This window comes from Lissotriton vulgaris, chromosome 3_1 (genome assembly GCF_964263255.1).
Source record: "Lissotriton vulgaris chromosome 3_1, aLisVul1.2, whole genome shotgun sequence".
Classification (NCBI taxonomy): domain Eukaryota; kingdom Metazoa; phylum Chordata; class Amphibia; order Caudata; family Salamandridae; genus Lissotriton; species Lissotriton vulgaris.
In genome coordinates, this window is record NC_141689.1 from 1,707,916,397 (window position 1) to 1,708,060,575 (window position 144,179).

Consider the following 144,179-nt stretch of genomic DNA (forward strand, 5'->3'; position numbering starts at 1 on the left):
TTCTGAGGGGGGATTAGGACGCTGATATATGGAAGAATACAAAAATTTAATTTTCGCGGGGGAGCGCCCGGTACGCGCACCGGTAAGCGAACCGGGGAGCGTACTTTGGTGAAGAAAAAAAAAATTGAAAAAGATAAACGTTTTAAATGATCAGAGGTAGGGTAGCTCTGAAAAGAGCTATTGTGTTCTGTGGCTAATTTAGGTACCTACTAGCAGCTAACTATAACTCGCGCGCCCGCAATGCACTGCTGATGACGTCACATATTACATCACTCATGACATGGTCAGTGACATCACTCATGACATCACTGATGACATCTCAAATGACATCACTGATGACATCACTGATGACATCATCCAGTGAATGTTTTTTTTTCTGAAAATTAAATATGTTTTATATATGTATATCTCAAGGTTGATGAAAGAAGAAATGGTTATATAAGTGTATAAATGGCTGCTTTTTTGGTGAAAAATAGATTGTATAACTGACTGATTAAGTGTATCTTAATGAATACATGGGTTATTGAGTAATGTTTAAATATATACATTTCTGTATCTGTCTCTCACTTTCTGTATAAGTGGCTGCATGTGTTGGTGAGTAGCTATATGAGTGATACATAACGTCTATATAGGTTATTGTTTGTTTTATTATTAGTAGGAGTGTCTGAGTATTAGTGTCTGAGTGTCTGTATGCTTCGTTGGGAGGTCTTACGTAGTGCAAAGATGCATGAATGAGTGATTTACTGCTTGTATGTGTTGTAGGCAGCATATGTGCAGGACTGTATGGGTGAATGAATGCGTGTGGTGAGTAGCTATATAGGGTATTATTTGGGTTTTTTCTGTATGAGTGGTTGAGTGTTTGTATGGGTGTGTAAGTGAATGAATAACTGTTTTAATAGTATATTTCTGAGTAAGTACATATGTTTTAAACTAGTACATATGAGTTATGTGTGAGTAACTCTATGGTTGAGTGTCGGTGTGTAACAGGATGATCAGGATGTATCAGTGTATGAGAACATATGATGAGTGAGTACATATATGAGTGACTGTATATGTCTGTTGATGAATGAGTGGATGCGTGTATAGATCTTCAAATTACTAAATAGGAGTGTTGTAAGTAGCATTGGTATGGCCATTGTATTGAAAATGTTATTTTCTATTTCTGAATGTGTGTTATAAAGGTTATATTAGGGTGAGTGAAGGTCTGCCACTATTCCACAAGGATGATGTCATCAGTGATGTCATCAGTGATGCCATTTGAGATGTCATCAGTGATGTCATGAGTGATGTCACTGACCATGTCATGAGTGATGTAATATGTGACGTCATCAGCAGTGCATTGCAGGCGCGCGAGTTATAGTTAGCTGAACTAATTATAACGGGGGAATTTCAATGGTTTTATATGAGTGAAATATCCAGCTAACTATAACATGTGTCAAACCTATGGTTTTTTCAGTGAATTTCAAAGGTTTTGTAAATGCTACTTCCTTACTATAACGTGTGTAAAACCTATGTTTTTTTCAGTGAATTTGCAAGGTTTTTTAAAATCTAATTCCTAACTATAATGTGTCTGAAACCTATGTTTTTTTTGTGAATTTGCAAGGTTTTTTAAATGCTAACCCCTAAATAAAATATGTGTTATTTTTTTATGAATATCTATACAACATTAAATCACTGAATGTAGTTTTTTTTCTCCTTTCTTTACTGCCCTTCCCTTAGTTTTGTATTCCCCTTAACTGACTCCTCTACCTATAGTCCCCTTCTTTCACTCACTGTTCGATTCCTCTTTTGTCACTCACCATAGTCCCCTTTTCTCAATCTTTCTCTTAGTTTCTTTTTTCCCTTCACTCAGTCATTTCAATCACTCATTTATGCACTACGCTTTCATTCAGAAAAATAAACGACACAGTGTATTAGGAATATAACTTTTTTTAGAGAATTGAATGAGTTCTGAAAATAACTTTTTTTTTCTTTTGTTGTTTTATATTTTTTTAGCTTTTTTTAAGTTTTATATTTGTTTGGGTTTTTTTGCAAAAAAAATTCAGGAACTGCAACTTAGAAACTGTTCAACACAAACAAAATAAATGAAAAATATAAAAAAAGTATCTCCTTTCAGAGCATTTATGATTCTGAATGCTGCCTTCAATTAGATTCAGGCACCCTCCACCAAAAACAATAACATCAAAACATTTGTTGGATCGCATATGCACATTCGCCACACGCACGTCACGTGAAAATGGTGTTTTGCCCGATTTACATAAAAGTTTCATAACGTGAAAAGGAGGCAAGGTAGACACTCCCTGCCCCCCTAGACCTTCTCAGGGGGTCCCTAAAGAGCCTGTCAAGATTCTTCTGGGACCCCCTGAGAAGCTCTAGGGGGTCAGGGAGTGTCTACCTTGCCTCCTTTTCACGTTTTGAAACTTTTATGTAAATGGAGCAAAACGCCATTTTAAACCGATGTGTGTGACCGGGTGCGCGCACCCCGCAATTTTTTCAACAAAAAAAAAGGGGTTTTTGGCCCATCGAGATTCTTCTGGGACCCCCTGAGAAACTCTAGGGGTTCAGGGACTGTCTACCTTGCCTCCTTTTCATGTTTTGAAACTTTTATGTAAATCGGGGAAAACGCCATTTTCAAGCGACGTGCGTGACCGGGTGCTCGCACCGCGTACACGTACCGGTGCGGGCACTTCAAGTCATGTAACTCGAAAATGCCACTTTTTATTGTTTCATAGTAGTTTCTGTTCTAGAATTTTCAAAAACCCCACCCACTTCCCTCACTATCTGTTTTACTCTCATGGCAGAAGGAGCCTTTACAACTTTCCGGAGAATTTTCTGAAATGGCTGCAAGACAGGATTCATCTTCTGATTCTGAGGAAGATTATCGGCTGCCTCCAAGAAAAAGGAAGGAATCTATCAAATGGAATTTTTTTACTTTTCCTGAAGAACTAAAAAAAGTGAATGCCCCGAAAGTCACTTGCATGATATGTGGCAGTGTTCTATCGAGAGGAAATCCTTCAAAAAAGTACTCCTTTTCAATACATACGATGACAAGGCATGTCAGACAAGTGTACCCTGTGCAATTTGCACAGGCATCTACAGGAGCTCTGGCCACACAAATACCACCATCTGTGGCCAGCACATCATCTGGAGGACCATTTGCATCTCCATCCACTGCAGAGATGGACTTAAGACCATTCTTGTCAGAAGTGCACATGAGATGCAACAAATGTTTTGAAAATATTGTGTTCGGGGAGCACAGCCTCACTCTGATTGAGCGAAGAATTAATGAACATAAATGCTTCCAGAGAAGATACATTTTTTCAAAGTTTGGATTTATTTTGTTCCTGTTGAACAGTTTTGCAGTTGAAGATTTCTGTTCCTGTTTGAAAAATAAAAAAAATATAAAACTTAAAAAAAAAAAAGAACAAACAAATAAAAGTTCTTTTCAGAACTAACTAATTGTTCCAAAAAGAGCTCTGGGGCATATTAACAAGCTGAAGTATTGCTGCTTTCTCGGCACAATTCACAGAGAAAGCGGCGATACTTCCAGCGCCTTATTAAAAAGGGCATTGCAACACCCGCCACAAGCCCACTTTACATGTCAGCCAGAAAATGTGCTAATGATATGCAAAGTGGGCATTCCCACGTCCAACCACATGCAAAATGTTGTTGGAAGTAGGAACAGGACAGGCGTTGGGAGGAAAAGACCTGGGATAAACTTGTTTATCACAGGTCTCCCAACGCCTGCTCTGACCAGGCGTTAGGCATTGTAAACATGGGGGTGTGGATCATAAAGCTGAATCCACCGCCCCATATTAACAAGGCACACATTAGCGTGTGAAAACAACCCTTGTTTTCACGTGCTAATGTTCACTATCGCCGGCTATCACAGGATTACTATCGCCTATGTGTTGCGCGTTGATAATAATGTGCTAACACGGCGAAAAAATCCGACGATAGCCGGCGATAGTGAAATGTGCGATGTGCGGGGCATATTAACAAGCTAAAGTATCACCGCTTTCTCGGCACAATTCGCCGAGAAAGCGGCGATACTTCCAGCGCCTTCTTAGAAAGGGCATTGCAATGCCTGCCACAAGCCCACTTTGCATGTCAGCCAGAAACATCGCTAATGACATGCAAAGTGGGCGTTACCACGTCTAACCACATGCAAAATATGGTTGGAGGTGGGAACACCCTATCACCAAGACAGGCGTTGGGAAGAAAAGACCTCCCAAAGAGGAAAAGACCTAGAATAAAGCTGAATCCACCCCCCCATATTAACAAGGCACACATTAGTTGTTTTCACGCGCTAATGTTCACTATCGCCGGCTATCACAGGATTTACTATCGCCTATTTGTTGCGCTTTGATAATAACGCGCTAACACGGCGAAAAAATCCGGCGATAGCCGGCGATAGTGAAATGTGCGAGGTGCGTTTTTTAACGCACATCTTGTTAATATGCCCCAGCGTTTTTAATGCACATCTTGTTAATATGCCCTTGTGTCATCTTTCTTTTGAATGAATGTGTAGTGTATAAATGAGTAAATGAAATAAATGACAAAAATGGAGTAACGGACTGAGGAAATGAGTGAGGTAAAGGAAGTATAGTGACTGAAGAAAGCGAAGTAAAAGAGTGACTAAAACAAGGGGGCTAATGTACGTTACATGGCGCATCTCTGCAAATCATCAAGGATGCGCCAAGTAACCTACGACAAGAAAAACCACCCGTGCGCCACCATTGATGTGTCACATTTACAATGGGGGCATCATGGGGCGTGAGCGATGTAGCTCCAGCAATGCTCCTGGCGGGCCCATTCAACTAATGCTGCTTCAAGCCTTACGCCTGCTTCAAGCAGGCGCAGGGTTTTGCCATAGCATTGGCCTAAAAGTGATTGAGTGAAATTTTGTAGATTTCACTCACCCACTTTTAGCAGGTGTTCCTGCTCAGAAACGTCCCCCCCTGCACCAGAACGCCTCCTTAAGGCGCAGGGCTTTACAATGTGACACATCTCCCAGATGCGTCACGTGGTAAATAGTCCGCACCATGGCACATCTTTTGTACCGCTGATGCATCACAAAAGTGACGCAATGGCGGCGCAAAAGAGGCGTAAAGGGCTTGTAAATCTGCCCCAAGATGTCTAAAGATAGGGTAGTGAATTAAGGGAAATTACAAATTATGAGAAGAGCAGTATGGAAAAGAAAGTAAAAGTGAAGGAGTCACAAAAGGGGACTGAGGATGGACATACGGAAGGAGAGTAAGTGAGAAAGAGAGATATATAGAGCAGGGTTAGGGGAGTGAAGGTAAAACAAATGGAAAGATGATGAAGAAAGGGGATTTGAGGATGATAAAAAGGAGGTAAGTGAAAGTGAAAAGTGGGAAATAAGTGATTTAAAAATTGAGTATGGGAATGAAGGGACTTAGGAAAGCATAGAGAGGGAATGCAACAGAGACACAGATTTATATTACCCAACACATCTTTGCAAAATAGCAGAGATGCGCCAGGAAAAATGCGACACAGAAGTTAATCCTTGCACCAGTCATGATGCACTGCATTTGCAATGCGGTGCACCATGGCGCAAGAATAAACAGATGCGTGTCACATCTAGGGCTGAAAGTTGGCACAGTGTTGAAATTGTGTTCCATGCACGACGCAACTCCAGCACTTTTCAAACTTGCTCTATCTTTAACGTGGTACGTCAACCTTTACAGTTGCTTCAATAGGTGCAATGTTTTGACACATCAGCGTTGGTGAATTGACTCAGTAAAATCTTGTAGATTTCACTAAAGCACTTTTCAAGGGGGTTCTTGTGACAGAACGGCCACTCCTGCGTGGAAATGCCCACAAGAAACCTGACCCTGTTTTCATGTGCTTCACAGTTTTAGAACGTGATGCATCTCCCTGCACTATGTCGCTTCTTTTGCGCTGCCACTGCGTAACAAAACTGACACACAGGCAGTATAAAAGAGGTGCAATGGGCTTCTAAATCTGCCCCTGAAGAATTAAAGTAAGCAAGAGACTGAGAGAGAAAAAGGTAGTTAAACAAGCCGAGTGAGGCTGAAAAACCAGTATTAATAATGATTGAAAGACTGTAAACAAGATAGAAGGGAAATAATGGGAATAAGGAAAGGAAACTAAAGGAAAGTAAAAAGAGTTAAGGAAGGTGAATACGAGATAGATTTAACAATGTCCAACGGAGAAAGAGAAGTAAAAGAGTGATGAAAAAGTATTTTTGTTTGTCATACTTACCTTACAAATAGTAACAAAGTAATAGTACATTTCTTTTATAAACATACTATTTGTGGAAGTAAAGAAAAAAAAGAGTTATAATCACATTTCATAAAACAAAAGAAAGTAGGAGTGCAGGAAACAGAAAGTGAAAGAAAGGAAGAGTGAGGGAGAGAGAGAGAGAGACAGAATGTGTAGTGTATAAATCAAGATAATTGAGTGAAAGAGAGGATGGCACTGAAGGAATGACTGTGTAAAGGAAAGTATGGTGAGGGAGGAAAGGAGAGTATGATGAGTGATGGAAGGCGAAAGAAACAGTGTCTAAAAAAAGAGACTAAGGGTAGGGAAATGAGTTAAGGAGATTGATAAAATAAGGGAAGGACACTAAGAGAACCAGAGTGAGGAAGGGTGAGTGAGAGAAGGTGAACGGGGCAGAAACGGGAAGGAGTGTATGGGACAGATAAAGAGAAAAAAAGTAGGATAACGGGAGTGAAGTATGGATTGAAGTATGGGAAATGAGGATAAGTGATGGAAGCGGAGTAAGGGAACAAGGATTAAGGTAGGGTAAGAGAAGGGCATTAAGGTTGAGGAAACAGAGGTGATAGAGGGTGGATAAAGGTGAGTGAGCATGAGACAACAGGAGTAAGAAAGTGAAGAGATAGAGGGAGTGAAGGAAATAGTGACAGAAAAGGACTCAGGGAAGGAGCAAAGAAAGGTAAATGACAAAATGTGGATGAGTTAAAGGGAGTGAGCGTGAGAGAAGGGCACTGACAAAGAAAGGGGATGAAAGGAGTAAGGGTAAGACAGAGGGAGTGAGGGAAGGATAGGGAGAAAGAGAAATAAAAAACTAATGAAAAAGTTTTTTTATTAGTCGTACTTACCTTATAAATGTAATATCTGTGGAAGAGAATAAACAAATCCGTTATAATAAATATTTCTGAATACAATCTAACAAAATAACTTGTAAAATATGTTATATGGTTTATTTTTGCTGTTCTCAGAATATATTGATTTTCACTATAAGCAGTGAGTTCAATACTACTCATCATATGGCAGTGGGCAAAAAAAACTACAATTAAAATGATTGTGTTAAAAAAACATACAACATTTGAATACATAATGTAAATATTTGAAAAAAACATGCCTTAAATGTTTTTCTCTAAATCGCAATTTCTTGTGTAAGGACACTACATCTTCAACAATCACAAAGTAATAAAACAATATCACTTATTTTTAAATACCTCTCACTAAACTTCCGTACAAGCATGTTCTAACAACATTCATCTGAAGTAGTCATTTTGTTCTCTCATACTTTTCCGCATGGCCAAATAGTATGAGTATTGTCCTTTTTTTGCAAATTACTTAATTGTACTCTTAACCATTTGTTTCCCGACCTTTAGAATCAAAAGTTCCAATGTGTTCTGTACCATCAAACATTACTTAATCCTGTACCTGATACTATCACTATGCCAAATACAACTTTCATTTTTAAATTTGGTCACCCTCACTCACACGATACTTCTGAACAACAGAGTATCTTTTTTTAACAGCAGTAATCTTCCTACACCAAGTAATTTTACTGAAATTTGGGTTGCAAAAACACCGGTTAAGAATTTGGTAAGTCAAAACGCAAACTTTTCTTAAAAGTCAATTGACTATCATTGCAGTGTGAACAGCCTGTTGGAGATTTCAAATAAGCTGTTTAATGTCCTGATGTTGTTGAAGGACCATCATGAAAGATAATTGCTACAGTGAAAAAAGTTCTTCTAGAAATTGATATTTGGGAAGCCACAACATTTTTAATTGAAGTTGTCAATTTTGTTTCATCAGCTCTGCATCATTGGAACATTAAAATTACATACTGTCCATATCTTTGGATAAATAATGTTGATAACATTTCTGAGTTACATTGAGAACAGACCATGTTTTGATGCACATCTCTAACTAGATTATTGAAAGACACTGCTATACAGTCTGGTAATGTTAAATATATAAATCTTTCAGTGTGTTTGTCAGTACTACTTGAAAATGAACAATTGTTGCAGTTATGTTGCCCTTTATAAGAAAGGCCAAAAGGTCTATCAATATCTACACCTTCATCTTCTAAAACTGTAAGCATATACATAATAAATTCCTGACAATCTTGCTGAATATTCTGGGAAAATTGATTTAGTCCAGTACATATGTCTAATACATTTCAAAGTTCTGAAACACTTGCTATTTCACTATTATCACTGCTACATTTCTCAAACACAGAATTTAATGAACAACAAAATGTTTGGTCCCGATTTTCTACAATCTGTTGCTGTAAAGTTTTAAGGAAAAAAACAACATTAACCACTACATCTGCATAGCAGTTGACACCAGAACTGTTTTCAAATTTAAATCCAACAATCTCTTCAGTAGTAACCTTTTTCTTTTTGCTACCAATCACAGGTTCATCTATTTTTTTCATTTCTCTACTACTTTACTACATTTTTCCTCATATCTCCTTTTTCGACCTACCACACACTTTTCAATTAAAGGAGGTAAACTTGGAGCATATTCTCTTCTTAACATGTTATACTCCTTCACACAATTTAGATCTGCACTAATCTTTGTCTCATCAAAATCAATTAGATACAATCCAGGTAAAGTTCTAACTCAAGATAAAGCAACATAGGCCATACCCTCTTTGAACACAGTACTTCCAATATTTACCAAAGCACTATCTACACTTAAACCTTGAGATTTATGAATAGTCACTGCATATGCCAAACAAATAGGAAATTGTTTTCGACGGACATATAAGTCTTTCACAAGCAAAAATGGAGTTGAACAACGACTGAATTGTTGAACTTCCTCAATTCAATTAAATTTGATTTTTAAAAATTCAATCTCATCTCTATTTGGCTAATTTACAAAACCAACAACATTACCCATTGCTCCATTCACCAAACCTCTTTCCACATGTAAATTTCTTCGTAAAATAATCAGACAATTTAAACATACATACAGATTCTTTTCTAAGCCAGCAGTTTTAGATATAGATTTCTGTAGAGAATCCAATTTTAACTTCAACCTTTTTGACAAAATAATAGTACTTCCTTCATGCTCTATTCTATCTTTAGCTTCCAGTTTCTTAATTTCTTGATTTTCTAACTTCAACATTTTTTCATTGAACATTGAACATTCTTGTAGAGTTGGCATCAAGCATATTACTGACTTATCTTCTGCCTCTTTAGTATATATTTTCTCTGCCACATTATTTTCATTTGGAAACAAATTGGAAAGTAATCGTGTTTGTAAAGTTTCTTTGGCATGTTCACTTAGTTATTTCAATTCTTATATCTTGAAGAATATTTCCATATTTAGCATCCCTTGCCTGTCGCATATTTTGAATGAGTTCAGTATATTTGAAATGTGACCGTATATTAACATTTCCAATACTTCCCAGGCACTTTCTGGTGTCTTCATGTGTAACAGTTTTACATACAGGTTGTCCTTTTACAGGAGTTAGCTGCAGTAGATCTCCAAAAACTATGACATGTTTGCCTCCAAATAACAAATCATACTCTGTTTTAAGAATCTGTTGCATTCTTAAATGCACAAAAGCAAGCATTGAATTTGATACCATGCTTACCTCATCAATAATGAGAAGTTTCATTTTTTTAAGGACTCTAGAAACTTCACAACAAGCTTCTCCAGATAGCTTGTGGTATTGTAATTTATTTTCATGTTCAACTGGCAGCATCAATAAACAATGTAAAGTAATCCCTTTAATGTTGTGTGCTGACAACCCAGTTGGAGCAGTAACAACACAAGAGAGTGATGACTCAGTTCTTTGCTGTAGATATGTGACAATTCCTTTAATTAGAAAACTTTTACCAGTTCCAGCTTCTCCACTCACATATAGTCGTACAGGTTGAAATGACATACGTGAGCATTCTTTTTTCACATGACGAAAACCATGCTCAATCTGCTCTGTCACTTCATCATATATTTGTTTTTGTTCAAGATTAAGTTGTTTTTCCAATTCTTCTAAGTTTATTACATCCTCTTGAGCTTGTTCCATTGCTCTTTCCACCTCATCCATGGCATTGGCTGCTTCATTTTGGATAATTGGTTGTCCTAGTGGATCTTGACTCAACGAAGCAGATCTTTGACTATCTTGAGAACTGTCTCTAGCAATCTCCGCTGCAATTGTTGCTTCTTGCTCTATTTCGTTGTTCAACATTTGCAGATAATTACTAAAAACAGGACATTCTATACTATTTTTAGATGCGTTGAATGAATCTTCATAACTGTCAAAGTCACCAAGTAGTTCCTCTTCTGTACGCCATGGTTTAAAGAGTTGCAAAAGAGCTAAATAGTAAAATTCTCTTTTGCCAGGAGTTTCGCAACTCAGTTTTCGGTGATTAATCAAATGTCCTTTTCTTTGTTTCACCAGACATCCTTCATATCCAATCACAGCATATACACCTTTATCGATATTCTCTGTAATATTCCTTTTAAAAGTGTTGTTTTGTAGTATTTCATACAGACAAATGTGTTCAAGCAGATTACTTCTATTTTGATAGTATGTATCCAACATGTTTGTCTTCAGAAAGTCTGTACTGTTTGGTTCTTTCTCTGCTAAATATTCAATTTCTTGAACAGGTTTCAAAAGTCGGTTTTGTGTTCCTGCAAGACCTAAACTCACCCACAGGATTGTTCTAGATTTCGCATAAAGACTTACTGATGATAATCGATCACACCATTCATATGCTCCAATTTCTCGATGAGATAACATCTTCAACTGTAGGTATATAATTTCTTACTTAGGCTCTTTTCATGAGAAATGTCTTCCCACATATCCTTTAGTTCTGTCTTTTCAGATTTGGTGATGTAAGACGTTATATATCGAGCCACAGCAATAGAGTGTCTGCAACATATTGAATATCCATGTTAGCATTCCACATGGACAAAATGACTGGGTTATAGTCATTTATGTATTTGGACTCTTCACTTCTTCTTAAATTGTAGGTATTTTTGGGTAATCTTCTTGTGATAGTATGTCGCAAAGATGACATAAAATTGTTCACTCTTCCTTCTGAAATTACTGGTTGTGGAAATCCAAAACGACATTTGGTATAGAATTTATCCTTTGATTTGAATTTATGCCGACAATATTTGCCACAACGATGGCTTTGAAATCGCAACACTTTTCCTCTTAAGTCCTTATCAGTTGTACTTTTAGGTATATCACATGTTGCATATTCTTCAATGAAAGACAGTACAGTGTCATCTGAGTCTGTTTCAAATTTGGGAGCATCTGTGATCCATAATAGCATATGAATATGAGGAGCACCTCTCGCTTGATACTGTTTTCTGATCCTGTTACTGTCCTGATACTGTTTCCTTGATACAGTAGTGGAGAAGTGTGGCTCAAAGGTGGAGAAGTGTGGCTCAATGTTTAGAGCGGCAGACCCTGATGCAGAGGTCTAGCCCTGGACCAGGGTTCAATTCCCTGCCTCGGCGGGTCTTGGGCTCAAAAATTCCACGGACCTGATCATTCTCGCCTCGGTGCCTATTCCAATCATGGAGTCCCACTCTGCAACTCTGGGCAGTAGCTTGCTTAATCTCCACAACGGCCCCCACAACGCTAAGGATGCCTGGCCTCCACCTTGGTGGTGCCCAGGAGTGGACGCCTCACAGGGAAAGCCAGGATGGGTTCGACAACGGTATTCGTACAAGCGCCTTGAGACCCTTGCGGGTGAGTAGTGTGCTATTCAAGTATCAATTTACAATTTACAATTTTTTCTCCAAAAGAAATCCAGAACTTCCCCAAGAGGAGGTTTTTTGTTTGTTTGTAATAAAAGACATCATAGCTTCAAATCTATGATTAAAATACCTGCAAACATTAACTGTATCCAAAGAGCACAGTTCTCCAGGTGTCTTCTACTCTATATTTTCTATGTTTGCATTTGCCTCCCAAAGAAATTCAAGTAAATCTTCACAAGCATACTCAGCACAGCTTAGAGTTAAAAACCATGTAGGTGCTCCTAAGTTTCTTAGCATGCATTTCAAATCCCCATGACGACGGTACCAATACTCATTAGTACCACGCTGACACGCCATTAGATTAATTAGGTGAGAATCCAAAACAGTGTCTTTCTGTTGCACTTTATCCATTAATTCCTTTGCTGAAACATTTTGCAGATGTACTCCACTTTTTAGGATATGGTTCACTGCATAAGAAATTCCAGATAAGTCACTCTCAAACAGAAGATGAAACAAATATGGAATACATTGACGAAATCTCGGATCTTCTGCATATAATCTTGTTGTCCGGTATTCAGATGCAGGAATCTGCATAGGTCGGTCATCATATTGTGCACCTTAACCTGTTGGAAATAACTGAGGAAAACAACGAGCTTCCAAGCTTTCTTCCCATACACTAATGGGACTTCCTTTTGCTTTTTTCATCAGAAATAATTCAATAGCATTCCCCATTGCTTCTTTGGAATGCAGTGGATGAACACTGTAATGTTCATAAATTTCTTCACTTCTGAACACATCCACTTTTTCAATTTGTCCAACAGACAAATTATTATCCTCTTCTTCATTTATTTCCTCTACTCCTACGTATACATTTTTATAGTATTTATTGTTTTTGACCAAATACAACGATGCCTTTTTGACTTTTCTAACATCCACTAAATCTTGCCAGATTTTCTTACTCTTTGTAGGCACACCAATAACTAGAATAACTAGAGGTTCCTCTTCTGCATTTTCAACACCAATTGTCTCAATGTTTTTCTTTAAATCAAGAGGCAAATATACAACTCTACCCTTTAATCCTCTTTGTAAATCTGAAGGATTTAATTTCCCTGTCTTAGGCTCCATATGAACAATAGCCTGAAATGGATGCACACATTGAATCAGCATAATCTCATAGGTATTTAAATCCTTCAGTTCAGATGGAATATTTACCAACTCAAGATTATTATGTACAGCTCTAGCAGGTATTCTATTTTCATTTAATTTACTATAACAATATTTACACATACGTTCATCAAAACCCAAATCAAAATAAGTTGCAAAATCTTTCCACTCAATAATATTTTCCTCTTCACTTTTTAAATATAAATCAACTAACATGGTTTGATTTTTGTAATGAGTGCGTCGACAACACACACAAGGAAAATTTGGTTTTTCACCTGCAATGACCTTAAACTTTGTTATTTCCTGTTCAAAATTTTCAGTATTAAAATTTCGGACATTTTCTACCACATTTCCTTCTATTACTGTATCAGTTTTTGCATTGTCTTCTTCTGGACCAAAGTAACTAACCTCAATTTATTCACAAATCTTCTTAACATCTAATTCAGATCCATGCAAAAGAGCAGTATTTAACTGTTTAAGTTTAAGTGCTGGACTTTTAGCATAATACAACTTTCTCACTAATTTCCTCATTTTGGTATGATGCACTGCTAACATCCTGAACTGATGAAAAACACTCTGGCATATTTTTTTAGAAAGACAAGCCAGAGAATGCCCTTGCAGACCTGTTTTTTCTCTCACTCTGCAACGGTCTAATTTTTGCAACATTATAATCTTTTTTTTAGACTTTCCTTAGTATACTTACGTATGAAATTGCAAAAGAAATCAATTGAATCCTGTCGTACACTGCAAATACTACTACAATTCCAAGTGTACACAGGAACCTTAGGACGTCTCTCTAAAACTTCATCAGCTATCACCTCTTCTGCATTTCCAGGCACAATTTTCTCTTTTTCAATAGGACAACCGTCCTTCACCACATATGCTTGACCACTGGTGTCAACTGCATGCAACAAATCATTACTTTGAAAGTAACTCTCTTCATTAAAAAATGGCTCAGAACTTGAAGTATGCATCTATTTTCCAGAAAAAAAATTACAAAAATGACTTCTATTCTATTACTTCTATTTGTTTGTCTTTTCCATTTACTCTTAGCTTTTAAAACTTTGAATGCCTTATTCAGTGTATTTGTTCTAATAATTACTAAAATAAATAACTTCTTTTTTGTCTCAAGCACGCGTTCAACAATATCCTCAATATATTTTTTTTTTCTTATAAAAAGCAAAATGTTTTCCTTTTTTAATAAATTCAAAACTACTCTATTATAAAACATGCGCTTCCTGATTTCCGCAAACTGATTAGTACGTCTATTACTATAGACATTTGTTCACCGCAGAGTTGGGAAACATTTTTCTATTTTCTCTGATTTCTCCTTGTAGATACTGACAACCAGGGGCACTCTTGTTGTTTATCCGTCCTTTGTTGATTACGTAATTCTTCTAATTCTTTTCTCGCGGAATGGTATGTCCGTTTATAGTGCTTTCTTTTTTTTTTTTGGTCGGCACATTGATTTTTCTTTCTGTTCAAAATTACAATCTGTTGTGAAAAAAGAAAAAAAAATGTTATAGACCTCTACTAACATATAACATAGAATAGAAATTATAACCACTAAATAATATAAACACTGGTTTAGTTTATAAGTAAAATAAAGGCATAGCAACAGTCTCTGAACAGAGTAGAAAATCTTGTAGTGAGTGCTGTTTCTGACTTTATGACAGTGCATTGCTGTGTCAACATTATAGACATATTTGCTGACAATAATATTTCAGGGTTAGGAACAGTACAGTGATTTTCAGGCTGTGTAGGGGGTCATAGTGTAATTAATGTTTCTGACCGTAATCTCTAACACACTTCATCAAAACATTTATTCTCATTTTCATTGAGCACATCAACGATCAATACTACAAGAAGACTGACTCGAAAAATGTTTTATTATAAATTATAAATTTATTAATTTAACATTTCATATTCCAATAAAACTTGCAACATGACTTCATCTGGTATTTCGTATTCATCATAATCAAAATTTTCATCTTCCCATTCAAATTCTTCTACCATTTCAAGAAAAGCACTGTCCAAATTGTCATCCATGAAATCTTCATTTCCAGTTTCATTTTCCTCTAAAATAAGTTCATCATTCACTTCCTCTAATAAATCACTTGAGATGTCAAAATTGAAACCATCGTTTTCTTTATGGTTTTCCATTGCACCAATTAGATTATGTTGCTGGTCCTTCCCCAAAAATATAAAGACTAAATTATATCTTTTTCATGAATAGATAACTAAAAACTACCTTTACCAATTTTATAAGGACACACATTACCATACTTTTAAACGCATTAACTACACAGATTAATGTACCATCTTCCTCTTCTTTGAAAACAGACTCACACAGTGATCCTAGACACATAACACTATCCCTTGCAATTTATCTAAATAATTACTGCAGCCAAAGAGGGTCTTGCTGTGAGTTTTGTTTATGGGTTTTCTGGACTGTAGAACTGTTGAAAGACTTTATAATTTATTTCTAGGGATGGATTTTCTGAGTTTAGCACAATAAACTGGTATTCAAACTGTATACAGACTGAAGGTGGGACTCACAATGTACAAATGAAAATTCACTAAACAGATTACTACTTGCCACAGAGACCGTTGCTTTTGCCTTTCAACAGCACACTCAGCATCTAAATGGCACAGCATGTACAACATTTCATGTTAAGCATGTGCAACCATATCATAATAGACCTCTGCAAATGCATATAAAAGGGTGCAGACAGATGGTACAGGCACAGATATGAAATAATTAAATAACGCAGGTAGATAGCAGACTGTTACAGTCAGAGAATAGATGATGCACTGCTGCAAGTAAAAGAACAGATGGAGCAGTTACAAAAAAAGAAGATATAGAGACACAGTGAGATGATATTACCAGAGAGACACATATTACAGGCCGAGACAGACATGGTAGATTGCATGTAACATACTGGTCATGTGTCTAAGATCACACTGTCAGTCAAGTTTGATGTTAAATTAATGTGGGTGAATACTTTTCTTAGTTGATATGTTTTAAAATCATGTTTGGAAGACAGTTACGCTTCAGGATATGTACTGTTAGAGAATCTTAGGCAGCATGTCGTTAGGCCTCTTTGTTGCCAAAAAGGCTGTATGCAGTGCAATAAAGATCCAGGGTGTGGTGTTGAAATGAAAAAGGAATGTTATTTCTTGCTTACATGTATATGGTCTGTTTTTTGCCAGTAGAGACGGTGAGATGGTATGAGCACAGACAGAGATAGTGCAAGCAGACTCACACATGGTACACACAGATGATAAAATGGTAGAACAGAGAAAAAATGCTAGAAACAGACACTGAAATGTTACATCCAGAGGCTATATTAAGCACACAGAGATGCGGATAGAGAAGACAGAGAGAAAACAGTACATCCAGGACTGCAAAACTACAGACAGACAGGGAAAAGATTTATCATGGTAGGACTGTATAACACACACCAACATATCATAATACGCCTCTGCAAATACACAAGAACGAGTGCAGACAGATGGTACAGCATGAGTTAGAGAGATAATGCAGATTTAGCAAGAAATAATACACGCAGACAGTAAACTGTTACAGTCAGGGGATAGATGAAGCAGGACTGCAAAGAAAAGAACACATGGACCAGTCCCATAAAAAGATGGTACAGAGAGACAATAAATTAGTATGACAACATACATAAACAGTGCAAGCAGATACAGACATGGTACACATAAAAGATAAAATGGTACAACTCAAGAGAAATAGTGCAAACATTGAGAGAAATTTTGCTTATTATTTTAATCGGCACAAAAATAGATCCCCTTCACAAATTAGCAACTCACCTTTATAAATGGTTTTGAAGGTTCAAAACTCTATCAATTACACTCCAGATTCTTGGATTTGAGCAGAAAACGCTAAAAAAACAAAAAAACTCTAATTTTATTACCATATAACACACATCTTTATTACACAGCATAGGGCCTTTGTGGCAAGTAAGAAGCCTAACAGACATGCTGCCTAAGATTCTCTAGCAGTACATTTCCTAAAGCCTAACTAACTTCAAGAAATGATTTTTAAACACATCAAGTAAGCAAATTATTCACCCAGATTCATATAAAATCAAGCTTGACTTACAGTGTGATCTTACACACATGACCAGGATGCTACATGCAATCTTTATGATATGTACTGCTAGAGAATCTTACGCCGCATGTTTGTTAGGCATCTTACTTGCCAAAAGGAATCACCATGGATCACACTGTGAGTAAAGCTTGTTTTTAAATGAATTTGGGATAATAATTTGCTTACTAGATTTATATTTAGATTCTGCTAATTATGGTGATTTTTGTTTTGTTTCCCACATTTTGGCAATCACTTCTTGCATAAAACTAATGACAGAGGGGGAGGGAGAGGGTGGGCAGGATGGTGAGGGAGGGCAGGATAGAAAGATATGGAGAGGGAGGGAAGAGAGAGAGAGAGATATGGAGAGGAAGGGCAGAAGGAAGAGAGAGATGGAGAGGGAGGGAAGGAGGGGGACAGATGTATGTATGCTGGGTATGGTAGCTCAGTGGATGAAGGCATCTGCTGCAGGGACCTGTGTGCAACCTCATGGTCACAAGTTTTTGTTTTGCTTAAGCCCCGCCCCCTTCCTCTCTGACCCCGCTCCACCAGTGCGGCCCTCGGCCACAAACCACACTGTAAATTTGGCCCCTGAGAGAAAGTTTGTGATTACCCATGAAAACTAACCAACGAGGTTGACTTAAATGATTTCATAAAGGGCCCAGCTAACGGTAGATCTAAAAGGCAGTTGTGGGCAACAGCATTAATACTCTTTCCTCCCGAATTTACGCATTAGATAATATTGTTTCATCTGTTGTTGAAATAGTACATGATGAAGTATCTGTTTTATAACATGGTCAAAATCAATTGCGTTCTGTTATGCAGTTTGCATGGACCTTGCAGACGCTGAAGCTTGAAAAGTACCTTGGACCTATGTTAATGTCTCCTCTCTGTATGCACCCTTTAACTTGATTGAGAAACAACGTTTGCTTTCCATGAGAGATGCTTCTTTTTCGATGTTGCACATTGTACGCCTAGAGTCTTTGCCCTTTTTAGTTGCAGAAGCCACAGCAGCAACGTGGCTAATCCATGGATTAATTACTCTACCTTTCGCACTTTTTCAGTTTTGAAATTGCATGAAGTATTTTGACATAGCCAGATACGAGCGGCTCAGTACCTCCTACTTGCATGAAGCCTGGTCGCTCCCTTTCACATATAGATGCCTTAGGGACGGGAAAGAGGTATATCTGAATAGAGATGAGTGTACAGAGACATCGGATCGCTCGTTGATGTGTAGGCACACCCAATTGCATGGTTCATGTAACCAGGACCGCCCTAATTTAGCATGTGTTTTGAAAGGTACACCAATGCCTTCTATAGTCCCGACTTTTACCTTATTGGTTAACGGGAGTTATTTACTTTTAAAAAATGAGGATTGGTATGGGTTATTGAATGGCATAGCTTACGTTGTAACAGTCACTGAGCATGCCGTTTGCTGTAAGAATGTGCTTTATCCACCCCCGCATGGGAATCTTGATGTTTCCATCTAGCCGAGAATTCCGGACTTGAATTCAGAGTTCAATAAGATGAGCTGAATAAGAGCCTTATTGTCACAAAAAGAAGTTACCCTGACATCTGCTCGCAAACATTTGTCCTTCACTTAGCTAACCCTCGCACAGAAGTGCATGCCTTATTAAATACTGACCTTCCTTTACATTTTGGTGAGCTGATTCACACAATCTTTAACGCATCCTCCACTTCGGGGCTGGCTCATTTTTTTAAAAGTAGTGAGCAGTGGTTTAGTGAATTCTTTGCCGAAAATATGTCATTCCTGCTTCCCTTCACTCGATATTTTCCAGTCTATTTGGTGGACTTCCTGTTTTGCTGGCACTGGCTGCTGTTTTTTTGTTACTGTTTTGTTTATTGCAAAATGGATTTCAGTCCTGTCTTCGCAAACGAGCTGGAGCAGTTAGGACTGTTTCGCCACAGGATGCTTGAGTACTACGGTGTGCTGCCACTTGCCACTTTGAGTGCATCATATGGATTATCATTTCGATTTTCCTATTTCACCTGTGTCCAGCCTGTATTTCATTGCCTGAGCTGTGATTTCATGTGGGCCCTGGATTTGTGTCTCAGCAAGTTGGTGTCTCCTGAAGTGGATTATGATCATCTCATGAGTCCCTTAGTTGCTCATGAATTGCTTTGTTCTGACAGAGGGATTATGGTCTTTGCAGCGATGCATGGAGTTCTGGGTCGTTGGAATATATTCGCAGTGGCGCAAGATTTCTTGGCACAGCTTCATTGAAAACCCACCGAGTTGTCCTCTGATGGTACTAGAGCTTCTGGTAATTGAAGAGCATGTATGTTCTTTTCCTCTATTGAATTGGATGGCTGAGTTGTTTTCGGATGATAACAGTGACTACCTTTTAGAAGCGGTTGCTGCTTATTTTGCCTACTCAGTTTTAGGCTCACTCTTATTGAAACCATTCATGTAATAATTTTTTTCTTCTCTCACTATTTTTCCAATCTTTTATGGACTTTTTTTATATAAACACACCTATTGGCTTTACTAACAGTGGACATTACAATTTCATGCTGGTGAGATTTTAGATTTTTATGTGGACAAAATGTTTTTTCCTCACCTACTCGATTTCGAACTGAGCATTTTATTGAACTCTGATTTCAACAATTGAGTCGCTTATCTTATCTTATCTGATACGTCCTCGGATCAAGGGAGGGTGATATATGGATAGATGTGGCCTGATTACTGTGTTAAGTTTGCATGAGCTTTTTATGAGTTTAAAGGCCATTTTTCCTTTCTGCTGCTTTTTGCGCACAACACACATCTGCTGCTTTACTTTTCAGCCTAGTGAAATGTTTTCGGGTCATACGAGAATAATATGTTGTTACACTGATATAAGCCTTGCTTGGCAAGCTGTATCTGTACAGTGAGTGCTGAAACCTTCAAAGATATCTCAATACAGTAGTTGTTATGAGCACTGATCTTCGCACGTCCCTACAGATAACATACATGCAGCTGCAGCCAAGTTTTGGCTTTAGGCGCGTTTTAATTTGCCTTGCACAAGAGCATACAAACACACTTGATGGTGCTTCGCATGCAGAGAGCTGGTTTCTAATGATGTGATCTCTAACCACTAGGATTTTGAGTTATGGGGCCGCTCTACTAAAACCCAAAAGAGACCTTCTTAGATATAATATAATATACTAGCTAGGGAGGGTGAAAATTAGGTTTTGTTAAACCCTATTCATTTAGCATCATACTATGCTTGCACTGTTTGTGTTCTATGGACTAGTGACTATGCTGATTACTTTGTTTCTTATAATATGTTTGCTTGTATTAGCTAAGATACTGCGCTTGAGAGAACAGCATTAGTGAATAAACATTTCAAATATGCACGTGTCCTCTTTTACTCCTTATTCTGGACTGAAATTATTGTATAACGAAAGAGTATTCATGTGTTCCACGTAACCTGAGGTGTACTAAGTTCATGTTCTGGTTTGCCTAAGCCTGGGGTACTCATAGTATGGCCCGCGGGCCGGTGGCTGCCCGGCGAGCCTTCCTTGGCGGCCCGCGGACCTGGCAGACAATCGTACCTCTACTAAAAAAATTATTTATTAGTGTTAGCAAAACACCGCCGCAGCAGCGCTTGATTCAGACTGATAATCACTGCTCCCCCGGCCCCCACAGAGCAGAGGGGTTGTTGTGTTTCACCTCTTAGCGCACCTGCATCTCCAATCTGACAATCACTTCTCCCCCGGCCACCACAGAGCAGAGTGGAGATGCAGGGGCACTAAGAGGTGAAATACGACAAACCCTCTGCTCTGTGTGGCCGAGCGAGCGGTGATTGTCAGAGTGGAGATTCAGTGGCGCTTCAACAAAGCCTCAAAACTATGTAAATGGTCTTTTAAAGACCTGCCAAGTACTTTGGTGCAGCTGTCTGTGTGTGCGCGCTGAGGAAGCTGTCTCAGCCCGGACTGAAGGCAGACACAGACAGACACACACACACAGTGAGATAACAGAGGGGGACGGAGACGAAGGGCGGGAGGGAGAGAGAGATGGAGACAGATGGCAGGAGGGAGAATGAGGGCAGGAGGGAGAGAGAGGGCAGGATGGAGAGAGAGGGAAGGAGGGAGAGAGAAGGCAGGAGGGAGAGAGAGGTGCAGAGGGAGGACAGGAGGGAGAGAGATGTATGTATGCTGGATCTGGTAGCTCAGTGGATGAAGGCATCTTCTGCAGGGACCTGTGTACAACCTCATGGTCACAAGTTTTTGTTTTGCTTTACCCCGCCCCCTCCCCCTCTGACCCCGCCCCCACCAGTGCGGCCCTCGGCCACAAACCACATTGTAAATTTGGCCCCCGAGAGAAGGTTTGTGAGTACCCATGGTCTAAGCATTGGGAGTTTATGATGACCAATAAGTCTCTGATTGCTAGTCTGGTGGAGGATTTTTGGGTACTAAGGTAAGTTTTGGGACATCGTAATTCACTGAGGTTCCTTGCCTCTATGCACAATTCTGTCTGAGCACGGAATCCCTGTGACAGTCTGTTAGGCCTCTTAGTTGCCAAAAGGAATCACCATGTATCTTTTGACAACTAAGAGGCCTAACAGGCATGCTGCCTAAGATTCTAAAGCAGTGCATATCATGTAGCCTAACTAACTTCAATAAAAGATTTTTTAACACATCAAGTAAGCAAATTATTCACCCAGATTTATTTAAAATCAAGCTTGACTCACAGTGTGATCTAACACACATGACCAGGATGTTACATGCAATCTACCATGTCTCTCTCTACCTACACTATGTGTGTCTCTGCTCATACCATCTCACTGTCTTTACTAGCAAAAAATAGACCATATATATGTATGCAAGAAAAAACATTTCTTTCTCATTTCAACAGCACACTCTGGCGAACTAAGAGACCTAACTGACATGCTGCTGCAAGATTCTCTAGCAGTACATATCATGCAGCCTAACTAACTTCAAGAAATGACTTTTTAACACATCAACTAAGCAAATTATTCACCCAGATTCATTTAAAAACAAGCTTGACTCGCAGTGTGATCTTAGACACATGACCACGATGTTACATGTAATGTACCATGTCTGTCTTTGTCTGCACTATGTGTGTCTCTGCTCATACCATCTCTCCATCTTTGCACCATCTTTACAGATTACAGAAAAATGCTTGCAAATCAGTGAAATATTTACTGTCTGCTTTAAACACATTTTATATACCATTTATTCAGTATACCAAAAATGTTTACAAAGTGACAGTTGAAGGAAAGAAAGTGAGGAAGCAGAATAAGGAAAAAGAATTGACAGCAGGTGCGCAACGCCCATTGAACTCACAGGGTTTCAGCCCCCCCCGTCGTGTGTGGCAGCCCGGGATGAGACAGATCTTGGGCACACACACAGCCGCACCCAAACGTTTCACACGTCTTTAAAGGACCATTTGAATGTTAATTAGGCATTGCAGTTGTTTCACCCCTTCTAAGAGCCCCAGCAGCTTCACTCTGCTTACTGATTGAAGGTTTAGCCCCCCCGAAATCTTTTGTTAGCCCCGCCCCCTGAAATTTGGCTCTAGTTGCGCCTCTGACTGACAGTGAATAAAAAGAACTAACAGTGAGGGATTACATAAGAGGATGAGTGAACAGCACTGAGGATAATGAAACATATTAAGAGAAATTTAAAACTAGTAAGTGAGAGCAAATAATTTATATAAAGAGTGAGGAAACGAACAGGAAGAGTAGTAGAAAGAAAAGAAAACAGTGCCAGTGAGAAAAATTAGGTCAGTCAGAGACTGTGAGGGAGTGAAACAGTTATAGTGACTAAAGCATAATTTAATGTGAAACACAGTGAAAAAGAATTAGAGACTCACCTTTAACAATGCTTTATTAGATGTAGAACAGTGGCAGTCACAAACCAGATTTTCGTATGCAGAATCTCTGAATATTGCTTCTGTCACTGAAGCCTAAGAATAATGGCACAGATTTCCTCTCAATACAGACTCATATTTGTCTATATAACCAATCATATTTGTTCCCACACAAATTCAAAATCAAACTAACGTTTCAGTTGGTTGTCCCTTTCAATATTTTCAAAGTCACATTAAGTTCACCCTTCACCCTCTGCCTTCTCTGGCTGTTACCATGGTAACACCTCATTCTGCACCTGGCTGAAGACACAGGTCAAAAGTTCATATCTCAATGTTGCAAATCAAACCAGCAAGGCTGATGTACCTCCAAGCACACCTGCTTATCCACTGCTTTGTTAGTTTTCATTATTTTTTCACAACCAATAGCATTTTTCGTTTAAAAAAAACATTAACATGCAACCTAGTCTTCAATCTTGAATTGTAAGAATCAACCAATCATTTCTAGTTTTTCAAGTGCACCAAACCTCATCCACTTTTTTATTGAAACTCTCAGCTTCAAACTGCCATTTCACTTCCAGAACCCATCTGAGTACTACTGGATCTGCCTTGAAAATTATGAAAGTTTGGCTTTTAGGGCACAGCTATATTTACTGGAGTGAAAGATATACAGCAAACAGAGGTATTTCCAACCTTGATTTACCAAATGTGGACATTATGTGGATTGGGCAGAGAGGATTGAGATGTCAACAATTGATACCATTGGTGAAAACTAGGGGTGGGCGGCCAGCTACGCTCCGTCTGCGGAGTGTGCGTAGTGCCGCCTACTCCGCATTTTGCGGAGCCGGCGGAGCCAGGCGGCACTACGCACGCTCCGCAGACGGAGCGTAGCTGGCCGCCACCACCTCCCTCCCGCCCTCCCTAAATACATTAAATTAAAGGAATAAATTAATTTAAAACACACTTACCTTGCCGGCCGCTGCCCGCCGCGTCCCCGGGGCTCGCTATCTTCCGTCTTCCGTCTTCTTTCGTAATGCGCATGCGCGGGCGGCCGCGCATGCGCATTTTCTCGTGAGAAATGCGCATGCGCGGCCGCCCGCGCATGCGCATTACGAAAGAAGCCGGAAGATAGCGAGCCCCGGGGACGCGGCGGGCAGCGGCCGGCAAGGTAAGTGTGTTTTAAATTAATTTATTCCTTTAATTTAATGTATTTCGGGAGGGCGGGAGGGAGGCGGGAGGCGGGTGGCGGGGCTGGCGGCCGGGTGGTGTTTGCGGAGTGGGGCTACGCGGAGTGCGGAGGTGGGCGTAGTTTCTCGCCCACTTCGCGTAGCTCCGCGAAGCCCCACTCCGCCAACTCCGCCCAGGCCTAGTGAAAACCTTTATGAATCTCCCACAACCTGACCTCATAATTGTGCACTGTGGTGGAAATGATCTAGGCACATTGACTGGGGTAGGTCTGTAAATGCTTTTAAAGGACACCTTTGGGCAATTGATGTCACTTTTTCCTCAAACTGCCTTTGTGTATTCCAATATATGCCAAAGACAGAAATGGAATTGGTCCAATCAATATTGTCCACAGATTGAGAAAGCAAGGAAACATGTAAATAAATCTGTTTCTGCTTTCTTCAGAGACTATGGCATGGGTTCTATATACCACAACAGCTTGCGTTACAACATGGTGTTCATTTCACGGATGAGGGGAATAGAATCTTTCTCTGTAACATGAGACTCTGCATCAGTACTTACTTGTAGGTACAAAAAGCACCCAATTAACACAACGGCTCTTTTTAGAGCCAACTTACATCTAAACACTCAAACTTGTAATTTAACTCCATTTTTTAAAAATCTTTTTTGGTCGCCGTGCGCGACTGGGTGGGCGCACCCACAACTTTTTTGCAAACAAAAAATGTTTCTTTTTGGCTTTGGGGGTCCTTAATGAACCCCCTGAGAAAACCTAGGAGGTCAGGGAGTCTCCACCGTGCCCCCTTTCCACGCTCTCCGCTATAGTTTCACACTCTTGTAAATAGCAGTGCGTGACCCAGTGCGCGCAACCCGCAAATTTTTTGCAAAAAAAAACTGTTTCTTTTTGGCTTTGGGGGTCCTTACTGCACCCCCTGAGAAAACCTACGAGGCCAGGGAGTCTGTACCTTGTCCCCTTTCCATGTTCTGCCCCTTTGTTCTCTACAATATGTTCACTGGCACTGACAAAATGGTGGTCATCACTTCCTGATTTCCTCCGAATTGAGTGTTGACACACGTCAAACAGCAAATCAGAATTTGGCTCGCGCACAGCCGCACTAGTGTGTGCATTCGTGGGCGCTTATAGATATATAATTGATTTCAACTTTAATTTTCTCAGCAACTACTGAACTGATTTACACCAGGGTTCGATTCCCGGCGCGGCAGGTTTCTGGACCAGGGTCAGCGGACTCGATAATTCTCTCGCCTCGGTGCCCACTCTGATCAGCGATCACACTCGGCAACTCTGGGCATTAGCTTGCCTCATCTTCACTAACGGCCCCACCAGACCGCCGGGGATGCCTGGTCTCACCCTGGAGATACCCATTAAGGGACCATCTCGCAGGGAAGCCAGGAAGGGTTTCACAGCGGTCGAAGTGCCTTGGGACCCTACGGGTAAGTAGTGCGCTATATAAATGCCTATACATACATACATTTTTGCCAAATTTCTTATAATTCCATTCAGCCGTTCAGGCTGCAGCCGTGTCTAAACATCCTATGGAAAATACCATGCGGAAAACACGTTTTGGAACCCCCCTTTTATCTCAGCCCCCACTTGACGAATCCCCCCAAAACTTTCAGGTAAGGAGCGGAGCGGAGCGAGCCAACTTCTTTGAGAAATTTGCAAACATTCGTCCACCGGCGCCAAAGTTAATTTAAATAGAATGATGGGGATTTCCTATGGAAACTAGGTCCGCCAGTAGGTAATATACAAATACTTATATATAAATGCATATGCATATATATGCATATATATATGTGTATATGTGTGCGTGTAGAGAGAGGTAGAGGTAGAGGTGTAGAGGTAGAGAGGTAGAGGTAGAGAGGTAAAGACAAGTAGAGAGAGAAGTAGAGAGAGGTAGAGAGGTAGAGAGTAGAGAGTGAGTGATAAAGAGTGATTAGTAGAGAGAGTAGCAGAGAGCGAGTAGTAGAGAGTAGTAGAGTAAATAGTAGAGTGAGTAGTAGAGAGTAGTAGAGAGTGAGTAGTAGAGAGTGAGTAGTAGAAGGTAGTAGAGTAAGTAGTAGAGTGAGTAGTAGAGAGCAGTAGAGAGTGAGCAGTAGAGAGTAGTAAAGAGTGAGTAGTAGAGAATAGTAGAGAGTGAGTAGTAGAGAGTGAGTAGCAGAGAGTAGTAGAGAGTGAGTAGTAGAGAGTGAGTGGCAGAGAGACAATAGTAGAGAGTAGTAGAGAGTGAGTAGTGGAGTGAGTAGTAGAGTGTAATTAGATAGAGAGTGAGTAGTAGAGAGTAGTAGAGAGAGAGTAGTAGAGAGTGAATAGTAGAGAGTAGTAGAGAGTGAGAAGTAGTGGGTGAGTAGTAGAGAGTAGTAGAGAGTGAGTAGTAAAGAGTGAGTAGTAGAGAGAGAGTAGTAGAGAGTGAGTAGTAGAGAGTAGAGAGTAGTAGAGAGTAGTAGATAGTGAGTAGTAGGGAGTGAGTAGTAGAGAGAGAGTAGTAGAGAGTAGTAGAGTAGTAGAGAATGAGTAGTAGAGAGTGAGTATTAGAGAGTAGTGGAGTAGTAAAGAGTAAGTAATAGAGAGTAGTGGAGAATATTCCAAAGTTTGGCACAGCACCACTTGCACAACAAGTCCAATCAAATCATATCACTTAGAGTCCTTCTTGAAGCGTTGAATCTTGGTGTATATTCAAATGCGTTTATATTCATTAAGTTTATGTACTACAGCCAACCAACGCGTTTCGTTCTGTACAACATAACTTCTTCATGGCGTTCTTATTTCCTTCAAGTTACGTTGGTATCCTGTTGTCATATAACTAGATATTTCTTCCAAATGTTAGACGAGTTGTAAGTACATTCTTATTCAAAGTGACTAGGTATCAATTTTATCCACACAATTCGGGCAGACTTGAGTAATTTAAAGCATCCTCAAAGTCAGTCTTTCAAAAATTTCAAAGTATAGGACATGATAATCCAAATCCAAATGTTTCTCAAGAAAAGTCATTTTCAATCGTTTGGAATATCGGCGTTTGGGCAGATATGACCCACGGACATGGTTTATGACTTTTCTTGAGAAACATTTGGATTTGGATTATCATATCCTATACTTTGGAATTTTTGAAAGACTGGCTTTGAGGATCCTATCATTTACTCAAGCACATTGATGCTGCTGGGAACGCTCCCAGCAACACCCATTAGATGCCCCTTCAACACAGGACACTGCGTTAAAGGGACTGATATTTATCAGGCAGGATTACGCCACAAAAAGTGGCTTAGTCATGCCTGATAAACATCAGTCAGTCTTCTGCGCCACCGGAACGTCACAAAAAGTGACGTTCCAGAGGCACAAGGGGCTCGTAAATAAGGCCCAATAGGTTTCACAGTCGTTATAGTTATGAATTAGCATTTAAAAAACCTTTGAAGTTCACTGAAAAAAAACATAGGTTTTACACCAGTTATAGTTAGCTGGACATTTTACTCATACAAAACCATTGAAATTCCCCCGTTATAGTCAGTTGTACTCACTATAACTCGCGCGCCCGCAATCCACTGCTGGTAATGTCACATATTACATCATTCATGACATGGTCGGTGACATCACTGATGACATCACTGATGACATCTCAAATGACATAACTGATCAGTGAATGTGGTTTGCTTTGATATTTAAATATGTATTATCAATACATTACTTTGCATTGAAGAATGAGTGGATATATCAATATAAATGTGTGAATGGTGGATTTATTAACAGTGTCATTGATTGTTTCCTTGACTAATTTGTAGAGTCTCACTATATATAATGTGTAGTTACTAAACTGTGTGAACGTCTTTACTGCTTTGTCTTAATTGCTATGTTAAAGACTATATTTGTTATTGGTTTCTTAACTGAGTATTTGTATGGGTAAATTAATGTCTATGGGCCCGATTCACAGAATGAACTTCAGACTCAATCCTAAACTTACTACTGTTTTGGTATTCACAGATTGCACTTACTACTTTTGATATTCACAGAATTTACTTACTACTTTTGGCATTCACAGAATGCACTCACTACTTTTGGTATTCACAGATTGAACTTACTCATTTCGGTATTCACAGAAGTTCGGACTCCTAACTTTAGGACTCCTAAATGCCTTCTGTGAATACTGAAAGTCTTAAAATTAGGTTTTTTCTCAATTTAGTAGTAGAAAAGTTAGGACTCCTAACTTTAGGACTCCTAAATGCCTTCTGTTAATAGTATTCCTAACTTTACTACTACTAAATTGAGAAAATCGTAATTTTAGGACTTTCGGTATTCACAGAAGGCCTTTAGGAGTCCAAAAGTTAGGAGTCCTAACTTTACTACTACTAAATTGAGAAAAATCCTAATTTTAAGACTTTCGGTATTCACAGAAGGCATTTAGGAGTCCTAAAGTTAGGAGTCCTAACTTCTGTGAATACCGAAATGAGTAAGTTCATTCTGTGAATACCAAAAGTAAGAGCATTCTGTGAATGCCAAAAGTAGTAAGTTCATTCTGTGAATACCAAAACTAGTAAGTGCAATCTGTGAATACCAAAACAGTAGTAAGTTTAAGATTGAGTCTTAAGTTCATTCTGTGAATCGGGCCCACAGTGGTTTGGTGGGGGGTGTGTGATTGCCAAAAAATGTGTGAATAGTTCATTCAGTAGGTATATGAGGTTAAGACTATATGTTATAACAGTTGTTTCAGTTAGTGTATATGTTTATGGGTGTGGTGGTGATGAAATATTTCTCTCAATGGTACATCTCCATTAAACTTGAAAAAAAGGCAGTGTATGTGACAGTTATATCTAATTAAGTGTGCCTAAGACTTAGTGATTGTATGAGTCACTATATGGATAACTGTATACTTGTAATAGTAATTTTATAACACACTAAGTGTGAGTTACTATCTATATAAATAGATGAAGTGGTGTTTGTATAAGTGTGTAGGTGAGTAAATGTAAGTATAATCAATTGTTTGCATAAGTCAGAACGATGTCTTTATAAGTGAATACAATGTGTGCTGGTGTGTAATGTTGAAATAGGCGTATAAGTATATTTGATAGTGTTCTGTTGATTATTCACTGCATAAAACACTGAATCTATAGGTAAGTGATTAGATGTGTGTATAGTTCTATGAATAACTTAGTGGGTGTTTAGAAATTTCTATTGGTGTGTCAATGATGAACAATTATTCTTCATTTTCATACACTGTAAATAATGTTCTTTAAAAATATATGCTGACAGAATGTGCAAGAAAAAGTACTTAATTAAAATATGTACTTTTCCTCTAGGCCAAATAGTATTCTTGAAATCCTTTATTGAAATTGTCCAATAGTAATCATATTAATACATATTAATAAATTCTTCAGAGGCCGAATTATGTTCCTAAAACTTTGGCTTTAAAAATATTAGGCACAAATTTGGTAATTCGCTAAGCAAACATTATTTAAAAACCAATTGAGCATCATTAAAATGCGTCCATCCTTTATCGCATTTTAAATATGCAGTGTAATGTCCAGATGTTGTAGAAGGACCATCATGAAAAATGATTGCTACTGCTACAAAAGTTCTTCCTCATATTGATAGTTGACTTGCTCCAAAATGTTTTGTTAAAGTTTCCAATTTTCTTCCATCAGCTGTACAATGTTTTCTCATTAAAATTATATATTGTCCATATCTTTGTATAAATAATGTTGATAACATTTCTGATTTGCGTTGCCCACACTCCATGTTTTGATTTACTGCTTTAACTAGTTTGTTGAAAGACACTGATGTACAGTCTGGTAATGTCAAATATATAAATCTGTCAGTGTCTATTTTAGTGCTACATGTAAACATACAGTTTTTACATTGATGTCCCCATTTATAACAAAGGCCAAAAATCTTTTCAATTTATATGCCTTGATTTTCCAATACGGTAAGCATATACATTAGAAATTCCTGACCATCTTGTTGGATATTCTGCGTAAATTGTGTAGAACCAGAACAAATGTCCAAAAGATTACGAATATCAGAAATGCTTTGCATTTTACTTTTATCAGTTTTCAATTTTTCATACTTTGCTGTTGCAAACTTTCAAGAAGAAAATGTAACATTGACCACTACATTAGCCTAGCAGTTAATACCTGAACCATTTTCAAACTGATAACCAACAATCTCTTCAACAGTGTCCTTTTTCTTTTTGATTTCAATCACAACATTATCTTGTTTTTTTCCTTCTCTATACCTTTACTACAGATATACTCATATCTTCTTTTTCGACCTACCACACACTTTTCAAATACAGGATATTGACCTAAATTGGGAGCATATGCTCTTCTTAACCTATTATACTCTTTTACACAGTTTGCATCTGCAGTAACCTTTGTCTCATCAAAATCAATCAAAAACAAACCAGATAAAGTTCTGACTCGGGACAAAGCAAAATATGCTGTACCCTCTTTAAACACAGTACTTCTAATGTTCACCAAAGCACTATCTATACTTAAACCTTGAGATTTATGAATAGTCACTGCATATGCCAGAGAAAGGGGAAACCGTTTTCTATGGACATATACACCTTTAACAAACAAAAAACGAACTGAACAATGACCAATTTGTTTTACTTCTTCAATCTGGTCAAATTTAATTTTTAAAATTTCAATGTTATCTTTATTCTCATAATTAACAAAACCCACAACTTCACCCATTGCTCCATTAAATAAACATTTTTCTACATCCAAATTACGCCTTAAAATTACCCAACAGTTTATACATGCATATAGATTCTTTTCTAAACCAGCAGTTTTAGATATCGATTTTTCTAAAGAATCCAATTTTGTTTTCAATTTTTCTGTCAAAATAATAGTGATTCCTTCATGCTCTATTTTATCAATGGCTTACATTTTTATTATTTCTTCATTTTCTAGCTTAAAAAGTTGTTCATTTAATGTAGAACACTCGTGCAGTGTTGACATTAAGAAGATTATAGATTTATTTTCTAAAATTTTCAGATATATTTTAACAGGAACTATATTTTCATTTGGAAACAAATTGGAAAGTAATCAACTTTGCAAAGCTTGTTTTCCATGTTCTGTCAGTACTCAAATTCTTATATCTTGAAGAATAGTTCCATAATCAACATCATGTGCCTGTCGTATATTTGTAATGAGTTCTTTGTATTCAAAATATGACCAAATATTAACGTTTCCAACACTACCCAAAGACTTTCTGATGTATTCATGCGTAAGTGTTTTAAATACTGGTTGTCCTTTTCGGGAGTAAGTTGCAGTAGATCTCCAAAAACGATGACATGTTTTCCTCCAAATAAGACAACGTACTCTGTTTTAAGAATTTGTTGCATTCTTAAATGCACAAAAGAAAGCATTAAGTTTGAGACCATACTTACCTCATCAATAATTAGAAGTTTCATTTTCTTCAGCACTCTTGAAACTTTACAACAAGCTTCTCCAGATAGCTTGTGATATTCCAATTAGTTTTTATGCTCTACAGGTAGCATAAGTAAACAATGCAATGTAATTCCTTTAATGTTGTGTCCTGCCAACCCAGTTGGAGCAGTTACAACACAAGACAAATGTGAGTCAGTTGTTTTCTGTAGATAACTGGTCATAACTTTAATGAAGAAACGTTTTCCTTTTCCAGCTGGACCACTCACATACATTCGGATAGGTTGAAATGAGGTGCATGTGCATTCTTTCTTTTCATGAAAAAATCCATGATCAATCTGTTGTCTTACTTGCTGACATATTTCTTTCTGTTCAACATTTAGTTGTTCTTCCAAATTTCCTAAGTCCATAATTTCTTCTTGAGCTTTATGCATTGCTGTTTCCACTTTATTCATGGCAATTGCCGCTTCATTTTCAAGAATTGGTTGTCCTAGTGGATCTTGACTCAGTGGCGCAAAACATTGACTGTCTTGAGAACTGTCTCTAGCAATCTCAGCTGCAATAATAGCTTCTTGATCAATTTCATTGTTCAACATTTTCACATAATTTGCAAAACAGTGCATTCTATGGAATCTTCATAGCTCTGAAAATCTCCAATTAATTCCAATTCTGAACGCCATGGTTTAAACAGTTGCAAAAGTGTTAAATAGTAAAATTCTCTTTTATCAGGAGTGTCACAACTCAATTTTCTGTCATTAATCAAATTTCCTTTCCTTTGTTTCACCCAACATCCTTCGGAACCAATCCCTGGATATTTTCCATCAGTGATGTTTTCCGTAGTATTCCGTTTAAAAGTGTAGTTTTGCAGCACTTCATAGAGACATATGTTCTCAAGATGATGACTTCTAGTTGGAAAATGTGTGTCCAGCATGTTTGTTTTTACAATATCTGTACTTTACGAATCTTTTTCTGCTAAATATTATGGGCCATATTATCAAGACTGGGCGATAAAATTATCGCCACTTTATTTGCAGGAAACTGCTGCTAATGTGGCAATAATGGGCTTGATAATATGCCCTTGTGAATTTCCATAGAAACCCAGGTTAGACATCTAACCTAGGCTTCTATGGGAATTCTCTAGGGCATATTACCAAGCCCATTATCGCCACTTTAGAGGCAGTTTCCTGCCAATAAAGCGGCGATAATTTTATCCCCCAGTCTTGATAATATGCCCCTAGATTTCTTGAGCAGATTTAAGTACTCGATTTTGCGTTGCAGGTAGACCTAAAGTCACCCAAAGGATTCTTCTACATTTTGAGTAGAAACTGATAACCGATCTGAACATTCATACGCTCCAATTTCTCGATGGGATTACATCTTCAAACTGAAACTGTATAATTTCTTACTAAGACTCTTCTTGTGAGATATTTCTTCCCACATTTCTTTCAATTCCGTCTTTTCTGATTTTTTAATGTAGGATGTTCATACCGAGCGACAGCAATGGAATTATCCGCTACGTACTCAATATCCATGTTAGCATTCCACATTGAAAAAATAACCGGATTATAATCATTTATGTATTTTGATTCTTCACTTCTTCTCAAATTGTACATATTTTTTGGAGACTTTCTAGTGATGGTATGTCTCATAGCTGACATAAAACTGTTTACTCTTCCTTTGGATATTACAGGTCGTGGAAATCCAAAACGACAGTTGGTATAAAACTTTTCCTCAGACTTGCACTTTCGTCAACAGTATTGTCCACATCGATGACTTCGGAATCATAAGATTTGTTGCCTTAAGTTGTTTTCTTCTGTTCTTTTTGGTATAGCATATGTGTCATATTCTTCAATAAAAGACAAAACAGTGTCATCCAAATCTGTTCCAAATGTGGGTGCATCCTTGATCCGTAACAGCATATGTATATGGGGAGCACCTCTAGCTTGATACTCCTTTCTCCAAAAGAAATCCACAACTTCTCCAAGAGAACATAAAAGACATCATAGCTTCAAATTGATGATTGAAATATCTACATACATTAACAGGATCCACAGAGCACAATTTTCCAGGTGTCTTGTATTCAATATTTTTTATATTTGAAATTGCCTCTCGAAGATATTCAAGTAAATCATCCCAAGGTATTCAGCACAGCTTAGGGTAAGGAACCATGTCGGAGTTCCTAAGTTCCTTAGCATACATTTAAGTTCTCCATGACGACAGTACAAATACTTATTAGTACCACGCTGACATGCCCTCAAATTAATCATCTGAGATTCTAAATGATCATCTCTTTGATGTACTTTATCCATAAATTCCATTGCTGAAACATTTCGAAGATGTGCTCCTGTTTTCAACATGTGGTTGAACTAACATCCACTAACTAATGGCTCACTTTCTACATTCGCTACATTAATAGTATTAATATTTTTCTTTAAATCTAGAGGTAAATATACAACTCTTCCTTTTATTCTTCTCTGTAAATCTGTAGGAGGCAATTTACCTGTTTTAGGCTCCATACGAACAATAGCCTGAAATGAGTGCACACATTGAATCAGAATAGACTCATATGTATTTTAATCTATCAGTTCTGGAGGATGTAAATGTAAATGTATAGGCATTTATATAGCGCACAACTTACCCGTAGGGTCCCAAGGCGCTTGGACCACTGCGAAACCCTTCCTGGCTTCCCTGAGAGATGGTCCCTTAATGGGTATCTCCAGGGTGAGACCAGGCATCCCCGGCGGTCTGGTGGGGCCGTTAGTGAAGATGAGGCAAGCTAATGCCCAGAGTTGCCGAGTGTGATCGCTGATCAGAGTGGGCACCGAGGCGAGAGAATTATCGAGTCCGCTGACCCTGGTCCAGAAACCTGCCGCGCCGGGAATCGAACCCAGGTCCCGGGCCGTCCTCTGCTCTCGGGTCTGCCGCCTCTAAGCAGTGAGCCACACTACTTCACTGAAGATTAGTTACCAACTCTAGTTTATTATGAACAGCTCTAGCAGGCATTTTATTCGCGTCTAATTTGTTATAACAATATTTAAAAATACACTGATCAGAACCCAAATCAAAACAATTCTCTACCAACAAATAAGTTGCAAATTCCTTCCACTTATCATTATTTTCTCTTTCACTTTTTAAATACAGATCAACACTACTTGTCTGGTTTTCATGGTGAGTTCACCCGCAACAAATACAAGAATAATTTGACCTTTCACCTGAAATCACCTTAAACTTTGTAATTTATTCTTCAAAATGTTTTGTAGTAGTATGTTGCACATTCTCTTCAACATTTTCTTCTATTAATGTGTCAGTTTCTGCACTCTCTTGTTCAGAACCAAAGTAACAAAACTCATTTTCATCACAAACCTTCTTCACATCTGATACTGACCCACGCAAAAGAACACTGTTCAACTCATTTAATTTTAGTGCTTGACTTTTTACATAATACAATCTTCTGACTAACTTCCACATTTGAGAATGATGTACTGCTAACATCCGAAAATGATGAAAAACACTTTGACATACTTTGATAGAAAGACAAGGCAGGGAATGACCTTGCAAACCAGTATTTTTCTCACTCTGCATGGATCTAGTCCTTGCAACATCTTAATCTTTTGTTTAACACTTTTTTTTAGTATACTCTCGTAAGACATTGCGTAAAATATCAATAAATTCCTGTTGTATAGTACAAATACTACTGCAATCCCAAGTATACACTGGGGCTTTAGGACGTCTCCCTAGAACTTCATCAGCTATCACTTCTTCTACATTTCTGGGAACCATCTTCTCTTTCTCAATTAGACAACCATTTCTAACCACATAAGCTCGATCACTGGTATCAACTGCATGGAATAAATTATTGGTATGAAAATAACTCTCTTCATTAAAGAAAGGATCTGAACTTGAACTGTGTTTCCATTCACCCCAAAAAATATCACAGAAATTAGTTCTGTTAATTACTCTTTTCGTCTGAATTTTGTCCTTTATAAAATGAATTGGTTTATCTAGTGATTGAATTATTTTTAAAACTAAAATAAACAATTTTCCTTTTAATTCAAAACCTTTTTGAACAATGGATTCAATATGCTTCTTCTTTTTATAAAACAGTGCTCTTTTTTATATTTTTTCACATCTTTCAGTAAGTTAAAAACAACTCTTTTATAAAAAATCTTTTTCCTGATTTCTTCATACTGATTTTGCCTTCTTTACCATTCATTGTGTCTTTTGAATGTAATTTTCCATTTACTCCTTTATTTTTACTCATATTCTTTTTTCTGGTCGAAGCAATGTTTCGACTTTGAACAATTTGCACACTATTTCTAGGCTTTGAAAGTTTTTTAATGAATTCTTTTGTTGTCTTACCGGAAGACTTTTTCTTTTTACCCACAAGATGTTGGTCATCCAATACTTGTTCTGCAATGTTCTTCAAGTAATTGTCCTTTTGCTGTTGTTTTCTCTTTCCTGGTTTTTCAGGCATGATACCTTTATTTTAATGATTATAAACAATATCTGTAAAAAAATAATTATAAATAAATGTATTTTAATATATCTATGAATAGTACCTTTCTATTACTATACAAACACATTGCATATGCTAAGGCCTAGCTCACTGTATGAGTAGTTGGGTAGCAAAACAATCATTACAGTACTACAAGGAGAGTGCCTGGGTGAAATTATAAGTGGTTCAGTTTTGACACAATGAATAGATTAGTACATGGTGCTGAAAGGGTCACTACAACAGTGCAAGGACAGTTACAGGATGTTTGCTAGAGTGTATGGATACTGCCTGGGGAAATGAAGGTGTGTAAGATAAGTGTGTAGGTGATTAAAGTACTGCATGCATATTCCATAAAGATGTGTAGCAGTATATGTGCTAAAGTCTGGATCACTGCATGAGTTCTTGCATACTGATTAAATGATTAAGGTACTGCAAGGAGAATGCCTGGGTGAATATATAAGCATTTGGTTTTGCCAGAATGAATGAATTAGTACATGGTGCTGAATGGGTCAATACAGGATTGCAAGGGGAGTGATAGGGTGTTTCCTGGACTGTAAGGAGACTGACTGGGTAATTAAAGGCCTCATACACAAGAGCGTAGATGGTTAGAGGACTACATGCAAGTGGATAGGAGTTTAACGCAGTCTATGTGGTAAGGCTGTAAGTCACAGAATAAGTAATTAGGTACTAACTGAATGATTACAGTACTGCAAAGAGAAAGACTGGATGAATGTATAAATGGTTGAGTTTTGGCACAGTGAATGGATTAGTACATGGTGCTGAGTGGGTCACTAGAGGAGTGCAAGGGGAGTAACAGGGTGTTTGCAGGAGTACATGGATACTGGCTGGGTAATTGAAGGTGTCAAAGACAGGTGTGTAGGTGTTTAGAGGACTGCATGCATAGTGGATAGGCATTTGAAACACTTCATGTTTTAAGGCATGAGTCTCTCACAATGATTGCCTAAATGCAGACAAACTCACAGTGTGATTCTAGACAACCAACACTATTCCTTGGACTTTAGCAAAACATAATCACTAGTCTGGAAGGAGTAAGGTGACTGCACACACTCTACATATTTCAGAACTACACTCTAGTGTGAAAGCCTGACTCATTTTGCGAATGCATAAGCAATGAGTGGCTTCTAATACTACTAAAACTCGAAAACAGGATAGGTTTTTCAGAAATTATGTGTCACAAAAGACATGTATAAAGCAAGTACTTCTCTCACAATAGTTGCTCAAATACACACAGATTGACAGTTTGGTTCTAGACAAGCAAGACTACTCCTACGACTTTAGCAGGAGAAACACATTAGTCTTAATAAAAATAAAGGCACTACATACAACCACTCATAAATTAATAACTCACCTTTCAAATTAATTTGTAGATTAAGAAGTATGTCAGTCACACCCAGATTTTCTTATACAGAATGTCTGTACTGCACTGCTCTGAGCTAAAGCAAAAAATGGCAAACGTTCTCTCTCATTCTGCACACATATACATGTAAATATCAAATCACATTGCTTCCCACATTAATTCACACATTTCTATTTGTTACACATTTCAACTCTTTCCAATTGACATAACTTTGAAGCCTGTTATCATAGTAACAGTTCATGGAACACTCAATCTGCCGCACTGCCTGGGTCAACGTTTTGTCTATCATACGGATTTGTATACATTTATGATGGCTTTTGAAATCAATTCTCTGGAATGACCACATTGATTCCTAAATGCACATTTGAATCATTGTGATATCAGTTGAAGTATGAACTATATATATTTAAAAAAATAAAATAAGTAAATAAATCTATCATGTTAACTTTCTGTATGTGTTTACCTTGTTTCTATAGGGTGCTCTTTAAGTACATGTTTATATCCCATACATAGAGAGGTATTCTTATTAATAGATCTGGTTGAAATCGTTCTCTAGCTATAAATGCTCCTATATTAATACACTCAACTAAACACACAGGTCATAAGTTGAGCACACACTCTTGCTATTCAAAACAGCAAGTGTGCTTGACTTTTCAAAATATCAGCTTATCCTATGTAATGTCCCTTTCAAATTATTTCTGTTAACCAATAAGAAACATGCTTTTGAAAAACAGAAACATGCACCCTACTTTTCAGTCTATAATGTTCTCAAAAAGCCAATCATTTCTTTTCTTTTTTCAAAACTGCTTCTTATCCACCATTTTAGAAAAAATCTTAGTTGTCAAACTGACATTTCACATACAGACACCTTCTGAGTGCATCCAGACCTCCCTTCAAGATGCTTAAAGTGTGGATTGTGGGACACAGCTATATTTTCTGGAGCCAAAGGTATGCAGAAAACAGAGGCATTGACAAAGACCTAGCTTTGCCCAATGTAGACATTAAATGGATTGGACAGAGAGGATTAAAGTGGCACCAATTGATGCCATTCGTTAAATCCTTTTTTGCATCTCCAACACACTGACCTCATAATAGTGTACTTTGGTGGCAATCACCTGGGCACTTTGACTGGGGTAGGTCTGGAAATGCTTACGAAGGACACCTTTGGAGAATTGATGTCACTTTTCCCCAAACTGCCTTTGTCTATTCTAACATATGCCAAAGACAGAAATGGAACTAGCTCAATCAATTTTGTCCACAGATTGAGAAAGCTAGGAAACATGTCAATAAAGCTGTTTTTGCTTATCTCAGAGATTATAGAATAGGGTCCATTTACAACAACAATCTGCATTTTAATATGGACGGCATCTATAGGAGAGATCATGTACATTTTACAGATTAGGGCAACAGAGTCTTCCTCAACAACTTTAGACTCTGCATCGGTACTTACTTGTAGGTACCAAAATCTCCCGAATAAATGCAACAGCTTGTTTTAGAATCACCCAAGATCTAAACACATAAGCTTGACATATATCTGAAAAATACTACTCTTTTTGCTTGGAGTCGCGCATCCAACGCATAGGAGTCGGGCACCCAATGCATTAGGAGTCGCGCACCCAACACGATAGGAATCGTGCACCCAACGTGCTAGGAGTCGCGCACCCAGCACGTGCACACCTGAGCACCGCTCTGGGTGCGCGACTCCTAATTTTACCGTCAACATTTTTTTTTAACATCTACCACTAATTTCTATTCTCCCCGGGACCCCATCCCCGCAATAACAAATAAGTTGAGCCTTGGAGGTGGTGGTCCTCGAGCCTCGGGGGGCCTTATAGGCCCCCCATCATAACATTAACAAGCCCCGGGGTGGCGGTCCCTGAAGCTGTGGGGGGGATGAGTGCCCCCCGCAACTATTAATGCTTTGCCCCGGGGTGTGATGGTGGTCCCGGGGCAGTGTGGAGGGATTGGGCTCCCCAAACTTTGTTTTTGAACATGTCCCTGGGACTTGGTCCCCCGGGGGCTAATTACCAAGGGAGCAAGGGAGGACCCTGTGGTTCCTTGTGGGACCCCTAAGCAGGCCTAGGGGGTCAGGGTGTTTCTACCCTGCCCCCTTTTTGCATTTTTTTTACTTTGCTTTCCTGTGCCTTGCTTCTACTGAGGCACAAAATGGCTACCAACACTTTCTGGTTTCGAGTGTTGACAGCCAGTTGACAGCCAATTAGCATGCAGCTCGTAGCAGCTCGTGAACGGGAGGGTGCACTCAGGGTGTGCTCAGGGTGCGCGGATCCACCACGGCCATAAATATATCCATATGATTTTACTTTTTATTTTCTCAGCAACTACTGAACAGATTTACACCATTTAACAAAAAGGCAGGAGTTTAAACCACGGACTACCTCTTTGCCAAATGTGGTGTAATTCCGTTCAGCAGTCCGGGCTGTAGCTGCAGCTAAAGGTTCCTATTGAAAATTGAATGGGGAAAACACGTTTTGGGACCCCCCTTTTTTCTTGGCCCCCGCTTGACGAATCCCCCTGAGATTTTCAGGATAGGAGAGGACCGGAACGCCCAACGAGTTTTGAAAATTTCATGAAGAACCAGCCCCAAAGCTATTGGGAATAGAATGTTGCAGATTCCCTATGGAAAATAGGTCCTAACTATAACTACCTACTGGCCGGGTTTGGCGCATGCAGAGTGGGCTGGATGTGTGGTTTCTGGCTGGCACCAGAGGCTCCAGTTCAGACACGTCCGGTGTTTATGGGAGATATAGCTTGGAAAGCGAAGGTAGGCAGGTCCTCTGGGATTTTTGAGGTTGCTGGCCACTGGACACGCCGGGGTTTTGCAAGAGCAGGTTCAAGGGGAGACAGGCCTATGGGCGTCTTCCTCTTGTTAGCTCTGCACAGCATCTCGTCCTTCTTCATCTCTTCTTTTTCTTGTGGTTGCTGGATCTGAGGAAGGAAGGTTCAGGGTGCCCCTAAATACTATATTTAGTGGTGTTACAGGTAGGTAAAGGGCAGGGTCCCTTCCCTGGGGTGGGTACACCCCCTATTCTTTCACTCTCCTTTAGGATGGGGCAGGAGCCTATCCCTAGTTGGCTGGGTCCCCCCATCCTGAAGATGGTGGGGACTAGAGGTTGTGCTTCACCTCGCCTCCCCCACCTTAGGGGTGGAGTTGGCAGAGGTGGCACACCTCTCTCCCTCACTTGTTTTTCCCACCGGTTTGCCTGCCCGACGTGGGGTGTAGAACCAGTGGGGACCAGTTGCTGAGAGCAGCAAGTGGTCTGGAGAGGCTCGCAAAGGCGATATGCCTTTCAAGCTTCTCCTTTGTGAACCCTGCCCTTCCTGGGGGAGGAGGTTTGGAACCTTGTGCAAGGATGTGCATTGTTTCAGGCCTCCAAGAGCGGCAAGCTCTCGACCCAGGGGTCCAGAAACATGTCTGGTGGTGGAAGCCTAGGCACCACTGGTCACTGGAGGTTGGTCCAGTTTCAGGGGGCAACTCTAAGATGCCCTCTGTGGTACATTTTAATTAAATCCCACACTGGCATCAGTGTGGTTTTAATGTGCTGAGAAGTTTGTTACCAAACTTCCCAGTCTTCAGTGTAGCCATTATGTTGCTGTGGGGTTCGTAATGACAAACTCCCAGCACCATATACTCCTAGTGGCAGCCCTGCACTTACAAAGCCCAGGAATGGACCTGGGTACTGTAGTTGTACAGGGCTCATGCACCTGTACCCTCACCACTGGCATAGGGCACCCAGCTAGAGGGGTGACTGGTGTATGCCAGGGCAGTGGTTTGTGGGCTTGACATACAAGGCTGTGTGCCATGTTGACTCTTCACTTTGTTCTGCACCAAGACACATAGCCTGCAAAGGCAGTGTGCGAGTGTCAGGGTACAGGGCCTCTAAGGGTGGCACAATAAGTGCTGCAGCCCTTGGGGGCCTTCTCTGGTCACAGTGTGCTGTGTACCTGTGGTACCATTTATGAGGGGCTGACTTGTGGCCAGAGATGCCAATTGGGTTCAGGCTTCAATGCAGTTTTAGAGGAGGACATAGGCCCTGGGCACCTGATTAGCATGAGTCCAGGGCACACTCAGTCAAAGAACATCAGTAATTCTGCAAAAAGTGGGGGCATATCATTCAAGAAAGAGGGCACTTTCTCATAATGTTACACCTTAATAACGTTGCCTCCATTAGAAAAATGTCCTCATATTTAGGGAGACTTCTTCTACTGGTCTAATTGTGGAAGGATTCAAAGTTTTGTGCAGTTGGTTGAAAGGGTGCAAAGAAAAAAGTGGGTTCCAAAAGTGCTTAAATTGAATATATTTAATATGCACTATTACATTTTGTGATGGACGACTTAGAGATTTCAACCATATAACTATACCTTTGAGTATTTATGTTATTTAGCATGCATAATATTAATTAAATACAGTGTCTTATAATGCATATCCAATTTGTTTTTCTTCAGTTCCTTGGTACTTCTGTGGTAATCCCGATTTTTTTCAAAAAGTATACATAAACCTATAAATATTTTTCCCTACCTATTGCCACTTTACTAAAGTGTAACAAGGTATGGGAAAAATGCCAAAACTAACACTTACCTACATTGAATAGCGCAATGGAAAACAATGCAAACTCAAGCTGATAACAAGATGTCTGACTTTCACTTTTATAAAGGCAGTCATTAGCCAATCAACTTATGTATTTCATTGCTATATTCCACTGGAGTACCCTGGAACCACCACAGCCACAGATATAGCTAAATTAAAAAGACTTAAAATGTATGAAATACTTTTCCTACCTATGTGCAGAATCATCTGCGCACCATAATATGTAATTCTCCCAAATGTTCTTAAATCTGCCTGATGGTTTTCGTGCTACGTAAAATACAAATGTCTATATAAAAGGCACTAAAATGTATGCCTGTTTTGGTAACCCCCCCCCCCCCTTTCTTTGCACCCCATTGTGAAACACTGCTAAACTTTCAGGACTCCAAGAATGAAATGGAGGCTGTAGATCAACTTGTCATCTGAAGTATCTATATCAGTTACATGCATTATGCCAGTGTAGTAATACATATTATTGGTAAGGTGTAATCGTCACTTCTCTCAATAACATCTTCCCTTTTGAATACAGCTAATTGGCATCAACTCGTTTAATGCATCTCTGTTTTTTTAAACAAAATCTAAATAAGGTTGTGCCTCGAGGGGCATACAAAGCGCAACTTCACTATTCAACCCAAAGTCGAATGTGTGTATTCTTTTTGCACTTGCAGAGTATGCATTTAATTTGGAATTTCTCTGGATGAATGCATGAGCAGCGAACAGAAAAGCATAGAAAGACAGAGGTAGCCATTAATTACTGTTTGTGAACTCTGCTTTCTGCCATTTTTGCACTATCTCTGATAAACTCTGAATTAACTGTCTTCATTGTAGACAATGCAAACACAAAAAGACACTCATTTGTGCTCTAAACCTCCTGCTCATGGTAATACTCTTGAACTTCTCTGGGTAATTCATCCTGCTTTCTCCCAATTTTGCCACCTATTTTCTAACTCATTTCCACCCAGTGCTTAATTTGAGCCAGTGGGGAATTCATTTTTGGTGAACAACACTTACTTTTCCTCATCAGATGTCTCCCGGGTGCAAGAGAGAGAAAAAGCACAAAGTGGAGAGGAGGAGGAAGATAAAGACAGAACACCCGGAGGGACCTGCAAAAGTGAAATAAAGTGGTAGCGGGAGTCTGGAATTAAAGAGGCGTGAGTTGAATTTCAGACTATGGAGCCTTGGAATTCCTCTTGCTGACATGTAATAGCAGCGGACATAGACGTCAAACCATAGCTAATGGCACTCATTATTTTGAAGCACTGTTTCCACTTCCATGTTTATGGTATTTTTATTCCACAATCAACCATTTATAGCTTCAGAATACTGAGACAGTTTAAAACTGACTAATTCAATAGTGCTGTAAAACCAAGAAAAGCCCACCTCAAGGAGGAGTGGGGGCTTGGCGGTGCGGGAATTACCCGAGTCTACTCTTACCCTCCTTATATAATAAAGTGGACCCGGAAACCTTAGTCTGCAGAGAGAACCAACTTTATTACAATAGCCCGGGCTATGGAACGAAGTCCCAAGCTAGTCAGAGACAAAACCTAGGAGGCTGCTGCTTTACTCCACAGCGAACAAGCCTTATATACATTTTTATTCCACTCTTTTGGCATTCAGTCCATTGTTCAATCAGGGCGGTGTTTGTAGTTGATGACCTGATCAAGGCGGTGTTTGTAGTTGATGACCTGATCAAGACTAGGCATTCAGACCATTGTTCAATCAGCATGATCACAGCTCGGTCAGTCAGACCATTGTTCAATCAGCTTGATCAAGGCTTGGTCAGTCAGACCATTGGTCAATCAGCTTGATAAAGGCTCGGTCAGTCAGACCATTGTCCAGATGACCTGATCACGGCGTCAAGGATTTTTACCAAGCAGGGAGCTGAAGATGAAAAACAAGCTTGTTTACACAGAGTGTAGGTGTCTCATGGCTCTCTTTTGATGAATCGGTTAACTGCAAAGAGCTGGGGGCTTGGGTATGTGATAGTTTTTTTAGCGTCAGCAGAAACGGAGGCTGTAGGCAGGGTTTTGTCACGAGATGGCAAGAAATGGAGGAATGTAAGGAAATTAATAGGACCTAGTAAAAACTTATTTTCTTTAGTGCTTATATTTTACTTTTGGCACTTAGCTAATGATTCAACTTACAAGAAGAGTGAGCCATTTTTCTTTAGTGGTAGTGTTACAATTACTTCATTTGCTCTCCTGGGACACTAGTTTATTGCTAAGGAGAAACAACCAATTAACAGAAGATAGTCTGGTATCCATTAGGGTAAATCATTAAGTGAAATATTGGACACAAAAATGTGTACAAAGTTTCCTTAACTGAATCCCTTGAAAATGTTGCTCCTTTTAATATTGTTGGTGCTCAGGTTTGTCTCTCTGTGATCGAGTTTCTAATGTATACTGTACAGGTGAAATGTTCTGTCATTGACCAAAGAAAGTACTATCCGTCACAATAGGGTGACTACTTGGTAAGAAAGCAAATTCTGAACAGTGACAGTGAACATTCAGGACAAAGGGTCAAACTTCAAGACAAAAGGTAATCTTTATGGATACATCTGAGAACATTGTAGCATTATAAAAAAACAGACATCTGACAGAAATTCCAGCCCAAATAGGTTTATGTTCTTTAGTTTGTATTACACACTGGAAAATTGAGCAAGCATTCACAATTAGCTGGACAGATTTAAAGATTAAAAAAACATTAAACACATACACTCCATGCAGAACTTGACATTAAACATAAGAGTCAATGTCTACCCCATACAATGAATGATAATGGCAGAAGCAGTGCTCTGTTGCTGAATGTAGACTTCAAATTCACAGACAGTAGCACTAATAGAAAATGTGAGCCACAGAGAGACATGATGGTGAGAAAGGGGAGAGGTATATATACAGACAGAAGGATAGACAAGTGAGAGTGAACAGTGAGAGAAGAGGAAAGCAAGTGAGGGCCTGTCAGCTGAGAAAAACAGCAGATGGTGAAAAGCGAAAAGGAGACAACTGAAGAAGATGGTGCATGGAAAGGAACAAAAACTGAAAACGAAAAATGTACAGTGTGACAGAGGGAAGCTTTCAAAGAGAAAAAAGGTAGATGTAGCATATAAAAGGTGAGGTAGAGGGTACCATGAGAAAACATGTGGGAGAGGGAGAGCGGCAGATACAAATGACAAGGTAGGAAAGAGTAGGAAACCAACAGAGAAAGGGGAACAGAGAGATGAAGAGGTTGAATAGGGAAATTATGTGAAGGTTCACTTTGTAACTTGCAAGTCAGACCTTTCAATTCTAGTTCCAATGCACCATATCTCTGAACATATGGTGTTACTCTGCTCTTTCCCTTTCACGGAATGCAGCACAGCAACTTCACTTGCTGCTCTATGTTGCATCCAATGTTGTTTTTACACAGGCCTCTCAGAGCCTAAGGGGATTTAAACCCCCTGGGGCTCCTAGAGGGCTTTGTTTTATTTGTTAGAACATTCTTCCCTCAAGTGGCAGAATGTTTCCTTGGGGGAATTAGGGTTGTCGTGGTCTGAGGTTGCAGACAATATAAGGTACCCTGGTAGGTTCAGGGGTCCTTTGTCACACAGTGATCTACTCAGGGACCACGTCAACATACTCTGATGGTATGAGTGCACATCGTCCCCATAGCTTTGATGCTTATTTTTCCCAAACCAACAGGCTCACTGAATTAGGAGGAACCGTACTTTACAATGATGCCCCTCATCTCTACCTAGGCCCGATCTCATGTGTATTCATTTTCTGTTACAGCACTACTCATTTGAAGTATGTAGGGTAGGACAGGGTGTTGGAATGCATTATTTCACAAACATTATAGACACACAATGGCTCATATAAGTATGTAAACCAATGTATAGGAAATGTTACTTAAGACCAGTGCCACTGGAATTACGCCATAGTGCGGTTCCACAATTTTCACATAATTATAAATGTGCTGCATGTCTCATATAATTCATCATCTTCCGCATAATCTTCAGATTTTAGTACAAACAATTCAAAAGTTACTAAAAGCACAGTTACATGTTTCACACAGTGGAAGGCTCTTTGGAAAGGTTGACTGGTCACCTTTCTGTAGTATATTAATATTTGAGTATTAAACTGGTACTGATAAGGTACAACCAATGTCCAGTGTTAACGAGTTTAAAAATAACAAAATAGTAAAGCAATGCTATCACAAAATGTGCCGTATTGCTCCACATACTTAGCTTTTTCTTGCTGCATAATTTACTCAACCCTTCCTCATATGTTGGCCGTACCCTGATGCATAATTCCAGTGGCCCTGATTAAGACAATGAAGACAACAGAGTGTAGGAGTCACATGTCATCCATACTGGTGATTAGTCTGGAGAATTGCAAACTCTGGATTGAAAACATGACATAGTGTTTTCTGCAAATAAGTATTTGTTATTATCCAAAGGAACTATGTTAGGCATCCTTAGAATGATGAAAGATTAGGGGAAAAATAATGTTATGTTATGTTATGTTAATAACTTTTATTCAGCGCACAGCTGCCCCAACGAAGGGGCGTCCTGGCGCCTGATCAAGTACCACAACACAACAAATCGCCGCTGAAAAGAGAGGAGCTCAGTCAACAGAGGTGAACAAGTGAGTTTTTATCGCACGTCTGAAGAGAGTCAGGCTGTTAAGGGCACGGATATGGACAGGAAGGGAGTTCCATAATCCAGCCGCCATAACACGAAATGAACGACCTCCTATTCTACTCAGTCTGAACCTAGGCGTGCTCGCTAGATGAATAGATTCCGACCTGAGAGACCGACTGGGGACATACGGGGAAACAAGACCCGTCAGGGCAGGAGGTGACGAGAATTTCAGGATCTTAAATGTCAGACAGAGAGCCTTGAATTTGATTCTCTGTCTGACCGGCAGCCAGTGGAGGGAGGTCAGAGCTGCAGAGACAGAGCACCGTCTCGGGAGGCCCACAATGGCCCGCGCAGCGGCATTCTGCACCCTTTGCAGTCTGGTGGCCTCGGCCTGATTGACACCAAGCAGCAGAGCACTCCCATAGTCCAGCCGAGAGAGGATAGAGGCTTGGACCACCAGTTGCCGAGTAGGGGGGTCGAAGAATTTGAGGACTGGTCTCAGTCCTCGCAGAATACCATAGCAGGTAGCTGCGATCTTCTTTGTATGGCTGGTAAAAGAGAGGTTGGAATCCAGCCAGACCCCCAAGTTCTTCACTTCGGCCGCTGGGATGGGAGTCACCCCCAATTCAGGAGGCCACCATTGAACTTCCTACAGGTCCGCTTGCTTTCCTAAGATCAGGACTTCGGTTTTCTTGGCGTTTAACTGTAAGCAGTTAATACGCATCCAATTCGCCACGGCTAAAAGCCCTGCGCGAAACCTGGGGGCAGTCACCTCAGGGTCCCCACTGAGTGTCACCGCCAGCTGCGTGTCGTCGGCGTACGATGTCATGGTTAAGCCACTTTGTCTGACGACAGCAGCCAGCGGTTTCACATACAAGTTGAACAAAGTGGGGCTCAACGCAGAGCCCTGAGGGACTCCTAGTCCCAAGGGATGGAAGGAGGACTGACCAGGTGGAATGGCCACTTTAAAAAACCGGTCCGAGAGGAAAGAGCGGAACCATTGAAGAGCTTTCCTCTCAATTCCCACTTCCTCCAGCCGCCGCATCAAAATGTCATGAGACACCGTGTCGAATGCGGCGCTCAGGTCTAACAAGAGGAGCGCCGCTGTCTGCCCCGCATCCAGCACCGAACGAAGATGTTCGCTCATAAAGAGCAGAGCAGTTTCGGTGCTGTGTTGTGCGCGAAAACCATTCTGGCTCTCGTCAAGAATATTATTACGAGAGAGATGGGCAGACAAGATGGAATTCACGTGTGCCTCAGTGACCTTGGCGGTCCAGGGCTGGAGGGAGATGGGGCGGTAGTTCTCGGGAAGCAGAGGGTCGAGATTAGGCTTCTTCAGAATGGGGCTGACCACTGCTTGCTTCCAGGAGGCAGGAACCACGCCCTCAGCGAGTGAGAGATTGATCAAGTCCAGTATGGGCTCACAGCATAGAGGCGGGAGAAGAGTAATAAGCTCTGGCTTCAAAGGGTCTAGGGGGGAACCAGATTTAATTTTAAGGCTCAGAGTATCAAAAGCCTCAACCGACAAAGCAGGTAGGGAGGACAGAGGCTCGCAGGTAGGGAGGACAGAGGCTCGCAGTCCAGAGCCCTTTCAGCAATGAGGTTGTAAACCCATGCCCTGCAGTTTCCATGCTGCTACTTGATTCTAGTTCATAGCTCACTGGGCAATATTAGGATTGCAATTAACAAAAGGGTCTCTGTGACAAAACGGTAGTTCACTGAACTTTCTACAGACAAAACAATTCTTTGATTTGCATGTTTTGCACTGTGCTTCTTTGGAGGCACACTATCCCTCTGTGCTACTTAATGATGAGTCAAATCTCTTATTAGTTAAAACTCAGATCTCTCGAACAGATACATTAATCACCATCTTAATCTACGTTTTTATTATCGCCTACAAATTTTTGACAAACAAATGACTCTGAGGACAGTGCTTTTACCCTTCTAAGTGTCAAAATGCAAACACTCCGCCACCCTGAGATGTCTTCGCAACTGGTATGGTGCCATCAGCCTCTGCACAAAGGCAGAATGCGGTGTCCTAGACTTGGGCAGGGGGAGGCCCAGGAAATTATGTAACTGCACAGAAAAGGGGCCCATTATCATCCTTTATGTGACAATTGTCTGGCAAACAGATTGACAATAGGCCGATAGCAGTCTATGCCAGGTCAAGGAGGGACTACTGCAAGCTCTTGAATTCACAATAGTAGTATTAGCTGGCCTAAGGTGACCATATTTTTAGAACCAAAAACAGGAACAGTGCTAGACATAGAAGAGGGGCAAAACATTGCCATCTACTATAAACGTTGAAGTATCACAATACCTAAACATTGGGCTGCACTGGCATACTCTACAAATCTATTAAAAAGCCTACTTATATTAAAAATAACAGAAAAAGTGGTTCAAAGTCTGTGCACCATGCTCCATTTAAAAAATGTAAGATTAGCTCACATTCAGTCTGATTTCATTCCATTCTGGGATTTGTGGTCTTTTATATAATAGTAAAAAGGATAACATACACCTGAGAGCAATTGAAAACAGAACAGGACTTGAAAGTGTGCTTTTGTATCCTCTGTACCCTAGATTGTGTTATCTAGGACGCCTCCTTTTGCCCATCAACCCTGACCCCATCCACTGCCTCTGCAACTTGGAGTGAACCTAGCTGTGCCATTAACCCCCTTACCATGGTGAGAAGGATACTCTGGCTGGTTCTCTAGTGCATTCCGAGTTACAACACTTTGGGCCCGATTCACAGAACTAACTTAAGACAAAATCCTAAACTACTACTTTTGGTATTCACACAAGTTAGGATTTTGTTTTAGGACAGACTTAAGACAGACTTAAGTTAGGATTCTGTCTTAAATATGTCTTAAGTCTGTCTCAAGTCTGTCTGTCTTAAGACAAAATCCTAACTTCTGTGAATACCAAAAGTAGTAAGTTTAGGATTTTGTCTTAAATTAGTGCTGTGATTCAGCCCCTATAATCCCTGCTGAGCTGTGAGAATGAACCAGCACAACAGGCGCCTCCTGCAGGCACAGATATCCTGTCCTTGGTGTGAGATGAGGGTTCCTGGAAAATACATGTCATATGTGCATGCGTTTCAGACCCGCTTCAAAAACCGGGGCATCTATTTAAATTTTAAAAAATGTCGCGACCTTGGGACAGTCCGTGAAGACCCGGGACTGTCCAGGAAACACGGGATGACTGCTCACTTTAAGGTGGACCCCTACAATGAACCATGAGGGGGGCAGCGCAGCTTTCTACAATGTCTAGAATTACAGGCGTGACGAGTTCGTGAAAGTCATCATCATGGACAACGGACGTGACGTGAAAGGCAAATAACGGAAGGTCCGTGAAATTCACGCATGGGTCGTACCCCTACGTCACCAGTGGAACCTCTTCTAAATCCAAGAAATGATTCTTCAATATAAATTGGAGGAGAAAGTACCTTTGTTTATGACTGTTTCAACAGGTATTGTGAACTGAAGCAGGAAATGCATTGTGTCCTTAGCAATTCCAACTCTTTGAAGCATTATTGCTGTTGGTGGGGAAATGATTTGTGCACCTGGCCCAAGCATTAAATCACGCTTTAATATTTCTAATTAATTAGCTACTTGGCAACAATAACTGCAAACCGTGAAGGGAGGGATTACTGTGTGATTAATCTGAGCCCAGAAACAAATCCATTATTTGAAAATATAGCCTAAAACCAACCGACGCTTTGAAATATATTCAAATAAATTCCACCCTCTAAACTTAAAACATATTAAAATAAATTCCACCCACGAAACCCATTTGAATCCTGCAAGAAAATGAAAAACAAAGCCTCGTAAAACTATCTTTAGAAAGATTAAGCATATGCATTTTCCATTTACTTACTTGTCAGTAATGGCACTTTTACTGCGCAGTGTCTTCAGTTTAAGTTAAACAGAACACCATCATCAAAGGAAACGGGAAGTTGGTGTGTGTGTTTTGCAGATAACACATAAAAATGAAACAAACATTTTTTTTTTTGACAAAGATTGTTTTACCATTTGCTGAGTGATAATGAGGTGTTACTAATAGACCCTTTATCTTAGAATACCGAGGTCCGGTTGAGAATATTGTACGCATGCGCTTTGGATAATCTTACCCAGGTGAATTTCACTTATGGTTCGTTAATGATTCCTATATCCCCATATGGCGAAGGTCTGCAGTTATAACCCCCTCAGAAACGTCTTTTTCATTGACCTATGTTAAGGGCATTCAGACATCATCTGACAACCTCAGGTTTGTCATCTGGCTTATCTGCAATTCTCTTTGCTGCACTTGGTCCAAGGGATAACAAAGGCTAGTCCTTCAAGAGAAACAAACAAGGACCCTGTTTACTTTTTGTAGATTCCACTCATTGCCCTTGCACTACACCTCCTAGAGAATGTATTGTGATTTCTGATGGGCTAAAGATGGAACTCGGAGGAAATCCTGCATTGTCTTTGAGGGTCAACATGTGGCTGATCTCACTTTCGCTACCCAGACAGTTTTGTGAATCCATGTCCATAGCTTTAGTAAATTGCATCAACTAAATGGGGGACACATGTGAATTGAACTGATCAGACCCATTGACAAAAGAAACAAGCATTGGCATAGTGAATAGGTCTCGCCTTTGAGACCTTTGAAGTATTTAGTTATGCAGCTCAATATCCTTGGTGCAACAACATCAACTGTTGCATGGCTAAACACTTAAAAGGTCCCAAAGCCGAGACCTATAGGCTATGCCAATGCTTGTTCTCACATTTGGTCGGCTTTCTTAAATAGATCGAGTGCAGCACTTAAGCAATAAACGTTGCCATGTGCTCCACTTTAACAGCATTTCACAAAAGGAAATCTTAATAAATAGAAATGCATATTAAAAAGTACTCTGATGTGAGTAAATAAACTGACAGCATGTCTTAGGCGTTCTGACCAAAAACATAAATGGATTCCCCACCTACATTTAGTCACATACAGAACTGGGGCATATTATCAAGGACAGGCGATACATTATCGCCGCTTTTATCGGCAGGAAACTGCCTATAAAGCGGCGATAATGTATCTCTTGTCCTTGATAATATGCCCCATTATTTCCTTTACAAGGGTTAGGGTGTCCAAGCAGCGCTAATCAATCCTCTTTATCCTGAACATAACTAAATTTGGATACACGAAACCCCATTGATGCATATAAATAGATAGTGCGAAACAACTGGGAAATTAAGGGTGCCAACAGAGATCTTCACCAAAGTAATAGTTATGGAATAAAAAACACATGACCAACTGCCCTATGGAGAACAGGAGGCCCTTTCAAGTCTTCATTCAACCCCTCCTCCACATCTGAGTACAGCAACATACCTTTTCGCCAAGTACACGAACCCGCCCGGGGAGCAGCGCAGCGAAGACTGATCCGCCTCTATTAATGCAGCAACCACTGCCTTTTCTCCCCTCCCTGCGCAAATACTGTATAAGTGAATCTGTGTGTACACTGCCGGGAAGGATGGCACATAACGGAGACTAAAACAGTGTTCGTGTTGTTGTATCTGAAGCGCGGGTCGCTGAGTTTGTTTTACGGCTCTGCTCTGTAAAATGTGCCATGCTAGAGAGCCTCGTATACTGCGCTTAACCATGAGTACGTCTTCCGAACTACCAGTTCTCAGTTTAAATATCCATTTCAAACGCGCTTCTGATGATTGCGTCAGTGTCAGTATGGTTGAAGTGATTCTGCAGAGGGGCCAGAAAGTGCCTAGCACAGGACTCTTATTAATTAGCTCTTGTATTTGTTCTTTGCATGCTTAATGCAGGTTGAAAAGAAGTGTCCCCAAAGGCAATGTCTCACCATCACTGTTTGTGTTACTGGGGGAGGGCCATGTAGATTTTGTTATTTATTTTATTTATTTATTTTTATTTTAAAAAGTTTTATATCGAGCTAGCTTGACCCGTGGGTATTAGAGCGTTTTACATGTACACAGGAATTGGAGCCTGGGAGACCCTCTTGGTGCCACTGAGACAAACTAACATGGGAGAGTGAGTGTCAGAGATGTTTCTGGAATCCATGAGACACTCTCCAGGTGCAGCAGAGACACCCTTACCGTGGGAGAGTGTCAGAGATTTGCTGAACTCCATGAGACCCCTAAGTGTGTAAGAAAGACTCTTTCAGAAGGAGAGAGTGTCAGACCAGTTTAAGGTGCAGCAGAGGCACCTCTCACCATGGGAGAGTGTTAAAGGTACTGCTGGGGTCCAAGAGGCTGCCCCACTCAGGGTTCAACAGAGACACCCCTCGCCATCAGAGAGTCTCAGGGGTTTTATCAGAACGCATGATACCCTTTCCAGGTGCAGCAGAGATACCCCTCACCAGGGGAGAGTGTTAAAGGTACTGCTCAGGTCTACGAGGCTGCCCCCCTCTTTCCCTCAGTGTGCAACAGAGACACCCCTCGCCATTGGAGAGTTTTAGAGATAGTGCTGGAGTCTACGAGCCCCCCTCCCGCCTCCTTCCAGGGTGAAACAGAAACACCCCTCACCGTCGGAGAGTCTCAGGGATACTGTCGGATCGCATGAGACCTTTTCTAGGTGCAGCAGAGACACCCTTCGCCATGGGAGAGTCAGGGGTACCGCCGGAATGCATAGGACCCTCTCCAGGTGCTGCCAAGACGCATATGACCCATGGAATACTCCTACCCCGAGAGAAGAGGCTGCCCTACATGCTGAGGGACATTTCAGACATGTCCTGCCCAGTCCTCTCTGTGGCCCCCATTTGCCTTGTGGACCCCCGGGCGCGCGCCGGCTCAGTTCAGGCTCCAGTCATGTTTACGCAGTTCGGCCATAAATTCCAGCTCCGTTTGGGTTCATTGACGGGGATGTGTTGGAAGCCACTCCAGGGGTCCTGGGGATTCAATTCAGGAGTGAGCGAGAAAGAAACAGGGGAAATGAAGGAAAGGGAACTGGGGGATGAGGGGACAAATTAAAGAGAAAAAGAAACAAACAAGGAAGAACAGAACTAGGGAGGAATGAAAGCATGATAGATGTAAGGAAGCAAGGAGAGGTTTCTTGCACCTCTGTGTAAATTCTCGAGTCTGCAGTGTTCAAGGGATCAGTTTGCCTGCTGCTGTATGCGACTTTAGGGGGCACTGGAAGGCTTTGCCTTTTTAAATCTCCCCGATCACTGATGTTCCTCTATAGTGCACCCTTCCGACTGAATGGCATCTAGGCGCTTATGTAACATTAGGGGTCAAGTGAAAACTGAAGGGCTAAAAGCACCAAAGACTTATTCACTCAGAAGTGAGGTACTCTGCCAGCACAACTTTAAAACCTTTGCAGAAATGTAGATTGTTTACCATGTTGCTGCGGTGTGTTAGGTGCTGTGCTCCCCAGGCTGCGGTTGGCGATAGGGGGGGGGCTGGTGAAGGGCTGCTGGCACTCTGTGCGCTGCTCTCAATCCTATGATGAGGAGTCCTGCTGCAGTAGCGACTTCAGTAGAGAGGGGTGGGGGGGAGTAAGCGCGGCAGCGTGGTGAACTCGCTATTTAGAACAAGTGCTAAAAATGCGCGTGCGCTGAAAGCAAATGTCTAAACAAACAAACGAAAATGTAAAAAATCAAGTTTGGCAGGAGAGGAGGGGGCAGCAGGGGGAGGAGAGAGAGGAGGGGGTCTGCGCCTGTTTCCCTTGCGGGAGCGAGCATGAAACATCTGTTAATTACAAACAGATGGTTTGAAAGGTCGCTCCTGCGAAGGGAATCGCCAAATGTGCACACGTTGCCATTCAAATCAATGCAATGCGTGCACTTTTGCCTGAAAACCTGAATCGATTTCGAAAGGTCTCCTCCTATGATGGAAACTTGACATAATCCCACGGTCTGCAAACAGGGCATATCAAGCCCTCTGAATACAATTATCCTTACAGAACTTGCAGCTAATTCTTGTTTTTATCACAGTCTGCAGAATGGCCTGATCCATCATTGCCAGATGAGGCAAACATCAGAGTACAATTCCTTGACAAGCATTTGCAATTCAACAGGCCTCACATTTGTTGGACTTGGAGCTGTTGCATTTTAAATGCCAATGTTTTTTATTTAAGTTTTTTTGTTTGCAATGAAGTGATTTTTATTTTAAAACCACACATTATAGCATATTATAAGTTTTTAGGGCCGCGACCTCGTATTCTTCCTCAGAATCAACTGCAACTGGGGCCGGGACTGGTCTTGCCCGTTCGTTTGCCGGTTTGAGCAAGGACACGTGAAAGACAGGATGTATACATAGGCTTGGAGGCAAACACACCTTCACGTTCACGGGGCCGATGCTTTTGGTGATACAGTAGGGGCCAATATACTTGGGATTAAACAAGCTGCGATTGCGGAACCGCATGTTCCGAGTAGACACCCAAACGTAGTCTCTCATTCTGTATCTGTACAGAGGCCCAGGCCTCCTCCTCCTGTCTGCCACTGCCTTATATTATGCCTTGCCCTTGTTCAAAAACTGCCGGGATCGAATCAGGGTTTCCTTGATGTTAGCTACTCTCTTTGAAGTTTCAGGCATCTTGTTTTCTTTGAGAGGGTGAACAAAAGGGAGGAACCTGGGGTGATGACCGTAGTTGCCATAGAAAGGGGAAGCCTTGGTAGAGCTATGCGTGGCATTGGTGTATGCTATTTCAGTGATCCATAGCAGATCCACCCACTAATCCTTCCCTTGCTCGACGAAACAGCACAGGTATTGTTTGAGTGACTGATTCAGGCGTTCTGTTTGGCCGTCCGTCTGCGGGTGGTAACTTGTGGACATGGCCGATTTGACGTGCAGCGCCGAACACCACGTTCTCCAGAACTGGGCGGTGAACTGTGACCCTCTGTCGGACACTATCACGTTGGGCAGGCCGTGCAATCTCATCAGGTTCTTCAACAACCAGGATGCCAAAACACCCGCAGATGGTACTTGTTTACAGGCGATAAAGTGACCCTAGTGGCACCTAGGCCCGAGGGTGAAGGTGTGACCGGAGCCTTTTTGGATGGTGTGTGGAGGGGGTCGGGGTCGACGTTATTACTTACGGCCCGCTGCGCCAGAGTGAGGTCTTCGATATCGGAGTCCTCGGCTTCGGAGGCGCTGTATATTTTGACCCGCTCTTGTTCTGGAACGTTGACTCCCTCTTAGAAGATGTCGTCGGGAATGGAGGTCGACGAGCGAGCCATTGTTCTTCGAGCTCGACGATCTACAATGGTCTTCTTGGAGCGGAAGAAGGCACAAGCTGCACAGTCTCTGGCCTTGTGCTCCAGTGAAAGGCAGAGGTTTTGCTATAGTGATTATGCCAAAGAACTGTGAAATTCCTGTGCAAGTTAGACTTGTGAGTGGAGAAATGGAAAAACATGTATAACTGCAAAAATAAAACCAACACAAAATAACATACTAATTGCTGTTGAAAGAAATTTTAATGCAAATTATTTGTATACATTAAACTCTGCAAGATATGGCACTTTGCCCAATTCTGCCAAATAGCATTTCCACAGCCAATGTCCCACATATTATCGGATGCTTGCAGGTAAAATATTCTGTAATGGCACAGTGCCGGTGCCTCTGCACCTCTTAAGATAATTACTTGCCAAGTAATGTTGCAGAAAAATGATTATAAATCACTTTCCTCTCCCTTTCTCAACATAAAGCAGCCAAATACCTGGCGCTTTTGTGAGCGGATCATGCCCCCTCCATTTAATGACACCAAACAAACTCCACTTTGCTGGGGGCCCCCAATCCTGCAGGGCGGGCTCTTGGACCAGGAATGGAGATCCTGGAACTTGCAGTTCTGCTACCAAAAGGAAAAGAGCCCAACATTGACTTACTGACAAGTAGACTTTATTCGTCATGAAATGCAGAGAGAAATGCACTCTTTAAATCCTAACGCGTTTCAACTTTCCAGCCTTGCTCACAGGTGAGTGCAATTGTTCTGTGTAGTCCAAGTGGTCACGTGGTTTGCTCCTTGAACCACAAACACCAGCATGCATCAGTACTTCAAATGTGCTGCAAGATATGGCACTTTGCGCAATTCTGCCAAATAGCATTTCCACAGCCAATGTCCCACATATTATCGGATGCTTGCTGGTAAAATATTCTGTAATGGCACAGTGCCGGTGCCTCTGCACCTCTTAAGATAATTACTTGCCAAGCGATGTTGCAGAAAAATGATTATAAATCACTCTCCTCTCCCTTTCTCAACATAAAGCAGCCAAATACCTGGTGCTTTTGAGAGCGGATCATGCCCCCTCCATTTAATGACACCAAACAAACTCCACTTTGCTGGGGGCCCCCAATCCTGCAGGGTGGGCTCTTGGACCAGGAATGGAGATCCTGGAAATTGCAGTTCTGCTACCAAAAGGAAAAGAGCCCAACATCGACTTACTGACAAGTAGACTTTATTCGTCATGAAATGCAGAGAGAAATGCACTCTTTAAATCCTAACGCGTTTCAACTTTCCAGCCTTGCTCACAATTGCACTCACCTGAGAGCAAGGCTGGAGAGTTGAAACACGTTAGGATTTAAAGAGTGCATTTCTCTCTGCATTTCATGACGAATATATATATATATATATATATATATATATATATATATATATATATATATATATATATATATATATATATATATATATATATATATATATATATATATTACCTACTGGCTATCGCCGGTAGGTATATATAGTTAGGATTTATTCCCTATGGGATTTTTGAAAATTCTATGTCTAATAACTTTGGCGTTTGTGGACGGAATCGGCTGAAATTTTCAGGAAAATGGCACATTTTGTTTCTGAGCAGCCCTTGAAAATTTGGGGGGGTTTTGTCGAGGGGGGGCCGAGAAAAAAGGGGGGTCCCAAAATGCGTTTTTCCCATGTTAATTTCCATAGGGCGGTTGGACTCACTTTTAGCTCGAACGGCTGAATGGATTTGCACGAAACTTGGCAAAATTGTAGGGACTGTTAGCCCGATGTGCCTTTGCTAGGTCTCAATGTATGTGCTCCAGTAGTTTTTGAGAAATTAACGTTTAAATCAAGATATATATCTGTAACAGCGCTCCAGGCTGCGCTCCGGTTCGCTTACTTTTCGCGAAACGGAACTTTGCGATGCGAAGCTGATTGGCTCCCCCGTGTCTGTCAACATTCTAAACAGTCCGGAGCGGCCGCCATCTTATCTCTCGGTAGGATCGAGAGAGAAGAAGAGGTGAAAAACAAAGGGGGAATTTAATGAAAGGGGGCAAGGTATACCCCTCTTGACCCCCTAGGAATGTTGTTGGGGTTATTAAAGGGTCCCGTGGGGAAAATAAAAAAAAAATTATTTTTCACGGTAGAAGCGCTTCACGGGCCGCGAACTGGGCCGCAAACTGGTAGCGAAACGGGAATTCGCCATTTTGTGCTTCGTTTTAATTAAATTACTAGGTATAAGGGGGTGCGGGAGACGTATCCTAATCCCCTATGTTTCATGAGGGTGGCTGAGGAGGCTCATATATGTTGATACATCTCTTCCAGCGGCTGTGCGTGAGCTTTTTATTTTTTTTGCTGCGTGACGTCTGTTAACGTTCGATTCGATGGAAATCAGGAAGTGTTGACCGCCAATTTGTCACTGCGATAAAATATTTTGTTATAAATGAATCCTTATTGATAAACATTGTCTGCGCCATCTTGCCTTTTTTCCAATGCCACAATTTTGTCGTGCACGGCAGCCATTTTAGATGCCAGGCTGGTCCCAGGCTATCACCTACCCCTGCGGATGTAGTTTATGGCCCCAGCTGTAGAGAATCCAGACATGCCAACCCACCCGATTCAGGCGTGAGACTACTGATTTCAGTGCTAGTCTCCCGCCTCCCGATTTCTGCAAGCAAAAACCCGGGGGCATATTACCAACAACTAGCGATAATTTTTGTCTCTAACTTGTTTAGAAACAGTGAACAATTGTGCACCGAGCACTCCAATTTAATCTCTATTTAACTTGCTTAGTTCTAGTATGATGATCTGTGTGCTGCGACTGATAGAATGTACCCTACACTCTGACTATGACATGAAAATATGGCTGGTTAACAAAAAGTTAACACAGGCTCAGTGGCGCACAACTTCAAAATGTTTTAATGATCAAACCTGTTATATACGTTTAAACATTTTATTTAGTTCATATTTTTCTCATATATTTTCTCATCAGACTAACATCTTTCAAAATAACATTTTGTGTTTAAGCATAAACACATAACTCTTAATTTGTTAAACAAAAATTATTAGCATATATACAAGATGAATGCATAAATTATTCTTGTGTGCATCACACTCCGCCCAATGCATTTCGGGACGAATATCGAGTCCCTTCGTCAGGGGCAATGCTGAAAAATTAGAATATACAGGCACATCAGTCTCTCATATAATGTCTAAGCACATTGGTAATATCACTAGAATGATACCATCACCAAAAGAAACTAACAAAGTATTGTGCAGTGACCCACTGTGCAACTCAAAATTACATAGATAATAACAAAAAGTTGAAAAACACCCACAGTGCAATAGCCCACTGTGCAGTTCAAAAGTCACATAAACAATAACGAGTCTACTCACATAAGCACACCAATGAGTGTACTTCAAATAAGCTTCGTGTTCCAATGAACCAACCACACTGAAGGAAAAAAGACCAAAAATCAAACAAATACTCGACTAACATCTATACACGTGAACATGAACTCTAGACCACAGTACAATTCAATATAGTTTGGAGTCATACCTGCTGCTGTAACAAATATTAGCGTATGTTAGCGTGCTGTAAACCCTTACTCCTTGCAGCAAATATCCAACATTAGTTACGCCTGCCTGTAACGACAAGAGAAGACCTCGTGTACTACAGTATCTCTCACATACACACTACCGCAATGCTGTATATCTAAGTTCTAAAGAGGATCCTTACCGTTCTCAACAGCAACCACAACTTCTTAAATAATCCCCAAACTGACACGGCTCCTTCGGAAATCGACACGAACGCCAAATCGACACACGAGATGTCCCGCGTTCTCGTTAGAACAGGTTAAAGAAGCACCTATTTGTAACTCGCCTCTCAATAGGTCACAGAAAAAATGATGAACCAATCAGGTAAGCCCTATCAATCTAAAGGTTCACGTGATGCGTTACTGCGGAAACCGTACTACAGCGATTCTAAGCGGCTGACTGATTAACCCTGGCTGCTAGGTACAAAACGTAGCGGAAATAAATAACCGAGTGACAATCAGTTGTACCCAGGACCGTGAGTGTCAGTGGTATTACACAAAATGACCAAAATGAACCCTGCTACAAAACTTAATGCCTACACAGTACTCAAAAATCGCTAAACTACCGTTGTCTTCCTGCTTATAGACCCAGATGACAGATAGTAAAACATATCGCAAGTCGAAAGACACATGCAGATCTATCTAGTTCATGGACGCGAGTATTATACTAAGATTGTTCTCCATCCGCAGTATAATTCCTGATCAACATCTATCCGAATTCAGATGCTAAAATGCGCCTGACGATATACCATATCTCGAAGTCTGTATAAACACCAAGTATATAGAAATCAATATTCTGATAGGACACAAAAAACACATAAAACAAAGATTGACGTGAGAAAAATAAAAAGGAGTGTAGAAGAAATAAAGCAGGGGAAAGAACAGGGAGAAAAGAACGAATAGAGCAATATGTAAACAGTGTATTACATGTGTGAAACTGACCACGAATCAATTAATATACACACATAATTAAAGATGTATCAGAAAAGTATCACACAATATGAAACAATAATGTCATCAATGCATAAAACTGATAAAATCAATGAAACATAGAAACATAAAGGATAATGATCTACAATGATGTGGAATCAATGACATACCCATGTCTACGTCTTTTCACAATTATTACAAGAAACTGCTTAACTCAATCCGATCATTTAATCCCCCAGGGGTCAATGTTTCCAGCATTTTAATCCAAAAAGACTCTCTTTGCAGTAATTTCTTATTTCTGTCACAACCCTCTGTCATGGATACTATCTCTAAGATGGTAAATCTGATTTGGGCTATCGTGTGTTTTTTGTCTAGCCAATGTGTTGCTAAGGAAGATGTCATGGATTTGTTACGTATTCTGCTTTTATGTTCTGAAATGCGGATTTTCAATTTACGCTCAGTTTTCCCAACATATAAAAGTCCGCAAGGACATTTTATAGTGTAAATAACATGATTGCTGTTACAGTCTCCTTGAAATTTCAAATTTATGCTTCTTCCAGATTGAGGATGCATAATTGTATTACCAACCATAACATTATTACAATGCACACAGTTAGTGCATCTCTTCATCCCTTTGTACTCCATCTTTTTAGTAGACTCTGAATGTTTCAACAGTTCTTTGAGATTTTTTGACCGGGTGTAAGCAAACACAGGTTTATCACAAAAGCTATTATGAAAATCACTTTCTTGTTGAAGAAGTTCCCATCTATGTCGTATGATGTTTTTTAGTTTTTGTGAATTCACTGAGTATTTTGAAACAAACACATTCAGTTTCTGTTTATCCTTGTGTTTTTGTACAAGTAGATCGGTACGATTTTTCATGATTGCTTTGTTTTGCGCAGTCTCTAGTATCTCCATTGGATAGCCTCTTCTTTTGTAGTTGTCCTTGTATTCATTAAGCAATTCCAAACACTCTTTATCTTCCGTGACTATTCTCCTGATTCTCAAAAATTGAGAGTATGGAAGATTCTTCAATAAATTCGGAGGATGAAAACTTTGATAAAGTAACGTGCTATTCTTGTCCGTAGGTTTACGGTATAAGGAAGTGCTGATCCTTTCTCCATCCAGTTGGACCATGACATCCAAGTATGCTATCTTTGATCTACTGATAGTATGTGTCACCTGGATACGTGGATTCCTTGAGTTCAATACCGTGATGTTGTGATCTAGTTGTGCCTCAGTACCAGACCATATCAAGAAAATGTCGTCTATGAAGCGACAAAAAAATTCTAGATGTTCCGTCCATTCTTTGTGACCAAAAACAAATTCTTCCTCAAATTTTGCCATGTAAGTATTGGCAAATACTGGAGCCCCAGTAAAGCCCATAGATGTTCCGTTTAACTGCATATAAAATTTTTCTGCCCATTGGAAGTAACTGTTCTTTAGGCAAAATTGTGTCAACTCTAATAGAAATACAGGATTGATTTCCAATTCGGGATGTTGCAACAACATCCATTCTTCAGCCTCCAGTCCATCCATGTGTCCAATTGATGTGTACAACGACACTACATCTATGGTGCATAGAATATACTCTGTGCCAGTTTGTAATTTGACAGATGCCAGTTTGACAAGAAAATCAGTTGTATCCTGTATGTATGTATGCCATTTCTGGATAAACGGTTGTAAAAAATAATCAATTATTTGACCAGCCGGTTCAAAAATTGAATTACAGCCTGCCACTATGGGTCGAAATGGAGGATTTTCTAGTGACTTGTGCACTTTTGGCAGCATATAAATCTTAGGTTTGCTGGGGTTCTGTGGCATGAGAAATTTGGCCATGTTAGGTGTAATCCAATCTTCATCAATGGCTTTATTAATTAGAGATTGCAATGTGTTTTGAATTTCGCTTGTCGGATCTTTTTGAAGCAATAAATAAGTATTGGTGTCATTGACGTGTTCTTCCACTTTTTGTTCATACAATTCAGTGTCCATAAGCACCAGAGCACCCCCCTTATCTGCCTTCTGAAATGTCAGTTCTGTCTTTTGTGATAATTGCACCAATATACTTCTTTCCAATCTATTCAGATTATTCAGTGTTTTTTTGTGTTGTCTGTAGTTCAGTTTCTTCATATCCTTCATCACCAATGTTTCGAAGAGATCAAGGGTCTTGTGTGAGGTAGGTGCCTCAAATGTACTTTTTGGTCGAAAAATTTCTACTTTCCTTTCCCCTTGTGTATAATCAGTTGGAACAACATTGTCAAAAAAATTCCTTAGTTTCAACACTCTCATAAACTTGTAGAAAGCCACTTCGTCATCAAATTTGGAGCCCATATAAGTAGGGACAAATGTTATGCCTTTGTTTAAAACTCTCTCTTCATGTTTAGTCAGGGAATGTTTAGAGATATTTATTATGAGGGTTTCCCCTGACTCCTCAGTCCCTTTTTCACTTGTGTCTCCTTTTCTTTTTCTTTGTCCTCTCCTCGTTTTTTTGTTGGTTCCTGTTCTGGCGGGCGGTCTATTTCCACAACCTCGGTTAAAAAAGAGAGACCTGAGGGCTTGAAGTACTTGCTTTCTCAGCTTGAGTGGTGTTTGTTGACAGTGTTGTTTTGATAGGTGCACGTGATGAATCTATATCTCGATCTGTTGCTAAGCTCTCTTCAGACGAAGTTGTCGTAGGTCGTCGAGTGAAACGTCTCTGGGCATACACCTCTGCCCAGGTGTATGCCTCATTCAACTTATAGTCGATGGTATCTCTCTTAAACTTTCTCAGTTTAGTTTCCTGCAGCTCTTTTTCGTATTCTTCCAGTTTGATGTTTAAATCACGCAAAAATCTCCCGAGTTCATCTTCTGTCATTCGCTCCGATAGATCTGATTTAATCGTGAAAATTTCAGTTTTCAGCTCATCAATAGTTCTTGCTAATTCTTCAATGATGAGAATGAGATGAGAATGATGTTTAAACGTATATAACAGGTTTGATCATTAAAACATTTTGAAGTTGTGCGCCACTGAGCCTGTGTTAACTTTTTGTTAACCAGCCATATTTTCATGTCATAGTCAGAGTGTAGGGTACATTCTATCAGTCGCAGCACACAGATCATCATACTAGAACTAAGCAAGTTAAATAGAGATTAAATTGGAGTGCTCGGTGCACAATTGTTCACTGTTTCGAAAATTACCCACTTTAGCTCCAGAGCACCCACAGGTACTACATATAGTTCAAAATGTCTTTTGATGCAATCGCATCTTTAACTGAAAATAGAGCAATAACAAAAGGATATACAACGGAACAGGCAACTGAAATATATGGCTTAATTGGAGAAGTCACTAATCTACAGGCACACAGCACATCCATAAGTCAACAATTGAAACAACTAGAATTTGTTACAAGACGTGAACTCAATCAGAGATTACATGCATCTACGTTGGTTCAATACCACAAGGTAAAACGAATTCCAAGGGGACTCAGGTTATCAATTAAACCTATGCTATACCGTTTGAAGAATAATCCACAGTTCATGGAGAAGTGGTACCAGATATTGAACAAATGCTCATTAGATTTGATTCTTCTCATCATTGAAGAATTAGCAAGAACTATTGATGAGCTGAAAACTGAAATTTTCACGATTAAATCAGATCTATCGGAGCGAATGACAGAAGATGAACTCGGGAGATTTTTGCGTGATTTAAACATCAAACTGGAAGAATACGAAAAAGAGCTGCAGGAAACTAAACTGAGAAAGTTTAAGAGAGATACCATCGACTATAAGTTGAATGAGGCATACACCTGGGCAGAGGTGTATGCCCAGAGACGTTTCACTCGACGACCTACGACAACTTCGTCTGAAGAGAGCTTAGCAACAGATCGAGATATAGATTCATCACGTGCACCTATCAAAACAACACTGTCAACAAACACCACTCAAGCTGAGAAAGCAAGTACTTCAAGCCCTCAGGTCTCTTTTTTAACCGAGGTTGTGGAAATAGACCGCCCGCCAGAACAGGAACCAACAAAAAAACGAGGAGAGGACAAAGAAAAAGAAAAGGAGACACAAGTGAAAAAGGGACTGAGGAGTCAGGGGAAACCCTCATAATAAATATCTCTAAACATTCCCTGACTAAACATGAAGAGAGAGTTTTAAACAAAGGCATAACATTTGTCCCTACTTATATGGGCTCCAAATTTGATGACGAAGTGGCTTTCTACAAGTTTATGAGAGTGTTGAAACTAAGGAATTTTTTTGACAATGTTGTTCCAACTGATGATACACAAGGGGAAAGGAAAGTAGAAATTTTTCGACCAAAAAGTACATTTGAGGCACCTACCTCACACAAGACCCTTGATCTCTTCGAAACATTGGTGATGAAGGATATGAAGAAACTGAACTACAGACAACACAAAAAAACACTGAATAATCTGAATAGATTGGAAAGAAGTATATTGGTGCAATTATCACAAAAGACAGAACTGACATTTCAGAAGGCAGATAAGGGGGGTGCTCTGGTGCTTATGGACACTGAATTGTATGAACAAAAAGTGGAAGAACACGTCAATGACACCAATACTTATTTATTGCTTCAAAAAGATCCGACAAGCGAAATTCAAAACACATTGCAATCTCTAATTAATAAAGCCATTGATGAAGATTGGATTACACCTAACATGGCCAAATTTCTCATGCCACAGAACCCCAGCAAACCTAAGATTTATATGCTGCCAAAAGTGCACAAGTCACTAGAAAATCCTCCATTTCGACCCATAGTGGCAGACTGTAATTCAATTTTTGAACCGGCTGGTCAAATAATTGATTATTTTTTACAACCGTTTATCCAGAAATGGCATACATACATACAGGATACAACTGATTTTCTTGTCAAACTGGCATCTGTCAAATTACAAACTGGCACAGAGTATATTCTATGCACCATAGATGTAGTGTCGTTGTACACATCAATTGGACACATGGATGGACTGGAGGCTGAAGAATGGATGTTGTTGCAACATCCCGAATTGGAAATCAATCCTGTATTTCTATTAGAGTTGACACAATTTTGCCTAAAGAACAGTTACTTCCAATGGGCAGAAATATTTTATATGCAGTTAAACGGAACATCTATGGGCTTTACTGGGGCTCCAGTATTTGCCAATACTTACATGGCAAAATTTGAGGAAGAATTTGTTTTTGGTCACAAAGAATGGACGGAACATCTAGAATTTTTTTGTCGCTTCATAGACGACATTTTCTTGATATGGTCTGGTACTGAGGCACAACTAGATCACAACATCACGGTATTGAACTCAAGGAATCCACGTATCCAGGTGACACATACTATCAGTAGATCAAAGATAGCATACTTGGATGTCATGGTCCAACTGGATGGAGAAAGGATCAGCACTTCCTTATACCGTAAACCTACGGACAAGAATAGCACGTTACTTTATCAAAGTTTTCATCCTCCGAATTTATTGAAGAATCTTCCATACTCTCAATTTTTGAGAATCAGGAGAATAGTCACGGAAGATAAAGAGTGTTTGGAATTGCTTAATGAATACAAGGACAACTACAAAAGAAGAGGCTATCCAATGGAGATACTAGAGACTGCGCAAAACAAAGCAATCATGAAAAATCGTACCGATCTACTTGTACAAAAACACAAGGATAAACAGAAACTGAATGTGTTTGTTTCAAAATACTCAGTGAATTCACAAAAACTAAAAAACATCATACGACATAGATGGGAACTTCTTCAACAAGAAAGTGATTTTCATAATAGCTTTTGTGATAAACCTGTGTTTGCTTACACCCGGTCAAAAAATCTCAAAGAACTGTTGAAACATTCAGAGTCTACTAAAAAGATGGAGTACAAAGGGATGAAGAGATGCACTAACTGTGTGCATTGTAATAATGTTATGGTTGGTAATACAATTATGCATCCTCAATCTGGAAGAAGCATAAATTTGAAATTTCAAGGAGACTGTAACAGCAATCATGTTATTTACACTATAAAATGTCCTTGCGGACTTTTATATGTTGGGAAAACTGAGCGTAAATTGAAAATCCGCATTTCAGAACATAAAAGCAGAATACGTAACAAATCCATGACATCTTCCTTAGCAACACATTGGCTAGACAAAAAACACACGATAGCCCAAATCAGATTTACCATCTTAGAGATAGTATCCATGACAGAGGGTTGTGACAGAAATAAGAAATTACTGCAAAGAGAGTCTTTTTGGATTAAAATGCTGGAAACATTGACCCCTGGGGGATTAAATGATCGGATTGAGTTAAGCAGTTTCTTGTAATAATTGTGAAAAGACGTAGACATGGGTATGTCATTGATTCCACATCATTGTAGATCATTATCCTTTATGTTTCTATGTTTCATTGATTTTATCAGTTTTATGCATTGATGACATTATTGTTTCATATTGTGTGATACTTTTCTGATACATCTTTAATTATGTGTGTATATTAATTGATTCGTGGTCAGTTTCACACATGTAATACACTGTTTACATATTGCTCTATTCGTTCTTTTCTCCCTGTTCTTTCCCCTGCTTTATTTCTTCTACACTCCTTTTTATTTTTCTCACGTCAATCTTTGTTTTATGTGTTTTTTGTGTCCTATCAGAATATTGATTTCTATATACTTGGTGTTTATACAGACTTCGAGATATGGTATATCGTCAGGCGCATTTTAGCATCTGAATTCGGATAGATGTTGATCAGGAATTATACTGCGGATGGAGAACAATCTTAGTATAATACTCGCGTCCATGAACTAGATAGATCTGCATGTGTCTTTCGACTTGCGATATGTTTTACTATCTGTCATCTGGGTCTATAAGCAGGAAGACAACGGTAGTTTAGCGATTTTTGAGTACTGTGTAGGCATTAAGTTTTGTAGCAGGGTTCATTTTGGTCATTTTGTGTAATACCACTGACACTCACGGTCCTGGGTACAACTGATTGTCACTCGGTTATTTATTTCCGCTACGTTTTGTACCTAGCAGCCAGGGTTAATCAGTCAGCCGCTTAGAATCGCTGTAGTACGGTTTCCGCAGTAACGCATCACGTGAACCTTTAGATTGATAGGGCTTACCTGATTGGTTCATCATTTTTTCTGTGACCTATTGAGAGGCGAGTTACAAATAGGTGCTTCTTTAACCTGTTCTAACGAGAACGCGGGACATCTCGTGTGTCGATTTGGCGTTCGTGTCGATTTCCGAAGGAGCCGTGTCAGTTTGGGGATTATTTAAGAAGTTGTGGTTGCTGTTGAGAACGGTAAGGATCCTCTTTAGAACTTAGATATACAGCATTGCGGTAGTGTGTATGTGAGAGATACTGTAGTACACGAGGTCTTCTCTTGTCGTTACAGGCAGGCGTAACTAATGTTGGATATTTGCTGCAAGGAGTAAGGGTTTACAGCACGCTAACATACGCTAATATTTGTTACAGCAGCAGGTATGACTCCAAACTATATTGAATTGTACTGTGGTCTAGAGTTCATGTTCACGTGTATAGATGTTAGTCGAGTATTTGTTTAATTTTTGGTCTTTTTTCCTTCAGTGTGGTTGGTTCATTGGAACACGAAGCTTATTTGAAGTACACTCATTGGTGTGCTTATGTGAGTAGACTCGTTATTGTTTATGTGACTTTTGAACTGCACAGTGGGCTATTGCACTGTGGGTGTTTTTCAACTTTTTGTTATTATCTATGTAATTTTGAGTTGCACAGTGGGTCACTGCACAATACTTTGTTAGTTTCTTTTGGTGATGGTATCATTCTAGTGATATTACCAATGTGCTTAGACATTATATGAGAGACTGATGTGCCTGTATATTCTAATTTTTCAGCATTGCCCCTGACGAAGGGACTCGATATTCGTCCCGAAATGCATTGGGCGGAGTGTGATGCACACAAGAATAATTTATGCATTCATCTTGTATATATGCTAATAATTTTTGTTTAACAAATTAAGAGTTATGTGTTTATGCTTAAACACAAAATGTTATTTTGAAAGATGTTAGTCTGATGAGAAAATATATGAGAAAAATATGAACTAAATAAAATGTTTAAACGTATATAACAGGTTTGATCATTAAAACATTTTGAAGTTGTGCGCCACTGAGCCTGTGTTAACTTTTTGTTAACCAGCCATATTTTCATGTCTAACTTGTTTAGAGACAAAAATTATCGCCGCACATCGGCGATTTTTATCGCAGATAAACCTTGCTATTAGCAAGGTTTATCGCAAATGCGATAAAAAACGGCCGCAATGCATGAATATCGCAGAAAAGTCAGCGATATTCATGTATTATCGAGCAAATGCTCTTAGCCATGTTATCCACCTCCCATTGGATAACATGGCTAAGAACTGCTCAGGGCACTATCACTGACATGCAAAGCGGCGCCCACGATGGTCGCTATCTCCTTTTAGCTGTCACTAACTGGTGTTAGCGACAGCTTGGTAATAGGGAGATAATTTTATCTCCGCTTTCTTGGCTTTTAAAGCCAAAAAAGCGGAGATAAACCCCCTTGATAATATGCCCCATGATTCTTCGGGGGTTTCAGCTGACAGGGCTTGGTATTGTGTTACGTGGTAATTCTTCCAGGAAACGTCAGAGGGTCGATGCAGGGGTTCTAGAAGGGGTGATAAACCATTTAAGCCTCATAAACAAGCGCATGGTCTTTTAAAGATCTGTGAAGTACTCGGGGCGGCGGTGTGTGTGTGTCCTCTTTCAGGAGCGGGCGGGGGGGGGGGGCACTGCCAGCAACTTCCAGGCTAGGCAGTGTTCAACACTTGCATCACCCTTTCTCTGCCTGCTATTGCGCTCCATGCTTCGGAAAGGTAAGAAAAAGAACGTGCATTTGAGTTTGAAATGTCCGATCCTGTAGCAGTACACTTGCAAAGCCCACACATGACAATAACCCGATTCAAGGCCCCATTCACCCGTTTTTAAAACAATTTATAACACTCCAACAAAGTAAGATTATAAAACTTTATTAACTTTTAAATATAATGAACGGAACAAAAACTGTAAAAACTTTTAAACATTTTTCACCACAAAAAGCAACAATTGTCAGAAGCTGTCTTTTGTGCGAATAGTCCCAAGGCAGCACAACGTGCTGAGTTCTGGACGGCACCCAGGTGATGTCGCCTGGGTGCCGCACTGGTTTTGGTATCCTACAATGCTGCTCCGAAAATTGGCGTGGGGCGTCCCGGGTGGTGCGGGGAGAGGCCTCGTCAGTAGCGGTCTGTTGTGCGAATAGTCCCAAGGCAGCAGAACGCGCTGAGATGTTGATGGCACCCAGGTGATGTCCAGTAAACTGCCGCACTGGTTTTGGTATCCTACAATGCTGCTCCGCAAATTGGCGTGGGGCGGCCCCGGGGGGGGGGGGGGGGGGGCGTGGGGGAGGCGGCGTGAACGGGCCTCCCCAGGTGGCGGCCATCCAGCTGAGTTGCGCCCGCTCTTGCGGCTACAGCGTCTCGCTCACCATGTTGTTGAGTTGCTCCCACTCTTGCAGTGCAGCGATAGGCGGCTGCCACATGACTCTTAAAATGGTGGACGGCTCTTCGGTTTTGGGCCTGGTCCACTGAAATGGCCCTGGGACACCTTGGAACTCGGACGCTTGCCTGCTAGGGCTTGGGCTCCATTCTCGAAAAGCGTCCCCTCAGCCGTGAAGATTCTACAAAAGTCTTGGGGGCCCCCAACTCCCGCAGGCTTCCGGTGGGGAGCGGCTGCCATGATTGCTCGCGGAATGACCACGACGGAGCTACGAGATGGTGGTGCTCTCATGCTGACGCCAGCTTTAGTCTGAAACATCCAGAAACAAGGTGGGGCTTTCATCGTTTGGGAAAAAATTTTTTCTAAACCAATGAAAAGTGTTATTTTTAGGTCATATGACCAAGCCTTCCATCTTTAGGAAACCAAAAGTAAAATGAACCAATGAAAAGTTTTATAAACAAGTCACATGACCTGTTATGCGGCATAGGGCTACAAAAAGCGTAGAAAATCCGTTGGCACGTGAGGCGGCGTCAGTAGCGGACCGATGTGCGAATAGGCCGAAGGCAGCACAACGCGCTGAGATCCGGATGGCACCGAGGTGGTGTCCAGCAAATTGCCGCACTGGTGTGGCCATCCTACAATGCTGCGCCGAAAGACGGCGTGTCCAGCTGAGTTCCGGTCACTCTTGCGGTACATTGAGTCGAACGCGCCGAGATCCGGATGGCACCGAGGTTGTGTCCAGCAAGTTGCCGCACTGGTGTGGCCATCCTACAATGCTGCGCCGAAAGACGGCGTGTTCAGCTGAGTTCCGGTCACTCTTCCGGCACAGTGACTCGAACGCGCCGAGATCCGGATGGCACCGAGGTGGTGTCCAGCAAGTTGCCGAACTGGTGTGGCCATCCTACAATGCTGCGCCGAAAGACGGCGTGGGGTGTCCCGTTGGCTTATGAGGTGATGTCAGTAGTGGACCGATGTGTGAATAGGTCGGAACCAGCACAAGGCGCCAAGATCCGAATGGCAAGTCCTGGATGTTGAGTGCCATAGTTGAGAGTTCTGAGCAGTGCTTGGAAGACTGTCTGAAGCTTATTTGCACCTGCTGCAGCTTCACTATTGCCCTGGTGTGGCCAAAGGTCGCACATGACATAGGCGGCCGGCTGCCGAGGTCCGGCGGAACTTTTTTCCTTTTCTTTTCTGCTTCTTGTCCTACAATCCGTTTCATCTGAAAACACGACCAGGTCCCTGAATGTGTGCAGGGGGACGCTATTGAGTGAATGAAAATGGCGGCTTGACACAAAGCTGACTCAAGCGTTGCTGTTGATGCTATACAGACAAAAATTGGTTTTCAGTTTGTACATTCTTCAGGATTTTTTTTCCATCCAAGGCTGATTGAGAGTTTGTAGAAAAATGGCTTCAGATTTTCCACATACTACTCCTCAACATTCTTCCTAAATGTAACAATGTGAAACTCACTAGGAGAACGGCTGTTTATGTTTCCTTTCAAAATGCTGCCAATAATATTTTCTGAATGGAAGACACCATCTTGTAGCATAAAGGGCCGAAAGGGGTTCTGGTCTGGCCGATGGTTGGTGGAGACATTTTGACTATATCTTGGACTTGCCCTGCCTCGCCCAAAATGGCGCCGGTATAAATGGGACTCGTAACTCCTTGTTGTGTACTAGTTGAACAACCTTGATATCACGAGATATGAATGCAGTTTTGATGCTCATGGCGGGCGGGGACGAGAATTGATTGAATATTTCGACATCCCTATTGATATTAAGTTCTGATGTGTTATTGATTACTGTACTATTGAAAGTTCGAATTAACGTCACCCATGGTACTTGCACGCAAATGTATATCTAGATAACTTTTTTGTAAGTGGCCCTGTCGTATTTTAATTACAAAATGTACGTCCACCGATTCCGCAATTGTTAGACACCTTAGTTCTTGCAACCTAATGGCTCGTTCGTTACGTTCCTCCATAATGTAAATGTCTCCTCATCATATACGATTCCAGTTTGCTCCGTGGCCGGCCCACGTGGTTTTAGGCCCGTATTTGTATACTGACATTTTCACAATAAAGCTTTTTAAAACAAAACATGGTAGTAGTATTTACATTGGTAAAGTTTTTACTTTTAGTCACTGTTTTCGAATCAGTAAAAGGCAAGTGAAATAAAGTAGTCCAATTACATGACGGATAAAAGGTATAATATGTAGGAACGTAGTAAAGATAAATGGTCAAGGGCAGTTGTGTTTTCCACTCCTGCAACATAAAGTGATCAATAAGAATCTGATAATCAGGCGTATCGGCGACTAAGACAGCAGGCCGAGTCTCTTTTACTCAACGGCTCCGTCATGGAACGAAGAAACGCCCTTTTTCTCGAAAAAGGAATATGTTTTACTTGCAGGACAGTTGTAAATTTTCCGGTAAAGTACATTAGCCTGGAATATTATAACATATATGTTTAAAAAAAAAAATGTTCGAAAACAATAAAAAGCGTAATTTTTAGGTCATATGACCAAGCTTTTCATCATTAAAATAACAAAAGTAAAATGAACCAATGAAAAGTTTTATTAACAAGTCACATGACCGGTTATGCTTACGTTACGCGCTGCGCGCTGCGCCCCGGATCACTTCCGGGTGCGCTAACGCGGCGTGTCATATAACGCATTACGCGACAACGTAGGTCAAGAATATAGTCAAAATGTCTCCACCAACCAGCGTTCGGAACACAACCCCTTTCAGCAGTCCAAAAAGTTCTGTTAAATGAGAACAGAGGGGACAGGCAACAAGAACCATCAGTCAAAGAGGGGAGGGCAAGTTCTTCTCTTCCGGGTCATGTTGGGGCGCTACCGGAACTGATCGAATTGGTAGTCTACAGTGTTTCTGGATGTTTCAGACTAAAGCTGGCGTCAGCATGAGAGCACTACCATCTCGTAGCTCCGTCGTGGCCATTCCACGAGCAGACATGGCAGCCGCTCCCCACCAGAAGCCTGCGGGAGTCGGGGGCCCCCAAGACTTTTGTAGAATCTTCACGGCTGAGGGGACGCTTTCGAGAATGGGACCCAAGCCCTATCAGGGAAGCGTCCAAATTCAAAGGTGTCCCAGGGCCATTTTAGTGGACCAGGCCCAAAACCGAAGAGCCGGCCGCCATTTTGAGAGTCCTGTGGCAGCCGCCTATCGCTGCACCGCAAGAGCGGGAGCAACTCAACTACATGGTGAGCGAGACGCTGTAGTCGCAAGAGCGGGCGGTAAACAGCTGAATGGCGGAAGAGGCACAGTGTAGCAAAAGCGGGCGGAATGGCAACTGAAACGGTAAAGGGGCGCCCCACTACAGCGTGTCTTCAGGTCAAACGGATTGTGGGACAAGGTCCAGAATAGAAGAGTCATCAAAAGGCAAAAAGTTCCGCCGGACCCCGGGAGCCGGCCGCCTATGTCGGGGGCGATCTCAGGCTACACCAGTGCTATAAGACTTGGGGAGGGGGTCGGAGCCAAGCGTCTTCTCTGAGTCCATGGCCATCACACCGCCCCTCGGGGGCCTCCGTCAAGCTGTTTAGGAAGGTAACATATCACATTCTTTTCAAATGCAGTCAGGTCCACAAACGACACTCACTTACTTTGAGAATAGTGAAGCTGCAGTAGGTGGAAATAAGCTTCAGACAGTGTTACAAGCGCTGCTCAGAACTCTGAACTATGGCACCCAACATCCAGAACTTATGCCATTTGAGAATGGCAGTGACATTGAAGCAACTCAGGGACCAAAACCATTAACGTACTTTCACGTATGAAAATCTTACTTGGGGAGGGGGCAGGAGCGAAGCGCCCCCTCCCAGTCCGCGCCACCACACCGTATGTTGAAAATCTGAAGCCATCGTTCTACAAAAGTCAACCAACCTTGGATTGAAAAATCTAGAAAAATGTACAAACTGAAAACCAGTTTTGGTCTGCATAGCATCAGTAGCAACGCTTGCTATCAGAGTGCATGAGTTTCATGCTCGATCGATTGAGCTAGCCGGATCGGGCAATAAAAAGTATAAAATAGTTATGTAAATAGTTATTTAATAAAATGTTTTACCCTGTTTCTTTGCTGGTGTGTTGTCTATATTTTTAATATTTGCATAGGGTTTGTCGTTATTTTGGGCGGGGTGGGTGACGGAGCCGAGCTGTCTTGCAGCCCTCATGGTGTGGAGCTCAGTTCATCTCACTATTTTCGTATTTCTCATGAAGGGTTGTTTATAATATTTCTATTTTAGCGAGGTCAAAAAGAGATCCAATTAGTGGCCTACTGATTTTGCTCGATTACTTTTATTTTTTTACACGATTTTTCACGATCTGCAAAGACTAAACAGAGTATTGCGACTTTGTGCTTGTTTGTAAATAGAGAATGAACCAAAGAGAATCAATTGTAAAACAGTAAATGCTTGGATAATAATCAATCAAATGGAGAGACAAGCAGCCAGGACGGATTACAACGGGGGCAAAGGCCTGCGTTAACTACTCTTCACTATCTGCAAAGAGAGAGTACTACTAAGAGAAAAGAGGGGAGGGGGGCAGCGTTCAAAGCACATCAGCGTGCATAAATACGAAAATGTTTTTATCTATCACGTCCTTGACATTTTAAAGCTTTTCATATTTGCTATTAAAAAACCATTGAAATTCACAGAAAAAACCATAGGTTATAGTCGATATATAGTTAGGAATTTGCATTTACAAAACCTTGAAAATTCAATGAAAAAACCATAGGTTTTAGGCCATATATAGTTAGGGATTTGCATTTACAAAACCTTATTTTACTCGCATAAAACCATTGAAATTCCATATATAGTTAGATGCGCTAACTATATATCGCGCACCCGCAATCCACTGCTGATGATGTCACATATTACATCATTCATGACATGGTCAGTGACATCACTGATGACATCACTGATGACAACTCAAATGACATCACTGATGACATCTCAAATGACATCACTGATGACATCACTGATGACAACTCAAATGACATCACTGACAACATCACAGATGACATCATTCATGTGTTAATACGATGAACCTCTACAGACTCTGATATATCCTTAGATACACTCAGTGAAAACAGACACTCACAGACTGTCACTCATCCATGGAGTTACTCATACACCTAGACAGTCATGCAAAGAATCAAACACACCTCCAATTCCTCTACTATACAGTTATACACACCTTACATATTAAAACATATTCTAACACATATTTACTCTCTTATACAATCCTTGATACATGTTCACAATGATCCATACAGCCACTCACACATTCACTGGCTCTTATGCACAGTTATTTATATATGTTAACTCTCACATGTACTGTGTTTTACATATGTACTTACTTTGGCATGTAGCACTGAGATATCCATTCACTCACCAATACACTCATGCACACAGTCAACCGCCCATATAGCTGTTTCCACATGCACTCTTGAACTCATACACCTAGTGAATCAACTGCTTACACATCTATGCACAGAGTCACACACCTCCCAGCCACCCACACACATACTCAGTCTCCCATACAAATACTTGAGCAACCAATCAATAACCCATATAGTTATTCATATAGCTACTGATCAACACATGCAGCAGTTTACAGAACAACAGATATAATGATGCACAAATTAATACAGTTTAATCACTAACCCATGCACTCAGTGAGACACATTTAATCACTCCCTCATACAATCAGTCATGCACCTACTAAATCCTTCATCCAGACACTTATACATCCACTCATTCTTCAATATGTAAGACATATTTTAACTTTACAGAAACATACAGTCACTGGATGATGTCATCAGTGATGTCATCAGTGATGTCACTGACCATGTCATGAATGATGTAATATGTGACATCATCAGCAGTGGATTGCGGGTGCGCGATATATAGTTAGCGCATCTAACTATATATGGAATTTCAATGGTTTTATGCGAGTAAAATAAGGTTTTGTAAATGCAAATCCCTAACTATATATGGCCTAAAACCTATGGTTTTTTCATTGAATTTTCAAGGTTTTGTAAATGCAAATTCCTAACTATATATCGACTATAACCTATGGTTTTTTCTGTGAATATATATATATATATATATATATATATATATATATATATATATATATATATATATAAATAAAAAAAAAAAATATATATATATATATATATATATATATATATATTACCTACTGGCGATAGCCAGTAGGTATATATAGTTAGGATTTTTTCTCTATGGGACTTTTGAAAATTCTATGCCTAATAACTTTGGCGTTTGTGGACGGAATTGGCTGAAATTTTCAGGAAAATGGCACATTTTGTTTCTGAGCAGCTCCTGGAAATTTGGGGGGGGTTCGTCAAGGGGGGGCCGAGAAAAAAGGGGGGTCCCAAAACGCGTTTTTCCCATGTTAATTTCCATAGGGCGGTTGGACTCACTTTTAGCCCGAACGGCTGAATGGATTTCCACGAAACTTGGCAAAATTGTAGGGACTGTTAGCCCGATGTGCCTTTGCTAGGTCTCAATATATGTGATTCAGTGGATTTTGAGAAATTAACGTTTAAATCAAGATATATATCTGTAACAGCGCTCCGGGCAGCTATCCGGTTAGCGAACCTTTCGCGTAACGGAACTTTGCGATGAGAAGCTGATTGGCCCTCCGGTGTCTGTCAACATTCTAAACAGTCCGGAGCGGCCGCCATCTTGTCTCTCGGTAGGATCGAGAGACAAGAGGAGGCCAAAACAAAGGGGGAAATTACCATAAGGGGGCATAGTAGATCCTCGTTGACCCCCTAGGTTTTATGTGTAGGTTTTAAAAGGGCCCAGGAGGGTCAAAAATTTTTTTTTTTTTTTTTTGCGTGGTAAGCGCCAAGTTCGCGAACCGGAAAGCGTTCTGGGCAGCGTACTATAAGGATAAAAGAATGATAGACTTTGCTAGTACTGTATGTTAATTATTTGTTGTTTTTGTTGTTTTTTTTTGTTTTCTTTATTTTAAATTTTTATTTTTTATTTTGATTGTGTGTCATAATTCATTAAACTTTTAACATTCAATAAACATATAAAAATAAATAATGTGTGAAACAATTTTTGAATTAAGAAATTAAAATTTATTTTTCATTTTGTTTTTCAAAATTTAAAAGAAAATCTAAAAAATCGTGATCATTTTTTTCTTCATTTTTTAGTAGAAAATCTACTGCATCTATGCATTGGATAAGTTCATTATTTATTGTGTCGTCGTAGAAATCCATGTCATCTTGTGTCTCAATTTTTTCTTCTGTTTCAGTTTTCATGTTGTTTTGTTGTTCTTCCATTTTCAATTCTGAAAAATGAATTTTTAAAAAATATATCAGTACAGAAAGGGCATTGTTGGGTTTCAGTACAGATTGGCAGTTTGGTTATTTATATAGTGTTTTTTTCACAAAGAAAGGTGTTGCCTGCAATTAAGGTCTATTGCAGGGGGCCCCCTCCTTGGGCCTCCCATGGATGGTGTCAGGAGGTATAGGGGAGGGAGAAGGAGACGCTCCCTCAATTGCAAGGAGACCATTCACAGGCACTGAGGGGGCCCATTGTCCAGCATTTTTGCGCCCCCACAGTTTTAACTTTTAGACCACAATCAATTCTCACACCTATGAAGGTGTGAGATATGTGTGTGGATTTAAAGTTAAAACTGTGGGGGCGTCAAAATGCTGGACAATGGGGCCCCCTCAGTGCTTGTGAATGGTCTCCTTGCAAGATGCCACTTATGTAAATTGGAGGGGGCTTTGCGCACGTTCCTTTTTAGACTATGGTCTTGTGAATTCTTGGAATGGCTCTGCCATAACTAAAACAGAGTAGTCTATTTTTTTCTATAAGTATTACAGAGTGATAGAATATAATTCTCAGAAAATGTTTTTCTAATTAGGTTTCAGTACAGAACATACTTAAGTTTTATAATTAATATCTTACCTTTTAAATATAAGTTGAAGTTATCAGTTGATTTTTTGTTGTGCACTTCACGAAGTAGCAGTCAAAATGGCTGTGTTTCCTTCTCTTCCTTTATATATATTCAGGTATATAACCAATCAAATGTCAGGTAACAAAAGTAGAAAATGAAAGTAACATTTTCATTGGTTGTCAATTCCAACACTTCAGATGTGTTTTGTGAAGTAATTTACCTCACGGTACTTAGAGAGGTCTACAGGCTAAATGGCTAAATGAAATTTCAATCAAATTTGTGAAAATGAAAGGGATTTTTATGTAGTATGAGCTAATCTATATTTGGTGAGAGTGTCTCCAGTCGTTTTTCTGTAAATTACTTTCCCACCTTTTTTTAGGACCGCTTCCCGGAAAGCGGCTCGGTTAGCGAACCTTAAGCGTCACGGGAGTCCACCATTTTGTGTTTCGGTCGCATTAAGATACAAGATGGAGGGCAAATAATGTTTAGAATGGGTAGAAGGGGTCATGGTAGACGTATCTTGACCCCCTAAGTTTTCTGAGCGTGGCAGAGGAGGCTTATATGTGCGGAAAAAAAAACTTTTTTTAAAAAAATTCCGCGAGGTTAGCTTTCGGTTAGCGAACCGGGTAGCGCTCCAGGGAGCGAATTTTGTGGAAAATTAGTGAAAAAAGTTAGAGGAAAATAATAATTGTGAGTGATCAGATGTAGGGTAGCTCTGAGAAGAGCTTTTGGGTTTATGGTACATTTAGGTACTTATAAGTAGGTACCAATGCACAGTCTTAAATTCAGAATGAAAATTCTGTTGCCCTCATCTGAAAAGTGAACTCCATCTCCTCTGTAGATATCTTGCATGTAGTAACGCAAGTTATTGTTGTACAGAGAGCCCATTCCATGGTCTCTCATGTAAGCTGAAACAGATTTGTTTACATGCTTCCTCGCTTTCTCAATTTGTGGACAAAATTGGTTGGACCACCTCCATTTCTGTCTTTGGCATATATTGGAATATACCAAGGCAGTTTGAGGAAAAAGTGCCATTAATTGCTCAAAGGTGTCCTTTAAAAGCATTTCCAGACCTACCCCTGTCAAAGTGCCCAAATCATTACCTCCACAGTGCACTATTAACAGGTCAGGTTTTGGCAAATGCATAAAGGTTTTCACCAATGGTATCAATTGGTGACATTTTAATCCTCTTTGGCCCAACCACTTAATTTCCACATCTTGTAAATTGAGGTTAGGTAAATTTCTGCTCTCAGCATACCTTTGAGCCCAGTGGATGTAACTATGTCCAACAATCCAGACGTTAAACATGGTGGGTGAAGGTTGTTCTGCAGTCAGATGAAGTGTGGTAATGAAAGGGCAGTTGAAACAGTAGGAGTTTGTAAAGAAAAAAAACTGTGGATTTCCAGTGCTAATGATTCATTAGCAGTGATTGGTGTATTTCCATTTCTGAAAACAGAAAGTTAGGGTGCATGGATGTGTTCTTTGAAAGATGTAATTTGAATGGTCAAGGAAGAAACATTTAATGAAAGATTGCACTGGATACGCAGGTGCACTGAGAGTTCAGAGTTTAATTGAAACATTGTTGTGTGAATTTGCAAACATGAGAGGTCTTCCAGGAGGTGGTTGCTATGGAAACAAGGCAGACAGGGCAGAGGGGGGAAGGGTTTTGATTTGAAAAAAGTGAGGGAAGAGGTATGATTGGCTAATATGAGAGATATGTGAAAAGAATATCTGTATTTCTGTGCTTTCAATAGCTGCAGCCTTTGGAGTGCATCCTTTTTCTTCTGCTGAAGACAATTTGGTGTATTTCTCAGACTGTTTTCAAAACTCAAAAAATATTTGCTAAGGTGAACTTAACTTCATATGCTGGAAGTTGGGTTGAATGTTTGGCACAGTTTCTTGTGCCTCTCTTCCCGTCAATGACATTGTGGAGGTCGATCTGGCCACAGGAGTTGTCGTGGGATTGTCTTGAAGATCCCTTAACTCAGCCCGGCTGTAGTTTAAGGGATGCCACCTGCTCATGTGTCGGTGCATCGTATAGTTGCCCATACTGTATTTCTTATCTGTGCCTCTCGACAATCTGTAATCACAGATGAGGCAGGTGGCATATTTAGCATTCACCTTCTTTGATCCAGGAGGGATGGAGAAAAACTGCCAGATGAAGCTTGTTTTTCGTTTTGAAACCCGGGGCAACTCTTCGACAAATTGTTGTTCCTCTCTGTCCTCTTCTTCTTCTTCCTCCTCTTCCTCCTCTCTGTTAGGGATAAATTGAGTAGGTGGTCCTCTCTTCTTATGAGGAGGTGGAGGTGGTGGTGGGGTTCCACCAGCTGCAGCAAGTACAGAAGCCATTGTTCAATTCTAGCTAAATGGTCTTTCTCTCACCAAGATGAAAGTCAGAGTGAGGAAATAAGGAGGGGTTCACATGATTTGGGGAAAGCAAAAGTTCTGAACCAATGAAAAGTGTTATTTTTAGGTCACATGACCTAGTCATACATCATTTGGAAACCAAAAGTGAAATGAACCAATGAAAAGTTTGATAAACAAGTCACATGACCTGTTCCGCTTACGTTACGCGGCGTGCGCCGCGTACCACATCGCTTCCGGTTCGCGGTTCCGAGCACTTCTGGGAGCGCTAACGCGGCGCGTCATTAGACGCATTACGCGATAACGTGATACGTCGCGCTTCCGCGACGCGTCACAGTTCCGCTAACGTAACGTTGACCGGTTCGCGGACTAGATCGCGGCATCAAGATGAGCTAACGGAAAGCTTCCTGGTTCGTGAACTAGAAGCGAAGAAAAAAAATTTTTTTTTAAAAATTATCAATAAACATCTAAATATATTTTGGGATTTAAAGAAGAATACATTTTACAGCTACAGATGTTAGCTTTTAAAAAACCAATGAAATTCACAGAAAAAACCATAGGTTATAGACCATATATAGTTAGAAATTTGCATTTAAAAAACCATTGAAATTCAATGAAAAAACCATAGGTTATAGACCATATATAGTTAGGGATTTGCATTTACAAAACCTTATTTTACTCGCATAAAACCATTGAAATTCCATATATAGTTAGTTGCGCTAACTATATATCGCGCACCCGCAATCCACTGCTGATGATGTCACATATTACATCATTCATGACATGGTCAGTGACATCACTGATGACATCACTGATGACAACATCCAGTGATTGTATGTGTCTGTAAAGTTTAAATATGTTTCACATATTGAAGAATGAGTGGATGTATAAGTGTCTGGATGAAGAATTTAGTAGGTGCATGACTGACTGTATGAGTGAGTGATTAAATGTGTCTCACTGAGTGCATCGGTTAGTGACTAAACTGTCTTAATTTGTGCATCAGTATGTTTGTTGTTGTGTAAGCTGCTGCATGTGTTGATCAGTAGCTATAAGAGTGGCCATATGGGTTATTGATTGGTTGCCCAAGTATTTGAATGGGAGGCTGAGTGTGTGTGTGGGTGGCTGGGAGGTGCGTGACTCTGTGCATAGATGTGTAAGCAGTTGATTCACTAGGAGTATGAGTTCAAGAGTGCATGTGGAAACAACTATATGGGCGGTTGACTGTGCATGGGTGTGTTGGTGAGTGAATGGATTTCTCATTGCTACATGTGCAAGTAAGTACGTATGTAAAACACAATACATGTGAGAGTTGAGATATATAAATAACTGAACATAAGAGCCAGTGAATGTGTGAGTGGCTGTATCGATCACTGTGAGCTTGTATCAGGGATTATATAAGAGAATAAATATGTGTTATTATATGTTTGAATAAGTAAGATGTGTATAACTTTATAGTTGAGGAAATGGAGGTGTGATTGATTCTTTGCATGACTGACTAGGTGTGTGAGTAACTCCATGGATGAGTGACAGTCTGTGAGTGTCTGTTTATACTGAGTGTATGTAAGGTTATATTAGAATCTGAAGAGGTTCATTGTATTATCACATGAGTGATGTGATCAGTGATGACAAATGAGATGTCATCAGTGATGTCATTTGAGTTGTCATCAGTGATGTCATCAGTGATGTCATTTGAGATGTCATCAGTGATGTCATTTGAGTTGTCATCAGTGATGTCATTTGAGATGTCATCAGTGATGTCATCAGTGATGTCACTGACCATGTCATGAATGATGTAATATGTGACATCATCAGCAGTGGATTGCGGGTGCGCGATATATAGTTAGCGCTTATAACTATATATGGAATTTCAATGGTTTTATGCGAGTAAAATAAGGTTTTGTAAATGCGAATTCCTAACTATATATGGCCTATAACCTATGGTTTTTTCATTGAATTTTCAAGGTTTTGTAAATGCAAATTCCTAACTATATATCCACTATAACCTATGGTTTTTTCTGTGAATTTCATTGGTTTTTTAATAGCAAATATGAAAAGCTTTAAAATGTCAAGTACGTGATAGATAAAAACATTTTCGTATTTATGCACGCTGATGTGCTTTGAACGCTGCACCCCCCCCCCTCCCCTCTTTTGCCTTAGTAGTACTCTCTCTTTGCAGATACTGAAGGGTAGTTAACGCAGGCCTTTACCCCCGTTGTAATCCGTCGTGCCTCCTTGTCTCTCCATTTGATTGATTGTTGTCCAAGCATTTACTGTTTTAGAATTGGTTCTCTTTGGATCATTCTCTATTTACAAACAAGCACAAAGTCGCAATACTCTGTTTAGTCTTTGCAGATAGTGAAAAATCGTGTAAAAAAATAAAAGTAATCGAGCAAAATCAGTAGGCCACTAATTGGATCTCTTTTTGACCTCGCTAAAATAGAAATATTAGGAACAACCCTTCATGAGAAATACGTAAATAGTGAGATGAACTGAGCTCCACACCATGAGGGCTGCAAGACAGCTCGGCTCCATCACCCATCCCGCACAAAATAACGACAAACCCTATGCAAATATTAAAAATATAGACAACACACCAGCAAAGAAACAGGGTAAAACATTTTATTAAAAAACTATTTACATAACGTCGGTTTATAAGATGATGTCAGTAGTGGACCGATGTGTGAATAGATCGAAAACAGCACAAGGCTCCAAGATCCGGATGGCAAGCTCCTGGATGTTGGGTGCCATAGTTTAGAGTTCTGAATTTCAGCCTTTTTCAATGCCTGTGCTTTATTGAATCAAAATGGCGGCTTGACACAAAGCTGACTCAAGCGTTGTTACTGATGCTATGCAGACCAAAACTGGTTTTCAGTTTGTACATTTTTCTAGATTTTTCAATCCAAGTTTGGTTGACTTTGTAGAACGATGGCTTCAGATTTTCAACATACGGTGTGGTGGCGCTGACTGGGAGGGGGCGCTTCGCTCCTGCCCCCTCCCCAAGTAAGATTTTCATACGTGAAAGTACGTTAATGGTTTTGGTCCCTGAGATGCTTCGATGTCATTACCATTCTCAAATAGCATAAGTTCTGGATGTTGGGTGCCATAGTTAAGAGTTCTGAGCAGTGCTTGTAACACTGTCTGAAGCTTATTTCCACCTACTGCAGCTTCACTATTCTCAAAGTAAGTGAGTGTCGTTTGTGGACCTGACTGCATTAGAAAACAATGTGATATGTTACCTTCCTAAACAGCTTGACGGAGGCCCCTGAGGGGCGGTGTGATGGCCATGGACTCGGAGAAGACGCTTGGCTCCGACACCCTCCCCAAGTCTTATAGCACTGGTGTAGCCTGAGATCGCCCCCGACATAGGCGGCCGGCTCCCGGGGTCCGGCGGAACTTTTTGCCTTTTGATGACTCTTCAATTCTGGACCTTGTCCCACAATCCGTTTGACCTGAAGACAAGCTGTAGTGGGGCGCCCCTTTATCGTTTTAGTTGCCATTCCGCCCGCTTTTGCTACACTGTGCCTCTTCCGCCATTCAGCTGTTTACCGCCCGCTCTTGCGACTACAGCGTCTCGCTCACCATGTAGTTGAGATGCGCCCGCTCTTGCGGTGCAGCGATAGGCGGCTGCCACAGGACTCTCAAATTGGCGGCCGGCTCTTCGGTTTTGGGCCTGGTCCACTAAAATGGCCCTGGGACACCTTGGAACTCGGACGCTTGTCTGCTAGGGCTTGGGTCCCATTCTCGAAAAGCGTCCCCTCAGCCGTGAAGATTCTACAAAAGTCTTGGGGGCCTCCGACTCCCGCAGGCTTCTGGTGGGGAGCAACTGCCATGATTGCTCGTGGAATGGCCACGACGGAGCTACGAGATGGTAGTGGTCTCATGCTGACGCCAGCTTTAGTCTGAAACATCCAGAAACACTGTAGACTACCAATTCGATCAGTTCCGGTAGCGCCCCAACATGACCCGGAAGAGAAGAACTTGCCCTCCCCTCTTTGACTGATGGTTCTTGTTGCCTGTCCCCTCTGTTGTCATTTAACAGAACTTTTTGGACTGCTGAAAGGGGTTGTGTTCTGAACGCTGGTTGGTGGAGACATTTAGACTATATTCTTGACCTACGTTGTCGCGTAATGCGTTTTATGACACGCCGCGTTAGCGCACCCGGAAGTGATCCGAGGCGCGGCGCGCAGCGCGTAACGTAAGCATAACAGGTCATGTGACTTGTTAATAAAACTTTTCATTGGTTCATTTTACTTTTGTTAATTTAATGATGAAAAGCTTGGTCATATGACCTAAAAATTACGCTTTTTATTATTTTCGAACAATATTTTTTTTTCAAACATATGTTATAATATTCCAGGCTAATGTACTTTCCCGGAAAATTTACAACTGTCTTGCAAGTAAAATATATTCCTTTTTCGAGAAAAAGGGCGTTTCTTCCTTCCATGACGGAGCCGTTGAGTAAAAGAGATTCGGCCTGCTGTCTTAGTCGCCGATACGCCTGATTATCAGATTCTTATCGATCACTTTATGTTGCAGACATGAAAAACACAACTGCCCTTGACCATTTATCTTTACTGCGTTCCTACATATTATACCTTTTATCCGTCATGTAATTGGACTGCTTTATTTCACTTGCCTTTTACTGATTCGAAAACAGTCACTAAAAGTAAAAACTTTACAAATGAAAATACTACTACCGTGTTTTGTTTTAAAAACCTTTATTGTGAAAATGTCAGTATACAAATACGGGCCTATAACCACGTGGGCCGGCCACGGAGCAAACTGAAATCGTATATGATGAGGAGACATTTACACTGTAGAAGAACGTAACGAGCGGGCCATTAGGTGACAAGAACAAAGGTGTCCAACAGTTGCGCAATCGGTGGACGTACATTTTGTAGTTAAAATACGACAGGGCCACTTACAATAACATTTTCTAGATATACATTTGCGGGCAAGGAGTTACGAGTCCCATTTATACCGGCGCCATTTTGGGCGAGGCCGGGCAGGTCCAAGATATAGTCAAAATGTCTCCACCAACCATCGGCCAGACCAGAACCCCTTTCGGCCCTTTATGCTACAAGATGGTGTCTTCCATTCAGAAAATATTGGTGGCAGCATTTTGAAAGGAAACAGAAACAGCCGTTCTCCTAGTGAGTTTCACATTGTTACATTTAGGAAGAATGTTGAAGAGTAGTATGTGGAAAATCTGAAGCCATTTTTCTACAAACTCTCAATCAGACTTGGATGGAAAAAAAAAACCTGAAGAATGTACAAACTGAAAACCAATTTTTGTCTGTATAGCACCAACAGTAACGCTTGAGTCAGCTTTGTGTCAAGCCGCCATTTTCATTCAATCAATAGCGTCCCCCTGCACACATTCAGGGACCTGGTCGTGTCTTCAGATGAAACGCATTGTAGGAAAAGAAGCAGAAAGGAAAAGGAAAAAAGTTCCGCCGGACCTAGTGAAGCTGCAGCAGGTGCAAATAAGCTTCAGACAGTCTTACAAGCACTGCTCAGAACTCTCAACTGAGGCACTCAACATCCAGGACTTGCCATTCGGATCTTGGCGCCTTGTATTTTTGTTTTGTTTTTGATGGAGGGGAAACAACAAAAAACAGGCATTGAAAAAGGCTCAACAGGAGCAAAAAAAAAATTACTTCTTGGGTGCATTAGGGCACTTATGGAAAGGGGCGACCACTCGGTCCCCCCGAACGTATGGCGGAGTGCCTCGATCCCCCCGGGAAGCCATTTTTGGGCGGGAGGCGCGTCTCGGCTGGTATGCCCGAAGCGGTGTAGCCGGGGCGCGCTTTTTTCCCGCCCTAGAGTGGGCTGGCCTAGACACCGACGCAGCCAGCCACGCCCTCGGGGCGGGCAGGGGCGGGTTTTCGCCCGCCCTGAAGACGGATAAAAAGAGACGCAAGACCAGAAGACGTCCTCTTGTTCTTGTGCTCCGAAGCTGCACCTCCTCGCTACACGTGAGCTCGGGACGGAACGAAGAGCCAATTTTGACCCACCCACCAGCCCCTGAGGACAGCAAGTTGTTGTGCAATAAAGTGAATTTATAAGTTTGTTTTTCCATTTCGTCTACAGGCTGTGACAGTATCAGTTTGTTGTTAATCTTAATAAAGTATGGTGAATATCGTCTAGGTTGTTACGATTAAAATGATTAGATGTAGTGTTGCAATTTTAGCATGTTCTTTCGGTCGTAGCGACCAATGTTTTCATAGGTTTGAGTAAGAATTGTCGTATTTATTTTTGGTAGGCGGTAAGGTCATGATCGGTGAGCACTAATTGGTAGATCCCTATGAGTGGGCGTCACCCAACACGGATGGGAGCGCTCGGGGGAGGTGGCCATTGGCCCCTCAGTGGGGAGGCGGTCCCGTCTAAGGGCGGGTCGCCGGAAGTAAAGGAAAGGCGGTCAAGGCCCCTTCCTTTGTAGGAGGGGTTACAGCCCCCTCCTGGGGAATTTCCCGGGGCCAGTGTCATCTGCGACGGCAGATGCGGTAAGTTGTGTGGGGTGGGGAGAGGTCAACGATACCTTCTAGATACCACACACAAGTGTTCGAACGACCTTTAAATGGCGTCGAGTCTTAAGTGCCCCCGTCAAGTCAAGGGAAATTGTTAGTAGTTGCACTTGAGGTAAGCCTCTGTGCTGTCGCCCCTCCCAAGTGGGAGGGGTAAGTCTGGTTAGGGATCTTGACACCGGTTATGACCTTGCCGTTGGCCCTTAAACGTTAGGATGTACAATTTCAGTGTTCTTAGAGAATGTTTTTGTAGGATGCTAGTTCGGCTAGGAGAACCTCTGTATTAGAGATTATGTTAAGGTTAGCCAAACATCGTAATGTGATAATGAAATTGTACATAACATGAAAACGTTTAATGTTTTAATTTTTGTTTTAATAAATACGGCCGGGATGGTCACTCCATCCCACATCCAAAAACTTTAAGAACTGTTTCCGGTTTCCCTCCTTTTGGGGATTGTGTTGAGAGGGGGTGGCGGGTATCTCAGCCATATGGTTTTCGAACACCATATTAATCAAATTGATGCTCATGTTCCCATACGACAACATTGCACCGCAATCTATACAAGTAAACCTCATATGTTGGAAATTTGGTTGAATATTTGGCACAGTTTCCTGTGCCTCTCTTCCTGACAAAGACATTGATGAGGTAGATCTGGCCACAGGAGTTGTCGGGGGATTGTCTTGTAGGTCCCTTAACTTAAGTGCGGCAACTTCCTGGACACAACATCGGGGCCATCCAGATCTCGGCGCGTTCGACTCACTGTACCGCAACAGTGACCGCAACTCAGCTGGACACGCCGTCTTTCGGCGCAGCATTGTAGGATGCCACACCAGTGCGGCAATTTGCTGGACACCACCTCGGTGCCATCCGGATCTCGGCGCGTTCGAGTCACTGTACCGCAACAGTGACCGCAATTCAGCTGGACACGCCGTCTTTCGGCGCAGCATTGTAGGATGGCCACACCAGTGCGGCAATTTGCTGGACACCACCTCGGTGCCATCCGGATCTCGGCGCGTTCGAGTCACTGTACCGCAACAGTGACCGCAATTCAGCTGGACACGCCGTCTTTCGGCGCAGCATTGTAGGATGGCCACACCAGTGCGGCAATTAGCTGGACACCACCTCGGTGCCATCCGGATCTCGGCGCGTTCGAGTCACTGTACCGCAACAGTGACCGCAACTCAGCTGGACACGCCGTCTTTCGGCGCAGCATTGTAGGATGGCCACACCAGTGCGGCAATTTGCTGGACACCACCTCGGTACCATCCGGATCTCGGCCCGTTGTGCTGCCTTCGGCCTATTCGCACATCGGTCCGCTACTGACGCCGCCTCACGTGCCAACGGATTTTCTACGCTTTTTGTAGCCCTATGCCGCATAACAGGTCATGTGACTTGTTTATAAAACTTTTCATTGGTTCATTTTACTTTTGGTTTCCTAAAGATGGAAGGCTTGGTCATATGACCTAAAAATAACACTTTTCATTGGTTTAGAACATTTTTTTTTCCCAAACGATGAAAGCCCCACCTTGTTTCTGGATCATTCAGACTGAAGCTGGCGTCAGCATGAGAGCACCACCATCTCGTGGCTCCGTCGTGGTCATTCCGCGAGCAATCATGGCAGCCGCTCCCCACCGGAAGCCTGCGGGAGTCGGGGGCCCCCCAAGACTTTTATACAATCTTCACGGCTGAGGGGACGCTTTTCGTGAATGGAGCCCAAGCCCTAGCAGGCAAGCGTCCGAGTTCCAAAGTGTCCCAGGGCCATTTCAGTGGACCAGGCCTAAAACCGAGGAGCTGTCCGCCATTTTAAGAGCCATGTGGCAGCCGCCTATCGCTGCACTGCAAGAGTGGGAGCAACTCAACAACATGGTGAGCGAGACGCTGTGGCCGCAAGAGCGAGCGCAACTCAGCTAGATGGCCGCCACCTGGGGAGGCCCGTTCACGCCGGCTCCCCCACGCCCCCCCCCCCCGGGCCGTCGCACACCAATTTTCGGAGCAGCATTGTAGGATACCAAAACCAGTGCGGCAGTTTACTGGACATCACCTGGGTGCCTGTCGTACAAGTTGTGTCAGCCATGTGACACTGGACACAGACCGCTACTGACGAGGCCTCCCCCCGCACCACCGGGGACGCCCCACGCTGTTTTTTTGTGCTGCATTGTAGGATCCCTAAACCAGTGCGGCACCCAGGCGACATCACCTGGGTGCTGTCCAGAACTCTGCACGTTGTGCTGCCTTGGGACTATTCGCACAACAGACCGCTACTGACGAGGCCTCCCCCCGCCCCACCCGGGACGCCCCACGCCAATTTTCGGAGCAGCATTGTAGGATCCCTAAATCAGTGCGGCACCCAGGCGACATCACCTGGGTGCCGTCCAGAACTCTGCACGTTGTGCTGCCTTGGGACTATTCGCACAAAAGACAGCTTCTAACCATTGTTGCTTTTTGTGTTGAGAAATGTTTAAATGTTTTTAGTTTTTGTTCAGTTCGTTAAAGTTAGTAGTTAATAAAGTTTTATAACCTTACTTTCTTGGAGTGTTATCTATTTTTTTTAAAAACGGGTGAATGGGGCCTTGAATCGGGTTATTGTCATGTGTGGGCTTTGGAAGTGTGCTGCTGCAGGATCGGACATTTCAAACTCAAATGCACGTTCTTTTTCTTACCTTTCCGAAGCATGGAGCGCAATAGCAGGCAGAGAAAGGATGATGCACGTGTTGAACACTACCTGACCTGGCAAGTTGCTGGCAGTGCCCCCCCGCCCGCTCCTGAAAGAGGGCACACACACACCGCCGCCCCGAGTACTTCACAAATCTTTAAAAGACCATGCGCTTGTTCATGAGGCTTAAATGGTTTATCACCTCTTCTAGAACCCCTGCATCGACCCTCTGACGTTTCATGGAAAAATTACCATGTAACACAATACCAAGCCCTGTCAGCTGAAACCCCCAAGGAATCGTGGGGCATATTATCAAGGGGGTTTATCTCCGCTTTTTTGGCTTTAAAAGCCATGAAAGCGGAGATAAAATTATTTCCCTATTACCAAGCTGTCGCTAACACCAGTTAGTGACAGCTAAAAGGAGATAGCGACCATCTTGGGCCCCGCTTTGCATGTCAGTGATACTTATCACTAATGACATGCAAAGTGGCGTGCCAAGATGTTAGCGACTGGAAACAGTCCCTAACATCGCTACCTTCTATTACCAACTTTTGGAGATATTCGCGCTAAGCGCGAATATCTCCAAAATGCCCTGAGCAGTTCTTAGCCATGTTATCCAATGGGAGGTGGATAACATGGCTAAGAGCATTAGGTCGATAATACATGAATATCGCTGACTTTTCTGCGATAATAGCAAGGTTTATCTGCGATAAAAATCGCCGATGTGCGGCGATAATTTTTGTCTCTAAACAAGTTAGAGACAAAAATTATCGCTAGTTGTTCGTAATATGCCCCCGGGTTTTTGCTTGCAGAAATCGGGAGGCGGGAGACTAGCACTGAAATCAGTAGTCACACGCCTGAATCAGGAGGATTGGCATGTCTGAATTCTCTACAGCTGGGGCCATAAACTACATCCGCAGGGTTAGGTGATAGCCTGGGACCAGCCTGGCATCTAAAATGGCTGCCGTGCACGACAAAATTGTGGCATTCGAAAAAAGGCAAGATGGCGCAGCCGCTGGAAGAGATGTATCAACATATATCAGCCTCCTCAGCCACCCTCAGGAAACATAGGGGATTAGGATACGTCTCCCGCACCCCCTTATACCTAGTACTTTAATTAACGAAGCACAAAATGGCGAATTCCCGTTTCGCTACCAGTTTGCGGCCCAGTTCGCGGCCCGTGAAGCGCTTCTACCGTGAAAAATCATTTTTTTTTTTTTTTCCCCACGGGACCCTGTAATAACCCCAACAACATTCCTAGGGGGTCAAGAGGGGGATACCTTGCCCCCTTTCATTAAATTCCCCCTTAGTTTTTCACCTTTTCTTCTCTCTCGATCCTACCGAGAGACAAGATGGCGGCCGCTCCGGACTGTCACGCAGCAAAAAAAAAAAAAAAGCTCACGCACAGCCGCTGGAAGAGATGTATCGACATATATCAGCCTCCTCGGCCACCCTCAGGAAACATAGGGGATTAGGATACGTCTCCCGCACCCACTTATAACTAGTAATTTAATTAACGAAGCACAAAATGGCGAATTCCCGTTTCGCTACCAGTTCGCGGCCGCGCTTCTACCGTGAAAAATCTTTTTTTTTTTATTTTCCCCACGGGACCCTTTAATAACCCCAACAACATTCCTAGGGGGTCAAGAGGGGGATACCTTGCCCCCTTTCATTAAATTCCCCTTCGTTTTCCACCTCTTCTTCTCTCTCGATCCTACCGAGAGACAAGATGGCGTCCGCTCCGGACTGTTTAGAATGTTGACAGACACCGGAGAGCCAATCAGCTTTCTGCGCGCAAAGTTCCGATAAGCGAAAAGTAAGCGGACCGGATCGCTGCCCGGAGCGCTGTTACAGATATATATCTTGGTTTGAACGTTAATTTCTCAAAAACTACTGGAGCACATATATTGAGACCTAGCAAAGGCACATCGGGCTAACAGTCCCTACAATTTTGCCAAGTTTCGTGCAAATCCATTCAGCCGTTCCAGCTAAAAGTGAGTCCAACCGCCCTATGGAAAACTCAATGCAAAAAACGCGTTTTGGGACCCCCCTTTTTTCTCAGCCCCCCCTTGACGAAACCCCACCAAATTTTCAGGGGCTGCTCAGAAACAAAATGTTCCATTTTCCTGAAAATTTCAGCCGATTCCGTCCACAAACGCCAAAGTTATTAGACATAGAATTTTCAAAAGTCCCATAGAGAAAAAATTCTAACTATATATACCTACTGGCGATAGCCAGTAGGTAATATATATATATATATATATATATATATATATATATATATATATATATATATATATATATATTACCTACTGGCGGTCGCCAGTAGGTATATATAGTTAGGATTTTTTCTCTATGGGATTTTTGAAAATTCTATGTCTAATAACTTTGGCGTTTGTGGACGGAATTGGCTGAAAATTTCAGGAAAATGGAACATTTTGTTTCTAAGCAGCCCCTGACAATTTGGGGGGGTTTCATCAAGGGGGGGCCGAGAAAAAAGGGGGGTCCCAAAACACGTTTTTCCCATGTTAATTTCCATAGGGCGGTTGGCCTCACTTTTAGCTCGAACGGCTGAATGGATTTGCACGAAACTTGGCAAAATTGTAGGGACTGTTAGCCTGATGTGCCTTTGCTAGGTCTCAATATATGTGCTCCAGTGGATTTTGAGTAATTTAGGTTCAAAAAAAGATATATATCTGGGCGGAGCCTAACCACACATCTGATCTGATTGGCTGTCAGCACTTCATCCAAGAAGTGTTGGCAGCCATCTTGGGACCAATATACATGATAGCACCTCATTAAAAAGCATTGTAGTTAATAGAGGGTTTTAGGACTTTAGTTACGTTATAAATCATTTGTTGATGGTACCATACTCGTTTTAGGAATTGTGGTGGGTTCTAAGGTGATTTTACCATGTGAAAAAACCTTCTGCTGTGATATCATGAATATTGTTTGAAAGAAAACTAATATCTCATGATTTTCCCACAGTGGTTTGGAAGGGGATCTATAAGCTAAACTGAAAGCATATTTTCTGTAAATTCACATTATCTTTCTCAGTCATGTGAAAATGAAGTCTGACATTCTCAGTAAAACATGTACATCCAACAAGGACAGAGACTGTCAGTTGATTCCTTTGTGTTCTACTGCAGCCTCCTAGAGTGTTCTAAAGAACAACTAGAGCGCTAACAGTCCTACTTATTACAAAGGTATGGCACACCTGAAGCCATCTTGATTGGAATAAAGTGGTAACTCTTAAAACATTTAATTTAAAAAGAAACAACATGAGGGGGTATATTTTGCCATAGAAAGTATGATTAGTGCAGCAGAATGAAAAATTAGGGCACATTTTGAGTGACTTCTCAAATCCTTTTCTATTTCATTAAAACATTCTGACATGCAGTCTCCCAAAATGGCCACCAGAGACAAAAGAGCCCAAATGTAGCCCAAATATCACCCAGATGTAGCCCAAGTATAGCCCAATGACAGAATGTCCCAGAGTGTTCTAAAGAACAACTAGAGCGCTAACAGTCCTACTTATTACAAAGGTATGGCACACCTGAAGCCATCTTGATTGGAATAAAGTGGTAACTCTTAAAACATTTAATTTAAAAAGAAACAACATGAGGGGGTATATTTTGCCATAGAAAGTATGATTAGTGCTGCAGAATGAAAAATTAGGGCACATTTTGAGTGACTTCTCAAATCCTTTTCTATTTCATTAAAACATTCTGACATGCAGTCTCCCAAAATGGCCACCAGAGACAAAAGAGCCCAAATGTAGCCCAAATATCACCCAGATGTAGCCCAAGTACAGCCCAATGACAGAATGTCCCAGAGTGTTCTAAAGAACAACTAGAGCGCTAAAAGTCCTACTTATTACAAAGGTATAGCACACCTGGAGCCATCGTGATGGGAATAAAGTGGTAACTCTTAAAACATTTAATTTAAAAAGGAACAAAATGAGGGGGTATATTATGCAATAGAAGGTATTATTAGTGCTGCAGAAAGAAAAATTAGGGCACATTTTGAGTGACTTTTCAAATCCTCTTCTATTTCATTAAAAAATTCTGACATGCAGTCTCCCAAAATGGCCACCAGAGACAAAAGAGCCCAAATGTAGCCCAAATATCACCCAGATGTAGCCCAAGTATAGCCCAATGACAGAATGTCCCAGAGTGTTCTAAAGAACAACTAGAGCGCTAACAGTCCTACTTATTACAAAGGTATGGCACACCTGAAGCCATCTTGATTGGAATAAAGTGGTAACTCTTAAAACATTTAATTTAAAAAGGAACAAAATGAGGGGGTATATTTTGCCATATGAATTATGATTAGTGCTGCAGAAAGAAAAATTAGGGCACATTTTGAGTGACTTCTCAAACCCTCTTCAATTTCATTTAAAAATTCTGACATACAGTCTCCCAAGATGGACACCAGAGACAAAAGAGCCTAAATGTAGCCCAAATATCACCCAGATGTACCCCAAGTATAGCCCAATGACAGAATGTCCCAGAGTGTTCTAAAGCGCTAACAGTCTTACTTATGACAAAAGTATGGCACACCAGAAGCCATCTTGATTGGAATGAAGTGGTAAGTCTGAAAACACTCAATTTAAAAAGGAACAACATGAGGGGGTTAATTTTGCCATAGAAAGTATGATTAGTGCTTCAGAAAGAAAAATTAGGGATCATTTTGAGTGACTTCTCAAATCCTCTTCTATTTCATTAAAAAAATTCTGACATGCAGACTGAAACATGCACTTTGAATACCAGCAGCAGACGTCCCTGGTGAGCAGTAGCTTTACTACAGTGATCTAATGTGCAACTAGAGTGCTAACATTCAGAATTTATGGCAAATGTGTGACACATCTGAATGCCTTCTTGATGGAACCAAAGTAAACAAGCATTGAAAATGCAATAGATCTCGCCCTCGTTTAAGTTAAAGCCATTCTGTTTGTAATGAGGTGGCTTTTTAGCTTTGCTTTTATTAGTGTTTTTTCAACTTTTATGTAAATAACATGCATCTGTATGCATATAAGTATATGTATGCATGCATTTATGTTTGTATTTATATAGATATACAGATGATATATGTTTATATATGTATGTATATATATATATTCACTGAAAAAACCATAGGTTATAGACCATATATAGTTAGGAATTAGCATTTACAAAACCTTGAAAATTCACTGAAAAAACCATAGGTTATAGACCATATATAGTTAGGAATTAGCATTTACAAAACCTTGAAAATTCACTGAAAAAACCATAGGTTATAGACCATATATAGTTAGGAATTCGCATTTACAAAACCTTATTTTACTCACACAAAACCATTGAAATTCCATATATAGTTAGTTGCACTAACTATATATCGCGCACCCGCAATCCACTGCTGATGATGTCACATATTACATCATTCATGACATGGTCAGTGACATCACTGATGACATCACTGATGACATCTCAAATTCTTCATACTTTTACTTATTTTTTAAATATTTGAATAGTTTACAGTAATTTATATCCAATTGTACCTTTTATTTGCACCAATAAGTATCATATGTTCTAGGTAGCACTCATTCTGTTCTACTTAAATGCATATACATTTTAAAATTTAAATGCAGTTTTGCAACTTATGGCCCCTGTTATTAGGAGGTAACATGCTTGTACTAAAAGATAAGAATGGAACTCTAGGAATTGGTATGTAGCTAAAACAGTTGGTGTTTATGACTGCCCTTTGCATCATCTTTCAGGACAGTTCCTTAATGAAAGTCATGATGTAATTTACTTTGATGTAATCAATGTGAAAACCGTTATGTGATATAATGTCATCTCATCGTTAATTAGAGATATAGGGCCATATGTAGGTGGCCCAATACCGGTCGATAATGGTGAAATTTGTTAAATTTCACCATTACCGACCGGTATTTAGGCATTTGAGATGTAGGGAGGATTCGGTATTAAGGAATCGGTAGATACCGATTCCTTAATACTGATTCCTTATGGCCTTTCATTTAAGGAATCCGTAATACCGATTCCTTAAAAGCAATGTAGGTAGCACATAAAATAGTGCACCTCAGCCTTAAGGAATCGCTATTTACCACCGACTCCAAGTTGGTGGTAAATAACGATTTCCTTTCAAAAAGCACTTTTTTCCTTTTTTAAATGTGCCATGTGGCACACATCCATGCCCTTAGGGCATGCATGTGAGCCACATGTGCACACATGCACATTTCAGGGGTGCAACAGGGTGTCCTTTGAACACCCTGGCACCCTTGAAATACCTCCTGGTATTACCGATTCAGTAATACCGGATCGGTAATACAGAATGTCTTCAAATTCATTCCTATGGGCCTCCAGGCCCATCGGAATGAATGGGTAGGTAACAGTTATTACCGAATCTCAATTACCGATTCTGTAATTACGAATATTAAGAATTCCGTATTTTTTGCTGAATTCTTACCTACATCTGAAATACCGATTCCTAAATACCGAATCAGTAAAATTCGGTATCTAGGAATCTTTACTTTAGAACCTTAGGCCCACATGCATCATTGTGACATTTTGCACTTCCTAATTTGCGAAAAATAAGGAATCGCAAATTAAGAAGTGCAAAATGCTATGCATCATTATTTTCGGTATTCATTTGTGATTCGGTAAAAATCGCAATTTTTACCGAATCCCAAATGAATACCGAATTCTTAAGTTAATTTTCGCAATTCCCATTGATTCCTATGGGCCAAAAGGCCCATAGGAGTCAATGGGAATTGCGAGTGGCACTTTGAAAATTTCATGGGTGCAGGGGGGGGGGGGGTCCAAAGGACCCCCCCATGCACCCCTGAAATGTATTTTTCGCATCATGTTTCACACACACATGTCCTAAGGACATGTGTGTGTGAAACATGAATGTTGAAAAAAAAAACATTTTAAGCATTTTAAACACTTTTTCCAAATTTACCGAGTGGTTCAACCACTCGGTAAATTTGGCACCCTAATTGCGAATTTACAGTTTTAAATTTAATGATGCATTGCTTTTAAGAAATCGCACATCTGCGACTTCTTAAAAGCACCCGCAATTTTAGAACTCGCAAACATGTTACGAATTCTAAAATTGCTTCATGCATCCCAAAAAGCACTTTTGCATTCGCAAACGTCCGATTTTAAGGAATCGCACCGTTTGCGACTACAAAAATGCTTGATGCATGTGAGCCATAATAACGTTATCTCTTTTTGGTGAGAGTATGCAAACCGAACCATGCATTTCTTGCAGGCCTTAACACAAGGTTCACTCAGTTACAAAGCATCAATATGAAAGAGGAAATTGTACAGCAAATGGGTTAAAATCGCTTGCTCGCACCGCTCAACATTTCTTTGCACAGAGTATATTTTATCCAAATTTCTATTTACAGAAATGTTATGAATTTGTCTTGGGACTGTACCATCTGCACATTACAAACAGTTACAAAGCGCATAATTTTAGAAGGACTAGCTAGTGAAATTAATTGGGCACACATTAACTAATAACAGCGCTGTGCAAGATTCCCACAGGCTTCAATCTGTGGCCTGTGTGAACATTGGTGGTGTCAGCAGGAAAGAAAGCGATCTGAAATGGTGCACAGTAGTTAATGAAAAATTAAGACTTTAGATGAATTAGCCCAGAGATAGAGTGATCGACCTCCTTCCCAACACCATTACCCACCCTTTGTGAACCGCGCACGAGAGATTAATGCCAATATATAATTTAACAATAGTGATGTGTGCTGCAAGTGAGTGCAATTATTTACTGTACTTCTCTCATCTGTGGGTCGTCTGTGTGAATGAAAAACAAATGTTGTCAAGAAAAAACTGTGTATGGATTTGTGTGCCTGTTTATGAATATCCGCGAATTCATTTCGTTTAATTTCATCTTTAATCAATTTCAACAATACAAAGCAACAGTGAAACCAGATATGGGTTTGCGTAAGGATCTGTGCACAAAAAGCCTACTTATTTATCCACTGTATATCTGCAGATGTCTGATCTATCTTAAAGACAACACTTTGGACGTCGATGTGCCGAGCTCTTGGGTGGGCTGTTGTAATGCATTTAACAACTCCCGTGCTTAGCGCGAATATCTCCATAAGTTGGTAATAGGAGATAGCGATGTTAGCGACTGTTTTCAGTCGCTAACATCTTGGCACGCCCACTTTGCATGTCATTAGTGATAAATATCACTGACATGCAAAGTGGGGCCCAAGATGGTCGCTATCTCCTACTAGCTGTCGCTAACTGGTGTTAGCGACAGCTAGGTAATAGGGAGATAATTTTATCTCCGATTTCTTGGCTTTTAAAGCCAAAAAAGCGGAGATAAACCCCCTTGATAATATGCCCCTATGGTCTTAAGTACAGTGAGGAGGGCAGTGAGAGTTGGGGCGCACTCAGAATCAAAGTAAAAAAAAAAAGTTCTGTAAATGTATTGATTTGGCAGGAAAGCTCAGCTTTTGAAAGAATCAATCACTTCAGGTATCCTTCTTATAGGAAACAAGGGGCATTCCAGAAGTGGTGTCTCTCACAAAGAATAACTTTCTCATCATGTAGCTTCAAATATTTCTATCAGTCAATGCCCATACCTACCACAAACGGCCTTAAATTGGCTAATTTATCAGTAGTGTCCACTTATATTTCCTTCTGGTAGCAGCTGGGCCCCACGAGGGAAGGTGTGTTTCTTCTATTGCTGTCTACCCCTTCTAAGGCTTCACAGTGGAGGACACCCATTCTTCTTTTTCAACCAGAAGCAACTTAAGCTTGGCATTGTTATATATTTATTTTTTAAAGTATGGGGGAGGGGCGTGGCCAACTACTGAGGGAGATGGCAGCACTGTAGCCGAGCTCCGATGCGCCACTTCTGTAATATCCGTTTAACCAAAGTGTGCCCCGGCCACCAACGCCTGATTTTGAGCCGAGTCTCAACTACATTGCAGGCTCCATCATGGAGAGGCGGGCGGCTCTTTGTTGTGAGGGCTCCGGCTGCTGGGCGTACACTCTCCTGTTGTCTGGGCTGTCACATTACTCGACGCTGAGGTCGTGTCGTGGCGTATAGGCCGTATAACGCAAATCAGGAGCCAAGCCCTGAACAGGTAAGGTTCAATACCGGAGCTGAGCCTGTGCTGGCCGCCACATTTTGCAGTGATGGAGGCCCGATCTTCAGTACTACCAACACCTTTGGACCCGGAATCGGCCAGCACACGCATACACTCGCCTTGAGACCTCCAATCCGGGGCACTCATTGAGATGCCTTCATAGTGAGCAGATTACCCATGTGCCCAGTGGTGAGTCTGATCTGGCCCCCGTCAACTGATGCCCGCTTCTTGACTGCTGCATGAGTTGGAAGTGCAAGATCGCGTGTTTCCATTGGACTTGAGCTTGGGGACCCTTTGTTAATTGGAGGAGGGACGGTCATCGGACACAGTGGTGCCCTACCTAAGGGTCGGGGTTGACTACACAAGATTGTTCACTTACAGATCGACCCCCCTACCTCATCTCTGCACCAATGGTGCCACCCGAGTCTTGATTTCACTCAGCGGGGGGTAGCACTCGACCAGTGGAAACCGACAGGCCGGTGCGGGACTGACACCCGCTGCAGGCGGCAGTGAGTAGCGAGTAGGGGTCAGTCTGCTGCCCTTCTCTCCTGTTTTATCGCCAGGCGACCTGCACCACCAAAATGGGAACCGGACGTAGCGTTCGAGGGAATGTCCCGGCCAAGCTTGAAAAGTTTGCGTGGCACAAGAACTAAGAAGGGGAACAATCACACCTGGCGCCTCTGGAAGAGCGACTGTGGGTACCTCCCTTGAGGCTGGCACCGCCACGGTGGCCACGGAGGTGGCCCTGAACCGTGCGGACATGAAGAAAATGTTGAATCGTGTTGGGGCCGTCGAGGACACCAAAAACAAACTAAAAGTAGACACAGACCTCCTCAAGACTCAGGTGACCTAACTGCAAAAGGCGCAGGAGGCCATCTCCCTGCAGCTCGATGACTATGAAGGCCGCATGAGATGCAACAACGTCCGCATCCTGGGTGTGCCGGAGAGGGCGGAGGGGCAGGCGGCTGACCTCTTCGTGGAAGAATCGATTCTTCAGTGGCTCCAGCCTCGAGGCCTGTCCAACTGATTCTCAATCGAACGTGTGCATCGTGTACCCGGAGGTAGACCTAAGCCTGGGGCGCCTGTCAAGGGTTTTCAATTACCGTGACAGAGATGCTATCTTACAGACTGCTAGGACGTTGCCCGCCAATAGTTATCAACAATAGTAAGGTTACTTTCTTTCCCGACTTCACTCCAGAAACAGCGTAGTAGCTTCCTCGAGGTAAAGTGAGCTCTGCAAGATCAAGACATCAAGTACACAATGATTTTCCCAGCTAAGTTGCGGATTGAATCTGAGGGGAAACTATGGTTCTTCACTAGGCCTGAGGACGCATGGGACTGGCTTGAGGGCTGGAGAACTGTTGGCAATAGACCCAGCGGGTTGGCGGGCAGAGGTGGAGGCCCGAGCAGCCGAAGGAATTGGCAGGGATCTCTGTCCATTGACTCATCGCTAGCTCGGAGCCCTGAGGGTTGAGGTGCTGGACATTGCAAGTATGGGAGTCTACCATTCGGGGTGATGGACTTTCCCGCACTCTACACTTAGACTTTTATGGTTTTCAATTACATACCTAAGCACTTTGTTTGGTTGGCTGTGTTTTATGGTCACATAGTCCCGTAATAGGGGACCACCTTGCTATGGGAGGCATGATTTTGTTAGCAGATTGAGGTAACAGGTTCATGGTGATTGTTTTTGTTATTCATCATTGAGTTGGTTGGCCGGGTGGATCACCCTTTTTCTTCACAACTGTTCAAGGGAGTGGGGTTGTTTCATGTTCCCCGAGCAGTTAGGGGTGGGCGACAGGCACTCTGCAAGTTGGGGAAAGCAGGAGGTTCTTTTCCCACCACGCAGGGAGCAAGGGAGGGGGATGACGCTGGGTTGCGGGGGTACATGGAAGGGTGTTCTTTTTATTTTGTATATGGTACAAGTGCAATGTTGCATTTGGTTGTGTCTCATATAATAGGGTCCGCATGGTCAATCGCGTATCACTATTCCACCACTGCTGGCCAACCTCGTGGCTGGATTCAGCCGCTGTGGTCAAGGGGTGCGATTTCAGCTCTGTGGTCTCCACCCGCTGCATGGAAGGTAGCCCCCTGCATATTAAGGTTTCATACTCCCGATCATTACACTACCTCCTCCCCAGGGGGCCACGGCAGTCGCTTACAGCGTCCGTCCGGAGCTCTTCGACACTACTATGACCTAAGCCAACTACACTCATGGACACTCACCTAGTACTAAAGACACTAACGTGGAATGTTAACGGTTTGGGAGACAGGATTAAGTGGGGAGTAGTTCTCCAGTATATCAAGCTTCAGATGCCGGACATAGTACTGCTTCAGGAGACACATCTTATCGGGAATTCATGCGGTGCACTGAATAGATAGGGTTACCGTATGGTTGGACACTCAGGATTCCCCATGGACTCGAGAGGGGCTGGTGTGCTTCTCCGAAGGGAATGTCCTTTTATCATTAATAAGACTTGGGAGGATGCCCAGGGCCGATATTTAAGGCTCACGGGTACGTGAGAGGGACGGATTATCAACCTCGTGTCTGTATATGCCCCACCAGTTTTTATCGCAGCAGCCAAGATAACTGGTGGAAAGATATACGTTGAGTAAGCCTGGTTTCCATTTTAGCGTCATCTAAAAAGACCAGGGTTTTTGTCCTTTCGTCACACGGTTCAACTACGGTGAACAGTCTTGAAGCAGAGCGTGACTACATATATCTAATAAGTCGTACTTCCATTTGGCCACATCTACACCGATCAGGTTTCTCGTTCCCTTTGTCATGCGGTGTCACTGAGGTGAATACTTAGAAAGAGAGCAGGGCTGCATATATCGAAATTGGAAGCAGGCTCGTCCATTGTGTACATGCATCAATTGCGCTCTAATGAAAAATAGGACAATCTTAAGTACCATCTATACTTTGCTGTTCGAAAGTGGAAATATACTTGCCCATCGTGCATATGAACCTGTTGCGCTCCAATGAAAAATGGTATTATCCAGAGTACTACCCACACTTTGTCTTTTTAAAAATATTTGTGCAAATAGACGGTTTCCTGATGAAGGCAGCAGTGCCGAAACGCGGGTAGTTCTTATTCTGCCGCTTGCCATCATCAAATTACCATGTTTTCTATTTCTTAATGCATGTTATTTATCACTGTATTGCTCTGGTTTGATTTGAAAAAAACATGTATTGAAACTCTTAACATGAAGTATGGTTTTGTATGTATGGTATTATATATCATCTGAACTAAAATAGTCGGAGAAAAAGCTTTTACATAAGAAATAAGAATGAACTATATCATGAGTTTATATATAAAAAATGAAATAAAATAAAATAAATATATTTTTTTCCATACTAAGTTGAGGATTATCCATATATGCACCTAGATTATATCCATCCCTTTTGGAAATAAATACTTGTTATTGCTCCCTTTACCTAATTAGCCTTTAGTCCCTACGAATAGCAAGGTCATTTGTTCAGTTGGGATCCCTCCCCAAATTTTTTCTAAAAAAGTATATGCCCCACCAGGTCTTCAGCGGCCAACACTGCATGACATCGGTGCATTCCTTATTCAATTTCCAATAGGCATATTGGTGTTGGGATGTAGGCTTTAATCTCGCAATGGATGGATCGCGGGATCGCTTCCCACCCAGAGGCGACCACCAAGGGGGGATCACTATTGTCTGGCTTTGTGTCAGCACTGGGCCTTGTAGACGTATGGCGCTGGCTCAACCCTACCAACACTCAATTTACTTATTACTCGAGGGTCCATAATAGCCAGTCCTGCATCAACCATACATTCACGCTCGCTCCGGATGCCCAGTTTTTTGTTGCCTCCAAATGTTTGGCCCGTGGATTTTGGGATCACTCCCCGATTCTGATGACTCTGACCATAGGGCAACCTAAGAGTCGCTCCACCCTCACAATAAACCTATGGGCACTTAAAGTGCCTCATATCAAGGAGGCTCTACTTAAGGACACTGACCATTACTTCAATGAAACCGTAGGGTCGGTCTCGTCACCATCTATGATCTGGGGGGCTTATGGTTCTGTCATAAAGGGAAGGGCTCAGTCACTCATGGTTGGGCACAAGAGGGAACTCGCCAAATGGGTGTTTAAACTAGAGGAGGATATACTGACAAGAGAAAAGGCCCTGGCCTTGAAGCCTGACGCAGAAGCTCGTCATTCGCTCGACATAGTTCAATTATACTACGGCTAGTTTCTACATGAAGCAGCCACAGCCCAATACACGGCAATTCGACCTAAAATATTTGAACATGGCAAGCGTACGGGCAGGATGTTGGCCTGGTTGGAAAGGAAAGAACGAGCATCAAGATGGATACATTTGACTCGTGAAGTGAATGGTGATCTTCTCACCTACCCCCAGGACATCACTAACACATTTGCAGAGTACTTCTCCTTGGTGTACACGCCGGCCGCTGGTTCGCAGTCCGCCATGGCTCCAGAACTCTTGTGGACCATTAAAGTGGCGTGTCTGACCAGACACAACAGTGATTCTCTCGAGGGGGAGGTCACGATGACAGAAGTCCAGAAGGCCATTCAAGACTTGCACTCAGGTAAAGCCATGGGCCTAATGGGCTCCCGATCAAGCTTTTAAAACCAATTGCATTCAAACTTCCCCGCCCCCTGGTGAGCATGTATACGGAGAGCTTTGACTCCGGAGTGTTGCCCCCTGAGGTCAGGATGGCATCCATAGTCGTAATACACAAACAAGGCAACGGATTGTAAATCTTACCATCCGATATACCTACTCACATTTGAGGCTAAAATTCTGGATAAGGTATTAGCCAACAGGCTTCTCCCCTATTTGACCGGATGGTACATCCTGACCAGTCCGGGTTCATGCAAGGCCGAAACACTGTCTTAAACTTACGCCCCTTGAATGGGGTTTTGGGACGCATCGGCGCGATAAAAGAAGAGGCCATCTTGTTTGACATGGCGTTTGCCTCCATTGAATGGGAGTTCTTATAGCGGTTTTGGCCCCAAATTTGTCAAATGGATCAAACTCCTTTATTCTCGACCAACCACGCAGGTGGTGGTTAATAACCGTGTGTCAAAAGGGTTTCCGCTGCAACGGGGAACCAGGCAGGGATTCCCCCTGTCACCCCTCCTCTTCGCACTGGTTCTCAAAAGCTTAGCAGTTTCGATCAGGGAAGATTCGATGATAAGAGCCTGAAATGGACTGACGGGCATGAAGATCGTATTTCCCTATACGCAGATGGCATCCTCCTGTACTTAGCCTCACCCAAGCGATCTCAAGCCCTGAATATCTTCCGTGTATTTGGAGCGCATTCAGGATACACGATCAATTGGTCTAAATTGAATTGTATGTCCTTCGGGATGACCCACCCCGTAATCCAAGGGGCTACAACATACCAGTAGCTTCAGGGGTTTTCAAATATCTCTGCATTTTCATTACCCAAGACCCGGTCCTGTTCCATGAATTTAACCCCTACTCCCGCCACTGACCCGCCACCCTATGGACGTTAAGCACTGGCAAGCTCTTCCCCTTACTTTCTTGGGATGGGCTGCCCTCATTAAAATGCTGGCACTACCACGCTTTCTGTACGCTTTTCTGAGGTATGCAGTTACGGTGCTGTGGAGGGCTTTGTAAGCATGCATGAGGAGCTTGTAGATGATCCTTTTGTTCACTAGGAGCCAGTGGAGGTCTCCCAGGTAGTTGGTGAGATAACATTGGGGAGGCATGTTCAGGATGTGTCTGGCTGAGGTAAAAAGTATGATCCGTCCACAAGCCGTAAGCACCAAAATGGAAAAGTGCTTGTGTATTGTACATTTTGATTACTGACAGAAAGGGAATTCATTTTATGCTTTCTAGGTCCATAGGCCATAATAAAAGATTTTGGGCCAGATGTAGGTAATCCTATTTTACCGATTCTAACTACCGAATTTTACATCTCGGTATTTTACAATCGGTAAATGGGATGAAGCAAATAATTCGGTAACATGTACCGAATCAGTAAAAATCAGAATCTCCGATTCGGTATTTACCAATTCGGAATTCACCGAATCGGTAAATACCGATTCTGTAATTCCCATTCATTACTATGGGCCTCCAGGCCCATAGGAATGAATGGGAGTTACCGAATCTGTATTTACCAATTCGGTAAATACCGAATCGGTAAATACCGAATAGGAGATACAAAATATAAGCAATTGAGGATTCAACCAATCATGTGCATCCATCCACCCCACAACCAAGCAACTGAGGAACCAACCAATCCTGTGCATCCACCCCACCCCACAGCCAGGAAGTGGCCACACCCATGCAGGTGCAGACTAACTGAACATTCTGGAGAGCTGTGAGACACTGAGCTACTGGCTGTACTGAGCTGAGCAGAAGTGCAGGATGTAATCCCATTACTCACAGAGGGAAGTAGCAGACCGCAAAAAAAATTAAAGTTCAGCACAGGCGAACTGCAGGTGCTGTTGGAGGAGGTGGTGAAACACCACACCCAGCTTTTTGGGAAACAGTCTCTGCAGGTAGCAGAGGCTGTGAAAAGGAACACCTGGCTGGGAATTCAGGCGAAGGTGAACGCCACAGGGGTGACCACACGAGAAGTAGATGACCTCCAAAAACGCTGGTATGATCACAGATCATAACAAAGAAGAAGCTGGCAGCACAGAAGAAAGAGGCCAGTGTCACAGGGGGAGGAAGGAGCAGGGTACCTGCCCTTACTGACCTGGAGCAGCTGGTGGAGTCCACCCTGGAGCCCGAGAGTGTTTTTGGGATCGGGATGCTGACAGCTCAGCCCAAGCTGCAACAAAACAAGGTAAGGTGAATGTCCAGCAATCCTCCCCCCCTTCCCTGTCCCACTTCCCCAATGTGGCTGTGTGTTTCACACTCCAGTACAGGTTTTGGGATACACCAGCAATGCATCATGGTAGAGGTAATTATTGAAACATACATCAGGACAGTCATCACACAAAACAGCAAGGCATGCCACACACTGCATTCAGAAGCTGTTGAGGACATTGATATTGTGTGACAGGATTGTAATTTAATATTGAAATACAAGGTTGCAGCACCACTGAGCCAATGTCCATATCTGTCCACAGGAGAGTCATCGCGCAGGACAGTGCAGGAGAGAGAGAAAAGGGCACCTCAAATGGAAAGGAGTGAGGATGCAAGCAGGAGTGCAGGGCAAAGCACTGAAAAACCACCGGCACCCACAGCACAGGCAGCTTCCACACCAGACGCAGCCACAACAGCACAGCCATCATAGCCTCTGCTGTATGACTCACCACAGCAGGACCCACTAGCACAGTCTCCCTCAACAGCTTCAGAGTCATTGGAAGCAGTAAGGCCCATGAGGCATGATGTACCCCCTCTCCAACTCATGGCAACGTCATCTGAGGAAGAAAAGGAGGGTGACTGCTCTGGAGGCAAACAATGCTGGGCTGTAGTCCGCCTTCGAAGGTGTGCACACAGGTGCAAGACGCCGTAGGGTCCAGGAGAGCAGCACAACTAGGAATGGTGATGGGGTCTTTTGCGGGCTGGTGGCCACAATGGTGAAAGTGCAGCGCCTGCGGGCTAAAGCCATACAATCAGTGCAGAGACAGATGCGCCACTTAAACAACAACATGGGCAATATGAACCGGGGCTTCAGAGAGCATGAGGGAAATGGCAGAGGGAATGCGGGACATGTCCCAGTCCATGATGGCACTCTGCGATAAACTTGATGAGGACCGCACACAAAGGCGCCGGGAGAGGCAGTGTATGCAGCATCATACCAAGGCGGTGAACCGTCTGGCAACTGCCACTTCCCTGCTATGTAGGCGCTCTGTGGCGATGCAAGAGGGGCTTGTTCACTGCTGCACAGATGTCTCCAGGGGGATGGGGAGGGTGATATCTGCAATGGAACTGCTGCTGACCAACCAGTCAGCCAACGCTGGAGATCTAGGTGGGGGGGACACCACCAGCAGGAACAGCAGTAGCACACCCATACAGGACATACGGAGGAGCAGCAGGTGCCAATTTGCAGGCCCTGGCTCCACAGCCAGTGCTGAAACCCAGCCTCAGGCATCCCGCACTGTTGTGCGTGGGCGCAGAAATTAATGCTGCCCACACTCCAGAGAACATTTTAGGGTGAAATAACCTGTGACCGCCTAGTTAGGTTGTCACAAATTGGACTACCATGGTGTGCCGTTTGTCATTTGCCGTAGTGCCCATTTAACTATGTCATTCACATTCAGCGCCTGGCTGTGTCTCCTTACTTACGTAAAAATACCCGCGTGTGATCTCTGCCCATCTCAATTTCTCATCTGTTGCTGGTGCTACTTCTGCTGCATAGGGCTCTGGCTTCAGTTCCATCATCAATGTCCTCATGATAAGTCATATCAACTTCTGTGCCTTTCTTGGTGGCAAGGGTGTGCAGCATGGCACAGGTTGCAATGATTTTACAACAGATGATAGTTATGTACTGACGTGCACCTCCGCTCTTGTGAAGGCAGTAGAACCTGCTTTTTAAGAGTCCAAATGTGCGCTCCACAACGTTGCATGTTGCTCTGTGTGCCACATTGTAACGTCTCTCACTCGGGTTGATGGGTTCATGTAGGAAGTGAGAACAAGGACCGTAGAGCATAAGCGCTATCACCTAGGTGGGAAAGAGAGTGCCATTAGTTACATACCATTTGTAACATTCAACCTCAGTAATTATAAGGGTGTGTCACAGTGATTTACCTAGCAGTTATCCTTCCCCAAATTCACCAGCAGCCAGGCGTGTGTAGCTCCCACTGCTCTGGAATATGTAGGAGTCATCGGTGCTCCCTGGAAATTTGGCCACTATGCCAGTAATTATATTGCCAGCGTCACAGATCACCTGCACATTTATTGAGTCGGTGGACTTTCTGTTTCCGTAAATGTACTCTGTGGCAGCAGGTGGGCAGATTGGGATGTGGGTGCCATCAATGCAGCCGATGACGTGCAGGAAGTGTGCTATTTGATAGAAGTCAGTCTTGGTCGTGGGCAGTTTTGCATGTGTGTCAGGGAAGCTGTTGTAAAGATGCATTCTCTGCATCATGGTCTCTAGGAACTTCCTGAAGAAACTGGACAGGCAGCTCTGGAACACCCTACCTACCACAGCTATCCCCCCCTGGTAGCTCCCAGATGCAAGCAGGTGTAGGCTACACAGCACCTGCACATGGGGTGGGATGGCGTGCGCACTTGGTGTTGGGTGCTCCAGGAGTGGGTGCAGGTCCCTGATCAAGTCCAGGATGGTTTGGGGGTGTAGCCTGTACCTTTGCAATATCTCTGCCTCAGTGAATTGGAAGAGCGTTATCCACTGTCTGTAGACATGCTCCTCCCGTCTCCAGACCCTCTCTCCTGCTGCCTGTAGGTGTAGCTGCCTTGCTATCATTTAGAATGCCGCCATTCTGGTCACACTGTTGCATTTTGGGGCCGCTTTTATAGGCTGCACCTTGTTACCACCTGCTTTTAATCCATGGTAATTACCGACTCTTAAATACTGAATTTCATGAAATTCTGTATTTTAGAAGTTAACTACATCTTGATTGTCATTTTTTAGCATTTCTTATTTACCGATTCGGTAAATTCCGCTTTGGTTAATTCCGATTCAGTAAATTACTGATTCGTAGTTACCGAATCGGTATTTTTTGATGTCCTACATCTCCATTGCCCAATACCGGTCGGTAACGGATGAAATTCGGTATTTTCGGCCGTTACCGACCAGTATTTGGCTACCTACATCTGGCCCTTAGTAAAGATTAGTGTGTAGATAAAATAAAGCCATAAAATCCACAAAGCAGCATTGTGTGTTAATTCTTATCAATGTAAGTGGCTAAAAAATGCACTAATGTCTTGCCCATGCCATTCTCGAAAACAATAGACCAGAGCAGTAATCGGTTGACATAGTCAAACACTGAGGTCAAATCCATGAATGCTAAATAAATCAGTGACAGTTGGGCAATAGTATATTTCTCAATAATTACATTTAAATTGAGACATTGTTCAACTGCCCAAGTTATTTCTCAACCCATGTTGACAGGGGTGCAGAGTGGAGTTCTCATCAGCCCAATTTAATGGTATGTCTTTTTGCATTTACACACTTCACTGTTCACCACTCCACTCAGAGTTCACTTGACACCACTCCATGCTATTTAATGTACCCCACTCCACTTTACAACACTCCAGTATATGCTACTAAATTGTATGCTAATCAACTAAATGTCACTCCAGTGTACATTACTCTACTCCAGTATACAGCCCTCCATTGTTCACAACTTATGCTATTGCACTGTAAACAACTCCATGTTACACTACTGTACTCTATGCTATTGCACTCTGCCACACTTTATTGTACACTACTGTAGTCTATGCTATCCCACTATATAACTATTTTAAAGACAACTCAAATGTGCCACTATTTTCATGGGGGACTTCAATCTCCATTGGAACAACTCAAACGATCAGAGTGTAGGCTGTCTTAAATCTTTTCGGGCAAATCAGGATCTGCCCCAACTCTGTGACAGTCCAACCCACAACAAGGGAGAGACACTGGACCTCATAACAGCTAAAATGAACACAGTATCATTAGAATCCTTCACCCCATGTGACTGGACAGACCATTATAGCATTCTCTTTTTAATCAATATTGAGCTAATTCCAAAAAGAGGTCAACCCAAAAAAAAAACTGTGGAAAAGGAATTTACAGAATATGAACCCCATCGACCTGGTAAACCTGGTAAACCTATGCAACTCTGCCCTGATCCCCTCGACAGACATGGCCAACGTCCATTATCTCGCAGTCTTTTTTAATTCCACGATGCTTGAAAATTCTTGACTCTGTATCGCCCTTCCAAGAAAAAAACGTTTCTTCCAAACTCTCCAAACCATGGTTCAATGAGAACCTGAATTCAGATTGGCGCCAGCTAAGAGCAGCGGAGCGACTATGGAAATCAGTACCGACCAATGAGCAACTATATCAGCTCAGAGTGCTGAGAAATTCATACAATAGGAAGATCATGAAGGCTAAAGCAGACTTTTTTAAATCCCAGCTGAACCAAGCAAACAATCATCCCAAAAAACTATTTGATATTGTCAAACAACAAGCGCGCAACAAGCGAAACTCCCTGGAATCAAGCAACTCAACTACACCTAGCTGGCCAACTTCTTCCTAGAAAAAACTAAATCCATTGAACTCAACATCCAATCTATGAAGGCCCTCCCACAAACTATGACCCTTGATGCTAAATCTCACTCTCAGATCAAGGTCCATTTTAATACTCCAAAGGAAATCCCAAAAAACAATGCCTCTTGGCACACTTTCTCTCCCATCCCTGAACAAGGAATCTATATAGCTCTTCTAAGGATTAACCCCTCAAATCACTTTTCGGACATCTTGCCTCTTTCTGTATTCAAAATGGTTAAACCTCTGTTCTTCCTTTGTGGGAGAAGATCGTAAATGCCTCTTTGAGACAAGGGTCCATACCGGACTGTCTTAAAATAGGACATGTCACACCTATACTAAAGAAGTCCGACTCCCTCCCCACTGATCCCAACAACTACCGCCAGGGCCAGACTGGCTACCGGGCAGTTTGGAATGCTGCTGAGCTGGGGGCTGATTTCGTTCATGGAGACATGCGTGTGCTAAACGAAATTCGTTTAGCTTTAATTATTTCGAAGCACACGCAGGTCTCCATGAACAAAATCAGCTCCCATCACAGTGAAATCAGCCTCCAGCTCTGTAGCATTCCAAACTGCCCGGTAGTCAGACTGGCCCTGACTACCGCTTTATATCCAACATCCCCCCTTTGGCGAAATTGCTGGGAGAAATTTGTCCAAATACAACTATGCAATCACATCGGAAATTACAACCTCATCCACATAATGGACGACATCATAAAAATGCTTGACCACAACGAATCATGCCTATTGATACTTCTTGACTTATACTCTGCTTTCGATACTGTTAAGCATGACAACCTACTGTCCTTACTAGAACAATAGATGGGCCTAACTAGCCAAGTGCTACAATGGTTCACCTCCTTCCTAAATAACAGAACTCCAAGAATCAAGACAAAGTATTCACTCTCTCAACCCTCCAGGGTCACCATATTGGTTCCAAAGAGATCAGCACTCTCACCCATCCTTTTCAATTTACTCATGGAACCCCTGGCAAACACACTGAACTCTGCAAACATTACATATCACCTATATGCGACCGACACTCAACTGTATATGAAAATCTCGCACCCAGAAGATTTCACCTGCCTCAACGCTATTCTACAAAATACTCAAAGGTGGCTCACTGACAACCACCTCATGCTTAACACCAAAAAAACAGAATTCCATCTCCCCTCCCAATCAAACACCCAAGATAGACTTTTGGTTGAAGCATCTTACCTCCTTTTATTGTGCTCCCCACATCATTGACTCCGTGAAATCCTTGGGAGTCACCATAGATAAACACTTGAACATGCAGGCACAAATCAATATTGCCTCCAAGGGAGCTAATCATCAAATGAGCATACTAAGGAAACTTAAGCCCTTCCTCCAAAAGAATGACTTAAAAAAAGGTACAAGCCCTAGTGCTACCAAGATTTGACTATGGACGCACCACTCTATGTGGTCTTCCAAAAGAGAAGCTTGCCCGACTGAGAGCGTAGCTTAACGCTGCAGCCAAACTGGTCTCAGGAACTAAAAGAAATAACTACATTTCTCCAGCCTTGAAAACTTTGGACTGGCTACCCTATGAGTCCAGAATACACCTAAAGATCAGAACTCACCCCTACAACCTGGTTATGTCACAAAGAGCTCTCCGTGGATGAGGACAAATACCCATCAGTCACCATTCGGATCCGCCCTTCATCATTTGGGATTTTATCCGTACCACCCGTCAGAGATTATTGGTACTCTCCTAGGAGGTCAACCCGATGGTAGGGGGTATCCTCACTAGAGTAAGGAGACGACAGTGTGGTATACCACTCGATGTAGGTGAGTGGTAAAAAAAGATGGGACTGGGGTGTGCAGTGCAAAAAGAAAGTGTGAAGGAAAAAACCAAAGTAAGTGGGTTTAAAATTGGTTAGGAATAAGCTCCAGGCAAAGATTTATTTAAATTGTGCTTATCATACCAATGTTAAAAACAGTGCGCCCGCTGACTGTCTGATTATGTGGACAGGCTCAGGACAATATGGTCGACTAGTTTCAGCAATTAAAGGACTGATTCTGCCATTGCTTTCTTCAGGACCAAAAACGAAAATTAAAAGCTACTACACCAAGTGAACAAAGTTACACCCTAGAAACACAAAACAAGTGCATACAGTCACCTGTACGTTCTGGGTGTCCTTACAGTCTGTGCAAGACACTGTGGGAAGAAGGTGAGGAGAAAAGCTTTCAAATAATAAATGGGCCATATGGTCCAACCAACAAATATGCTTTGGGCTGGAACACAACAATGTGTTATTAAGAAAAAGCACTACCTGAATGCAGACATGATTTAGATACATTTGGTTAAAAAGTTTGAAATACCAAATGCTAGCAAACTCTTACCTTAACATGTAAGGTCAGATGGCCTCACCCCACCTGGCAGTGGCTATGGGGAAAAATGAAGCACCGCTCTAGAAAACATGTAGGACACACATTAACACATAAATTGCACGTGGTAGAAACAAAACTCCTTTAGCTCCCCATAACAGGAAATACATGGTCATCTAGACCTATCAGAGTAATTGAATTTCTAAAAAAGCGAGCTCAGCGTGAGTAGATAGCCCTGTTGTGAATATGCTAACAATAGCGCGAGGGTTCACCTTACCTAACCGTCGGTACTCCTGGCCGGCGTCCTGGCCTTTTGGGGAGGTACCGACAGCTGGCGAGGGAGTGTTAATAAGCCCTGCCATCATTGGGTGGAAGGTCACGTGGGGTTACTCACTCGCGTCTAAAGATCAGCGTTTATTCCCGTGATGTGGTGCAGCAATACGCTGCCGAGCCAGTCTAAACAACAACAAGCTGGGGGACGGTTAAATCACACCAGCGCTGCTATTGGAAGCGCGGTGGTGTGACGCGTATACCTCGCGTGTTTTGATTGGACAAGTCATTGTTTAGAGCGGCACTCCTATTGGGTGTTATGTAGGTTGCTCGCCTATTGGGTGTCATGTAGGTTGCTCGTTCAGGGTCTGCCTCAATCGGCATAGCGACGGGGGTAAACAAACGGGGGTAAACAGACTAGATAAACATTAACAAGGATTTGACACGTGCTGAAAATGCACGATAATGATAACTACAATAAGTGCGGGTTATATGCGCTGGTGATGTAAAAGCGCTATTTACCTAAGACTGAAAAAGTGCTTAATGAACTACAACAAATCTAGTCAAATACTATTGGTTACTGGACAGAATAGGTGAACATTAGGAGGGATTTAGCACGTGCTTGGAATGCATGATGTTAATAACCAAACTAAGTATAAGTGGTAGGCGCTAGTGATCTCAAAAGCGCTGTTTACCTTAGACAGACAGAGTATTTTATGAACTACAGCGTGTCTAGTCAAGATACTATGGTTACTGGGCGGATGTAAATGTTAAGCTAAAACCATAGCAGTACAAACAGAGTTACACCCTATGGCCTGTGTGTTTGAGGCCAGGTGTGATACGGCCAATGATGGCCCAGGTCTCGAGGCAGGAAGAGAGGGAACACACAGCCCCAAGTGCATTTCAGCCCCCCATCAACATCAACAGAAGGGAGGACACTGAGGAGCAACTCCTCCAAGAACAAGGAGACCGGACAGAGCAGTGCAGCACCAGTATAGTCATCAATCTGAGCAGTCATGTTCTGACCCAACAGGAGGAGGAGGCCTTAAACAAAGGTTTAGGCTTTGTACCTACCCACCACAATGATGAGTTTGAAACCAGGCTAGAACTAGCCAAGTTCCTTAGAAAAATAAGACTACACTTCTTCTTCGCAGACAAGGAAGAGAACACACAAAGTGAGGAAGATGCGAATACGGACTGAAGTGTAAGTCTACTTTTACCCCCCCCACCCATCTGATGCCTCCCCAGGTCCTGGCTTATGAACAGGCTCTAGAAAAAGAAATGGATGACCTCTTCAGCACCAACCATAGAGTTTTTAACAACTTACCTAAAACTCTACATACAGCACTGAAGTCCTTGACTGACAACAGAAACTTAACAATAAAGCCAGCTGACAAGGGCGGATCTATTGTGGTAATGGATACACAAGTGTATAGAACTGAGTGCCTTAGACAATTGAATATGCGACAATCTTACGCCCCAGTTAATTATGATCCGACTGAAGAGCTGACAACGAAAATCAAAACCATGGTGGAAGAAGCCTCCACTGAGGGATGGATCACCCCAGCCGAAGCCAAGTATCTGTGCAGTGAGCACCCCAGGATGCCTTACTTTTACACCTTACCCAAGGTTCACAAGGAGCAAAGACCCCCCCCGGGCGTCCCATCATTTCCGGGATAGGGTCAGCCCTTGAACCCCTCTCCACCTTTGTGGACCATTTCTTGAGACCTATGGTGCAGGAAATGCCCACTTACCTAAAGGACACCACCGACCTTCTCAGATTGCTACCCAATATAGAGTTTGACAGAGATACTGACCTCCTAGTTTCATTTGATGTTGAGGCACTGTATACCTCCATCCCACAGGATGAGACATTGGACGTGATACACCAACTTCTAGAGTCTAGAGAGCTCAACAACATCACTCCTGTCTCATTCATAATGGCCTGCGCCACACTGGCCATGAAGCAAAACTTCTTCAAATTCGAGGATCAGGTTTACCTCCAAACCTGAGGGACCAGCATGGGGAGTGTTTACGCCCCCTGTCTGGCGAATCTGTACGTCCATTCCTTTGAACAAAGTCATGTACTGAACCAGACCAATCCTTTTATTGACAAATCGAAAACCTGGAAAAGGTACATCGACGACGTTTTCGTTGTGTGGCGAGGGTCGAGTGAGAGCTGCCTTGAATTCTTGGGGTGGCTCAACAACAGAAATAATCATCTCAAATTTACCATTGAGATCGGTCGAATGCAACTAGCATTTTTGGATCTTCTTATAACAGCAGGATCACATGGCCTACAATCAGAGCTGTACAGGAAGCCTACCGCGAGGAACTCCCTGTTGTTGTTCGATAGCAACCATCCACGAGCACTCAGGGAGAGCCTCCCTTTCAGTCAATTCTTACGGTTACAGAGGAACTGTTCCACAGGGACAGCTTTTGAGAAACACTCTGGAGATCTAAGCAGGCAACTTGTGGCTCGCAAATACCCCCCGAAACTTGTGAAGAGGTCTATGAAAAGGGCTAAAAACAACAACCGGGAAGCCCTTTTGGACCCGAGACCTCCAAAACCGGACCTAGACCGCCTCACTTTTGTCCATACATTTGGGAGTCTTTCAAATGGCATTCAGAGGGCGGTCAAGAAGCACTGGCCAATATTGAACTCCGGGCGCTTCACGCTTCCCCGCCCGCTTGTCTCTTTCAAGAGGGGCCCTAATCTAAAGGACAGATTGGTTCACACCAGGCCACGCGAGGAGATGCCCAGAGCTGTGGGCACGCTGTGGAACCTCCCCCCTGTTCAGGGGCATCATCCCTGTGGTAATTGCCAGGTCTGTGCACAGACTAAGAAATCGCTGGAAATAGACATAGGAACCACCAGACCGTGGAAGCAAGTTAAGTTTACCAACTGCAACAGTGACCACGTGATTTATCTAATTACCTGTCCATGTGGTTACAGGTACGTGGGCATGACAACAAGGAAGGTCCGCATACGGATATCGGAGCACAAGAGCACGATCCGGTGTGCGAGACAAGCCACTAAACTGACTGCACATTTCCTAGAAGCGAAACACCAAGCCACAGAATTTCAATGGACAGTCCTCGAGCAGCCGTTCATTCCCGCGCACACCACAGACGTGGCCAGTTACCTGCTGATAAAAGAACAGAGATCGGTCCTCAAATTGAAGACACATAAAGAGGGACTGAATGACGAAATCCCATGGTCTTCTCTGTAATAACAACATTGTCTTGCCACACCTCTGTCCAATAATGTACTTTTTGAGTGATTCAAAGCAGGAGGGAGATAGGTACACCAGTCCCTCTGAGAGTATTACATCATGCCCTGAGGCCTCTGTCCGAGCGGGTGAGCTATGGGCCATCATTGGCCGTATCACACCTGGCCTCAAACACACAGGCCATAGGGTGTAACTCTGTTTGTACTGCTATGGTTTTAGCTTAACATTTACATCCGCCCAGTAACCATAGTATCTTGACTAGACACGCTGTAGTTCATAAAATACTCTGTCTGTCTAAGGTAAACAGCGCTTTTGAGATCACTAGCGCCTACCACTTATACTTAGTTTGGTTATTAACATCATGCATTCCAAGCACGTGCTAAATCCCTCCTAATGTTCACCTATTCTGTCCAGTAACCAATAGTATTTGACTAGATTCGTTGTAGTTCATTAAGCACTTTTTCAGTCTTAGGTAAATAGCGCTTTTACATCACCAGCGCATATAACCCGCACTTATTGTAGTTATCATTATCGTGCATTTTCAGCACGTGTCAAATCCTTGTTAATGTTTATCCAGTCTGTTTACCCCCGTTTGTTTACCCCCGTCGCTATGCCGATTGAGGCAGACCCTGAACGAGCAACCTACATGACACCCAATAGGCGAGCAACCTACATAACACCCAATAGGAGTGCCGCTCTAAACAATGACTTGTCCAATCAAAACACGCGAGGTATACGCGTCACACCACCGCGCTTCCAATAGCAGCGCTGGTGTGATTTAACCGTCCCCCAGCTTGTTGTTGTTTAGACTGGCTCGGCAGCGTATTGCTGCACCACATCACGGGGATAAACGCTGATCTTTAGACGCGAGTGAGTAACCCCACGTGACCTTCCACCCAATGATGCCAGGTGGGGTGAGGCCATCTGACCTTACATGTTAAGGTAAGAGTTTGCTAGCATTTGGTATTTCAAACTTTTTAACCAAATGTATCTAAATCATGTCTGCATTCAGGTAGTGCTTTTTCTTAATAACACATTGTTGTGTTCCAGCCCAAAGCATATTTGTTGGTTGGACCATATGGCCCATTTATTATTTGAAAGCTTTTCTCCTCACCTTCTTCCCACAGTGTCTTGCACAGACTGTAAGGACACCCAGAACGTACAGGTGACTGTATGCACTTGTTTTGTGTTTCTAGGGTGTAACTTTGTTCACTTGGTGTAGTAGCTTTTAATTTTCGTTTTTGGTCCTGAAGAAAGCAATGACAAAATCAGTCCTTTAATTGCTGAAACTAGTCGACCATATTGTCCTGAGGCTGTCCACATAATCAGACAGTCAGCGGGCGCACTGTTTTTAACATTGGTATGATAAGCACAATTTAAATAAATCTTTGCCTGGAGCTTATTCCTAACCAATTTTAAACCCACTTACTTTGGTTTTTTCCTTCACACTTTCTTTTTGCACTGCACACCCCAGTCCCATCTTTTTTTACCACTCACCTACATCGAGTGGTATACCACACTGTCGTCTCCTTACTCTAGTGAGGATACCCCCTACCACTGGGTTGACCTCCTAGGAGAGTACCAATAATCTCTGACGGGTGGTACGGATAAAATCCCAAATGATGAAGGGCGGATCCGAATGGTGACTGATGGGTATTTGTCCTCATCCACGGAGAGCTCTCTGTGACATAACCAGGTTGTAGGGGTGAGTTCTTGTCTGGTTTTCTTGTGTTTATGGGCACATTTACCTGAGACCCTCTGATACCTTTGTTGTTTATTGGTTCTGTTGGGGAAAGTACCCAGAGCTTGGTCTTTAAAACTCCCCTAGGTCCCCCTCCACCGTATTGTGTTTGTTGTACACCTAAAGATCACCTGCATGACTCACAATGCCCTGCATTGCAATACCCCCAGCTACTTACAACGAAAGCTTGAGCAATCAAGAGGATGCAGACTATTACGTAGTGCGAGTTCATTACTACTGAAACCACAATCCTTCCACAAAAAGAGAACTGGTTGCAGAGCATTCTCAGGGATCGCTCCGAAGATCTGGAACTCCCTACCTCCAGTGGTTCACAGAAACACTTCCTTTACCTCCTTCAAAAAAGAAGTAAAACTGCTCCTAATGAACAAATTCACATCCTAAGTCTTTAACTCTATGATGACTACCAGTCTCCCATGCTACCCTTATACTACTGTATACCTCTTTTGTACGGAATGACGAATATCAAATGTATGTATACTACCTAACCTCCTATTATGTGATAATTTGTCACCCATATACTCCTATCTGCCTATTTTGTACCGAATGGTGAATACCGAATCTATGTATACTACCTAAACCATCTAATGTACAACAACTGCATATTGTAAAGCGCTCTGATACCCCCCGCGGGTCATGTTCGCGCAATATAAAACTTTATAAATAAATATATAAAATAAATAAATCCAAAATGCCATAACGTCCAAATAGGTTCATAACTTGTCATTATTATGCTTTGCATCATCAGGAATTTATAAAACCATATAGTGTGTAATACATTACTTCAACTTGTCAATATGTTGCTCAGTTCTGTTGGCGCACATACTGTTAGAACATTCATTGGAGTTGGTTGTAATTAAGCAAAATGTTGATGGTGATGATTTATTCAGTGAGACCAGAAAAGTGGGAACAGTAGAGCAGGCGCTATAGCTGCAAATATTAAAAAAAACAACAATGCACAGCACAGCCACCATGAGACGCTTACAAAAGGACAAGCCCAGGATGATTGTTGCTGAGCCCTGGCAATTGCTCCAACATTTAGAGATGCCATGCGGCTCGAAGACTCTGATCAACTTGGCTCTTCAAGAGAAAAAGACACAGCCTTATCCGAGACTTCTCAGTGTGGGTCAGTGGTCTTCTCAATGGTGAACCCACAAACTGAAGATGATCTCCTCTAATTAAGTATGCACTTACTTTGCTGATCTATTAGTTTTGTAACTTTGAAGTCAGAAATGGTTTCTTTTGGTCTTAATCTGTTATTGCACCTGCCTCACCAGAGGTTCTGGCTGTGCGCCCCTTCATCACTGCATGCACACCTGCAATTTATCATAAGGCTGCTCATGCAATGGGAGAAGATGAAGAGGGAGTTACTTTGATCCCCGACTAATGCGCCCCTCGGGCTATTTGACCCTCTTGAACCAGGTATGAATCTTCCAGGAGAATAGGGTTTGGACTACTCTTTCTTGGCTTTAAGCTGTAGAACCGCTGGTTAAGTCAGGTTTGGGATTCGTTTTGATGTCTATTGCCTTTGCTTTTCTCTGAAATTTAATATAAAGTGAAGCGGTATACTTGTATTTTGGCACTACTGTTGTTACATTATTTAACCACATTTGGTTAAGCATCCTGAGTCCAAAGATTAATAACCTAAAATATTACAAACAATCACCTAGCCACTCACTTCACCAGCAACCACCTCCTGGACAACACTCAATTGAGATTCATGCCCACCCACAGTACAGAGACCACCCTCATCACCACCATGGATGACAGTGGGATGCTCATGGACAGAGGTGACAATGCAGCCCTCATCCTATTTGATCAGTTGCAGCCATTGACACTGTCTCCCACCCCATCCTTATCGAATTACTGCAAGAAGCTGGGATCTATGGTCCAGCACTTTTCTCGACTTGATCCTTCCTAACAAACCATACTCAGTCAGTCAGCCTGGCCCCCTTCACCTCAGATGCCATCAGCCTCATCAGCAGAGTTCCACAAGGATCCTCACTGAGTCCTGCTCTGTTCAAAGCCCACATGACCCCCCACACCAGCATTATCGGCAACTACAATTTTAACATCATACCCTATATGTCACCCAGCTTACACTTTCCCTTTTCGAGAAAATACCAAACACTGAAATTCACCAGTTAGAGTTATCTCAACTAGCAATCACTTGAGCAGTAAAATAACTATATCTTGCGCCCTCACCATGCACTTCTATTTACTTTCCCTAATACATCACTATTGACATGTTCTATGGCATAATTTATACCTCCACTGCAGCATTTGAAATTATATCATTCATGACAAAACTGTGCATGGTGGGGCGTGAGTTATAGTTACTTTACTGCACCAAATCCACAGGCATGATTTTTATCATTTTAAAAACATGAATGCCCTCTAAACAAGCAAAGCCACCGTCTGGATATTTTATCTATGTACTGCCTATTTATGCTTCAATCTGGACAGCACAGATCACCAATAATGGCCAACTCATACAGGGCCAGATGTACGACCCTTGTAAATTGCGCCTCACAATTTGCGGTCAATTGCGAGTCACAAATTGTGAGCCGCAATTTACAATGTACTACAGTGTCAGAGACACTGATTGCAATTCCCAACGGGCTTGCAAAATGCGAGGTTCGTGAATATTAATGAGCCACTCGCAATTTGCGACACCATTGGGAATAGCTGGCCCTCCCAGGGATGGTGGACTACTGGGCTCTGCAGACCTCGATGTCTGGGACTGCTTGTCAATAAAGCAGTTTTAAAAAAAGATGCAGCCCATTTTCCTTAAAGGAAAATGGTGTGCATTTAAAGAAAAATAAATGAAACGTTTTGATTTAATTTTTTAAGGGCAGGCAGTGGTCCACCATTGTGACTGCATTACCACCCTCTATAAGAGGCTGGTAATTTTGCAAGTGTTTTGTCACTGCAATATCGGTTGCAAAAATAGGTAGATGGATTGTGACTCGTTATCAGGAAGGGGACACCCCTTTTCTAATAGCAAGTCGCAAAACACTCAAAAAATAGTGTTAGTACATGGCACTATCAGAATTATCATGCTCAAACACATTGCAAACCCGTTTAAGTGTGCTAATTCTCTACATACATCTTGCCCAAAATCTTGTACGCAATTATGTACTTTAAGATGTATAGACAATTAAGGAATCCATCATCCCGGATGGTAGAGAAAAATCATAGATGCTTAATATATCTATCTCATTTGCCATCCTCCTCTGAAGTAGACTTTCTTTTTGCCACGTTGTGCACATTATGTAGAATAGCTAGTATTAGTAATCATGGACAAAAGTAATATTTTTTATAATTTTGCCTGCTCAAGAACTTTTAATGTGAGGATGTTGCTAAGTAAGAAGAAGTAAATGAGGAATTAAAAGCTAACTTGCTTAACGCTGTTTTAAGAGAACTTATTCATGGTCGTTCACCATCTGAATGAACCAAAACTTTTGTAAGTTAGTATTGGCTCTCCTTTCGGTAGTCTACCTGGGATTATGGTGTAATCCTGTAGCAGGTGAGAGTGACATCATTTCACTACATATACAATTGAAAGCAGTATAAAAGAGTATGGATATTGGAGCCCTTTTCTCAAAGGTAACTTTGAATACATACATCTCCTAAAGTGTGGATCTCCACCTACACCTAGGTATAAGTCTTCTCATGGATGGAATTCACAATTTCCGTCTGTGTATACATGTACACCTGTACGTACACGTATAAGACTCCCAACTTATAATTGGGCAGAGCAATTCTTAGAACAAAATTCATGACCAAGAGCTACTGGTGGTTGCTTTCTGTCTGTTTGCGAAAAGCTCTGCAACTTCAAATCAGGGACATTTGTACAGCGCACATATCACTTGGAAGTCTCATGACGCTTGCAGACGGCTCTGATAGAGTACTCATTTAATTGTCAAGTAGCCATGATTTTCACTTTTTGCGAAAGCAGTTATGATTTGAGATAGTACGTAGGTTCAGGGGAAGTTTATTCCTGGAGACAGGGGCAAGATAAGAAAAAGACTTGCCTCCATATCTCGCTGTGCGGATTCTGAGGGGTGTAAGGAGGGATTCATAGCTCGATCTTAGCGACCTACATGGCTGATGAGAGCAAATTTTTTTAGACCAGTACCCCGGGCCTTTTCCATACATGTTTTTATGTGTCAGACAGAGAGTCTTAAATAGGACTCTCTGTCTGACTGGGAACCAGTGTAAAGATCTCAGACAAGGGGATGACGGGGACTTTGGCGGAAGATTCAGAACCAGTCTGGCTGCTGTGTTCTGGAAAATCTGGAGTTTGGTAAGAAGGCCCTCATTTATTGAGGACAACAGGGCATTTCCATAGTCCATGCGGTTTATTATCAGTCCCTGGACTAAGCATGGGCGGAAAATCCGTTTCGCTCGCGGATTTTGTGGATTTTCGGTAAATTCGCAATCCGCGAGATTCGCGAATCTCCAGCAAAATCCGCAAATCCGCGAGCAGCGGATTTTATGGCTTGCTCACACTGTTCGCGTGAGTTCGCGGCTTCCCAGTACAACTTCGCTCCCCCCGAAAATAAGCGCTAAATTGCAGAAATACGATCTTAGCAAAACTGAAACTACTTACCAGGTTCAAAAGTTCAGGCTCATCATTAGTAGCCATTTCCTGTAGTGCTTCCTGAGGGGCCCCTCCAGAGTTCAGTTGCCAGTTGCAACTATTATGTGACCCTGCTCTGAACCTCAGAATAGTTACACATATGCCACAAAGGTCCTGAATTACAGCTAAGGGAGACAAGCAGGAGCCAGGCTGGAAGTTCAAATCCATTAATCAGCCCCTAATTCATTATTGTCAGTTGGGGCAGGGCAGGTGTTGTAACTAATTTTGCAACAATGAAAGCACTTAGCAAGTGCAAAAGATCACTAATCAGGAAGCACTAAGGAAGCAGGTGCCAGCTAAAAAAATATTCTGTGACACATTAATCAGCCCCAAATTAATTCAGGTCACTTGAGGCAGGGAAGGTGTGCTTTGCTTTGCCACAATAATGTACACTGACTGGACAACCAGAGGGTGCTGTGATGAAACAGAGGGTGGCATGGGTGGGCCAGAGGGTGGCATGAGTAGTCAGAGAGTGGCAGTGGTGACAGAGAGTGGCAGTGATGAAGAAGAGTGTCCGCGTTTGTGAAATTGTACAAAACCCTCGCGAACTGGCAGAAACCCGTGCGAACACAAAAAAAAAAATCTGATGTTGTCTGTTACCTCCACCAATGCTGTCTCAATACTGTGTGCCGGCCTGAAACCCGTCTGTGAGGAATCCAGTAACTCATGGCTCTCTAGGGGCAGAGTTTAGGGTTGGAAGTGGATTTTTTAAAAATAGGCCTTACCCTGACAGCTTTCCATAATTTCGGGAATTCAGCTTCCGCTAGTGATTTATTAAATAGATTGGTTAGACTATCCAATAACACCGGTGCAATGATTGGGAAAAATTTAAGAGGGACAGTGTCAGTGGGGGAACTGGATTTTATTTTCTGCATGACAGTTGCAACTGACTCGATGTTACAACTGACGAATTCGAGCAGGGTATACGAAGGAACTGAAGACAGGCTGGATGTATTTTCAGAATGGTCGTTAGTTATTTGGGATGGAAATGAATGATGAATTGTGGCGATTTTGTCTTAAAAAACATTTGAAGAGAGAATCGGTCCATTCTTGGGAATTTGGGGTTAGTGGCTGGGTAGGAGGAGTGGTGAATTCTTTTAGGATTCTGTAGAGCTCCTTACAGGAGTTCTCTGCCTTGTCTATTTGGTTTAAAAGAAATTATTTTTTTGCTTGCTTGATGTCAACCATGTAGCTATGGTGGATGTTTTTATATGTTTCGCAATTGATCCTTTCTTTGCTTTTCCTCCATTTACGCTCTGCTGCTCTCCATAAGACCTTCACTGCCTTTACTTATTATGTGAACCAGGGGGCAGCCCTAGGTTTGATTTTAACTTAGTGAGAGGGGCTATTCTATCTAGTTCAGCGATGATGGCCTCTTCAAAAGCGGTTGTCGCAAGGTTATCGTTTTCCTTCTGGCTTAATTGAGGTGGACTAAAATGTTTTGAAAACATAGATGGGGTGACTTTACTCCAGGACCTTCTCCTTCTTAGTTCAATTTAGGAGTCATCTTTGGTCCTATAGACAGGAATAGCACATTTTATTAAATAATGATCTGACCATAGCAGTGGGGTGGGAGGCTCGGCGATGATATCGGAAGAGTTAGATCAAGTGTATGGCCTGCGTTATGGGTACAGCCTGCTACCAGTTGGGTCAACCCCAATATATTCATATTTGTGACCAGCTGATCCGTGTCCGAATTCGACAATATTTCAGCATGATAGTTAAAATCCCCATTTAGAAAGATAGAGTCAGATGTCAATATATGTGGGGCTATCATCTTCAATAATTTATCCAGGAAGTCGCTTTTTGGACCGGGGGTCAAAATAGTAGAGCTCCCCTCCAGGTGCCCCCCGTTCGTCCTTCAATTCTAAAAATACATATCTCTTAATGGCATGAACTTATGGTTTCTAAGAAGGTAATGGTCAGGCCGGAGATGGCGGCTATGAGTAGACCTCTTCCTCTTGCCTCTTTTCTGTCCACCCTAATTATGTTATATTGAGGTGGAAAGGCAACCGGTATGTCGCTAGAGGCGTGCTCATGTAACCAAGTTTCCATGACGAAACAAATGTCAGGTGTCTCCATATCAATGAGACTCCACATCTCAATTGAATGCTTCGGAATGAAGCGTGCGTAAAGGTAGATGGCGCCTAATGGCTTGGAGGCTCTGAAATGATTTGGGTCTTGAGATGTTCAAACAATGTTCGGTGAAAGGGGACCAGTTGTGCGCATAAACCAGGGATTCTGTTAATTTTCCCTTCCAGTGTATCAGAAAATGAATTTTAAATTGAAAAATAAGGATACATTTTAATTAAAATATACGAATGCACGTTTCCCCCACTCCTATTCACCTGGGGCTACAACAATTAGAAGGAAACACATGCTTTCATTAAGCTTAACAGATCAAATTTTAACCTAATTTTAATTTTAATTTGAATTGTTTTTTAAATTACATTAAATATTAATGTTCCCTCTTCCAGCCCTGCCAGCATGATTTTCTTTAAGTAAGGTTATCATTAGCACTATATTTTTACTGTTTTAAAATATTACTATTTATATTAAAAATAACATTCAAATTTGTGTTATTTAAAAATACATAATAAACTCATACAAACATTAGATAAAGTTTCATTTACATATTATTTAATATATGTTAATGTCTCCTTGTTAATGTCATTTAACAGATCAGTCTCCACAGGAATGGTTATCATTAGAGCCACGGGCAGGTAAGTATGCAGGGCAAGGGAGCAACCTTGATGATGTGAGTATGGCATAGCCGGACCTCTTGACAAAGAGCATTTCGTCTTTTTTCTCCACCATTGAGCAATTTCTCCACAAGTAAGTCTCGCTTTAATTTTGCTCTTTACAGTGTTTGACTACAAGGGTCCCATCCCCCCATTGAGCTCATGGGGCCTGAGTATGGCATTTAAAATTTATGTTTTGGGACCGTATCAAATTTTTCTTGGATACCGACCACCTTCTTTGGCAATAGAGGATCTTTTTTTACCTTTATCACAAAATGTATTGACCAAGTCATCAAATGTTATGGATACAAGACCACACATTTGGAGAACCAGGACCTAGTTTCTTTAATGACAAGCATAAAAAGAACCATAGGGTGTGTGATTTATGTTAAATGTTTTGTACTGTCTTGTGTGTCAATTCTGAAAATCTTTTAAAGGGCAGCACAACACTATCAATGAAAAATATCAATTAGGTATTGTATTGCACTTATTTATCCTTAACATTGATTAAAAAGACCTAGGTGGTGTCAATCTTAGGAGTGGTACATGAGATCATTGTAATGGTCCTGAAGAAATATGATTGAATAAATATTTAGTTAACATTAGCAAGGTATTTTTTTAACCCACTAATAGACCCTCCCACTTTTATACCATGATTTACCTTATCGTTTAAATCTTACAATGTGCTCCCACATTGTCGTTGGTCTCAGCACTCCCCGACCCACAGTGGGACAGGAGGAACCGAACGATGAAGCATGCCACCATGGGACATCTTGGTGGGTGAGGGTTATTTTAAGATAACTTACTTTTTTCCTTAGAACTATAGAGGTCACTGGGAAGAAAGCCAACTCTAACACAGTGGGACTCTTCTTGGTTGTTTATATTTATGCAGCAAACAAACAGTAATATAGTGAAAGCACAAAACACAAGAAAAATCCCAAACTAATTTCGAAAAATAGAAAATATTTTAATAAAAAGTAACATACCAGTACAACAAACATCCAATCAGTAGAACTGGAGATATGCAATTTTCATTGTGCCTAAAAGGCCCACAGGCAGTCATCTGGTCCTGCTACACCAGGGGAAAGCCACAAGTTCATGACTACTGCGATGGAGTGTAGTTCGAATACAGGGACCAAGTTGGTCCAGCTGAAAAAGTTACTTTCACAAAGTTCAGCATGAAGACCTTTATTCATGGTTGAGGAGGCCACATGGAGCAGGGAGGGCATTTCAAAAGTCATCACTGTTGTGCAAAGAACGGAAGCTGTAGTGTGAGGTGCTGTTGTTGCTGGTGGTCAATGCTACACGAAGAGCGGAGCTCACCGGAACTTCACATTGGCAGGCATCCCGGGTGACAGAGTCTTGGCATGAAAGGGCCTGTTTGCAGCCACAAAGCACCTAAAACTTCAGGATTTAACCTTTCTTCTCCAGAGGAACTCAACTGATGCCAGCCAAGGGATTCAGGAACTAGGGAGGTGTGCCTTGGAGATCAGGAACTAACTCCAGCAAAGGGCAACAGAGCTCAGGCAGGTCATCTGGGCATTTGCAGGGAGTCCTCTGGAACTTATGTGCCTGTATCCCAGACAGGAAGTCAGCCAGCTGACTCTGAGAGCCACTCACGTTATCTCAGATGAAGAGAGCAGGTCCAGTCCCAGTCTTTCTTCTCAGATTGCAAGGCAGTCTTCAAGCAGCAAGTCTGCCCGCTGGTAGCAGCAGGTCAGTCCTCTAGTGTCAGGGAAGTACTTCTTCTGTTATGTCCACAGGTCCAGGTGTGTATTGTTGAGTTACTCTAGAGGTATAATATTTGAAGTGGGGACATTTCATATTCTACCTCTACATCTGCTTCTGGAATGTTCTTCCATTCTCCTGCCAAGACATCTGGGGTAACAAAAGACAGGGTAAGCCTGTTGACAGATTACTTTGTGTATGTGTGTGTGTGTGGCAGAGTTCTTTGAAGTTCAGTTGGGGCAGGGTGCAGCTCCTCTCAGTCATCCTGTTGGAATGGCCCATCTTGTCCAAGCCTAAGCCCCCTTTATGTCACTGTCTAGAGGGAATATACAATAGTAGGGCCATTCACAGTCATGTGAATAAGTACACTGTCAAAAGGCAAACATGGCTAGGAAATGGAAAAGCCAACTTTCGAAAAATAGTATTTTCAGACTTGTGACTTAATATCTGACTTTACCATCAAAGATGTTACATTACTATTTATTTAATTGCAAACACCATGGGGCATATTACCAAGCAATAGCGATAATTATCGCTATTGCTTGGTTAGAGACAAAAAATTATCGCTGAGCTGCGGCGATTTTTACCGCAAATAAACGTTGGTATTACCAAGGTTTATCGCAAATGCGATAAAAATCACCGCAATGCATGAATATCGCTGAAAAGTCAGCGATATTCATGCATTAGCGAGCTAATGCTCTTAGCCATGTTATCCACCTCCCATTGGATAACATGGCTAAGAACTGCTCAGGGCAGGTGTTAGCTTTTGGAGATATTCGCGCTTAGTGTGAATATCTCCAAAAGTTGGTAATAGGAGATAGCGATGTTAGCGACTGTTTTCAGTCTCTAACATCTTGGCACGCCCACTTTGCATGTCATTAGAGATAAATATCACTGACATGCAAAGTGGGGCCCAAGATGGTCGCTATCTCCTACTAGCTGTCGCTAACTGGTGTTAGCGCATGTTTCTATCTGCTCCCAATCTAAAGTTATCACTTTTTAGCAACCCAGTTTTACTCAATGGAATAGGTGTTACAGCATTGAGAAAACGACTTTAGGAGTTTGTTGCTGCTAGAACATGTAAAACTTAATTCTGCATGTACTAACAAGCAATGGCAAAGGCAATACGTTTTTCTTCTGGGAAATCCCTTGTTTTGTTTTTAGGACATGTTGCACAGTGGTGCTAGCTGCTGAACAACATGACTTAAAGTTCAAGAAAAAGTGTTATGATGTACACAACATTGATCATGTTATAGCCCTTTTAAAAATATTTATGTGATGCTGCACAGCTATTAGCACTGCTGTGTAACATGTCTTAAACACATTGACAAAACCAATAGATTTTGCAGAGCCAAAATGTTTTGACTTTGCCAATGCTTAGTATGTTCTAATCCTTAAAAATGAAGGGCGAATCTAGGTGATAATATTTATGATGTGTAGGAGGCATGGCCTGGCAGTGCTAGAAAATGTGCATTTTAATTCACTATTTTTTAACTGCTCAACAATCAAATGGCATCTAAAATACGTGCATTTTATTTATTGATGCTGTTTTCCTGCATTAATAAATTATCTTAGGCTCCTTTCTTCTGCACGTCTTGCCTGGTGCTTGTTCTCCCAAGTGTAACTAGAGGTGCATGGCCTTGGGTGGTTCACTGTTTTACACTGTGGAGAAATAATAGCATGGTGTATATTCCGGAACTCAGGTTCTGGTGGGGAATGAAGGGCGGATCGAGGCGATGATATTCATGACAAATGAGGGGAGTGGCCTGGCATTTCTCACACATGTGCAATTTAAACTGCTCAACTAACAAATGACATCTAAAATAATTATGTTACAAGGCCCCTGCTGAAAATTCCAGTCCACCAGGGTCAATTGTTTTCTGTTAGGTCAAACTGCAGATATATAGGGCTTTGGTGGAAGCACACTGGCCAGCGGAAACAGTATTTGGTCTGAGCTCCACGGCAGGACGACAACTCGAAGCCCAGGAGACTGATGGAGATAAGGAGGAGGCGCTGACCAATACGAATCAAGGAAACAAGAGTGACATGTGAGGCAGCCAATAGTAAAAAAAGGTAAGTAATGGGTGGGCTCTAAGCCCATTTTAAGATTTTGTTAATATAAGAGATTTCACAGGGATAGCACAAGCATGTTTTAGGTGCAATCTGTTAAATGTTAAATGTTAAAAGATTTCTAAAGCGCATGGCTGCCCGCAAGCATCCCAGCGCTGACAGAAGAACAGGCGAGAACAGGACAGGGAGGTTACGGGAACAGCCAAGTCTTTAGAAGTTTTCGGAATGGCAGGAGGTTGGGTTGGGCACGGAGGTCAAGAGGGAGTGAGTTCCATAGCTTAGAAGCATTATATGAAAAACGCCGGCCTCCAGGACGCGACCTCTTGATCCTGGGTGGCAAAGTTAGGTGGCTATTAGAGGATCGGAGGGTTCTGGAGGTGGTATAAGGAACGTTGAGGTCTTTAAGGATAGGGGGAGCTATCCCGTGGAGAATTTTGTGGGTTAGGCAGATCTAAAATGTATTCCAGGCTGTTGGACTTGGGCCTTTTTGCATGGTCAGCCTTAAACTTTTTGACTTTCTCCTAGCCTTTTTTCTGACATGGTGTAGGTGGTTTTAGGACTCTGGGCACTTTAGCACTGCTGTCCAGTGTAAAGTGCGTATGCTCTCTATGTTAAATATGATAAGATTGGTCTACACCTGTTTGGCCTATTTAATTTACCCTTGTAAAGTGGTATCTCATATACCCAGGGCTGGTACATTAAATGCTACTGGTGGGCTTGCAGCGCTGAATGCACCACCCACCAAAGTAGCCTTTCAAACCTATCTCAGACCTCTGCCATTACAGGGCCTGTGCATGCAGTGTCACTACTGCTGTGATGTGGTACCTGAAGTATGTGATATATCTGTGTCCCCCCTTTTACTACATGTCAGTCACCCCATAAGGTAGACCCTAGCTAGCCCTATGGGCAAGGTGTATTGTGGGTAAGAGATAGGACATGTACCTTAAGTGTGTGACGCGTCCTTGTAGTGACAAACAGCCATTTTGGTTTCTACCTACTGTTGGGGTGCCCTCCCATAGGAATGCATTGTGGATTCCCTGATAAGTGTTTCAGTGGTAATTCCTGATATGAGAGTAGCAGCATGGTCAAGTTTGGTATGTTTGGAATAGTGATAATTAATGCTACGCAATGGTATGGCAGATTTTTTATAACTATTTTTTAAATGCCACTTTTATAAGTTGGCATTTCTGTATGCTATGTGTATGCCTGCCTGATGTGAATTGCATGTCTGGCTTTTGAGTGACAGGGGCTGGTGAGGTGTGTGTGGCTCCAGGAGGGGCAGGGTGAGTCAGCACTAGGCTGAATGGGAAATCTGCATTTGGAGTGGTGGGAGGAGAAGTCCCTGGTCCCTGAATAGGATTGTGCCTGCCCTACTGAGTGCAGGCTCTAACCCCCTGTGGTGTGTCTGATAGCCGAGCCCCCATCTCCTAAAGAAGGGTGGGAGTACTGTAAACAGAGTGCTCCAGAACTAGTTCTAGCTGATCCCCCCTTGCCCTGTGCTCTGCAGACAAAGAAAAATGTGGTATAAATGTAGGGGCTGTGACCCCATGTTTCTTGTGCAGTTCCTGTCTTTGCTGGGGCTTGCTGCTGCTGGGCCCCCAGGAGGAACTGCCACAAGGGCTTGCCTCCCTGCTGGAGGGCCCTGTGCGCTGGCGTCCCTGGGCCCAACTATGCCCAAAGGACTTTTATCTCTGCCTGCCCTCTAGCTCCTCGGAAGCACTATATTTTAACTGCCCATCAGAAGGGGAATGTAGTGGGCCCTGCAGCACAAGGCTCCGACATGCTGCAAGGGAATCCCAGCGTGGGGATTCCCCCATTCTGTGAGGAGGAGCGGGAGCCCACCCCGCATTGCTGCTCATCTGGCGTGAGCCAACCCCGCATTTGAATTTATTTTATTGGCGGGAGCCCACCCTGCATTTTACCGCTTTCCGTGGGAGCCTACACAACATTGTAGTTACTTTACGACAGGAGCCTACCCCGCTCTTGTGCGATCGTGAATGCGGGTGCCCACCCCGCGTCTGCCTTGAGTCTGGCAGGTACTCACCATGAATGGCAACAAGAGGAGAAGAGAAATCACCGCTTTTCAATTACAAAACACGTGCGTATTGGACATGCACCTATTCGAATCCAATGTTGTGTAAATATAAACATGCGCTAATGTTGCAAAGTGAACCAACTCCGCCCGCTCCCTCCACCCACTTCCCTGTCTGCCATTCTGACACCAACTGTTTATCATAATATATGTAGACTATTGTCTCTATGCGTCCTTTCTGAATGTTACAAAGTGAACAAACTCCTCCCCCCCCTCCACCCAATTCCCAGTCTGCCATCCTGACACCAACTGTCCATCCTAAAATATGTAGGCTATTGTCTCTATGCATCCCTTGTAGTTGTTGCGCAGCAACGAAATCGATAGGTTCTGTTCGGCCTTCCGATTAAAAACACACGCGTATTGGACACGCGCCTATTCGAATCCAACGTTGTGTATATATAAACATGGGCTAATGTTGCAAAGTGAACCAACTCCTCCCCCCTCCCTCCACCCACTTCCCGGTCTGCCATCTGACACCAACTGTCCATCATAATATATGTAGACTATTGTCTCTATGCGTCCTTTCTCAATGTTGTAAAGTGAACCAACTCCTCCCCCTCCCTCCACCCACTTCCCGGTCTGCCATCCTGACACCAACTGTCCATCCTAATATATGTAGACTATTGTCTCTATGCGTCCCTTGTAGTTTTTGCACAGCAACCAAATCGATAGGGTCTGTTCGGCCTTTCGATTAAAAACACGCGCGTATTGGACACACGCGTATTCTAATTCCATGTTGTGTTTATATAAACACGCACTTAATCGAATCCAACGTTGTGTCAAAATTTCAAATCAATCGGTGAAGAACTTTCGGAGATTTAAGATTTTAAACAAAGGAACATTGACATTTTTATGTGTCTGTTCGGGCTTTCGATTAAAAAAAGTGCGTATTTGACACGCACGAATTGGAATACAACGTTGTGTATATAAAAACAACCCCCTATTCGAATCCAACGTTGTGTCAAAATTTCAAAGCAATCGGTGAAGAACTTTCAGATTTGGTTTTGAACAAACAAACATTCACATTTTTACACTATCACATTTTCTGTAAACCACTTAAATCCTTGGTGTTTTTCTCTTTCATGTTAATTCTATTCAAGAAAAATAAAACCAGATTCTGTGCTACAGAATTAAACACATCAAAAAGCAATGATTATTTTTTACACTTAGATATTATTATCAATTTAATGAAGTCAGGTAAAAAAAATATGTGCCACAGATGTTTAGAAACATGCAGAGATTCTATTGAGTTATCTATGGCATGAAAAAATATTAACATGTTGCAATATTGTCTTTCTCCTAATTACTTTTTGTTTTCCGAAAAAACATAGCAGAGTAGGAAAAGCTGTTATTATTTGTTAATTAGTCTGCGGCCTGCCTATCACCTTAACTAGTGGGTCTAGCAGCAGCCATTATGATGTCAGAAATCAACTGTAATAACATACTACAGCTAGAAAATGTATTAATAGTGATTAGAGACATCACAACCTGCCTGTGATAAGGAAATTAGATATAGGGATTTATACAGGGATTACAAGCTCCCTTGTTCTATCACAACTTCAACTTGTGATCAGGGCCTAAGCATGCCAGGCCATTGCGAAGTTGGATTTATGGAGATTGACAATGCAGTGGCATTACTGAATAGACTGATAAAGACAATAAAAAGCTGAGCAAATGATAATATAGTAGTCTCATATGGAATCTCGTGAATTTCCTATTTTTTTTAAATCAACACTAGAGCCCATTAAAAACGAACTCAATGGTTAATCATAACATGATCAACCAAGTCGAGGACGGTTTCTGTTAGGTACCCAACATTAGAAATAATGAGACTGGGGGTGTAGTTTCAACATCGTTCCAAGATGGCGTGACAGCCCGAGGCTCTGCTGAACCGGGGAATAATCCCCGCAGACAGAGACAAGCCAGCGCTTTCCGAGGGATGAGACTCACAGCCTCTCTTCCTCAAGCAGTGGTGAGTCACTGGAGCTGTTTATAACTAATGCTGCAGTGATTTTAGGGCCGTAATGTCCCGAGGCATTTTTCCTCACAGTGAAGTTGCGCCCGTCATTTTGAAAGGCGAGCGCATATCCTTTTCTAATGAGATGGCCTTTCTTTTATAGTACCACTCTCCTGCTATCTAAAGCAAACCTAATTAGACTAATATTGCACTTCTAGACAGAGCACTTTTTTTTCTCTGCGTTTTGTGCTGTTGGCATGTTTATTTACAAGGAGAATATGATTATTATATGTTGGAATCCTTGTCACTCACGGTGATTCATTTCTGTGGAAAAGTATCTTCACAATGTGATAGTTATATCACTAATCTTCATTATATAGGATTCACTCATTGTTTTTTATTTACCATAATACTACTGGATAGAGAGTTGAACCCCATGTTTTTTCTGATATATTCCTGTGTGCTCTACTCTTCTAGAGCTGTGGTTTTCTTTCCCTCACTCTGTAACTGCACCTACTTTACATTTTTTGATGGCTTTACTTCTTGCATGCAACTTACACAGTGCTGTACAAAGCCTTACTTTCTTGATAATAATAATAATAATAATAATAATAATAATAATAATAATAATAATAATAATAATAATAATAATAATAATATGTAGGTTATAAAGTGCACAGCTACCCCCAAAGGAGGTTCCCCGGCACTGAACGGAGAGATGGAGAAGGAGGTAGGGAGATAAAGAAACCTTAACCTTTTCAGCTTCCACCAAACATACAGTGCACTCTGACTCAGACTCTACTCACAATGACCTGGAGGGCAATCCTTCTCATAACCCTGACCCCACACCAAGGGCCATTGCAAAATCGCTGCTTTCAAGCAAGATATCTGTGGTGTCCACCAAGCGTCCGAAAAAAAACCTTCCATCTCCAGTGCACTCCTCCTCAGCCTCCATGGATGTATTTCTTGAAGAAATTTGTGCCCTGAAACCCTTCATGGAGAAAACTAATAAAACTCTGCAACATATAGTCAAAAAATGGTCTTCCTTGGAAACACAGGTACTAGTTGTGGAACAAAAAAACTGAAGCTCTTCAATCTACATGCTCGTGTAGCTCTTTTCTAGAATCAGAAATAACTCTCCTTTAAAAGCTTCTGGACATGTCTGCTTCTACTTTACTTAACATCCAATGGGCTCCTAGACTTGGTCCTAAGGTCTCACCAAATCCATGTGGAGTCATCATGTTCTTCCTGCAATATACTGACCTCCTTTAAGTCTTGTCGGTTGTCAAGTCACTGCTTACCATTGGAAAAAAATCTTTGATCTACCTCCTCAGCTAAGATCTATAAATGCCAGATATGGACTGATCCATCCTTGTCTTTTCAAGGTTACCTATAAGGAGAAGACTGCCACTTTTGAGGAGAGGGATTTCTTCAGTACATGGAGCAGATGTCATGGATACCTCAAAGTCTACCTGATTGTTATTCTGTTTCGTCCTACAGGGCTGTTTTTTTATCTGTGTAATTCATTGAATGCTGTTTTGTTTTATTTCGATTTTGTATGTTGCTCATGCACTAGTCTTTTGTCTCTATTTGCTCTTTTTCTCTTTCCCTCTTCTATAAAAGTATTTTATTCACATTGTCCCTTCTCATCCTAATACAGGTGTATTTTTTCGCTTCCCATCTTCCATATGGGCTCCTTTAAGTGATAATATCCTTACCCATCCACGGTTGCCCCGCCATCCAGTGGAATTTGAGTGCTGTTGTCGTCATCTTCTAGTGTCGCCATCCCCCATTTTGTCTTTGTGTTTTGTATCTATGTTCCTCAGTCGTCATTTCTATGACCTGTACTGTCTTTTTGTCCCCTGTTTTAGCTCCTCTTTTGTGGTGTTTTCCTCTACGGCTCCTTTCTACTATTTTCCTTTTCCTAGTAACTACTTCTTTCATGCTTCCTCTCATTAAACAACTCCCTTATTTCTTTCACTTTTTCACTTTTCCCCCTCATTTCTGTTTTATCATGACTTCATTTTCAATATTGTAAGCATTTTGATTGTTCATGTTCTTATTTTTACATTACATTCTGGGTTACTACATGGAATATTAACCCCTTCGATGCTATTAACGGAACGGTTCCGTCATGAGCGTCGGTTGGCCTGTGCTCATGACGGAACCATTCCGTCATGAGCCCGTTGGCTCATTAGAACGTTCAGCACAGCGCAGGAATCTGCGCCGTGCTGAAGGTGTTAAAGGGTTAGGTAATCCTATTAAGAGGCAACAGATGTTATCTCATCTAGCTAAATTAAAAACTGATATTGCATTGCTTCAGGATTCACATCTTCCTGAATCTGAAGCTTCCAAGTTGAAGAAATGTTGGGAGGTGTTAGACCAGGCATCCTTGACGTGGTTTCCCCAGACTTTTTGCCTCTACTCCTGTGTTTTTGATGCTATGCTGGATTTAGTTTTTGCTGGCTTAGATGCTTTAGGCACTGCTGATCAGTGTCAAAGTGCAAGTGCTCCCTGTGTAAATTGTGAATATGATTAGTTCTCCCTGATTGGCATATTTGACTTACTATTAGGTCCCTAGTAAAGTGCACTAACTGTGCAAGGGCTGGTAAATCACATGCTACTAGTGGGCCTGCAGCACCCATTGTGCCACCCACCTAAGAAGCCTTAAAGAGAGGTCTCAGGCCTGCCACGGCAGTGCCTGTGCGGAATTTGTTAACTGCCATGTCACCCTGGCAAGTGCACTTACTTGCCAGTCCATACCCTTCCCTTTATGTGCACATAGGACACCCCTACAGCAGGCCCAAGGTACCCCCTGGGCAGGGTACAGTGCATGTGAAAGGTAGGACATTCACTGATGTGTGTAATATGTCCTAATAGTGAAATACTGCCAATTTCGTTGTTCACTATTAAAAGGCAGTCTTGCCCATAGGATAGAATGGAGAATGCTGTGTAACATTTTACCAGTGTATCTTCCCATAGGAATACAATGGAGAAATGGAGTTGGGTATCCCTGAATTCAGAATTTGTTATTACATCTTTTAGTAAGGATGGTTTTTAAATTCTGTGTTTGAGAATAGCACTTTTAGAAAGTGGCTATTTTCTTGTTCAACCTTTCTGTGTGCCTCTGCCTGGTTGTGGATTGACTGTCTGGCTGTCGAGTGACAGGGACTAGGGTGGCTCCAGGAGTCTGGGTGAGTCAGCCTGGGATGAATAGGCCAATCTGCATTTGGAGTGGTGGGAGGAGTTGTACCTGTCCCCGATTAGGGCTGTGCCTGCCTTCTAAAAAAGACTGGCTCCACCTTCTGCAGTGCGTCTGAAGACCCTGGGCCACATTCACAAAGGAAGAAGTTGTGCAATGGCAGAGTGCACCCAGAACTGGTTTGGACTGGGTCCTGGACACCTGACACATAGAGAACAAAGACTTTTGGGGTATAAAAATGAGAGCTGAAACCACTGTAATTTAGATCATCCTTGCAGTTAGAAGAACCTTTGCCAAGGAGAAGAGCGCGAGAAACTGAGAAGGACTGCCCTTGCTGTGTGTTCTAGAGCTGACTTGCAGTTGCTACTCTGCCAAGGAAAGGAGCAGGACGTTTACTGTGTGCTGTGTCCTCTACTGACAAGGAAATCTCCAAGGTCCTGAAGAGAGCTGGCCTCCTGTTGTGCAAACTCAGGCATATCAAAGTACCCAAAGATTGTCCCTGCAAAACTGTATGCGTGTGTCTGCATGCAGCTGGTAATCCTTCGTGAAGCCTGCAGTGATTATTTTTATATATATATATATATATATAGTTTCCGGTCCAGGGAAGACATGGTTTAGCAGTTTGGGCTGGACTGTTCCCATGAGGCACAGGGTCAGACTGATTTGCATATAGCCATGTCTGAACTGGGGTGGCAGAGTGGGCTAAAGAACGGTGATGGATTAAACCCAGATCTTTTGACTGGGTGTGAGTGTTTGATTGATTCAGATGCTCCGTCCATCACCACCCCCTTTTGTACCGTGATTATTTTTGAGGCACAGTACCACTGTATGCGTGTGGCCGCATCCAGCTCTGCCCGCGCTGTGATCCCGTGAATCCTGAACTACTGAGGGCTTCTCACCACTGCTGGCCCGAGCCACGACCGACTAAGGGCTGTGTACGTTCACTGCAGCCAGCCTGAGTTGACTGCTCGAGGACATGACTGTCAAAGAAGAAGCTGCATCATTACTGAAGGTTGCCTGGAAACTGGGACTTCGCCGCATTGATCAGTTGCCGCCACCAGGACCACCCAACTGAAGAGAACGAACCACAACCCCCAGGTAATACTCGGATTGAAGTCCAGGGTCACAGCGTATGTCGTTGCCTGGGGGTGGGTGGTGGATCAAAGGGGGACTGTGGGCGACCAGTTAAACAACGGGGCCTCCCCCCCAACGGCCACGCTTGAACGAAGAGAGATCGGCTTCCCCAGGGACCTGAGCTACGCCCCCCTTCCTCAGTTTAGAGCATTTGGGGGCATTTTGGTATTATCGCTGGAGTCATCTGTGGGTAAACCCTGACGGGCTCAGCGCAGCCAGCCTCATACCCCGATGCCGGGTGACAGGCACTAATAAGCAAACGCTTACTTAAAGAGGAAATACAGTCCCTGCAAGTGCCGTACGTTTGAGACTGTTTGTGATAACATTCTATTTGCCTAAAAAGACTACTACCACTACAAGTTGATTTTTGATCACATATGTGAAGTGCAAAACCTACAAAAGAACATTTAAAAGAAAAGATTAATTGTGTATGTTGGAGTTTTTGTCGTTTTGGTCTTGCATAAATTAGATAAAAATAACTTTATTTTTCTAAACCTGTGTAGTGTCCATTTGTGGTGTTTCACTGTGTTACTGTGAGTGTTTGTACAAATACTTTACACATTGCCTTGGGGGTAAGCCTGTCTGCTTTTGCCAAGCTACCAAGGGGGTGAGCAGTAGTTATCTACAGTGTATTTCCCCATTACCCTGACTAGAATCAAGTTTCCCTATTTGGTCAAAGGTACCTACCTCTGCCAACTAACGACCCCAACTTCTAACAGATGGGCAATGTGTTTAATTCTTCCGCTTTAGGTGAGAAAAATGGGGTTCTGATTTTATTCCACAAAAATTACACGTATCAGTTGTTCATCACGAAACTGATGTTGAAGGCCGATGGGTTATTGTTAAGTAAGTTACTTATAGATAAGATACCTATAGGTATTTTAATGTATATGGTCCCACCTCTGTTGATAAGGTTTTCTGGACAAACATTTCTGACAAACTGCTTTTATATGATGACTAGCAGCCCGTCCCGACGTTGTCCGGGTATGAATTGCTGCCGGCCAGTAGTGTATTGGTTTGTAGGATTTCGTTTAGATAGTGCGCTGCTGATGCACTTAATAGTGCGCGTTCAGTAGTGTGTGAACTCGAGTTTCCCTACTTTATTTTTCCTTGCAATATTATATAGCGTGAACTCGACAACATGGCATGAGCACAATTTACATTACAGAAGAACCCATTAATTTGTGGTAGGCACGGGGAGACAAAGCGATTTGCCTGGAATCACAGGATGTTGAGCTGATGCCGAGATTCGAACGTAGCTCCCCAGCTCTAAAGTTCGCAATTCTAGAACTTGTGGTGGGAGGTGTGTCTAAAAGTGTATGTCGGTGCTGGCCATCAATAAGAGAGACCTGTGCATTTTTCAAATGGGTGGTGAAAAAAAATGAGTATGTTGCTGGAGATGCGATAATGGGCATGCTAGTATGCGTTATAGAATTCCAATAGAAGCCCAGGTTAGATGTGCAGGAAATCTAATTTGGGCTTCTATTGGAATTCTATAAAGCATATTAGCAAGCCCATTATCGCCGTTTTAGCTGCAGTTTGCTGCCGCTAAAACGGCCATAATTTTAATGAGGTTCTTGCTAATATGCCCCGAAGTGCGCAAGACATTGTGTGGCTAATAAAATATTTTACCCAGGAGTAAACTCTGAACTAGCCCCGATGAATTACGCTGGTGTAAGTCAATCAATTTTGCTTTTTCCCCTTATACTTTTTATGTGACCTGCGTAAAAATCCTAACGCATGAACTCTGGAACAATGTGAACGTATAGAACATGAGCAGTTCTTGTTTGCAGAACTTGTGTGTTTTTTGCGTTGTTTAGCACAAGTGCGTTCTTGAGTCCAAAACTCACACCAGGATGCAAATAACAAAAAATATAGCATACAATTTCAAGTTTGCGTTATGCATAGTAACACATATGGAAATTACGCGAATATCACACACCCTTTCCATGAAACCAGTCTTTTTAACATTTGTGTCATGCACCATTATAGTCTACTCGGACCCATGTGTGTGCCATTGTAAATTATGGCAGGCCTGACTCATAACTTTATGTGAAAAAATTGTGCCATACAACTTATTTAGCATTCTTGAAGGCTTTGGCTTTGTTGATGGTGTTGCGCATAAAATGCAAGGTTTCATAGGTTTGAGCAAAGTCTTTGTGTATGCTTAATCACAACAATTTAGATCATTGGTTTTAAATAACACAAATAAATGCTGTCTGGTATAACGTTCTGATTTTAACCGTCCTAGGCAATTATAGTCAAGGATGCTTGTGCGTAGAGCTGGAAATGCTTAGGGAGTTGCCAGAATTTTACTGTGTCATTAGCTCTAATAACAGAATAACAACCATGACAAATGTGATGTAACTTCCAGGCAGGACACTTAATTGCTATGAGACATGTCTGTGTCGTGCTGCTTGATACGCCATTCTCTGACTCGTGATTAAGTGCAATACATTTCTAGCCATCAGTGATTTAACAAAGTAAATGCCAAGACATGGATGAAGGCTGCTAGCTCGGCCACGGCTCCTGAATTGCAAACAGCATGTCAGAAGCCTAATTTATTAGCACAGATGAGAAAAATAAAGATAGGTTGTATTCATGACAAAATAAACTTAGACTTGTGTAACCTATAAATCAAAATAAATTAATAGAATGCATTTATGAATGAGGTAAACCAAAGGAAAAGTGTTTGGCAGGATGGCTGCAGCCAGAGATGTGGAATAGGGAACAGTCAGGGGCAGCAGTGCAAGGCTGCAGTGGGATGAGGCAGAAAGGCCAATTTACCAATGAGGTGGTTCAGAGAGCAAGGAAGACAAATAACATAGTCTGGAGACAAACATGGAGCTTAAGAAACAGCAGAATGGTCACAATCAGGGAAGAAAATAAACCAAAAGATGCAAAACAGCTCGTGTTTTGGAACAACAAGGTTATTGGGGTGCAAACGAATATATTTGATTGGCAGGTAAAGGGCAAGGCCTTGAGGACCAACACCAAATAAGCCAGTGGGCACAGAATATATACTAAAAGGCAGAAGGGAACGTCTTAGTGGGAGCTGGACACAGGACGAGTCAAAAAAGTATTTTTAACTTCTTCAGTAATGTTTGGATTAGCATTATTTATCCATCGCATAGCAATCTGATGTAAATCATATTCTGTAAATGTCAACTCCAAAATAAGTATCTGGAGCCACTTGTGTTGCCTATGTTGACTTTAGTAAGTACAATGTGGATGGAGTTGAAAGGGATGTTCTGGCCTCTGAGAAAACAGAAATCGCCCTTGCTTTTTCAATGAGTGCTTAAAAAGAACTGTATACTCGTCTGCTGACTTATTGAAGGATGTGTGTAGACTGTTTTTAAGAGATACTTTTCAAATAGCTCTTTTATTTGAGGTATGATTTACACAAAATAATAAAATATGTGCTAGTGTATCTAGGATTCTCCAAACTATTTCCTTGTCACAATATTATATCATCAAAGTATGGTTAATAATCACTATATATTCCTTGTAAAGGTCCTCCAACATTCCCATGTCCAAGTTTCACATGCATAAAGTATCCTCCTTTTTGTGATTTAGGTGTGCTTGACTGTAACATGTAGCCATTATGAAGCAGTTGAAGTGTATTGATATCGTATGAGCTTACTCCAGCAACTCTTCGATATTTATCTGTCTCTTAGTTATCACCACCCTTTCATACAGTTATAGAACTGAACTTTGTGAGGAAAATTATTACGTCCGCTCTTGTGGTTTGAGACCCCATGATGACCTTTGACTACCATTATTTTAACTGACTTTAGTGTGTTATTTCATCCTAGCCTGGATGTACGATAATCCAGCATATGCCTGATTCTCCTAAATGTTTTGTTCTTGTAATCTTGCCTTCTTTCAGTCGGAGCTGTCACAGAGTAGAATAGCCTTGCCAGGAGCAGAGCATGTGGGATGTGAATTTGAAAGCATGAAAGGGAGAGAGAGGTATGGAATGTATTCTTTGGTTTCGAAGTGCAGTGTTGTGGGCAGTGATGCATACATGTGCTCGGTGTTGTATTATTGGCTTTGACATGGCCTCATGTCATCTTGTTTTCTGACTTTGCCTTGCTTCAGCTTTTCTGTGTGCACAGCAGCGCTTGCAAGTTGTTTGGGTGATAAGAACTATGAAGTGCTTACTATTGGCTTTGACATGGCCTCATGTCATCCCTTTTCCCTGGCTTTGACTTGCTTCAGCTTTTCTGTGTGCACAGCAGTGCTTGCAAGTTGCTTGGGTAATTCACATTCAAGGTCTTTCTGTTTTGGTGATGGATTGTTTATGTATTCTTGAAAGGCTTTGTGAGCTTCATCAAGATAAAGGCTGGAACATGTGGGATTTGAAGAAGGGGACGTGAGAACTCCTTTCTGCCATGGGAATGCTTGCTTGAAACCAGGCCAGTCCTGGTAAGATTTCTCTGGCCCAGTGGGAGGTCTTTCTCAAACCTTCTAGTGTGTTTAAAGCTGAAGGTTGGAGACTTGGAAACCGGGAGTTTGGAATCCGAGCGAGGACGGACGTGTCTATCTCGGAGTGTGAACTCTTGTATCTGAAGCTCTCAATCACAGCTGTTTACTTCCCCAGTCTGAGATGCAGTGTTTTGCACCAGGTGATGTTTTACATTTTGATTATTGCCATTGTGATGTGAGCCAGTGGCTGTGATCATTTAAAATGTGAGTGAGTGTGTTTTCTTTGTGATGTGTGAGTGAGTCAAGGTGCACCTCCTTTCTGATCTCTTGCAGGACATCCAGTATATTTGCTTGAGTCTTATCTCATATTATTTGCTGCTTGTTTATTCATCAGTATTACTCCTACATTTAGGTTATTATTGCTTGGATACAAACATATATATCTCTTTGTAATTTTGAATCTTTTGCATTTGACATCTGGGAAAACTTTAAAGAGCATGTTGTAAAATAAACCTAAAGCCTGATTCAAAAGAGAGATAGAGTCTTTGGATTTTTAAAATAAAACCCTTTTCTAAAGGTGCCTTGTTAAAGTGTTTTGACTGCGCCGGGTGGTGGGCTACCATGTGGAAGATTCTGTATTATCTGATAGGCGCAAAGCAAAACAGTCCTATTATCTCCCTTCAAGGTAGAGTAAATGATTTCAGTTCCTGAGGCTCTTCTGAACCAATGAAAATGAGGGAGGTACACAAAGAAAACTAGAACTTGATTAGAATAGGTCAAGAGGTCTGTTTTATTTTAAGGAAGTCTTTAGGCAATTTTGTTTGTGTTGGCCAATCTGTCTTAGAATGAACATCCGATAAGGAAGCAGTATCTTGAACAACAACACTATAAAATTTCGGAGAGGGGCCCATTTGCTGAACCGCGATATCAGAGGTAAGCTGTACTCTGAAATTAAGTTTCAAGAATAATGAAAGTTGTGTTGGAAGCTGTGAACCTAAAATACATTAGCAGCAAACTATTGCATTGCAGAACCTTTTGGCAAATTGCCAGAATTTGTGTCGCATTCTTTAAGAATGCATATATGTATGTGAATCTTTAATTTCTGAGCAAACAAACTGTAACCTCAACAGGATTACATGATGGAAAATAAAACAAATAAATGTACACATGCGAATGGTAAATAGCACTCTGTTTTTTATAACACACTTTCGACATCCAAACAGCACATATTTAAAATACCTTAAAGCAAACATTAAAATGTTGTCTTGGTATCAATGTGTACTCACTGCCTCTGAAATATAGGCTACATTTCATGTCACATCTGCAGTCTAATAAAAGGACTACTTGATGCCCCATCATAAGAACCGAGAGGGAACATATGTAAACCAATGTAACCATCCACAAAATGATTCAGAAAAGGGGGTGGTGATGAACAGAGTGTCTGAATTAAGCAGACCACTCTTACCCAGTCCAAAGATCAGGGCTTGATCCATCACCGTTTTTTAGCTCACTGCACCATCCCAGCTTAGAACCTGGCTACATGCAAATTAGTCTGTTCCTGTCCTAGTGCATGATGGGAACAGGGCAAACCAAACTACCAAGCCAATTCTTATACTGCGAAGGAAACAAGCTTCCGGGGACCGGTTTCTGGCATTTCAGCCGTCGTCGGCCCGGCTTGCTTGAATCCTGATGGTGCAATGAGCAAGAGACTCACATCTGAGTATACCCTTCCACGCTTATGGTGGACAAAATGATTCAGAAAAGGGGGTGGTGATGAACAGTGTGTCTGAATTAAGCAGACCACTCTTACCCAGTCCAAAGATCAGGGCTTGATCCATCACCGTTTTTTAGCTCACTGCACCATCCCAGCTCAGAACCTGGCTACATGCAAATTAGTCTGTTCCTGTCCCAGTGCATGATGGGAAAAGGGCAAACCAAACTACCAAGCAACTTCTTATACTGGGAAGGAAACAAGCTTCCGGGGACCGGTTTCTGGCATTTCAGCCGTCGCCGGCCCGGCTTGCTTGAATCCTGATGGTGCAATGAGCAAGGGACTCACATCTGAGTATACCCTTCCACGCTTATGGTGGACAAAATGATTCAGAAAAGGGGGTGGTGATGAACAGAGTGTCTGAATTAAGCAGACTACTCTTACCCAGTCCAAAGATCAGGGCTTGATCCATCACCGTTTTTTAGCTCACTGCACCATCCCAGCTCAGAACCTGGCTACATGCAAATTAGTCTGTTCCTGTCCCAGTGCATGATGGGAACAGGGCAAACCAAACTACCAAGCCAATTCTTATACTGGGAAGGAAACAAGCTTCCGGGGACCGGTTTTTGGCATTTCAGCCGTCGTCGGCCCGGCTTGCTTGAATCCTGATGGTGCAATGAGCAAGGGACTCACATCTGAGTATACCCTTCCACGCTTATGGTGGACAAAATGATTCAGAAAAGGGGGTGGTGATGAACAGAGTGTCTGAATTAAGCAGACCACTCTTACCCAGTCCAAAGATCAGGGCTTGATCCATCACCGTTTTTTAGCTCACTGCACCATCCCAGCTCAGAACCTGGCTACATGCAAATTAGTCTGTTCCTGTCCCAGTGCATGACGGGACCAGGGCAAACCAAACTACCAAGCCAATTCTTATACTGGGAAGAAAACAAGCTTCTGGGGACCTGTTTCTGGCATTTCAGCCGTCGTCGGCCCGGCTTGCTTGAATCCTGATGGTGCAATGAGCAAGGGACTCACATCTGAGTATACCCTTCCACGCTTATGGTGGACAAAATGATTC